Genomic DNA, 142174 nt, shown 5'->3' with positions numbered 1-142174 from the left:
TTGCTATAAAACATGTATAATTTTTTCCAGAATCAGAATATAAGCATATACATAATTTATATATATATATATATATATATATATATGAAATCATATCAATTCAATTCATGTTTCACATAATCATTTTCAAATATATGTCATGCCAATATATAACAGAGTAAGCAATTTAGGTAAGAACAAATTCATAGAAATATGATATGTTAACCGAAACCGCTGTGGTAGTATGTACGGCTGAATTCATAGCTCAAAGTTACTCTAGCCGGAGTCACTACAATGACCTATACGGCAACATACTGCACATAAGTCAGAACCACTAAAAAGGGGTCTGTACAACAAGATTGGATGTAATATAATTATGCTCAATTTTATTCTATCATAATAGCCGGGTGATAAGTCGCTAATCACCTAGGAGTCGAAACCATAAATAAGGTTTGTACGACAATGCTATTTTGCCAAGTTCCTTAGAGAGTTGTCTCGCGCCCTTAGGACCCACCTGTGTCGGTTTTGGGTACACAGACCCTTTAATTGAAGATCGTTGGGGTTTTTTTCTAGGAGTATGGCACGAGTTACTTCAGCACCGTGGCGTCTACTACTCAAACATCGGCTTGAGATATTTTCTCTACCCCTTCTTACCCTAAAAATCAGAGGCACCCCGCGTCATACATTTAGTTTGCTACGTGTATAAATTTCGAAACTTGAAACTACATGGACCAAAATTATAATTTGGCCTAACGAAGAGAAAAACCGAAACACGATCATAACAAAAGGCCTCCGGAGTACGAAACTCAACGGTAAAAATCGAAAGTTTATTCATCGGAACTGAGCTCAGTACAATTATTGTGTCAATCTGTTCAGTACATCACAGTTTTATTTACCAACCATAGATTTGTCTGAAGAAAACTAAAACTGACCACATGAGGGCGAAAGAAGTAAGGAATCAAAAGAATGAAACAATGATTGTGAATAACAGCTCAATGTTTTAGGTGGAAAGTGTCGTGCAAGGTTTTAGAAACCAGAAAACGTCGAGGGCTCCAGCTTCTCTTCCATCAACTAGACAAACGTTTTTGCCTTTCTCTGTGGAATCGTCCTTGCTCGCCACCACCTTTTTGTTTTGCTCTGCCTCTCCAAGAATTCCCCTTTCCTGGTCATCATGCAGAAAAAACAGATCAGAAAAATTAACTAACAATGCTTGTTATTAGCACAAATTATATTATATTTATATACTAAACGCCTAACTTTCTGGTTAATTCCCTTTGTGTCCTTTTTACTATTCATTCACCAGTGTTCTTCCCTTTTTGCCCTTTAGTTGTTGTCCTTTGAGTTTAGCTTTTTGTGTTTATTATACAGTAAAATGGCGTTTTTGTCCCTGTTGTGCGATAGAAATCTCTCGATTTCTTCTAGAAGCCAAGCTCCTAATATCCACGCGTCCTCTGCTTCTATGAGATGTCGACGCGTTGCATGGTTCCAGAAGTTCTCGAGCCTTCCTTTTTTTGATTTCGATTTTGATCCCTGCCTCACAAAAGCTCTTCGTGCTCTGATGGCTCTCCGATCTCCAGTTCTATGTCTCTCTCTCTCTCTCCCTCCCTCCCTTTCTTGCTAAAAACCATGATTAGCAACCTGAAGCGAGAAACTCAGTTTTCTCTTCCTTCCTGCTCGACTTGATTCGAACAAAAAATCTCTTGCACGAAATCAATTTTCTCCCCATCACCGATTTCGACTGCATGCACACCTATCAAGCCCTAGAATCCAACCGAACTCACCCCCTTCAAGCCCCTTTTTGCTCTTCCACTCGCTGCCTAGAAAATCAAGTTCTCAAGGTTCGATGTTTCATCAATTTCCTCCCCCTCAAAGATTATTTTGGTCTTTCATGCATACTGATTTTTTATTTCTATTAATTTTGGTTGTGTGATTAGTGATTTTTGTTCTTAATTTTAATAAAAATTTTGAGTTTTTCTTTCTGTTGTTTCTATGGTTTTTTGTTTTGCATATTTCAATTACTCTCTCTTGTAGTGGAACCACCTCGACCACTAGGGGCCGCTGCCACGTTAAATTATGGGCTTCAATCGTTTTCTAAAACCTTCTGTACTCATGGTAAGTTATTCTAGGTTTTATTCCATATTCAGATCATCCCCAATTTCGAAAGTTTAGGGAATTGGTTTGTTTCCGTGTTGCATGTTTAACATTCTTTTGTGTGATGATGAGTTGAGGCTATACGAACTGGAATCGTTGAGGGTAGGCTTGAATTTGGCCAAATTTGGGTAAGAACCGTTAAAATCTAATCCTAATTTTCTATAAAATTCCCTGTATATTTATTATTTGTTTCCAACAGCAGGTAATCAGGAGTTTTATTTGATCTTTTCTATGCAGAACCAGAAAGACCTTGGAATCACACAGTAAATCAATAATACAAATGGACAGATCCCATCAAAGCACTCTGTTACCCCTCTGTTACATGATTTCGTACATCCGCTATATGCTATCTCCCGAACGCTTATCCGCCCACTGCCTATTACTATGGAGGTAAAACTTATGGCTGAACTCCTTTTGCTTGAGATTAGTTTATTGGTGGATTATTAGATTCTCTTGAAATTCATGTGTAATTTTTTTAAAACAAAATTGATGTGTGTTCATGAGAATTTGTATACTCCTGATGGTAATTTCATCTTTTATAGCCTCACCTTCACACCATTCTTCACTGAATTAGTTAAAACACAGGAAGAAAGAAAGCAGCCTACAATTTTATGAACTATTGTCCATATGCCTTTTTAATGGTATCAATGGTTAGTTGACAGTTAATATAATTTCACACTTTCATTATATTGTGCATTAAGTTTATAACTAACTTTATATTTTGTTTTCTTCCTATAGAAGACACCCTTCTCAACAGCAAAAGTCAATTAGTTTAACAATTATCAAAGCTCTTAAAAAATCTTATCAATGGTTGTAACAACATTGATAGCCAGTAGAAAAGTACGAACAATTTCTTTCTTCATAATAATTATTACCATAAATCATTGGTCTACAATTTTTCTTTTCTTTTGCAATTATTGCTTTCTTTGCTTGAATGAATTTCTATTTTTTTTCCCTTTGCAAATATGAATCTTTGCTACTTGTAAATGTTTTTATGCATAATTTACAAAGTTTATTTTCTGGAAATTCTGTAGTCTATAGTATGCATATTTCCTTTACAGCACTACAGGGCATGCGGCTTCTGGAACCGGTGAGAAATTGCAGCTCCCCTGGGCTCCATCCATTTTAGATTTGGGGGGTCTGATTTGGAGGAAAAGAAAAGAAATAAAATTTGGGTTTTGGATTGATGTGGTGTTTAATTTTATTTAATTTTTATTCTTGCATGTTTGATTTGTTTTGAATTTTTGCATGTTTGATTTTTTTTTTTTTTAATTTTCACTGTTTGTTTTGTTCATTGCAGGCTTACAATGTTTGATTAATTTTTATGGGGTGAGTTGTTAATTTTTCCTCTATTTATTCATGTTGTTTATGAATGCTTAAATGTTCTGTATCTAATCTTACTAACACTTTGAGTGTATTTTTAACAATGGTTGTCACTATTTTTTCCTGTTAATTTTTAAGTCTCTGTGTGTTTTGTCACTGCAAACTTTGGACATCGATCTGTTTTGTTGGTGGTTTGATATGTTTTGTGTTGTGTTTTTCAGTCAGTTGACTCAATTCATATGATTAATTCCCATGGTTTTCATGCCATATTGGTTGAATTTATTATAACTATATTTGATTTTGTTGCAGCGATATCCTCATATAAACAAGTAGAAGGTTTACAGGACATTAACTAATCAGTTGAGATATTAGTTCGTTTACTTTCTGCTGTCCCTGGTTGGAGTGAGAGAATGTTTAGGTACTTTATAGTTTTGAATTTATACTTAGGAAGATTTAACAATACCTTTTTTTGTTTGCTTTACTTTGTTACATCTTGATAAATGCAGGTTCAGCAACAAGTTGCTGAAATTATCACTTATATAGCCTCCACTGCAAAACAGTCGTACTTTTGGTTTGCTTTTGGTGTCTCCTTCACTGTTTCTATTTTGTGGATATACATATAGATGTCAACCCTAGCATTTAATGGTGTTGTTCACTTTGATAGGTATATATGTGAATGGCTCACAGATATCAGACCCAGACAAATGTGATGAAGTGCCTTACGGCTTTTTCCTAATCCGTAGGTCCACGATTTGTTTTTGAAAGTGGAAGTTCTGGTGTGATATTTTTAATTCTCATCATCTTCAGTGCAAAAGTTTGTGTGCAAGTTTTTTGTTATAGTTTTATTTTTCTGTATGCATTATGTTTATCCTGAGCCAAAGGTTGCTAATCTTTTATTGATGAGTGTGCTGCTTGGTCCCCAATGATTGTTTATATTTACCAAGGGTATAATGAGAGGAAAAATCCATTCCAATAACTTGGAATGAACCTCTACCAAATTGTAGGGAATCCAATTAAGATGCTTAAGTCTCTGCGTGGAACTCCCACACCTGGTACTTGCAGCCATGTTTTCCTTAAGCAATAGGGACGGGATGCACGAGATGCAGCAATTGAAAACATGGCTGCAAGTCCCAGGTGTGGGAGTTCCACCCAAAGACTGGAACACCAAAAAAGGTTCAGCAAATTGAAGATGCCCACAAGGATTTCTGAAACAACCGTTTCGAAAGGTGGCACAGCTCGGACCTCTTCATGAAAATTCTGGTTCTTTCATTTGGGTTTTTCTTAATTTCATTGGTACTTTTTTCTCAAGAAAGTGAATATACAGCATATGGGTGGGAAATGGGTATTTATTTATTTAGTTACTGAAATTTGAATGTAGACTGTTCAAATTATGGTTGCGGTGTTCTGGATCATTGAACTATGTATAAAATCAGTCAGAACTGTGCTCGATTTGATAATGTTGAACAATTTGTTCGGGTTTTCACACAATATTGTAGGATTGTGTAGTGTTAGGCATTGCAAGTCTGAATGATGTTTTTCATTCGTGTGATCTGTGTTGAGATACTGTGTAATGCACTTGAGCTCTTTGAGTGTTTTTGTATGAAACTCATAGTTGTCGGAGAGTTTTAACCATCCTCTGAATTAGTGTCCTCGATCATATGCCTAATTTGTTAAACCCTTTCCAATATAAGTGGTTTTAGGCCAAAACATGAGTTTTGACGTTAACATGTTTTGGAACACTACTTTCCATGTAATCCAGAAGATGAAAACACACAGAATCTGTATATCATGGTTGAATAGTATGAATAAGTCTTGACATTCCATAAGATTGCTGCATTTTCATTTAGGAACTTCATAGCCTTTCTTCTTAGTAAAATGAATTAACCAAGATTGTTTTTTCTTTATTATTTGGTCCATTTGGTAATTGTTGAGTGACTGACTAGAGGTCTGAATGCTGTGTTATGGTGCATATATCTCTATAATCATCAGGGTAAGAATGGTTTCCATGAAATTAATGCTTTTAAGAAAGCTTTCATTTCGGTATAGAAAAATGAATAAATTCATTTGCAGAATGAAGATGGGGATGGCGTCTGCATATTGAGGGGCCAAATAGCATGATTGTGGACTGTTTTGGTTCTTTATTGAACATTAGGATGTAAATAAATTTTGAAATTTTGACATGGATTACACATTTAACATAGTTTTAAAAAGCCGCCGCATCGCACGGGTTCAATTTCTAGTCAAATCTATGAGGGGATCTGAGTTCGAGCGGCAAATTGAGTCATATACAAAATCGCTTAGATTTTGGTTTAGTCATAGCACCGTAACACGATATGGAGGTGATAAGGAAGTCTGAAATGCACAAGGCCTCATCTGGTATAGATCATAGGATTGGAATGGATAACCCATTCACAGCATATTGAAGGTAGAGGAGAATGATTTTTTTACTTTCGTTTTTGAGAGGATTAGACATGAAGGAATATTCTCCCTTCTAATCCTACCATTTTGGGAAGGATTGGTACCTCCAAGTTAGTCACAATTATTTCACTTCTTCCTTCAACATACCTTAAAAATAGTGTCTATGCATGAAAGTACAACTAAGCTGACTGAAATTCGAGTTTATCATTTCAACTAAGATGGCTATGCAAACCAATAAGACCAACTTTGTAACTGTACTATCAAGCTTGAGTTGCAAGAAATACTAAGATATCTCAGTCAAGTGACTTAACGGATAAAAAATAATACGAATAAGAAGGATGTAGCTAGTTACTTACCATCAGCTTGGACTTGGAAGCTTTTGAAGGTGTGATTTTGCTGGGAGGCCTTGTTGCAGAAAAGCATTGAGGAGAGGGAGGGTTGGTCCGGATTTGCAACAAGCTCTCGCCCCCTTTGCGCTTAACATTCTCTAAACTTAGAGGGATTGGGACGTTCTCTGCCTCGTCATCTCTTCTGCAGAAGGTGGTCATCAAAAGTTAACCTTATGTATCCAATCATCAAAGCCAGGAAAAGCTTCAAAATTCATAGAGGTAATTTGTTATCAACCAGATCAGATGATCATAATTTAAACTGCATCAAACGTTTTACCGCAACAAGTGAAGAAGAAAATGTTTATACCATAAAAACACAGATACAAACACACAATTACATACTGTTGACCCTAAAAACTACCAAGCCTACGTGGCGCGCAGGCCGAGTAATTTATAAACTAACTACGTCCTTCGGTGAATGCGGGGCGTGCCAACTCGTCGGCCGAGTTCGGCCGAGGAGTAAATTTGTTGATGTTGCGTTGGGTGCGCTGCTGACTTCTGAATCTCGGGACTGCGGCCGAGGAAGGAACACTCTCGGCCTTCGGGTTCTAGAGCCTGAAGACAAGGCTGCTAGTTCTACGAAGTTCAATATCAAATTCGGCTTTCAATGTGCCGAATGTAATAACTTGTAACACCTCACTTCGCCGAGAAGGCTAATGAGATGACCTCGACCAATAAGGATTCGGAAATCCTTCTCAATCGAGACTTGGATAGGTAACCAACCGTCATCGCCGCAGTGTTGTTGATGCCAACGGAAGATGCTGCTAGATCGGTTGATTCTACGGTGACAGAGCTATCTATGCCGACTTAAGATATCACCGGTTGCTTTCACAGTGCTGTTGATGCCAACGGAAGATGTGTCAGCGAAAAAAGAAAATAAAAAATCTCAAAATTGTTGAGAGGGTTTGCGCAGGGCAGTTTTGTGTGTTGAATTGGAGATCCTTTTCTATCGCAGAACATCTTGTATTTATAGTATTTTGTACTTGCTTGGCACGGCTGGATAACTGTGTAAAGTTCGACTGCAACTCTGACTCTGTAAAATTGATCCGTGTGAAATGCCAAAGCCTATCCTCCAGCTTTTGTGACTTTTCAAACCTAATAAAAGTTAGGCTTTATCATATCTCATAAAAAGCCTAGCCTACCTAGACTTCTTATCATCAAAACTCCATCAATAAATTTTAAACCCGTCTGACAACATCCATCACCATGTAAAAAGACCTAGTCTACCTAGGTTCCTTATCCCATCATTATCCAAGACCATGACTTTAAAATCATTAAATCCTCAAGCTTTTCAATCTGCACGTTCATTGCTAAACATCCAAATTAATTTGAACTGTACCTCCTACTTGAGGATATAATCTACATCCTATCCATCCCTTTTAAGAATATGCCAAGATAATTCAAATTAAAAGATGATTATGATAAAAACCATAATATTATCTTTTAACAAAAATATCTTCATTTTTTCATCCAACGGTTGAGAATTATGTTTACTCTACGGCCTTGATTACACGAGCCGATGATGTAAATTTGGGTCCAAACACATACACAACAAAGGATAGAAAGTTCACACAAATATAGAGGCTTGCATTACAAACAAATATATAGAGAAAAAGATTAAACTTACTTTTTCCTCCTTGGCTTCTCCGAATTGCTCCCCTCCATTCCTTCAGTGTTCATTTTGCTCACCTCAAGCAATGGCGTTCTCTTCATTTGCCTCTCATTTTTCCCTTTATTAACCTCCAGCAATGGACTTCTCTCCATTTGCCTCTCAGTTTTCCCTTTATCCACCTCAAACAGCTGCATTCTCTCTGTTTCCCTCCCTTTCAACTCCCCAAAAACCTCACGGTTACACTCCTCCTCCTCCACTACCTCTTCCTTCAAGCCCGCTGGGCTTTTCCTCACATCTGAATTCTCCACATCCTCTCTCCCCCTCGCTCTCATAGCCATTCTCTTCAATTCGGAACAGAAGTCCGTAATCTGATTCAGAAGATCCCTCCCCGCAAATAAATTCCTCGCTGACAGCGTGCTTCTCAGCTTAGGAAGCACCTCATCGTTAGGCAGGGTGCTCTCAATTGGTTGCTTCTTCTCTGTGCTTGATTTGATTGTTGCCTTCATGGCCTTAGCTTGGTTCATTGGAGGGGTTGATAGATTGGGGTTCTGATTTTCACTTTCTTCCTTGAATCTTGAATTATTAGTCGGGTAAATTGAAGATTGATTCAACCCTCTTCTCTTCAGTTTCACATCTCTGAATTACAAACGAAAAGGTTAAATTCTGCGAAACCGGATTAAATTGTATTGTGAAAACAAGGGTTCATGGGTTTTGCTTTTTACCTCTGGACTTTATCACCAAGTGGAGAAACTTCAGGAACGACAGCGGGGCTCGGAACCTTTCCCAGATGGACAAACAAAGAAATTAGAAACTTAGAAAGAAATAAAAAGAAGAGAATTATACAAAATCTATGCTGGGGTAGCTCCAAAATGTGAGGAAAATAAAGACCAAAGCGAAAATTAGATCTTATGCCGAATACCAAAGAATCAAAATATCAAATTTTCAATCTTTCCCATCACATTTTCTTAGCAACCAAGCAGATTAACACGAAAAAAAATAAAAATTAAACAAAATCAGAAGCCAATCAAAAAGAAAGAAAGACTGGAAAAGGAGAAACCTTGGGAGGTGATGACTTGAGAAAATCCTCAGCCGTCTTCGGATGCTTGCATCCTGCAGTTCAGAAAAATAATCCAAGAAAATATTTAGTCGGTCAAAATTAGAAACAAAGAAAAAAGAAGGGGTTGAAGTATAATTTGAGAAGGATTAAGGTACCGGGTCGGCAAAACCAGGCCTGATCGTCGACGGAATTGTCATTGGGGTTCAAGAAATCGAACCACTTGGGCGCGTTTATTTGCTCGTAGTATTTGTCCTCTACGAATCTCCACTCTAAACTTTTCCAATCGATTTTTGCTGGTTCCATAAATCTCAGAGACAAAATCCCAGAAAGAAAGCGAGCTGTACAACAGCCACGGTAAGAGAGAAAGAGAGAGATTGGTGGGTTTTGGAGCTGAAGAGGTGGACAGTGGAAGAAGAAGAAGTAACCGTTACGGGAGAAATAGTGAACGTTGATGGGGTCGATGGGGTTTTACTAAATTTTCGACCGTTGGAGATTGATTAATAGATTAATTATTGGGGTCGTGGCTTAGTCAGTAGGATTGTCAGTTTTGGATTCATTGTGAGAACTAGGGGTGGTTCGGTATGGGATACTGAACCGAAATCCGTGTCCCGATTTCCAAACCAAAATTTTTGGGAATTCAAAATTCAATACCGATCCCAAATCAATTTTTCGAGAATCCCGAAATGATTTTGGGCTTTTGGGCTAGACTAAAATTTGACATATTATGTTTTGGGCTAAAATTCAACTTTTTATATTGGGCTGCCGATATGTTGCAGACTAAATTTTCTTAATAAATTTCATAGGCCATTGTAAGTTACAAGTATACAACAAAACCAATATGTTGCAATAAAAATAAATTTAATCTATAACTTACAATATAATCTGTGCACAGATTAAATTTCATGGAGGACCTGAGCATCAAAATTCCCATTAGTCCTTAGCGTGCATTTCACTCCTCCTTCCCCTCCTTATCTGGCCTAGTCATTTACAATGCCAAATGCCAAACTTTTTCATGTTTCCCATGCACACACAGACACACATATATACATTCACACCAGGAAGGATAAATCATACACAATTTATATGCAACGGTTGAGATTAAATCTCAACAGAATCCAATGGCTATTAAAATTTTAAATATATATTTAAAAATTAAATAATATATATATTTTTCGGTTCGGTTTGGGATTACCGAAATCTCAAAAACTTGAGACCGATTCCAGTACCAAAATTTATGGATCGGTTCTGTATTGGGTACCGAAATTTTCGGGAATTTCGGTTTGGGATTTTTTTCCCGCCCTAGTGAGAACACGGTGAGGAACACCAATTGTCATAATACAAAATTCATTCGAATTTTTTTTTCCAAATTTTCAACAAACTATATTATTATACTTTGTATATTGGATCATATTCTTAGTACACTGAAAAATCTCTTGCATTTCAAAAGTACACGTGACTTTAAATTTGATAATCATATGAAGCTTTATAAGATTTGCTCGATGTATCACACTTTAGGACAATATTAACTATACTATGAGGGAGACATCTATACTTCTTGCATTAAGGGCACGTTTAGTGGAACAGACATGATTGAATTTTGTATTTTGGACTGGTTAGACTAGGATTAGAATGGATAGGTTGGGTGTCTACTATTTGGCGTAGACTCTCTCAACAGGATTGGAGTTGGGTTGAAAACTGAATTGGTGAAACATGAGAGATTTTTCAATGTGATCGGCACACGAAATGGTACATTATGTATTTGTTTGGACTCAAAATTACATGCATGTGCAATTAAGGCCGTTGAATGAGCATAGCTCCCAACCGTCGGATGATTAGAGATTTTTCTTGATATTACTATTGTTTTTTTTATCACAGTAATTATCTTGAAAATATCCTTAAAACACACTGAGTTATGGTACGCGTAAAGCTTCATGCAGAGGAGGTTATGTGAAATGCCGTGCATCATTAGAGTTCTATCCAAATGCTATTTAATCAGTTGCAAGAGTTGCATATTTAGCTTGCATGCAGAACCACGTGGAAAAATACCACAAGGATGCAATTAATATTGGATGATCAACATGTGGATATGCCATTCGTATCCATTTGGAGTAATCAAAATAAGGTGATGTGATGGGATCATGATGGGTTTGCAGATAATGCAAAACTACCAACCATGATGTTTTTTTTTTTTTATGCACGCATGGGATGCAAGGATAATGAAGTGATGGTGGGATAATGATTACACTTTGCGATTGGTTGTCAGAGATGGTAATTTAATTTGCCATTTGCAATTAGGTCGCTGAGTGCATTTGGATGAATAACGCGGAGAAAGAGTCTCTTGGTTGGAGTGGGATTAGCATTCAGAGTCCCCATTTGTCGACCAGATATGCATGTGGTCATGACTTTCTCAGAATGTTCCATTACAGAGTCTTCAGGTGCAATCAAAATGTTGGAATTTATTAGGTTTATTTAGCAAATTAATTAGAGATTTGATTTGATTTTGTAGTAGGGTATTTTTGGCATTTACGCATTAGGGTTTCTTAGGTTTATTGCTCTATAAATAGAGCTTGTAATTTAGTTTGAGAATAAGTTAGTCACAATATAGCCTCTTAGGGTTTTGTAGCCGTTCTGGCATTCTCGTTTGATATCAATAATATTTCTTATTTTGTTAGTCTCGTTCATTGCGCACTCTGATATTCAACTTGGTATCAGAGCAGGTTCGATTCTTCGAAATTTAATCTGTTCTAGATGGGTATCAATTTGTTCATTCGTTTGTCCGCTGCGTATCAGTTTGTCATGAAGTTGGTTCGGAAGTGGCACTAGCATGGAAATCTTGCACTGGCACTGGCATGGAAATCTTGCACTGGCACTGGCACTGGCATTGGAATCTTGTACTGGCACTGGCATTGGAATCTTGCACTTGCACCGGTGAAATTTCATATTGAAATTGACATCGGAAATTAGCATAATGGAGCTTGCATCCACATCACTTTGGCAAACCCATGTCGTGTACCGCCATGAGTTTGACGGGGGGTGTTGGAATTTATTAGGTTTATTTAGGAAATTAATTAGAGATTTGATTTGATTTTGTAGTAGGGTATTTTTGGCATTTACTGTCACATCCCGGCCCGGGGCGGATCACTTCCCGGGCCCGCTCCACCACCATAGCACGATATTGTCCGCTTTGGGCTTACCATTCCCTCATGGTTTTGTTTTTGGGAACTCACGAGCAACTTCCCAGTGGGTCACCCATCCTGGGAGTGCTCTGACCTCCTTCTCGCTTAACTTCGTTCCTACGGAACCCGAAGCCAGTGAGCTCCCAAAAGGCCTCGTGCTAGGTAGGGATGAGAATATACATTTAAAGATCATTCCATGGGCGATGTGGGATGTTACAATCCACCCCCCCTTAGGGGCCCGACGTCCTCGTCGGCACACCACGGCCAGGGTTAGGCTCTGATACCATATGTCACATCCCGGCCCGGGGCGGATCACTTCCCGGGCCCGCTCCACCACTATAACACGATATTATCCGCTTTGGGCTTACCATTCCCTCACGGTTTTGTTTTTTGGGAACTCACGAGCAACTTCCCAGTGGGTCACCCATCCTGGGAATACTCTGACCTCCTTCTCGCTTAACTTCGGAGTTCCTACGGAACCCGAAGCCAGTGAGCTCCCAAAAGGCCTCGTGCTAGGTATGGATGGGAATATACATTTAAAGATCATTCCCTGGGCGATGTGGGATGTTACATTTACGCATTAGGGTTTCTTAGGTTTATTGCTCTATAAATAGAGCTTGTAATTTAGTTTGAGAATAAATTAGTCACAATGTAGCCTCTTAGGGTTTTATAGCCGTTCTGGCATTCTCGTTTGATATCAATAATATTTTTTATTTTGTTAGTCTCGTTCGTTGCGCACTCTGATATTCAACTCAAAATTCCTCTGCTTATTATCCAGGCTATGCCAAACAAAAAATATGTTCCTATAAATACAGACGCAGTGGCAACGTTGAAAAAGCCCTCCAATTTAACACACAAAACTGTCATGCGCAAACTCTCACTCTACGTGAAACCTCTCAACAATCTTGAGATTTTTATTTTATTTTTCCCGCCGACACATCTTCAGTTTGGACAAACAACACTGGAGCCGTAGAATTAGCCGATCAAGAGGCACATTTAGTTTGGATAAACAACACTGCTTCTCGGGCGACTGATTACCTATCCAAGTTTTGGCTGATAAGGATTTTCGAGTCTTTGTTGGTAGAGGTTGTAGAGCCAAAAATAATCACAAGGCGACACGTGGATTTTTGGGTGAAGATGACAAATTTACATTCGAGGCATACCGGGTCTCCTACACCCGAGCAGTGGAGAATCATCTATCAACCAAATCAGGAGTACCCAAAATAGGTAACAAGTTCAAATTTGTCTCATCCATCCTCATTCCATAACTCCCAAAACCTCATAAAACATTTCTTTTATTACGATAATTAGTCAATTAATATATTTATACCTAATTAATATATTAATTGCTAATTGAATCATCAAATAACACTAAAAAAACACACTTAAATGCCGGCCATACCCCATTCCCTATATATATGACCATATTTCTTCTAAAAGGTTCAGTTGATACTCTGGTAAAACTCCAAAAACTCTCTAAATATTTTTCTCTCTAAATTCTAACTTTGGCATCAAAGGTTCTTCGGTCAAAGCCCCCCCATTCATCGTGGGTACTTGAGGTTCTTGGCCTTGACCAAATGTGTTGATTGTTTTATAGGTGCAATTTTGTCAAAGAAGGAGAAGGCGAAAATTTGCATCCACAAAGGTCATCTCATCAACATTCTCAGCGAAGTGAGGTATTACTAGGTTACTACATTCGGCACATTGAAAGCTGAATTTGATATTGAACTTCGCAAAACTAGCAACTTTGTCTTCAGGCTTTAGAACCTGAATGCCGAGACGTGTTCCTTCCTCGGCTACAGTTGCAAGATCAAGAAGTCAGCAGCACGCTCAACGCAACATCAACACATTTTACTTCCCGGCTGAGCTCGGGTGACGAGTTGGCACGCCCCGCACACAACCGAATGACGTAGTTAGCTTATTGATTACTCGGCCTGCACACCATGTAGGCTTGGTAGTTTTTAGGATCACCAGTATCATTATATAAATGGTAGGATTTGTGTTAATAACTCAAAAAATAAAATTTCTCACCACTTATATAAAAACACGTGGTGTACCACATGTATTCTCGTCACAATGAAAAATTTCCCATGAAACAGGAGGAAGGCACGACCTACCCACTTACCAACGCCCACAACGGCCGTTCTCGACCCGCGGTCAACGTTGTTCACGACCCGCCCACGACACTGCTCTCGATGGACCTGACAACACCTTTGCTCGCGACGCCCTGAGATTGACAATTGCTCGTGACGACTCGGCTACCCGCAACACTGTTCGTGACCCACCCCGAGACCGACGGTCGCGACGATTCAACGACGCCAGATTAGACGATTCAATGACGCCAAGATCCGTCGACCTGACAACGGTGCTCGCGACCCATCCCCGTAGTTGTATATTTTATATTTTAAACCGATATTTTCACCAATATCTATACATTTATCGACATTTCTCAAAAATTTATACTGATATGTCTACCAAACTGAACAAAACTTTTAGAGTGCCAGTACTTTTTTCTCTTCTAGTCAGTTTCTACTTATCAAGATTTTTATGTCAAATGAAAAAGGATGTGCTATCCACACAACCTTTTTACTTCTCACACACTTCTTGTTCATTTCTGTTCGTTGATCTTCTTCAATTCATCTGATCCGATGACCGAAAACCAAAAAAATGTGGAAGAAGTAAAAAATGGTGTGTGGATATCACACCCCAATGAAAAAACACAACACCCTTAATAAATAAATGGATCGAATCAGTACCAAATCATCAACTTCACTGAACCCAAAAGTGAATTTGATAATCACAAACAAGATCTGATCCACCTCAGTCTCCTCAAGTCTCCCATCAATTAGCCAAGTATTAAAATTCCCTAAATAAATTGACATGAATCTGATATAACAACAATTTCAAGAACACAAGCTGAAATAAACTAAACCATACCTCTAGCTTCAACACGAATCAGTGATTTTACGCCCAATATAAATTTGTGTGGCGATTTGCAAGAACCTAAAGGAGTGGCTAAAAGGTGCATTTTTTGACAATCTCTAATCTGAATCTCATATTCACTTTTGGGAGGATTGAATTATAGGGTTTGTTTTCTTTAGTACTTCACCAGAGCGCGTTAAACGAATAGAGAAAGGGCTTGTTTTCTCTATTACTTCACCGGAGCGTGTTAAAACGAAAGAGATAAAAGGGTAGGAGGACCATAGTTTTTAACTACTCTGTATAGGCAAAGAAAAAAAATAATCAAACTATATGGAAGGGAAGCAAGGTAAAATTTCAGCTTCAGAGGAAATGGACATAGATTTTGCTTAATTTTTGTTTTCCAAATTGGTGCTCTAATGCCTTGACTCCTCACCGAAAACCTCGAGGTTGCAAACTGGGCATACCTAAACAAATATAGAAACAGAAATGAGCGTGAGTTAGCGGGATGGATCATCAAATTGAAAGAAAACAGTGATATTCTGAATTCTGAAATCCATGATTTTAAGGCGTTGGCCTACCTTGTTGATACCGAGCCATTTGCTGATGCATTCGCTATGGTAGACATGTTTGCATGGCAATGTGATTTGTCGATCCCCTCTTTTATACTGCATCTGGCAAATCACACACCTGCTCGTGGAAAAAGTCGCATCAAGGGGCAAATTACAAAAGATTAAAAGAAAAAGGAGATTCTTCTTCTTCTTCTTTTTTATTTTTTTTGGTCAAAGAGAATCCTGCATCAAGTTTTCTGGAAACAAATAAAAGAATTGGAAGGGAAGTGTTTGATAACTTCTACAGCAAAAACCAACTGGACAAATCATCATCAAATAAAGGAGACTAATTAGGGTGCGCCACGAACTTGCCCATTTATCGGAGCAATTATATGCTAATAATTTTATTTTTTTTGGGAAAACACTGTTAAGACAGTAACTAAAATCAAAAGCGTCATCATATATATTACATTTTTAAAGGATTAGGGTTCATCTTAGAGGTTTCTAAGACAACGAGAAATCACATTTTCAGTCGCTCGATAAATAGGTTTACGTGTCAAGTGCTTTGTAGATGATGATAGAGTTCGAGCAGAGAAAATTTCTCATTTCTGTTAGGTTAAGTGTTTATGACAAGATGAACTCAAAAAAAACAAAAAGTGTTTATGACAAGATTATTTGCGGTAGTATGACAGAATTTTCTCATTGGGACACTACCAAATTTAGTATAATACCAGACAGATATCCAGATTGTCTAGAGAACTAAAAATGAAAATATAGGCCATCACATTTACTTCTGAGATAAGGAAAAGATAAGGTCGGAAAATAGGTTTTTATTGTTTTAGGCAAATAAATTCTCATTACTCAACCGTCCATGAGTCAGAATGTTACCTCTCTCCGGATTTTTTCCTTAAAAAGAAGTTTCCAGACTTGTACTTTGACAATGGAAGCAAACTAATAAGTTCGTCGGAAAGACCTCGGCTTTGAGTGCCAACTGCCTCACCCAAGTCAAGTAATTCCTGGGGCCAATGTATAAAATAAAACATTTCAATTAACATTCATAAAAATTTTGGAAAATCCTATAGTTTGTACTAGACGTGTCAAACCAATGTAAATAACAAAACAAAGAAAAGCCAATATACAAGATCAATGAAACCGCTTGCCTTAAGTACCCCCAATCTATACTGCAAAAATGGCTAATTGCAGAATGTCTCATAATCTTAATTTGAGCTGGGTATAAAGAAGTTAATCCAATATTGAAGTAATTTTTTATGCTATATCACAATGTGATGATATAATAGTTTCTGAAGCCTCAAAGTGCCTACATCGTTCGCCTTCACAGTCTAAAGAATCATGAAAAGCCAGTTTCATGCGTTACTTACTTCGAAGAGGCAGACGAACAAAGGTATGTGTGGGACATGCAACTGCCCAGGTTTGTGTTTATGCTTAATAAGTCTCTTGTGGGAACAAAATGGTAACGAATTTCTACTTCCAACAAGATTTACCTCATCTGGAAAACCCATGTCACAGTAAAATGCAGGATAATAGAATAAGGTATACATAACGAACCTCATAGGTCATGTTATCAGGATCAATGTCCTCTTGCCATGCAACCTGCAGATATACAGAGAGCAAAAGGCTGAACTTTAGCATAACTGCAGTGCAGGAGTCCAAGACTTGATAATGCAAACTAAATATGCATCAAAACTTTAGCATAAATGCACTTCTTTTTGAACTTCAAGTTCGAAAGTTCAAAAAGAAGTGCATTTATTCCAAAAATAAATTCGTGGACTTAATAATGCAAACTAAATATGCATCTAAACTAACCAAAATAATCCAGCAGAAAGAAAAACATACAATTGCACAAACTACAAAGGAGGATCCATACCTCAGAAGTACTTGTATTTTGCTGATTCTGAATACCTAAAAAAGCAAAAGAAATTCTTTGGTTACAATAGCGTTCAGTCTAACTGGTTAAATGTCAGTTCACAAACCATGAGTAGTATAATGCTTTGACGAAATTTCAAATCACATTATGGCATTACAGCACCATCAGAAATCAATTGCAATAAAAATGGTATTGTGGGTTTTATAACTTCATGAAAATACGAAATGTCAAGGAAAGTCTTTGATAACTCCAATTGACCAGTAGCATAAAATTTGATTCCACCGGATAAGTGACTGGTCACGCCGAAAAACTGAATTGAACTAAATTTTGATTTCAAATTCCAAGCACAAGGAGCAAAGCATGACAAAGTGTGATCAATCAAAACCAATTTTCAGTATAAGAATACAAATAAACAGAAGCGTCTGACTAACATTCCTCAGGTGTAGGTGTAGCTTGCGCTTCCATGACAGCATCTTCTTCTAGGTGTGAGTCGGTGTTTGCAGGCTCTTCTGCATTCATCACTGAAGGGTACTCCCAACTCCTCCTGCTGACGTCCATTCTTGGTAAATGATCATTTACCTCATAAGTACCGTAATAAGAAGTACTCTCCGGACCAGATGGTAAAACCTTGTACGAACTCATGTTCATTGACCAGTATGCAGTTTCCTGGACACACAGCATGTAAAGATTAGTATTTTCAGCAAATACTAAAATTTCAGTTCATGAAAATAATACAGTATTTCACTCAGCCAAAAAGGTATATGGCAATATCTTTAATCCAACTAAAATCACAATGTACTGTATAGTTCTGAATATTTGTAACGAAAACTCAAAGTTGACACTCAGTAAAGGCAATAATACATTTCAGCTTCCCCAGCTCATTCCGATATCTCAAGAATTTCAGACAAAACATTAAAGCAAATGCATCTGAACAAACGCCAGCTTTCCAAATTTACAAGCAAGATGGATCTAAAACAATCTTATGAGGCGGCGAACATGATGTCATCACAGAATAACTTTCAAAAGAAAAGAACAAATCAAAAAATGGAAAAAGCAAACTTGCCTGATCATGCATCGGCATGGCAAGACCATAATTCATCGGTACATGAGAAAAACCGTCAAAGAAACCCATGAAGCCTTCGGTAGGTGTGTAAGGAAAGCCGGTGTCTAGGTAATGCACTTCCATATGTCCATTCTCATTCATTTTTTCACCACTTATCAAACCGAGATTCACATAAACAAGCTACAAAATGGAACCAAAATCTTTCAATACTTGTGCTAAAAAAATGGAAATTTAATATAAAATATAAAATATAAAAAAAATGAAAAAAAATAAACTTTCACTATAATTTCATATTTGTGTATGTATTTATGTGTGCATTGTAGCACTATCCTCATAGACTAAGAAACTTTCACTATAAATTCAAAACAAAAACTTTTTATTCAATAATTTGTGACAAATTACACCATATATTCTAAAATTTGCAAAATTTAGGGCAAAACATGGACATTCTCAGAAATAGTGAAGCAGAATATAAAGCCATGTTTCATCTCCTAACTTTACATTCCTGTTTGGCTACTAAGAAAATGAAAGAAAAGAACTTCAAGACATAAAATTTCATTTTCTTTTCTTTGCCTTCTGCTTGATTCTCTCGGTAGCCAAACGAATGACAAGATTGTGTACAGAAGCAGAAGCGGTACCTTACTTTTAAGCCAAAACTCCCTTCACATTTTGCTGTGAAGCAAAAATGGGCATCTCAGAGGACAAGTAAGAGAAACTGCAGTCTTCTTTCTTTCTAACTTCAAATTTTCTTCCCCTTAATTTCTTGAGAAAATTTGCTTCAACTCAGAGAGAGATTTGATTTTGCACTTGACACACACACACACACACACATATATATATATATATATAGAGAGAGAGAGAGAGAGAGAGAGAGAGAGAGAGGTTTTCTGTGTTGTGTTTGAGTTGCTCTCTCTAGAATTGTATTGTGTTATCCCTTTTTTTTGTGTTGCGTTTGGCTTTTGTGCAGAGGAGCAGCTACATTTGAGATTTTCACGAACACGCTTCCCTTCTGAGTTATGTGTTATGTTTTGTTGACTCCAGCTAGCTCTACCACGCTAACTTGTTATTAAACAAAACAAGATTACAACAACAATCCTCCTAATTCCTATTTGCTACCGCTGTCTCTACAGTCTACTCTATCTATGCTACAGCATTGCACTTTATGTAATCAATACTAGTATTTATTTAGGACGGCATATAGATTACTTTTTCTATACATCGGTGTATATGGAATGCAACGTTAGAGCAAATCCACCCCTAAGGACTTTGTGCCAGCACTCAGCGCATTTATCCACTCAAGTGAACAGTAATAGACTCCATTAAACAGTAATAGGTCAAAGCATCTCCACCCCTAACAAAAAATAGCCTAGTCCATTTTATTAAAATATTATTATTTTTATTATAAAATAATAGTTTTATTTTTAATTTCTGAATTTATAAAAAAATAATAATAATAATATCTAAAATTTATTAAAAAGTTTATGTATTTTTTAAATGTGAATTCTTAATTTTTTGGGGGAAAAAACGTGGACCGTTGATCTGTGATCGGACGGTCCAGTTTAAAAGTCAAATTCAATTTTTTTTTACCGTTGAAAATCCAACGGTCTAGAATAACTAGCCGTTGGAAATCCAACGGCTGCAAGTGGGCCACGTCGTCGAGCCCCGGGTTGTGGTCTGAGTGCGCCTGCGCGCGGGCCCCGCCGCCTGATTTCTTGTCTCCTACTTGCGCCCATGCGAGCGTGAAGTCAGTCAAAAATGGGCTGGGCTAGAGACTGGCATGGGCTGGGTGCTAGTCAATTGGGTCGGCTGGAGCAAATTCACTGGGTACTGGCCTATTTTTTCGGCTGGGTCCTGGGCAAATTCCATTGGGGTGGAATTGCTATTAGTTGGATTTAAATGTTTGGAATAAAGTTGATAAATCTAGCAATCTACTAAAACGGTGCATCTCATGCATCGTGCATTGTGGAGTTTTTTGTCCATGATACTGATGTTTATCATAGTTTGATGTGATTATGGGGAATGAGATGTTTATGTTTTGCTCTAATTTCAATTTTGGTGACTTGTGTTTTTAGTTTGATTAATTTTATTGCGTGTTTAATTTCTTTGATCATTTCTGATCAATTGTGTGTATCCGAACAGTGAGCACTGTGTGTGCGGACATTAACTCAAATTTAGCCTAAACAATCGAAATTGTTTAGGTATTAAAACACACTGAATAAATTGATATGTTTATAACACATGAACTAAAATTGAAGAAAAAAAACACATAAAATTAAAACCCTCTTTCAATTTTGCATCTCTATAAAATTAGAAACCTCTTTCAATTTTACATCTCTATAAAGGTCGTACCCAGTGCACAAGGCTCCCGCTTTAGGTAGGGTCTGGGAGAGGTGAATTTTTTTTTTTTTTTACATCTCCATAAATTAAAAAAAAATTAAACTAAAAAGCTCTCCTCAGTCCTCAGTGATTCGAAATAGCTGTTTGATAGTCTCAAAATTTATACTTAAGATTGGAAGGAGGGAAAAGAAAATTAAGAAAGAAGAAAGTTTTTTATCTCAGAAAAGATAAAGTAAAAAAACATGTGATATACGGATGGATGGATGGTTGGCATTGAGTGATTGAACAAGGCTTGGCAGAGGGAGGGGTAAAAGCCGTTTTTACCGCCGGTGAGATCTTATGGTTGGGGGGGGGAGGGGGGGGGGCCGCCGCACTTGCCAAAGATCCGTCTCTTTCTTCTATTGAATCTTTGCCGTACATCTCAGATCAGAACTGCGCTGTAAAAAAATCTTGAAGGTTTCTGATCCCTTCAATTTGTTCAACTAAAAGAAAAAGTTGTCGGTCCCTATTCCCCAAAACAGCTTTCTAAAGTGCAACAAGATAAGTTTAATTAATGTCAAAAGTATCTCATTCCAAACAAACACTAGATAAGCAAACAACTCTTTACTACATTGGTAAAAAGATTTTGACCCCTTAACATGAGTTCAAATTTTATCGGAGGCTAATCGAACATTTAATTTAACCATTCTTGTTTCTTTCTAGGGTAATTGAGAGCAACTTATGTCAAAATGAGTTCATTGTTATTTGGCGTTTCAATTTATTAATAAACAGTTGACAGTGTTTCTTTCCGATAATGCATTCTCATATGAAGAAAAACTTTGCAATGCATTATTGGGATTGAGACTCTACATGACGGTGAATTCGTTTCATGTTGTTGAACAAAGTAAAAAATTTCACATCAGCTATTTCACAAAATAAATTACAACTTATATCAAATAGTTTTATTTATAATTGCATCGAGGATTTTTGCATAAATGGAAACAATATCAATTCAATTAGTGCTGGACCGATACCCATCTCGCTTATCATGGTAGTGAGTTGGTTGGGGGACCGATTATATCACGTGGCGATCTATTTTGAGTTGTTGGTAATAAGGAATAAGATTGTTTGGATTATAAAACTCTTATTATATCACTCTGTAGTATAGAGTGTCATAGCGGTTTTCATCGAAACGTGAGCGTGAAAAGCCAAAATTTCAAGGCTCCCTAAAGCAAGAAACATATGGTATAAATTCTCACCAGCAAATGCGACACATTTGATTACTATAGATGAATAAAACATGCATCAAATTCCACTTTAATGATTTTAAGTTCGAAATTGTGATGATTTTAAATAACATATAGGTAATGTGTCTTTGGGAGAAGAGCAACTTATATAGAAGAAGTTTATTGTCACATAGAGTTTCGATTCAATAAGACATTGTCTTGTACAAAAAAACTTATATATGACACTGAATAGGGGACGCTAAACATATGGTAAACTTGTTTCATGTAAGTCTTCCTCCATTGGGAGTTTATCTACATTGCTAATTTGAATAAAGTCTAAAGAATCCATAAGTCGTCTGTTCATTAACAAAAGTGAGAGACTTTGGATTCTATTCTCACGAAGGGGTATTTGAACTAGATTTATATGGTCAATCCATTGTGTAGTTTAACCTCATCTTCTATTTCTTAATGTAAATAATAGCATTGTATTAAAAAAAAACATAAGTGAACTTTTCAGTTTTGAATGATGCTTTAAGTAGTCATTACAAACTTTACTATGTATTTAATTTTGTCTAAGTCATTCGTTCATTGGTTTCTTTAGAAAGAAAAGGTATGGCTGAGTATATATATGGGTCCATTGAAAGCTTTGTTTCTACGCAATACAAAATAATATAATAGCATTTTGATGGAACCATTGGTAAGGGTTGTTCTTCTAGCACATATATAAAAATGGAGCAAAATATTTTAACTTGAATGGGTCAGTACTTCAACCAATGAAAGAATCTTATGCAAAACATGAGGAGTCGGGCGTGAATAGCCTGACCCTGTGCCTGAGGCCATGTGACATCAGGGCGATGTCACCCTGTCGCCACTTAGGTTATATGTTTTTTGGATGTGTTATCTACACATCTCTTTTTACTTCTCACACATTCCTTGTTAATTTCTGTCCGTTGATCTTTTTTAATTCATCCGATCTGACGGCCGAAAACCAAAAAGGTGTGAGAGAAGTAAAAATGGGTGTGTAGATATCACATCCCTAAGTTTTTTTGCATCAAGCACGTGCACTTCACGTGCGTGTGAGGCAAGTGGTCCGACAAAATGTAGGGAAATGTCTATCATTTTTATTAGTATTTTGTTGGATAATCAATCCTTATAAAAAGTTTGAGACAACTGATTAGTTGTACTAATCTCATCACATGGCTCAGGATGCAGCACCCATAAAATGGGAGAAAGACATCAAACGGATTTGCTATAACATGACGTCTTGAGCTAATAATGTCATGTTTTTCTTCACATGATGATGAATATTGATTGAAACACACTTTTTACTTTCAAATTAGGCCACCGACGTTATCATTTGACAAAAAAAAAAAAAAAACCGAATAAATTAGGCACAAGAGTAATGTGACATTCAACTTTTCTTTTTCTCTTTTTAATCCAAACATGTATTAAGGTTTTTAATCCAAACATGTATTAAGGCAGGCAGCAGTTGGGACCAAGAAATAAAAAGAAGAGAAACCGTTGTTCCCTAGAGAGATATATTAATTCCCTAAATTAAATAAGTTGGTTTTTTGGGGTCATAAAGCTCATTGAATATGTAGAAATAAATAAGATCAAATGCTAGTTGTGGTGAATTGAGTTCTCTGGGTCCATATTGGCACATAGGGCCTTGTACTCGAAGCAAGGAATTCATGGGGCTTCCAACAAAAAAGCTGGTCAAAATTAAACGTAAAGGGCTGAGATTAGTTATTCCAAAGTGATATGTTGAGTCAACTTCATTAAAGCTAAGATTAATTTTGTTTTTAATCAAGTCTTAACCACGATTATAATATAATTATGGCCGGATCCGTGACACCACTTCTTTTACATAACTTTTTACTCATATTTTTGTGGCAGCAACTTTGTAATGTACTTCAACACTCTAAACAGTTTATATTTTAGATATTTCCTTAAAGAACACATTCATCAAATATCACCCAAATTTGAAACCATATGACCGTTGGATTAAGGGTTTAGGTTTCTTTGTAGAACCATATTCATTCATTTTCTTGACTACAAAATGAATGCCTTAATGATTTTGATTTGTCTACTTTTTTGTAAGAATAATCTATAAATGATGTTCTAAAAAATAAACCGGTCTTATCATTGATATTACATAATGGGCCATAAAAACATGTGCAGAAAGTTGTGGAAAAAAGTTAAACTACAAATCCATCCTTTATAATCATAATGGTTGAGGCTTAGACCATCTCCAAGGGAGATGTAAAAAATGTCACATAGACATAACAATAACAAATGACGTACCATTTACTCCAACTGACATGTTAAAGCGAACATGGACAAAAAGATGTCAAATTTGAAGCTGCATTCGAATATGGTGTTTGCTATTTGGCATTCCACTTGCATTACCTTAAATGCTAGCATATTTAAGTATTATTTTATTATTTTTAAACCAACAACAACTCAACTTTTATTATTTTTGTTTAAAAAAAATAAATGAAGCAATAAATTTTGGCATATCGGGTGGAAGAAAAATATTGACAATATGTTAAATTGCCAAATCATCCATCAAATTGAAATTTGATTTTTGAATTTGACGTTTCCTTTGGAAATGCTCTTAAACTACTGAGTGATTAGACTACATTTAGTAAGAGATGCGCAATAAAAACATTAGATAAATGTATTTGGAATGACTAGACGGGATGCACAAGGGAATTTGCATACGAATACTTGAAATAAGTATTTTGAAAATCCTTTGTGTTAGCAGTTTTTGATAGTCATGCAGTGTGGTGAATTTTTAATCTCTCGGTCTAAATATTTTGTAACATATTTCTACCTAAATTTGCCTAAATCCTTGTACAAACATTTACCTTAAGGTCTCTTTGGTTTGTGTAATGAGAGGTTTAAGGAGGTGTGTGATATTGTATTCCTATGCTCCTACGCGACGCTAGAGCAATGAATGGTTAGACGTGCAGTCAACGAAACAAACACAAAAAAGACTAGATTTTCAAAGGGCATCATGGATCAAGGTTTGATTCCTCTATCTTCATAATCATTTCTCCAGCTGAGACAAACGAATCCGTGGTAATTTTATTCTTCAATGAAACGTTATAGTGAAAAATAAACCACTCGAGGCTCACAAAGATCATGAAAAACGTTAGTTTTTTTTAGTAGGGGTATCTCAGTATCTCAACCCACATTCATGAAAAAACTAATCCCTTTCTCCATCAGTTCCGATGCTACTTAAGGCGCAAATAGCATTTTAACCCTTAAGTCAAACAGTAACCGGTTGCCCCCAAAATCGCATCCGTGAAAGTTCACACTCGATTTAAGCGTTTCACACTTTTGCTACTCAATTCACAGTAATAGACAGTTAGGTAACGACCTTCGCTTGTACCATTTTCCCCTCTTGCACACCACTTGTTTGTTTCCCTCGCCAGCAATAAGCAGGCGTGTAAAAAGACGAAAATAAGATGTGCGAAAATCAATTCCCTTCAACAGTAAGCTGAATTTCAGAAACAAAAATTTGAGCACAGTAATTCAACATCAATGAACGAAGAATGATGAATCAGTATAGATTTCATAAACTTGCCAAAGCAAACAGAAACACGCATAAATAACTAGCAAATCACATAAATGAAACTTCAAGATGAATGGAATTTTTCACCACTCAATAATCTGGTTTATGGGAAACAAAACTCAATCCCCCAATAAAATTCGGTTTGGGATTAACTCCCCTATAACTGAATTATTTAAGAAAATTTTGCCGAAATGAGTTCTTAAAAAACTCGAAAAGATTTTCATCACCATCTAAAAGCTAATATGGCTTTGGAGGAAAAATATTCTTAACCGGAACCAGATCCGTACTTCTTGCCGAACACAAGCAGCTGTAGCTTGTCATAACCAGACAGCACACCAGCACCAGCAATGGCACGGAGGATGTTAGCACCAGCACCCTTGAAGAGAGACTTGGCACCCTCGTTCTTCAAGATTTGTTGGAAGGCATCCAGGGAACTCTTGTACTTGACGGCTTCACCGGAGGTCATCATCATTCTTCTGCGGACAGTGTCAATTGGGTAGGATGCAAGACCAGCACCATTGGTGATGACCCAACCAAGGGCAAAGCTAGCGAAGAAACTATCCTGTAGTTTTCAACAAAAATAAGCAACATGTCACACAACTGAAAGCAGATAACGATTGTGGGCAACAGATTTGAACATTGTGGCATAGCATTCTTTAAAAACCAACATAAATAGACACTTCATACAATTCTTTGTAATGCTTCGCAAAGAAAGCATTAGAATAGAGCAAAGCCAAAAATAATAAACAGAAGAGCAGACGCATCATTAAACCTTTTGCAAAATTAATAGTCCCTTCTCAAAGGGAAATGAATGACTAATATAAGAAATATTATGCCATAACAATATGCACACATACAAGATATTCAGCAATTACACAGAACGTAATAAAAAACCAAAATTGAGCTAGCAACTAACATAAACAAAGCCAACACCATCATAAGAATATATAACTATGAACAAAAAGGTAAGTGAATAGATAAAAGTAATTCACTAACCTGCAAGCCTCCAGTCAGGACAACAGGCTTCAGTGAATCATACAGTCCAAAGTAGAGACCACGGTAGACAATAATTCCAACACAGGAGATGTTGAATCCACGGTAAAGACCAGCAATTCCATCAGATTTCAAAGTCTTCCTGTAGACATCAACCAGACCATTGAATTGTCTTTCTCCTCCCTTCTTTGCAGCTTTAGAATCATTAGCCAAACGAGTACGAGCATAATCCAACGAGTAGACAAAGAAAAGAGAAGAAGCACCAGCAGCACCTCCTGAAGCCAAGTTACCAGCAAACCATTTCCAATAACCGTCCCGGTCTTTCTTGAAGTTGAACAGCCTCTTGAAGTAATCCTTGAATGCAAAGTTCAAGGCCTACAACAAATCCAGGTAACAATTTTAGTACAAGTACGCATCAAAACTTTTCTTTGCCAACGGAACATTTAGTAGAAAATTAACATTACAAACCTGAGTGGGGAAGTAACGGATAACATTGGCAGTGTTCCCTCTCCACAATGAACCAAAACCCTCTTCCTTGATTGTACGGCTAAAGCACTCCCCAATGCCCTTGTAGGGTTGAGACAAACGACCAGTTTTGATCATCTCATCCTGGTTTTGAATCAACAGCTTGACACGCTCAATTGGGGCAGCAGCAGTTTTAGACACGGCAGCAGAGACTCCACCCATGAGAAAATCAATCAGAAAGTGGCCTTTCTCTGCAGGGGCTTGAACAAAGATGGGTGATGCAGTTGATGGAACCAAAGACATATCAGTGGTAGCTCTGCATGCTGGCATGAAGGGATACTGCAGTGCAGCATTAGTGTAGTTCCCATAAGCACGTCTTTGGTACATTCCTGGTCTTTGGAAGCCATTATCGTAACCCTGGATAGATTGCTGAAGGAGCTGGCCAGCTACCTTCTGGACGACAGAAGGATGTTGAACCTGATCAACCATTGTTGCCCTACAAGAATGTGCATATACCATATCAGAAACAGAATCTACCACGATAACCAAAAATAATAACCATTCCTGATGTAAATGATACTACTTGACCAAAACTGAACTGACATCAATTATGTATAAGAGCATCAAGTAGACTATAAAACCAGTTATAAAATCATTTGTACTTCCAGAGACAGATAATAATAGAGGACGAGCCTCAATCTTCAGGTCTATTGACATCAATAATCAGAAAACAATCAAATTTCAGACACAGAATGACCTCAAAAGGTAGCAGATGGTTACTAAAAACTACATACGTACTTATCAGATCATCTATTCTATAAAATGTGCGAATCTTTGCACTATTTTGTCATGGATGCAGTCAACATCATGGTACTATCAAGGAACAAAAGAACATCCACACAATTAATGCTTCAAATAGAACCACAACCTCGTCAAATAGGGGAGTTAAAAACATTTTTTAACAAAAAAGTACGGTTTTCATGAAAACTTAAGTGGTACGAAACATGAACTGTCAGCATATCAGATGGTAATCTGTTTATTACTCACTGAAATGTGCACCTAAGCAATAAAGATTTCAATCCCTATGCCGTAAAATAAATGGTTATTGCTTTAGGTTTGAGAATTAAAACCCCAACATACAACTCCTTAGCCTATGATAAAAAATTGAATCACATTACGCATTAAAATAAATCGTAAACACCGAAGAAATTGAAAACCATATCATCCAAAATAACATTCAGTAATCATAGATCCGACTAAACAGTTCAGAATTTTTAAGACTACCAAAAAAAAAATCATTTCTTTGTTACCAAAATCGACAATTTATTATTCGTCACATTTATCAAGAGCATTCACTTAAAAAATCAAAAACTTCCAATTAACGACATCAAAGAATCACCTAAACGAAATAAAACAAACACAAACTTCGTTAACCAATCATAACCGTCCAGATCTAAAGGATCCAAACCTACAATCAACAAATAAGTAAATCAATACAGTTCCACCATAAAAATGTACTAGAAAATCAGATCTGACAACGATGAACATATATGAAACAGTAAAGCAAACAAATCGAGCAGATCAGATCTCACTACAAGTCGCAAATAATCAGATCCAAAAAATCAATTAATCGATTAAAAAAATCACCTTTGCACATCAAAATTTCAGAAAAAAATACAGATCTGGAAAAAAATTGAAAGTAAATGAAAAAAATCCCAAAAATCTGAAAGCGATACTGACAAAATTCAGATCTAAACATAGCAGGAGGAAATTTAGATTATACCTTCGGAGGTGGCGGCTGCGAGACGTCTCCGCTTTGAGCTCTACGCTGAAATGCGCAAAGACAAAAGAGAGACTGAGAGCGAGAGCGTGAGAGGTGTGGAGGAGACGAATACCCTTTTAATGGCTGACGCCTGATTCATAAGAAGCGAATAAGTGGGGAATGTCTCAAATCACAGCCGTTAATTATTCGATCTGATGGATGATATTTCACTTGGGAAGGTTACGAACTGTCTAAATAGACGGCCCGTGACGACTGAGTAATATGGGCTAAGCCAAGTATGTGTTTAGGTTGGAATATGGGCCGTAACGGTTTTGTATTTTCCTTTTTGAAAATGATAAACTTACATCATTTTTTTTTTATTAACAAACCGTGGCCAATAACTGAATTGAGATAGTTGTGTATTAGTATATGGGCACGTACAAAGTATGTGAGAAAATTTTTTATTTTTATTTTTGAAATAGAATGAGAGAGGACGAGAGTGATAGAGAATGTGAGAGTGAGAAATTTTATTTATTTATTTATTTGTTTTTATTTTTTAAAATTAGAGATATGTTAAAATTACATGTAAGTGAGGCTTTGAAAAAAAATAGCAAAATTTGGTTGTGTGAAATTACATTTCTGCCTCATATTTCATGTTCTGTTTTAATTAGAGAGTTAAACTAGTAATTTCATAGAATTTTGGTTGACAATGAGTGTTATATTAATTAGTAGAGAGTACTAGGTTAGAAAGTTTATTCATTTTTTTTTGTCGAAAGGTCAAAATGTTATTAGCTTTTGAATTTTGATAGAGTGGTTTTTCGTACACCTAAATTTCTTCTTTGGGTACTCTTTAATTTTATTTAAAAAAGAGAAAATTTTTCTAGCCATATCTATAATTACCACCACAAAGAGTTTAGTCATTTTTTAAGGAAAGCAAATTTTTTTTTTTTTTTGGAGAGCATGGCTACCCCGCTCAAAAACAAGTGAATTAGGTGTAGCTTCGGATGAAATTCTTGAAGTAATTAAACCTATATGCATCATTCTTTATTCTCTGGTCACAGTGGATACAAGGCGGTTGTCAGGAACTTGCTGTGTCTCTCTTGGAGAAGTGCCATCACACAAAAAGTTGGAAAATATTAGTATTTAAGTTTATTTTAGTATTTGGGTTTTGATTGTTAGTTTAGGATTTAGGCCTAGCCCATGAGTTAGAGTTTCTTAGGTTTAGTTCTCTATAAATATTGCTTGTAATTTAGTTTGAGAAACAAGTCAGTCACAATATAGCATTTTAGGGTTTCGTAGCCGTTCCGGCATTCTCAGTTTGTTTAATAATGTTCTTATTTTTGTTTAGTCTTGTTCGTTGCGTACTCTGATATTCAACTTGGTATCATAGCAGGTTTTGATTCTTCGGGATCTAATTTGCTTCTGTTTGTTCGTATCAGTTTTGTTTCTTTCCAGTTTCCATCCGTAGATTTTTTACGTTTTCTGGTTTGGTTTTCAATTTGTCCTTGGTAGTATGAAACAAAGAAAAAAAAAATTCTGTTTTTGAAAAAAAGAATTTGGTGAATTTGTCTCACACCCAAATTTGAAAATGCTCCATCGCACTAAGATTTCTTCATTCCCTAGCCCCACCCTGCATCTGGATCCGTCCACAACCGTACACCCGCGAAAAAAAGAAAAAAAAAAGGCTGATGTTGTTGGTTCGCACAGAAGGAAAAAAGGGAAGGAAGAAGGAAGGAAAAAAAAGGGGGGAAAGGAAGGAAAAAAAAAGGGGGGAAAGGAAGAAAAAAAAAATGGTTGTTTTGAGGTTTTGTTGCCTGAGTATTCTTGCATTGGGCATGGTATTGGAATTTGACATTGGTATTGGTATTGCCATTGGCATTGGTATTGGCATTGACATTGGCACTGGCATTGGCATCGGCATTGACATTGGCACTGGAATTTCGGCATTGACATCAGCATTGGCATTGACACTGGAATTTGGAGTCTTGCATCCACATCTACTTTGGCAAACTCATGTCGTGTACCGCCATGAGTTTGACGGGGGTGTTGGAAAATATTAGTATTTAGGTTTATTTTAGTATTTAGGTTTTGCTTGTTAGTTTAGGATTTGTGCCTAGCCCATCCGAGTTAGGATTTCTTAGGTTTAGTTCTTTATAAATATTGCTTGTAATTTAGTTTGAGAAACAAGTCAGTCACAGTGTAGCATGTTAAGGTTTTGTAGCCGTTCTGACTTGTTCGTTGCGCACTCTGATATTCAACTTGGAACTTGCTGTGTCTCTCTTGGAGAAGTGCCATCACACAAAGTCAGTGTCATCACTGCGTCAGGAAAGTACAGGAGAGATGGAAGCTAAATGTGTGATGCTTTTGTGGCTGTCTATACTCGTGTTGGTTCCGTTTGATATCTCCACTGTTGATACTAGCATTGCAAACAAAAGTAATCTTGGAAACTTGAGCCAGCTCCTCTGGTACTGAGGATAGTAGGGTTCTCCAAAGATTACCTTTCAAATTCAGGCCCTATGCGTCCTATTGCTGCTCTTGAAGCTTCTAACACGACCAGACATGCCAAAGAGAATATGAGTTTATCCTCTCTTGGTTTTATTTCTGCATCACTATAAATTTGTTTTTTTTTTTTTTTTTTTGAGACTTAAAGTTTAGTACTGGTTTTGGGAGCAGCCTCTCCATAAATGGGGGTAAGGCTAGCCGACATTTACCTCTCCCAGACCCTGCCTAAAGCGGGAGCCTTGTGCACTGGGTACGACCTTTTTTTTAAAGTTTAGTACTGGTTCTACTGCTAATGCTTTGAATATAAGATAGTATGAATGCTCGATGTCAAGCAACTTAGAATGTGATAAATTTAATACGAACGCTCAACCTTAAGTACTTGTACATTACACACACATACTGATGTGCATGGTTCTACATCTCGCTATTATGTTGTAATTCTAGACCACTCTTATTGCTGCATTTGCTTACCTTTTTCTTATACATTTTCTTCTTCAGCTTTGTTGAATGGACACACGAAGTCCTATCTTCTCTGACAGATGATGCCATCAATCATTTCCGGTTCTTGGAGCTACAGAAGCACTGGCTGTTATTTCAAGGTTTGCTTTTACTTCTTTGTAGTTCATATGATCTGAACCCTAACATAGTTTGCAATTTAGTTGAGAAAGATTATGTCTAAAGAGTCAAGGACCAATAATTGTGATCTTTGAGCAAGTATGATGATTTTTGAGAGGATTGCAAGTTGCATATTGCATTTATGTTTTTGATTCTCTAAACTGATACGTTTATTTATTTGTTTATTTTCTTTAACTTTTCAATGGAAAATTCAAGTTACAGGGCAAATCCCTACCCATAAGTCAGTTTGGGTTAGACCATGCATAATACAACATCTAGTGGCCTCTTTATCTGCTTATCTGCAGACATTTTGATCTTGCCTTTTAACCAAACTGATTGTTATGAAGTTGAAAAGCCAAGCCCATCTGCATAACAGCTTTGAAATGATTCTCCTCAAAAGTGAGTTTATACAGACGAACTTAAAGGAGTATTAGTTATGCTTGTGAGATAAAAAAAACTGACTAAAAGTCTGATTTCCAAGATGTGGATGATCTGGCTGAGGCATTCGATGTTGGAATGAGAAAACACATTTACAGAAAGTCAGATCCATTAGATGAAATCCTCCTAAATTACCTTGGAAATGAGGAACAATATGTTGCTGTGGTAAATACTCAGGAACAGTTGTTCAGTTTAGTTCACTGGTTTATCCTCTCCACCACCGTCATTAATCCATGAGGTTCAATGCTCAAAATAGTTGGTGGTCCTTGAGGAATGCAACGATCATCATGTCTTCTGTTCCCTTTCGAGATGCCAGTCCATTATAATTGACATGAATTCCAATAAGCCTTTCTTTCAGCTTCATCCTTAAGTTTTCTTTTTGGGTCTAATTCTTCGAAACGTTTGTCTCTTAGAAAACTAAAACCGAGGGTTTCATGTGCATGGATAAGGTTGCACTAGAGAGCTACTTACTTGATCTTTCTATAGAATTTTATTGGTTGGAACATTGCTGGCTTTCTGATATATTAAATAACCTTTGGAGAAGCTGCCATTCATCAATAATCTGCTTATCTGCTTATCTGCAGACATTTTTATCTTGCCTTTTAACCAAACTGTTTGTTATGAACTTGAAAACCCAAGCCCATCTGCATATAGTTTGGTTGCTTTGTTTGGTGTCTTTTCCCATACTTCTATAATTCAACTGGTTAAATTGTCCTTGCTGGAAAATCTTTCATGCTTACATGGATTTCCGTAATCCTTTAAAACATCGCATCGTCACGCCCTTTCATTAGTTGTAAATAATTGTACCAATTATATTGCTCAAAAAGCTGTACTGATATAGTACTTTTTCAGGGTGATGGGTCATGGCATGGTGGTTGCTTAGCACTGGCTGAATTGGCGCATAGAGGGTTTGCTCTTACCTATCACCCTTCCGAAAGTTGTACCTGTTGTTGTGAAGGTTGTCTGGAATACTGACTTATAAATCTAGCCTATATTGACATTTTTATTGAACTGTAGCAATTGTATATCATCCTATTTAATTACATAATTTACCATTTTATCATCCTATTTAATTAGTACTCATCAATACGAATACGTGAGCACAAACATGATGTAATTTAGACGTGTAATGAACAAGTTATGTGCATTTTAAGATGAAAGATGGAATCGTAATTTTACACCCTCCGGAAATTTCAAAAATGTTTTCGTTATGCGCATTTTATGTGGTTTTTTTTTTTTTTTTTTTTTTGTCAAAGCATTTTATGAGTAATTAACCCACACAAACCGAACCAGACCCCTCTCACTTTCTCCTTCTTCCCCCGAGCTCTGTTTGCACACTCTCTCTATTGCATTGTGCAACATCGAGACCGTCCCCACCACCCATCTCGCTTTCTACGGCGAGACAACCATCACCAAATAACCATCACTATGTCCCTCTCTATGCCCAGAACGCAGGAACACCAAACAAACACTCGAGTTCGCACGCAAACCCGAGAACCGAACGAACTCTATTCGCATCCGAGAGCTCCGGTGAGATTCCCGACGACTCCGACCAAGGTTATTCTTGAGCACAATCCAACCAAATCTCATTGATTTGTTCAAGGTTTAGACGGCCTCCTCACAACTCCCAGGACCCAGATTCGAACTTGCATGCTCGAATATGGCTTTATTCCAACCAAACCAAATTGGGCCGAGCCTTTCCAGCCAATTTTTGAGCATCTCCGACTAGTTTTTGGTGAAATTCCAACTGGCGAATGGCGATCGACTCAGCGAGGAAGAAAAAGACGAAATATTCCGTCCATCTTGACGGAATGTTCCTAACGGCATTAACGGCGTCAACATATAACTTGAATCGAAGGAGAAAGCTATCCAGAGGAATTTCATGGGAAAGCTAGGCAAGACGGCTACGACACTGCAGCTTATAGTGGGTGGGTATTTTCTTTCAAAAGTATTATTATATTATAGTTTTCTTGCTTGTGAGTATGTTTATTTGTGTGTAAACCTGTAAACGGATCGGGTTTACTGGATTTGGGTCGGTTCAACTCGACCCGTTAATTTAACTGGTTATCTGAACCCAACCCGTTAAGCTAACGGGTCATCCGAACTCAACTCGTTAAGCTAACGGGTCACCCGTTTCACTCGTTAACCCGTTTTTTTTTTTTTTGGTAACATTTCATCCAAATCAATTACAGGCTTACAGCCTCGTTCATGAGCATCCTCGAAGATTTCCTTGAGCTTGAGGCGTTCTTTGGTCTATGCATTCGAGATGACCGCGGCAAAGATGATGGGGAGCAAACCCGACATTTTGTTTTGCTTCGACAGGATTGTGGGCTTCAAGAGCCTCCAAAATTAGCAAAATCAAAGATCAAAACCCCAAATTGATGACATGGGTAAGCATTAATTTCATTCCAATCAATAAAATCCACACTTTCAGAAGAACCCAGAAACAAAAACATAAGAAATTGGATCCAAAACAACAAAAAACACATATTTTAGAGAGAGAGAGAGAGAGAGAGAGAGAGAGAGAGAGAGAGAGAGAGTGTGTGTGTGTGTCACGCCCCGATCCCGGATGTACGTCCAGGATTGACACGTGACGTCATCAAATAACCCTATATCTAACATACTCGTCTCCGAGATATATACCAAGCACATGCTATGCCTCGAATTGCGTATTAAAATTTGTACATTTTATGGCTACATCTAACATTCTCGTTAGACTGCCTACGTACCCTACCCAGGGATCAAGCCATTCGTAGTTCATCATGCACTATAATTGACATATAACACATTCCGTTTAAGCCGAAAGGCATAACATTTCTCAATCCATCAATAGAACTTGACAAGCATGAAATTACTAGACTCAGGGTTACATAACAAATCCACCTGAAAATCATGATTTCCCTTCCATCTTCTATATAAGTCATTATGTCGCAACATGATACCGCAATTCACAACATTTATCATATCAAAGAACCGATGAAGCACAATACAATTCTCTATCCACACTAATTAACTAATTTGACCAAAATAATAACAACTATAACCATATCTTCTAAATTCATAATTTAAGAAATCATAGAAAATCCTGAAGGAGTCACCCAAACGTCCAACAACTTTTCTAATTCAATCCACAAGATTCTCAAAACCATTGCTCACAAATATACTAAGACTAAGGCTAAAGTGACATAGTTAAGCCAAGCCTACATCTCTGTAGCTGATATCAAATCTAAGAAACCAACAAGTAAAGTGATGCGACTTTGGACCACTCAACGGAATCCAAACAAGGATATGATTCTGAACCATCACTCAACGGAATCACTTGCACTATCAACTTCTCGTGACCACTAACTATCTTATCATACAAGCATAAAAGTTATACATAGTTATACGCATACATGCTATCGATTCCGCATATCAACCAGCATCTAATCATATGGAGCACAACACAAGGAATTCCCTCAATTACTATTTCTCCTAAAAATCTAATAAAGTACCTAACTCAAATCCTGACTTTCATCTCCATCTCATGCTAGGTAATAATGTCAAGTTCGAATAGGTATTCATTTGGCAATCATACCCAATTAATTAGCAAACAATATTTAGATCCCATAATTGTCATTCACATTATTAAAAAGTTAATTAAACACATAGATACCACAAACATCATCAATACACAAGCCAAAACATATTTAATTAGTATAGGTCTATGGCTAAATATATAAAGTTCACATTTCAATAGAAATCATATTTATAAGACCAGTTCATATTGCAAATGATACTAATATAAGAAATTAAGATAATAATCATATCTCCTGCATTCAAGTCACTGTCTCACCAATATAGGCCCACTAGACTTCAATTAGTTCTGAAGTACTAATTTTGTTATTTAAAACGTTTCGAGACGTGTTGACCACAAATCAACTCTCGGTCAACAATAGGGTCCACAACTCTACGTAATTTGATCATGAAGATCCACACATTGGATTTCTGATCCATAACTTCCCAAGTCCACATTAGGCTTCTAGAATAACATACTAAATTCCCATCGCGATCCGACGGTCGGATCTCCATCAATTACTAGAATTAAGTGGCATTGGTAAGGGTTGTTGTTCTAGCACATATATAAAAATGGATCAAAATATTTTAACTTGAATAAGTCAATACTTCAACCAATGAAAGAAAGGGTTGTTGTTCTAGCACATATATAAAAATGGAGCAAAATATTTTAACTTGGATAAGTCAATACTTCAACCAATGAAAGAATCTTGTGCAAAACTACAATAGAAGAACTATAAGAGCAAGTCCTCCACAATAGAAGAACTATAAGAGCAAGTCCACCCGTACCTAATTATTTTGACAGTTGAGCAATTGAATCCCCTAAAACCCCAATTATCTTATCCACCCCAACCTAATCAATCAAGGCCACATGTGGGCTTAAGACCACCGAATTGAGGAGTAGGCCATGAATAGCGTGACTCTGCGCCTGAGGTCATGTGACATCAGGACGACGTCATCCTGTGACGACCCGTCCCTACTTTTCACTGTGATTTCTTTTCCGTTGGTGTGAGTTGACGATTTTACCCTTTTTGGACAAAAGTGGAATATGACGTGGACGTGGTTTCGGCTTCCAGTTTCTTTTTCCTGGTTTCGTACTTAATTAGTACTCGTCGCTACGAATGCATGAACGCGTGTTAGACTTGAATCGGATCTGTAATGAGAAAGTTACACTTTGTTAAAGTACGTTAACTACGGGTATTTTTGTACACGCACGTGCAAATTCATAGTGTCGAAACACTGTCAAGAGGATAGATTTTGTATAATTAAAATTGTACAAATCCATCTAATCCTTAAAAGGGATCCGATCCCTTTCTTTCACACCCATCAACCATCAAACTTTTGCTTTTTCCTTCTTCTCCTCTCCTCCACTCACATATTTTCCCTCAATGTGGGGAACCAATCAAAAGTCATCACCATCACTTTTACCCAACCAATCAGAATTTTTACCCAAAAATTTGTCCTCCACTCAGAGCACTCAAACTTCACTCTCTCTCAAACCCTCTTTCTTTTCTCTGCACACGCAGAGAGGCCTAAAGGCCATGCACCAACCCCAATCGTCTTCACTCGACTTCTCCGGCGAGTTGGGCCGTCGGACCACCACTGTGCCTTGTCCTTTTCTATTTTGTAAGCTTAGACGTGAGCATTAACCCAGGAGTGGGGCTTGCACTGCACAATGGCCACTACCATTGTTCATCATCTTTTTCGATGAGTTCTTGTTGAGTTTGACCAAGGTAAGGTTTCTGGACACTAGTTTTGAATTCCTCTCATCGAAATTGTGGATGTGTTACTCATTTTCATATATCTTAGTGAGAGGTCAACATTGAAATGACTCGGAGGAAGAAAACCTGAAATTTTGGAGGCTGGAACCGTGACCATTTGGTCACTTTCAGATCATTTTTCCGGCCAACCTCGACCTCGACTGGATTCCTATTAGGTATAGACTTGTTCTCTATATTCCTAACTTCAAAATAGCTTTCGAATCATCAAGTTTGGTTAAGTATCGAGTAAGAAATCAACTCTGGAAGTTGGGAAGAAATTCCCAGATTACTGGGAAAAGTCGACCATAGCCATTTTGCTACTTTCAGGCCAAATTCCTGAACAGCACGGACCACACTTGAACTTTTTGTGAAGATGGATCGAGTCATCACATTCCTAACTTTAATTTGGCTTTTATATAAGTGTTTTTGGTTGAGAATCAAGCTCGTTAGGGGCTCAAGAAGTTGGCCCAAAAATCTGCAAAAACTGCAGAAAATCGTGGAGAAGGGGAGTACATGCGTACTCGCAGGAGCATGAACGCGCGTGACCACCCATATGCCATCGGCGCGTGCATCACGTGGTCGGATGTGCAGCCCCTTGTGGCGGCACGTGGCGGCGCGTCCAAACTCTGATTGACCTTCTGTCAATTTGTGTAGGCCCGTGACGTCGAGTAGATCGATTTCGTATATTCAAACCCTATGTTTGAGCAATCTACGAAGGTTTTATTTAAGTTTCCGTTTATGTGTTATTAAACTAAGTTAATTAGTAATTTCACATATAAGGGAAACATATCCCAAGGACGTACGGAGTCAAGCAGGGCTCGGAGACTTCGTTTCGACTGCGTATCTGTGAGTGGGCAGTTTATTTTATACCTATACATATTGATAGTTTCCCTAAATGTGTAATTATTTTACTTTTACACTTATATTGCCAAGTATCGTTATTGTGATATTAATTGTGATAAATGTTGCTGTATGGTTGGGATATTACTGTCAAGGCATTCATACATATTTGCACATGCTCATCTTGCTGCACCCTGGTGTTAGTACTCACCCCAGGGTCAGGGCCAGTCCTTCACGTGTATGTTCACATCGCACCGTTCGCTCGTCTTGGATCCAAGTTAGGTGCCAGTCCTGTTGGATAGATTGCATTAGGCAATCCGACTTGTATGTAACCGTGCTTCAGCACCAGCCTTCACGTGATTGTAGTACTAGAGCATATTGATTACACCCAATCATGTTCGTGTCGGAAATTATATGTTCGAACTCGTGTGTCAGTCTAGATGGATGAGCACTTAGCTATACTTGATTATCACATGATTTTATTATTGTGGGATTTATATATCATGACTTGGTATACTTCTGGTTATAATGTTGTTGTATTATTGTTTACATACTTACATAGTATGTTTTAAGGAAACTATATTTGTTTTACGGTGAGAGGTTAGTATATTCGAAAATAAAGGTTTTTACAAAACGTTGTTTTGCTGACCCACTCAACTTTGTTTTTCGCCCCTCCAGGTTTAGTAGTTGTGCTTACGTATATACGAGGATTCTGGAAAATCTCAGGAGATGGTTACCTTTAGTGGTATAACCCTCATCCTATTCATCTTATTGTCTTATGCTCTAACATCACGTGTGAAAAGAGTTCAATCCCGCTCACCCGCACACTCTTTTGTTTTAGGCACTTCTAGGTTTAATTTTTTTACTTTTTCACATCACTTACCCTTATGGTTACGTCACCTCACGGTAATGGCCAACATGCTTCAACCTTCCCAGGTCGGGGTGTGTCACATCCTGTCATCACTTACGTTATAAGTTTTTTGCACCAAGCACGTGTACTTCATGCACGTGTGAGGTGAGTGGTTCGACAAAATGCAAGTGGTGGGGCCCACACTGCAGGCACTAAGACCGTTTGCGATCCTAGGTTGTTGGATTTTCCAAATCCAACGGTCCATATAAATCTGGATTTTTTTTAAATAAAAAAAATAAAGAAGAAAATATCTAAAACAGATGACCACATGGCACAACTTGGACTCTTGGATTACAAAAAAAAATGTCATCCTAAGGTCCATATTAATTCTATTAGTAAAATTAAAAAAAAATACTAAAATTTTTAAATAAATGAAATTAGGAGAATATGAACAGTGGAGTGACTAGGACGGGATTATAATTTCAGATAATGATATGTGGAGTGATGAAATTGGTAAAAAGTTAAATATAATATTAATTTAATTTTTTTTAATGTCAATTGTCCAAGCAATTCATTTATAGGATGGAGATGCATTCGGACAATTACTATTCACTAAAGCAATTATTGTCTTAATGGGTGGACTTACTATAAGGAAGGTTTTTAAATAAGGTTCCGCTTAAGGAAGTTGTCTCGTTTGGTGGGTAGAACAAGTAGTATCATCGCATTATATATAGTTATTCAATCCTAATACCTGGTACTTATGGTATGATTACTTACAATGAATGAGTTTACAGGAAATATGTACCATTTTTATTTGCATTTTGTAGGATAATCAATCCTTATAAAAAGTTGAGACAACTGATTAGCCTGTACTAATCTCATCACATGGCTCAGGGTGCAGTACCCGTAAATCAAGAGAAAGACATTAAATGGATTTACGATAACATGACGTTTTGATCCAATAGAGTAATGCTAGAGAGATTAAATTTGGAGAATAAATTAGCAAACTAAATGAGGTGTCACCAATAGAAAATGAGCATGTTTATCAACGATTAAGTAATAATCCAATCATCAACTTCTATGTCATAAAGCTCATTGAATATGGATATATAAACAAGATCAAATGCTAGTTGTGGTGAATTGAGTTATCTGGGACCATGCTGGCACATAGGGCCTTGTACTAGAAGCAAGGAATTCATGGGGCTTCCAACAAAAAAGCTGGTCAAAATTAAACGTAAAAGGATGAGATTAGTTATTCCAAAGTGATGTGTTGAGTCAACTTCATTAAAGCTAATGTTAATTTTGTTTTTAATTAAGTCTTAACCATGATTATAATATAATCATGGCCGGATCCGTGACACCACTTTTTTACACAACTTTTGACACATAATTTTTGGAGCAACTTCTAATGTATTTCAACGATCCGAACTGTTTAATTTTTAGGTTTTCCCTCAATAAATATATCTACCAATAATCATCCAAATTTGAAACCATATGAATGTTAGATTAAGGGATTATGGTTTCTTTATAGAACCGTACTCTTCACTACAAAATAAATGTCCTAATGGTTTAAATTTGTTTACTTTTTTTGCAAGGATGATCTATGAATGATGTTATAAAAGATAAACGGTTCGGATTGTGTAAAAAAATGTGTGTCAAAATTGTGTAAAAAAATGATGTCGTAGATCCGCTATTTATAATTATAATGGTTGAGGCTTAAACTACTGAGCGATTAGACTGCATTAGTAAGAGATGCACAACAAAAACATTTGATAAATGTATTTGAAATGACTAGACGCAATGCACAAAGGAATTTGCATACGAATACTTGCATGATTATTTTGAAAATGCTTTGTTTAGCGGTTTTTGATATTCATGTGGTGTATTCAATTTTTAATCTCTCGGTCTAATATTTTGTCACATATTTCTACCTAAATTCGCCTAAATGCCTGTCCAAACATTTAATTAAGGGCTATTTGGTTCGTGTAATTAGAGGTTTAAGGAGGTGTATGATATTGTATTCTCATGTTTAGTAAGCACATTTAGACACGTCAATGATCGAGATTTCCAATATAACTTATCTGAATAAGATAGGAAATCTGATTATAAATGAATCCGAATATGAATTTTGATCCAATTCAACTTAATATTAACCTATTATTTGATTTATTCATTATTTTACAAATAGTATACTAGTGTGTAATAGAAGTTGAAGACTTTTGTATGCATTCAAAATACACTTATTCACTAGTTTAGTTTATGTTTATACACTTATTCAACTTAACATACATAAATATATTAAAAGAATGATGTTAGTAATAATATTATAAGCTTTTCTAGATCATAAATTAGATCCAGCGAGAATCCAAATCGTTTTGAAATCGATGTTTATTGCATATGGATTTATACGTCAAATCCGATAATACAAATACAAACCAAACTTGATAATCCCAAATTAATGGACCCGAATATAGATCAAAATTGATCGGATCCGTTTATAGATCTAAGCATATCCTTGAGGACGAAATACCTTTTACATGGGCTTTTACGAGGAAGGAGGGAAGCTAAAACCCTTGGGTACGAAGACACGTGAATGAATCAATGATTTTCCATTTCAGTTGGGTATGAATAGAATGGAAATAATGCTAGGAACACTAAGTTTCGGCTTCGTCTTTGGCTAGTATTTTAGTTTTTAGCACAACAGTTTTACTATGCTTGGACACGACAGCAGAGCAATGGATGGTTAAACGTGCAGTCAACGAAACTGAGACAAAGAAGGCTAGATTTTCAAAAGGCATTATGGATCAGGGTTTGATTCCTCTATTTTCATAATCGTTTCTCCAACAAAGACGGACGAATCAGTGGTAATTTTATTCTTCAGTAAAAAGTTATGGTGGAAAATTAAACCACTCGAGGCTCACAAAGATCATGAAATACGTTATTTTCCCTAATAGTGGTATCTAAGTATCTCACCACACATTGATGAAAAAACTAATCTCTTTCTCCATCAGCCCGATAGTAGAAGGCACAAACAGTATTTAAGCTCTCATGTCAAACAGTAGGCAGTTGCTCCAAAAATTGCATCCGTAAGGGTGCGTTTGGTACGTGGGACGGGACGGGACGGAACGGGACGAGGTGTTCCGTCCCACGTTTGGTGAACCAAAAATAGGTGAAACGAGCTGTTCCACAAGACAGATTTTGGGTGTTTTTGCGTCCCACCTCCCCCTGGAACGGGTTTGTTCCACTTCTGTGAAACACAATGTTTTACCATTTTAAAACAAATATACCCCATGTCTTTTTCAAAAATTACACATTCGTTCCGTCCCGTCCCATCTGCGTACCAAACGCACCCTAAAAGTTCTCACTCGAATTAAGAGTTTCATACTTCTGTTTCTTTCCGTCGCATGAAAAGGAAAAACACGCTGCATGAAAATCACTTCCCTTCGACAGTATGCAAAATTTCAAAAACAACATTTAAGCACAATAATTCGACATCATTGCAAAATTTTAAACAGAAACACACATAAATAACCAGCAAATCACATAAATGAAACTTCAGGATGAATGGAATTTTTCACCACTCAAATAATCTGGTTTATGGGAAACAAAACTCAATCCCGCAGTAAAATTCGGTTTGGGATTAACTCCCCTATAACTGAATTATTTTAAGAAAATTTTGCCGAAACGAGTTCTTCAAAAACTCAAAAAGATTTTCATCACCATCTAAAAGCTAATATGGCTTGGGAGGAAAAATATTCTTAACCGGAACCAGATCCGTACTTCTTGCCGAACACAAGCAGCTGTAGCTTGTCATAACCAGACAGCACACCAGCACCAGCTATGGCACGGAGGATGTTAGCACCAGCACCCTTGAAGAGAGACTTGGCACCCTCGTTCTTCAAGATTTGTTGGAAGGCATCCAGGGAACTCTTGTACTTGACGGCTTCACCGGAGGTCATCATCATTCTTCTGCGGACAGTGTCAATTGGGTAGGATGCAAGACCAGCACCATTGGTGATGACCCAACCAAGGGCAAAGCTAGCAAAGAAACTATCCTGTAGTTTTCAACAAAAATAAGCAACGTGTCACACAACTGAAAGCAGATAACGATTGTGGGCAACAGATTTGAACATTGTGGCATAGCATTCTTTAAAAACCAACATAAATAGACACTTCATACAATTCTTTGTAATGCTTCGCAAAGAAAGCATTAGAATAGAGCAAAGCCAAAAATAATAAACAGAAGAGCAGACGCATCATTAAACCTTTTGCAAAATTAATAGTCCCTTCTCAAAGGGAAATGAATGACTAATATAAGAAATATTATGCCATAACAATATGCACACATACAAGATATTCAGCAATTACACAGAACGTAATAAAAAACCAAAATTGAGCTAGCAACTAACATAAACAAAGCCAACACCATCATAAGAATATATAACTATGAACAAAAAGGTAAGTGAATAGATAAAAGTAATTCACTAACCTGCAAGCCTCCAGTCAGGACAACAGGCTTCAGTGAATCATACAGTCCAAAGTAGAGACCACGGTAGACAATAATTCCAACACAGGAGATGTTGAATCCACGGTAAAGACCAGCAATTCCATCAGATTTCAAAGTCTTCCTGTAGACATCAACCAGACCATTGAATTGTCTTTCTCCTCCCTTCTTTGCAGCTTTAGAATCATTAGCCAAACGAGTACGAGCATAATCCAACGAGTAGACAAAGAAAAGAGAAGAAGCACCAGCAGCACCTCCTGAAGCCAAGTTACCAGCAAACCATTTCCAATAACCGTCCCGGTCTTTCTTGAAGTTGAACAGCCTCTTGAAGTAATCCTTGAATGCAAAGTTCAAGGCCTACAACAAATCCAGGTAACAATTTTAGTACAAGTACGCATCAAAACTTTTCTTTGCCAACGGAACATTTAGTAGAAAATTAACATTACAAACCTGAGTGGGGAAGTAACGGATAACATTGGCAGTGTTCCCTCTCCACAATGAACCAAAACCCTCTTCCTTGATTGTACGGCTAAAGCACTCCCCAATGCCCTTGTAGGGTTGAGACAAACGACCAGTTTTGATCATCTCATCCTGGTTTTGAATCAACAGCTTGACACGCTCAATTGGGGCAGCAGCAGTTTTAGACACGGCAGCAGAGACTCCACCCATGAGAAAATCAATCAGAAAGTGGCCTTTCTCTGCAGGGGCTTGAACAAAGATGGGTGATGCAGTTGATGGAACCAAAGACATATCAGTGGTAGCTCTGCATGCTGGCATGAAGGGATACTGCAGTGCAGCATTAGTGTAGTTCCCATAAGCACGTCTTTGGTACATTCCTGGTCTTTGGAAGCCATTATCGTAACCCTGGATAGATTGCTGAAGGAGCTGGCCAGCTACCTTCTGGACAACAGAAGGATGTTGAACCTGATCAACCATTGTCACTTGCCCTACAAGAGTATGCATATACCATATCAGAAACAGAATCTACCACGAACATTATGATATGCTTGACCAAAACTAACTGACATCAGTTATGCCTAAAAGCATTAAGTACACTATAAAACCAGTTATAAAATCCCTTGTACTCCCAGATAGACATATACAAATAGAGGACGAGCAGGCCGAGCCTCGAGCATCAGGTCTATTGATATCAAATATCAGAAAACAATGAAATATATGACACAGAATGATCTCAAGAGGTAGCAGATGGTTAGTAAAAACTACATACATACTTATTAGATCATCTATTCTGTAAAATGTCCAATGATCTTTGCACTATATTTTCATAGATGCAATCAACATCATGGTACTAACAAGGAACAAAAGAATATCCAAACAACCATCAATACTTCAAATAGAATCACAACATCATCCAATCGAGGAGTCAAAAGACTTCTTTTATATATATATATATATATATAATGGTATTCTGTGTATTACTCAAATGGTATTAAACATGAAAAAAGAGGGATTTTCATGAAAAGTGGTACTAAACATGAAATGTCAACATATCAAATGGTATTCTGTGTATTACTCACTAAAAGCCGCACCTAAGCAATAAAGCATTCAATCCCTATGCCATAAACTAAATGGTTATTCCTCTCTGCTTGAGAATTAAAACCGCAATATCCAACTCATTTGCCTACGATGAAAAAAATAAAATCACAGTACGCATTAAACCAAACCAACATAACAGCGGAGAAATTAAAAACCATATCATCCGAAATAACATTCAATTAACATAGGTGCGCCTAAACAGTTGACAATTTTTAAGACTACAAAAAGAATCATTTCTTTGTTACCAAAAATTGACAATTGACTATTCGACATCGCAAATAAACATAAAAAAAAATATCAGAATTACCCATTTATAGATTTTTCAAGAGTATTCACTTTAAAATCTCAAAAACTTCCAATTAACAGCAGAAAATAATCACAAACTTCAAAAACCAATCACAACCGTCCAGATCTGACGGATCTGGATCTACAGTCCACAAATAAGCAAATCAATACACTTCCACCATATAAATGCACTACAAAATCAGACCCGACATCGACGAACAGATTTGAAACAGTAAAAACATACAAATCGAGCAGATTAGATCTCACTGCAACAAGCCGCAAATAATCAGATCCACAAAAACAATTAATCGATTAAAAAAATCACCTTTGCAAATCAAAATTACAGAAAGAAATACAGATCTGGGAAAAAGAAAAAAAATTGAAAGTAAATGAAAAAAACCTCAAAAAATCTGAGAGAGATATAGACAAAATTCAGATCTAAACATAGCAAAAGAGAGAATTTAGGTTATACCTTCGGTGGTGGTGGCTGCGAGGCGTCTCCGCTTTGAGCTCTACGCTGAAATGCGCGAAAGACAAAAGAGAGACTGAGAGCGAGAGCGAGAGATGTGTGGAGGAGACGCCTCTTTGTAGAGAAACGGGGCCTTTTTATTGGCTGACGGCTGACCCATCAGAAGCGAATAACTGTGAATGGCTCAAATCGCAGCCGTTAACCGTTCGATCTGACGGATGATATTTCACGTGAGAAGGTTAGGAACTGTCTAAAATAGACGGCGCCGTGACGACTGAGTAAACGTGGGCTAAACAAGACACAAAATTTATGAGGTTCCTCTAACTGGAGTACATCATCAGGGCAGCAGTGATGCTTTCATTATAATCTGAAATAATAAGAGTACAAAGATAATTCTTTCTATTATTTCCTCTCTTCTTCCTCTTCTGTGAGTCTCTCACCCTTTCTCTCTTCTTCACATACTTTCATTTGATAGGAAAAAGTTATTGTAGTAATACTATTCACTTTACAAAATTTCCACAAATAAATAGTGAAAATACTGTGCATAAATAGTAACAGACTATTCATATGGTTCATCCACGTATTATTCACAACAAAGATCAAATGCTAGTTGTGGTGAATTGAGTTATCTGGGACCATGCTGGCACATAGGGCCTTGTACTAGAAGCAAGGAATTCATGGGGCTTCCAACAAGCTGGTCAAAATTAAACGTAAAAGGATGAGATTAGTTATTCCAAAGTGATGTGTTGAGTCAACTTCATTAAAGCTAATGTTAATTTTGTTTTTAATTAAGTCTTAACCATGATTATAATATAATCATGGCCGGATTCGTGACACTACTTTTTTGCACAACTTTTGACACATAATTTTTGGAGCAACTTCTAATGTATTTCAACGATCTGAACTGTTTAATTTTTAAGTTTTCCCTCAAAAAATATATCTACCAATAATCATCCAAATTTGAAACCATATGAATGTTAGATTAAGGGTTTAGGGTTTCTTTGTAGAATCGTATTCTTCCATTTTTTTCACTACAAAATAAATGTCTTAATGGTTTAAATTTGTTTACTTTTTTGCAAGGATGATCTATGAATGATGAATGATTCAGATTGTTAAAATATATTACAAAATCGACCATAAAAATGTGTGTCAAAATTGTGTAAAAAAATGATGTCGTAGATCCGCTATTTATAATTATAATGGTTGAGGCTTAAACTACTGAGCGATTAGACTACACTAGTAAGAGATGCACAACAAAAACATTTGATAAATGTATTTGAAATGACTAGACGCAATGCACAAAGGAATTTGCATACGAATACTTGAATGCGTATTTTGAAAATGCTTTGTTTAGCGGTTTTTGATATTCATGTGGTGTATTGAATTTTTAATCTCTCGGTCTAGTATTTTGTTACATATTTCTACCTAAATTCGCCTAAATGCCTGTCCAAACATTTAATTATGGGCTCTTTGGTTCGTGTAATTAGAGGTTTAAGGAGGTGTATGATATTGTATTCTCATGTTTAGTACGCACATTTAGACACGTCAATGATCGAGATTTCCAATATAACTTATCTAGATAGGATAGGAAATCTGATTATAAATGAATCCAAATATGAATTTTGATCCAATTCAACTTAATATTAACCTATTATTTGATTTATTCATTATTTTACAAATAGTATACTAGTGTGTAATAGAAGTTGAAGACTTTTTTATGCATTCAAAATACACTTATTCACAAGTTTATGTTTATACAACATGAAAAGTTCTATTTAACATAGATAAATATATTAAAAGAATGATGTTAGTAATAATATTGTAAGTTTTTCTAGATCATAAATTAGATCCGGCGGGAATCCAAATCATTTTGAAATTGATGTTTATTGCATATGGATTTATACGTCAAATCCGATAATACAAATACAAACCAAACTTGATAATCCCAAATTAATGGACCCGAATATAGATCAAAATTGATCGGATCCGTTTATAGATCTAAGCATATCCTTGAGGACGAAATACCTTTTACATGGGCTTTTACGAGGAAGGAGGGAAGCTAAAACCCTTGGGTAGGAAGACACGTGAATGAATCAATGCTTTTCCATTTCAGTTGGGTATGAATAGAATGGAAATAATGCTAGGAACACTAAGTTTCGGCTTCATCTTTGACTAGTATTTTAGTTTTTAGCACAACAGTTTTACTATGTTTGGACACGACAGCAGAGCAATGGATGGTTAAACGTGCAGTCAACGAAACAGAGACAAAGAATGCTAGATTTTCAAAAGGCATTATGGATCAAGGTTTGATTCCTCTATTTTCATAATTTTTTCTCAAACAGAGACAGACGAATCAATGGTCATTTTATTCTTCAGTAAAAAGTTATAGTGGAAAATTAAACCACTCGAGGCTCACAAAGATCATGAATACGTTATCTTTTCTAGTAGTGGTATCCGAGTACCGCATCCCACATTGATGAAAAAACGAATCTCTTCCTCCATCAGCCCGATAGTAGGAGGCGCAAACGGTATTTAAGCTCCAAAAATTGCATCCATAAAAAGTTCACACTCGAATTAAGAGTTTCATACTTCTGTTTCATTCCGTCGCATGAAAAGGAAAATTACGCTGCATGAAAATCACTTCCCTTCGACAGTACGCAAAATTTCAAAGACAAACATTTAAGCACAATAATGCGACATCATTGCAAAATTTTAAACAGAAACACGCATAAATAACCAGCAAATCACATAAATGAAACTTCAAGATGAATGGAATTTTTCACCACTCAATAATCTGGTTTATGGGAAACAAAACTCAATCCCACGGTAAAATTCGGTTTGGGATTAACTCCCCTACAGGGCCGGTCTAGAGATTTTTGAGGCCCGGGACGACGTAAAAAAAAGTACCCTAACTTCATGTAAGAAAATTATTTATTTTCACACATAAGACATCGAAAAAATTATACTTAGAAAAACACTTCAAACTCAATAATTTAGAAACACAGAAAACTAATTTATTTTGTATTGAGAGAGGGAAACAAAAAAACTTCGGGCTTACAAGAAGATAGATGATGAGTTTTGTTTTCCATTTGAACTTTGAATGTGTTTTTGAATAAATTGTTTTTTTCTTATTTACTAACCTTGTCAATATGAAACTAAAAAATAATGATGTTTTCGAGTTTTACTAAATTAAACATTTTGATGACACGTCATATAATTTGCAAATTTGGTCTACGTATTATTCTTTGTTGAATATTAGACTTGAATTAAAACGAATATTTAAAAATAACAACTCACATAGTTACTAGATAGTAACTAAAAATAAATTACCAACCAAACAAAAATTTGTAAAAATTGAAAAGAATAAACATGCACATAGCATTTCGAACTTAAGACCTCTTGTTAATTTTAAACAACAAAAATCATTGTTTCTAATTAAACTTCTTTATCCTTTAACCAAATTTTCTAAATTTATACTCTTATAAAACGAAATTTGTGAAAAAGAGGAAAGTAAATAAGCACACATGGTGTTTTGAACACATGACCTCCTTATTATTTTCAAATGACAAACCACCACTTCTAGTTAAATTTCTGTGTCTTTGAATCAAATTTTATAAATTTATACTCTTATAAAAACATATATAAATATATCGCCCTAATAATTTTGGTGCCCCTAATTTTTTTGGGCCCTGGACGGTCGCCCCTTCTGCACTGGGCCTGGGCCGGCCCTGCTCCCCTATAACTGAATTAATTATTTCAAGAAAATTTTGCCGAAACAAGTTCTTCAAAAGCTCAAAAAAGATTTTCATCACCATCTAAAAGCTAATATGGCTTCGGAGGAAAAATATTCTTAACCGGAACCAGATCCGTACTTCTTGCCGAACACAAGCAGCTGTAGCTTGTCATAACCAGAGAGCACACCAGCACCAGCAATGGCACGGAGGATGTTAGCACCAGCACCCTTGAAGAGAGACTTGGCACCCTCGTTCTTCAAGATTTGTTGGAAGGCATCCAGGGAACTCTTGTACTTGACGGCTTCACCGGAGGTCATCATCATTCTTCTGCGGACAGTGTCAATTGGGTAGGATGCAAGACCAGCACCATTGGTGATGAGCCAACCGAGGGCAAAGCTAGCGAAGAAACTATCCTGTAGTTTTCAAAACAATAAAGCAACATGTCACACAACTGAAAGCAGATAATGATTGTGGGCAACAGATTCCAACATTGTGGCATAGCATTCTTTAAAACCCAACATAAATAGACACTTCATACAATTCTTTGTAATGCTTCGCAAAGAAAGCATTAGAATAGAGCAAAGCCAAAAATAATAAACAGAAGAGCAGACGCATCATTAAACCTTTTGCAAAATTAATAGTCCCTTCTCAAAGGGAAATGAATGACTAATATAAGAAATATTATGCCATAACAATATGCACACAAACAAGATATTCAACAATTACACAAAGTAATAAAAAACCAAAATTGAGCTAGCAACTAACGTAAACAAAGCCAACACCATCATAAGAATATATAACCATGAACAAAAAGGTAAGTGAATTAATAAAAGTAATTTACTAACCTGCAAGCCTCCAGTCAGGACAACAGGCTTTAGGGAATCGTACAGTCCAAAGTAAAGACCACGGTAGACAATAATTCCAACACAAGAGATGTTGAATCCACGGTAAAGACCGGCAATTCCATCAGATTTCAATGTCTTCCTGTAGACATCAACCAGACCATTGAATTGTCTTTCTCCTCCCTTCTTTGCAGCTTTAGCATCATTAGTCAAACGAGTACGAGCATAATCCAAAGAGTAGACAAAGAGAAGAGAATAAGCACCAGCAGCACTTCCTGAAGCCAAGTTACCAGCAAACCATTTCCAATAACCATCCCTGTCTTTCTTGAAGTTGAACAGCCTCTTGAAGTAATCCTTGAATGCAAAGTTCAAGGCCTACAACAAATCCAGGTAACAATTTTAGTACAAGTACGCATCAAAACTTTTCTTTGCCAATGGAACATTTAGTTAAAAATAAGCATCACACACCTGAGTGGGGAAGTAACGGATAACATTGGTAGTGTTCCCTCTCCACAATGAACCAAAACCCTCTTCCTTGATTGTACGGCTAAAGCACTCTCCAATGCCCTTGTAGGGTTGAGACAAACGACCAGTTTTGATCATCTCGTCCTGGTTCTGAATCAACAGCTTGACACGCTCAATTGGGGCAGCAGCAGTTTTAGATACAGCAGCAGAGACTCCGCCCATGAGAAAATCAATAAGAAAGTGGCCTTTCTCTGCAGGGGCTTGAACAAAGATAGGAGATGCAGTTGATGGAACCAAAGACATATCAGTGGTAGCCCTGCATGCTGGCATGAAGGGATACTGCAATGCAGCATTAGTGTAGTTCCCATATGCACGTCTTTGGTACATCCCTGGTCTTTGGAAGCCATTATCGTAACCCTGGATAGATTGCTGAAGGAGCTGGCCAGCTACCTTCTGGACGACAGAAGGATGTTGAACCTGATCAACCATTGTCACTTGCCCTACAAGTGTGCATATACCATATCAGAAACAGAATCTACCACGAACATTATGATATAATTGACCAAAACTCATTTAAGCCTAAGAGCATTAAGTACACTATAAAACCAGTTACAAAATCCAAATAGAGGACAAGCCTCGATCTTCAGGTCTATTGACATCAAATATCAGAAAACAATGAAATATATGACACAGAATGATCTCAAGAGGTAGCAGATGGTTATTAAAACTACAAACGTACTTATTAAATCATCTATTCTGTAAAATGTCCGATGATCTTTGCACTATATTTGTCATAGATGCAGTCAATATCATGGTACTAACAAGGAACAAAAGAGTATCCAAAAGAGGAGTCAAAAGACAATTTTTTTTATTATAAAAAAGTAGGATTTTCATGAAAAGTGGTACTAAACATTAAATGTCAACATATCAAATGGTATTCTGTGTATTATTCACTACAATCCGCACCTAAGCAATAAAGCATTCAATCCCTATGCCATAAACTAAATGGTTATTCCTCTGTTTGAGCATTAAAACCGCAATATCCAACTCATTGGCCTACGATAAAAAAAAAAAACAAATCACAGTACGCATTAAACCAAATCGATATAACAGCGGAGAAATTAAAAACTATATCATCCGAAATAACATTCAATTAACATAGGTCCGACTAAACAGTTTACAATTTTTAAGACTACAAAAAGAATCATTTCTTTGTTATAAAAAAATTGACAATTAATTATTTGACATCGCAAATAAACATACCGAAAAAATCAGAGTTACCCATTTATAAATTTATCAAGAGTATTTTCACTTTAAAATCTCAAAAACTTCCAATTAACAACCGAAAATGAAAAAAACCTCAAAAATCTGAGAGATATAGACAAAATTCAGATCTAAACATAGCAAGAGACAGAATTTAGTTATACCTTCGGTGGTGGTGGCTGCGAGGCGTCTCCGCTTTGAACTCTACGCTGAAATGCGCAAAGACAAAAGAGAGACGGAGAGCGAGAGCGAGAGAGGTGTGGAGGAGACGCCTCTTTGGAGAGAAATGGGGCCTTTTTATTGGCTGACGGCTGACACATCAGAAGCGAATAACTGTGAATGCCTCAAATCGCAGCCGTTAACTGTTCGATCTGACGGATGGTATTTCACGTGAGTAGGTTAGGAACTGTCTAAATAGACGGCGCCGTGACGACTGAGTAAACGTGGGCTAATCCCTTGCTTGGAATTTGGAAAAGTATGTGTTGGTCTGGAATATGGGCCGACTCAAATGAACGGTTTTGATTTTCTTTACGGAAAAGAGAAACCTACATCATTTTTTCTTTTATTAACAAAACCGTGGTCAACAACTGAATTTAGAAAATTACTAGCTAGTAATGCCCGCGCGTTGCTGCGGGATTACAAATTGATCTTATAGCAGTGTATAAATTTGAGTTAGTATCAGTGTAACATTAATTAATCTAAACAAAATTACCATAGTGAAGGAAAAAAATTTATTTGCTATAGAAAAATTATAGTTTTGATACCTTACAAAGGTAATTTGTTTTAAAAGATTGAAAGCCAGCGGTTTTCAATCTTGAAATTCCACAGCATCCTTTGACTTTGAAAAATAGCGACCATCATCGGATAGAACTATTGTACCACCTACAGGAAAGAAAAAACAATGAGTTACTGAGATATTCTGATACACAAAAAGAAAACACTTGACACTGAATGAACAAAATATTCAAACATGGAAAGCACATCATGAGGGATAATCTATCATTTTTGGCCATGTGAGGAATGATATCTTGAGTACCGAGAGAGAGAAAAAAGTAGTTCTACATTATTTTATGATACCTGTTGGGTTAGTCTTGTATTTCACTTTATTTATAAAATCGACTACTGATATGGTTACAACCTTGACAACATCACCCCTAGTATTGGATGTCCATCTAATTTAACTTAAATTTCTTCTTCAATCTTGGATATACATAATGTTTCAGTTTATGTTTTACCACACAAAAAAATTGTGAGACTACATGGGTTTTATAAATAGATGATAAAACTGCATCTCAGTAGAATCTTAGACAATGAAAATTGAATATTATTTACCATAAACTGACATGCAAATTTAAATGCAAGAATGCAAATGAAGAGATTTGCTTCATCATGTTCAGCAAGGAAATAAATAGCAACAAAAATAGTATGATTTGGTGACCCTTACCTTTAACTTATTCCGATGATAAGGCATTAAAGGTTGACGAAACCAAATTTTGCAAGTAATGAGGTTGCATAAAAATTTTTGCCTCAAAAATTAAAGCCACTATCATACAAAGGTTAATAAGAAAAATCCAACCCAATAATCACATCTGTCTGAGAAGTGTATTTCAGCTTAGAAAACATGTATGCTGTGTGTGTGTGTGTGTGAGAGAGAGAGAGAGAGAGAGAGAGAGAGATGTACCTTCTTGTGGAAAGCAAATGTTCAGGGCTGGACAAAAAGCTTTCGAGATATGTACTTGAGTTTTCTGGTGAAGTTCACACATTCAGTATTGAAATTCATATATTCATATATATATATATATATATATATAACAGAGTAAAAGAATTCTAAGATAAAAAAATAATGATTAACTTAAAATGATCACACAGTTTCCCAATAGTCATTTTTCTAGGCTTTCCCAATTTTGCTGAAAAGCAAAGTTTTTTGCTCGGTTGAGTGTTTGTGAATCACGCATAGTACTAATTAATTCTTCAAAGCATGAATATCCCAATGTTCCTTCAGTTTAGTATAGAACTGCCCAAGGTAATTGTAAACGTTACTTCGATAACAGAGTTAGTGTTGTAGGACTCAGCATAAGGAAAAATCAGAAAGATGCAAATGCAGAAAACTAAATTAGCACCTATAACACATGGAACCTCACTTTCTCACAGTGGCTTAATCTGTCCTCCACCATTTAAGTAACCTGTTTAATTCCAGTTAATATTACTTCCAAAATCCCAAACCCACATGATGGATAATTCAACATATCAAACCACATATTTATTTTTTGAAGCATTAATAAGTAGAAAAATTTACAACCACCAAAATCAAATCAGGATTGAGAACCTGGAATTTATTATAGAATTAGGGATCCATTAATACAACCATGCCTCAGTCCAAAACTAATTTTTTTTATTTGGCCTAAAATAGAAAAAAACCCAAAACTTTAAATTCAAATATTAGACAAATATATTTGAAAAGGATAAAGATTTTAGAGACAAAGTGAGGACAGAGAGATGGGGGAGCACCTTGGGCAAGGAGGTGGTTGACAGATTTGTTGGAGGAGTCAGTCCAATTTTTCACAATCTCCTTCAAGCTTGCACCAACAATTAAAAACAGACAAACACAACATGATTGCAGAACGTAATTAGAAACGATCTAATTTTGGGAAAACCTGAGGCTCGAACGCACGTCCAATGACAATTGCTGCTTGAGTTTAGTAACATTAGTTAAATACAATACAATGTTTGCTTGTATAATCATGTTTAGTGATGCATTGGAATGCTCTCGAGGAAACAACTAAAGAAAATACATAACTTAGTATTCGATAATGCACATTATAACTCATTTTTATGCAGAAATTAAGGTCCCATTTGATAACCATTCTGTTTTTGTCAACTTAAGTTTACTTCTCAAAATGTAACAGAATGCAAGGTTCTCAACTCAAACACACTTAAGTTGACATCTGCAGGTGTAAGAGTAGCACTATAATGTAACAAAAGACTTAACACTACTCAAAAGATTGCTGTTGAAGAATCCATGTTCTAATTAGCACTAATCACGACACGAATACACTAAAGTCGAAACTTAAGTAAAAAACTATGGAAAACAGATGCATAATGACAGGGAGACATGAACCTAAAAAGCAATCAATACCTTTAACTCTTTGTTCATAAGCAGCTTGGTAACGCATCATTAAAGCTGCAGCCTCTCCGTTTAAAGCGTCAGAAGGATTGGGATACAGCAGAAGTTGTGGCAACAACACTTCAAATACGTTTGCAAGATCTGGAAACACAGGCAGATATAAGAGAATAAAACTTGGATTTCGGTACTTTCCCCATGCTTATAAGAGAATTTATTGTAAGTTTGGTCTTACAGGGTACAAATAATGATAAACCGACTATAATCCTACCTGCACAAATACAGTTCTGTTCCAACACGGTTTCCTCAGAGGATGCGGCTGCTGCAGATCAAGTTCAATCTTGATTCTGTTTTGTATTTAGTTCACATGCTGCTATTTATTTGTAATCCTACTTCTACACGTATATCAATTGTAATTAGTGCAATGACCAAACAACAAATTCCATTAAAAAAAAAAAAACTAACCAAAAAAATAAAATCATAAATCTCAGAAAGCCCAATGCACAAAATTGCAGAAATAGGGAAGGAATCATAATCAAAACAAATGATACAAACACACACAGAGAAAATATATACTTTTATGTACTTAGCTACTATAAACTGCTCATTCAATTGCCTCATTCCCTTTTCCCCTACTAAATAAAAAAGGGTCAGTGAATCAATACAAATATTCATTGAAATAAAAAAAATTAAAAAAAATCCAAGATTTTCCTCAAGGGATATCCCAGAATTTAAATTCACGCTAAACCCATTCCCTAATTCTATTAATTGTAGGCAACCCAGAAACAAAAAAAAATGAAAAACTTATTCTCAGTATCCAAACAGCTCAAAACCCAGAACCAAAAGAAAAAAACATAATACCTTTGCGGGTTTGGAGCTCTTTTCTTATAATTGTTACAGTATTGGTGTTGCGGCTCAATTCGTTGTGTTTCCGTCCGTATCAATCGAAGGTGGGGCAGCTGGTTTGGGTGAAGAAGAAGAGGAGGATCCGAGCCTACAAACAGAATCACAAAAAGCAAACATAAACATAAAACCCATCTGCAAATCTAAAACCCCAAAAAAAAATTAGAGCACCCACACTGAGAAAGCTGTCAAACTCACCAGGAAACGCCAACGTTTCTGGGTAAAAAATTGAATCGGATCTAATTGCACCGTTGTGGATAATTCCTCAGAGAAAGATGGAAGGTTGGAGGGCGAGAAAAATCGCCATTTTGGAGACAGAAAGCTAGAGTTGAGAATGGCGAGAGAGAGAAGCGAAAGCAAAGAAAAGTCGAAAGCAGGTCCAGCGATGATCGACGCGTGGGAAAATGGAAACGGAAGGGAAAAAGGGAGAAGAAAAGTGGAGGAGCAGGCGTTGCACAGCGATGGTCGACAGGTGCATCCAATGGGCAAAAACGTAATCTCACTGTTCAAAGCAGGTCACAAAGGAGGAAACCAAGAACAAATCCAGGGGTAAAACTGTCATCACACTGGTCATCCACAGTGATCAGGGGGTTTGAGTTTTAGTATATATGATGATATGATATATATAACTGGAATCCATTGGAACAACACGTGTTGACAAAATGGAAGAGTCTCTCCACAGAATCAACACGCAAAAGACAAAAAACAGAGCAAAACCAATAAAATAAAATAACCAGAGGCAAAGTAATGAGAGACAGCAGGCTAACCTAGAGTTTGAGTTATAGTAGCAGTAAAAAAATATCACGGCTTCTCACAATTTTTAATAATTGTTTTTGCATGTATTCAATTTTTTTATAATTTTTTATTGTTTGCTGTGCCACAAACATGTGAACCTAATTTTCCCGTTTTTGGGATATTTTGGATGCGGTCCCTAATCCTTAACATTCTTTGATTAAAACCTTAATAGTATTCAAAGTTTGATCAAGGTCCCTTGACTTTGTACACTTCATTATATTACTATTAATATTTATATTTTTATAGTTTTGACATTAATTGTTTGATATTTTATGAGATTTATAATCCTATAAATTTAAAATCCCTCATTATAATACTATTAGAAACGGTTACAATAAAAAAATTCAAATATTTTGATTGAATAAATGGATAAAAACTATATAAAAATAAGAAATAATAAATGGCAAAAGAATGTATCCATAGTGTTAAAACAATTGGTACATTTCACATATAACAAAGTGGTACATTAATAAAGAATAATGGGTAAATTAGAAATAAATTAGAGTACAGATAAAAGATTAAAAATTATGAATACAAATGAATTTTTAAAAATATAGGCGCTAAAAGAAATTAATACATGGGTACAAAATAAAACTAAAAAGAAAATACTACAAATTTAAAAAAAAATGTTGCAAATTAAAAGTGGGTACAAACTAAAAATATATATGATACAAAGTTTAGGCATAAAACATAAATATACCATATGTAATTTTTCTATCATTGATTAAATATACAATATCACGTGACTGTATACACATGGGTACAAACACAAATAAAACTTTAAAAAATATGGGGACAAAAAAAAACCTAATATATGGGTCCAAATTAAAAATGAAAAGAAAATTGGTACAAATTAAAAAATATTTACAAATTAAAAATAGGTACAAACTAAAAATAAAAATATATGATAAAAAAATTTAGCCATAAATATAAATATACTAATTGTAACATTTTTAACATTAAAGGAATATATTTAAAAATAAAAATATTTTATTATTCAAATAATTAATGATGTTATTAATACCCAAGGACCTTGATCAAAAATTGAAAATGAATAGGATTTTAATCAATGGAGTAACAAAAAGAAGGATGTGAACCTAATTTTCCCGTTTTTTAATTATTGTCTTTATCTTTTCTGTCCCACAAATGCTGCATGTGAGTTTAAAAAACCAAGAACACGAACATTGTCTTTCCCCCACTTCACATTTATTATCTCTTTTTCAAATGGGCTTTCGTTGCTACCATCACGCAACTGTGGCATCCCTCTTGTCCTCTGTGTTTTCGAGGAATGGGTCTTCGCATTTATTATCTCTTTTCGAAGTATGGGTCTCGCATTTTTTCTTTTGCCTTTTTTTTCAAAGGCTTCGGATATAGCACAGAGGGCAGTACATTCTGATGAGAGACAGAGGACAAAACGGATTTTTTACTGTAGCAAAGTGTGAACAGTACGGGAACCCAAGCAAAATCCAAAGACAGTTCCGTCCTTTCACTGTTGGTGAACAGTACGCTCTCTCACATGATGAACAGTGCCGTTCAACCGGGTTTTAGAATAGATAATTTAATTTCTTGTTTCAAAATGTTAATCGCAGAAGACGCAACAAAGATGTTTGCGGGGCGAAAAACGATGAAACCCGAGGCCCCAAACAAAATTCCTAGAACAACAAAAACCAAGGTTTCCTTTGTGGGTATGTTGTGAGAGAAGGAATGCAAGGTTGGAGAGCGAGGGAGGGCGAGATTGAGAGCGACAGAATAAAGAGATTTGTGAGAGAGTTTGCAAAGCAGAAAAGTGAAAACGAAAGGTAAAGCAAACAACACAGTTAGAAAGAGAGAACCCAGCGATGATCAACACGTGGATCAAATGGGCAAAATCGACTTTTGACTGTAAACAACACGGCAAGCATAGAAGAAATCAGGGGCATTTCCGTCCTTTTACTATTTCTGAACAGTGCCATCATCAACTGAGTTTTAGTAAATATAATGTATTACCCACCAGGATCTCTCCGGATTTTTTTTATGAAAATTCTAAAGATTCGTGAATTGTGTCCGTTCATCATATATCGTGTGGTTAATTTTTATCAAATACTATTTGTGTTTAATTTTAAATAAAAATATTTAAAATAATTTCTGACCGCAGGATGTACGATGAATGGACAAGATTCATAAATCATCGGGATCCTCACAAAGAGGATTCGACGAGGATTTGAATTCGTGTATTACTAGGTCAAAAAGTTATTAGCTTCTGAACTTTGATAGAGAGGCTCCTCGTACACTTAAGTTTCGTCTTTAGGTACCCATCAATTTTATTTATAAAAAAAAAAAAACAAATTATTATAGCCAGATCTAAAATTAACCCCAAAGAGTTTAGTGATTTTTTAAGGAAAACAATTATTTTCTTTGGACACTTATAGGATATTGAAACAAATAACTTAGTAACGAAGCAGAAATTGAGTCTCCAAAGAATTATGCCATCAACGGAAATTGCCAAATTAAAGAGAAACCCCTCATCATTAATAAAGGGAAATGGAGTGTCAAAAGAAAAAATAAATTTAAAAAAAAAAAAGTAAACGAAAGATATCCTAGAAGGTTTAGTAAATTATTTTAAGTTTGTGAGAGGAAATTAGTTGTCTAGAAATAAAACTTCACAAAACCACTCATTTTAATATTGTCCTAGTATTTTCATTGATAGATCTTTTAATCAAGAGCCCATATACATTTGAAGGCTTGAAATTCATTACGAGTGTCACAGCCCGTCCTGAATTACTACTATTGAATATGTAAATTGACGGTCTTATCTTTGGACGTTGAAATTATAGTGTGTGTGTGACTTACTTTGGGGACTTAGTTGTTAATTTTTGTGGCTTTGGATTGGTGACCCACGTGGACCCCACACACACACACTATCCTTCTTTCTCTTATCTCATGTACTCTCTCACTCTCAGACTCACTCTCTCTCCTTCCCTCACATACATACGACACCCAAAACCCTTTCAAACTTCACGGATCGACGTCAAAAATGTAAGATTCTTGTTCCTTGCAAGCTTCTGAGTTCATTGGTACCATTTTTTAGAATGGAAAGCTTCGAAAACCCGAGAAACCCTAACCCTGACTTTGTGCACTGTTCATGCACACGTAATTTTAAAGGTTTTAAGGAATTTGGAACTTATAAGTAGCTTAAGGTCCTCACGAGGCTAGGAGTGGTTCGTTGGAAGAAATTGGACGTCGGAATAGCGAGAACGGCGAGTTGCAGGTTTTGGCCGAAATATCGAGGAGTTTTCTGGTGAATCTCGTGGGATTTAGGTCCTAAAACTGGTATGGGTTTGTTCTAATTGATCTAAGCTTCATTTTGACATAAAATTCATGAAATTTGGTTGAATATCGAGTGAGATATCAAGGTTTCAAGTTTTGCCCAGTTTCCGGCGTTGGCGATGGTCGCCGGAGGTTTGAGGTTAGGGATGACAGAATATTCTGTCAACTTTGATGGAATATTCTACGGCCTTAGTTAACTTTAATGGTTTCCGTTACTATTTAACGAAATATTCCACGGAATATTCCTAACGGCGTCACTGTTGCCGTGGGTGTGCCAGGCACGTGCCTGTGCATGGTCGGAATTTTTTTCTAAAAATATGGGGATGTTCGTAGAGTTGTGTAGATCACGTTGGTATATTCAAACACCCCATTTGAGCATTGTATGAGAAGTTATTAGCTAATTTTGTCTATGTGCTTTAAATAACGTTTTTATAGTTAATTCGCATATAGGTAAAACTTATCCCGAGGACGAGCGCGTTCAAGGGCGACTTGGGGGTTACGACCCTTCGACATATCAGTGAGTGGGCTTTTGGTTTTCAATATATATTATATACTTGATATTTTTCCCAAAAAATACGTTTTAATGAGAATATGCCTTGAATGTCATACATATAAGTTTATAATTGGTATATGATGCATTATATATATAATTGTGGTGCTGTGGACGCTCAGATAAGCTCAGGTGAGTTATGTTTGGTTAGGTGAATTATCGATGATGTGATTTGTGATTGAATAACGTTGAGCTCATAAAACTGCACCTAAGGTGATTGTGATTTAGCCAGAAATATGGCACATGCCTGTTTATAATGTCACCTCCTGCACCATATGCTCATACTGGATCCAATGTAGGTGCACAATCTTGTCGTACAGACATTTACTATGGTTTCGACTTGAAAGTTCTAGGATGGTACTAGTTTAACCTAGAGGGGGTGAATATGTTCCAATTTAAAAATCCAATTCAATTTTCAATTTAATTTTCAGTTCTCAAATTAATTCCACATTCACATCACATATAAACTATCCTACACATATGCAATTATAAAGATAAATAAAATGCGCACACAGGATGTAGGATTTAACGAGGCAAAACCCACCACTGGGAAAATCCTCGGGCTCCCAAGCCAGGACAAACACTAAGAGAAATGAGTACAGAAAGACTTACAAAACTCATCAACTAGACACACATACTAGTAGGCAGTTTTGTCTCCGCGCTTTGCTACTCGATCTCTCTTCAGCCTTCGAGTGGAAGTGGCACGACACTAACGCGGCCGTCAATCACTGTCGCCTCGAACTTTGCAGGATACTACCGCGATCATGCAGAGTGAATGTATGATGTTATGATTTTTGAAAAACAATCAATTACGAAAATCACAAGGCACATTTTCATAATTGATTTCTTGTTAAAGCACGATAAAAATCAGTGATTAAAATAAGAATTAAACTTTTGAAACCGCACAAATGCAAACTGATTTTTCTCTCTCAAAATACTTGAAAACCATTCTCTGTGTCATGGGCTGCTATAAGCTTTTTCTCTCAAAAATTATTTCATAGACTAATAGCAACGTACAATTAGAATATCAATACACATGCCGCATTAGAACAGAGAAAACGAAAACTGGGATTATGATGCAGACTCGTGAAAAAACCTAGAGCATGAAGTAATGTCTTTCCAAAACAAATGACACAGCAACAACTTGAAATCCTTACTCATGCATATGCGGCAGCCATAAACAAAACCACAGAACCTACTTTAATGCATGATGCGCCCAAAACCCCGAACCCTATTGTGCTGCACTCGGTATTATATATGCTCTGTTTAATCCCGTGTGTGTTATGCGGCAGCACTGAAACCCTAACCTAATGCATTTATAAATAGACTGCAGTAGAAGACTTTAACTTGATTTCAAATTCCTTAAGATTGGAATGACATGTTACCAGATAAAAATTAAAACCAATAGGAATTATCAATATCCTAAAGGTGCAAATGTACAGATCAACAAGTAGTCTAGGAGCATGCGGCTAATTAAAAAGACATGGGCTTTTAATTAAGATAATGAAATCATAATTAAAATATCAAACTAATAAATATGAGAAGCCCAAACCTAAATAATCCATTTAACATAGACTTGGACTATATGAATGTATATGCATGTCAAATTTACCTGAGTGGATGTCTCTGAAACGCTTGTCATTTTGTGATCGAGAGCACGTGAGACAAACTTAGACTAAAATAGTTACAACTGAAATAAGCACTAGTCTAAGATTACAGACTCGGCGTTTTGTTTAGGAATAGCCAATTTTACCTAACAATCTCCCCCTTTGGCATTTCCTAGACAAAACCCTCAATCACAATATTACAGACAACTAATAAAATTAACGACCATGCATAACACGTCTGTAACCTGCACACACTTAAACAAGAAAACCTGTGATGTACAAAAGATATACGTTGCTAAAAATGAAAGCATTTATCTATAAAAGCAAGTAACCAAAAACAATCAGGTTTTCGAAATTCTACTTCTCCCCCTAAATATAAGCTTCCTACTTCTCCCCCTTTTTGTCTAGAAAGATCAAAGGCCTTAGAGGTAACCATCGAGTGCAGTCAGCGGAAGATAAGTGAAACATAACAAAATGTGATGGAAAATGATTTCTTTTCTGTGGACTAGAACCTCTTTGGAAGAATAAAAGTGGGGACGAATTCAGGAGGGAAAAGAATAACAAAGTAAAGATCGAAAGAATAAACATGGAAAGAAACGTACATCTTTCATATTGTTAAGCTCCCCCTAAACAAATGCGTTAAAAAATATAATGAAATGCAGCACGCAAATGATATCATTTTTTTTTTAATTGTATGAGAAGCATATAATTGTTCCAACAAGAATGAAAGAGTGCAAAAACACATGTAGTTCTGAATCCTCATTCACAACCTAACATTGTCCCTAAAACATAACATGTATGAGTGTAGTTGCAAGTATAGCCGAAAGTTGATACTACACAAATGTAATTAAGTCTTACATGACCAACTTAACTTTAACCCTTAAGCTCACAAGATATACGCTCGAATTTTCATTCAAAGTGTTTGGGGGTAAGTGTATACGCTCAAAAGATCATTACATGAATGCTCTACCATAGGCTTGCAAATTGATTGCATCTACACACATCAAAAATTACCTTCTTTGGATCAAGTAGGTCTTTGTTAAGGGTGTAATGGGGCTTCAGGTACTCAGTTAAAGAAATGAAGGATATAGGAAACACAAAGTCTAAGAAAACTAATAGAGTAGTTTGAAATGAAACCAAGAGAGAAATACAACAACGAACGAGGTAACTTAGCACTCAATTGAGCGGTTGGATTTAAGACATGAACAACATACAACCGCACAATTCATTTCAGATGATTCTTGCTCTTCATTTAGACCAACACACTTGATTTCTTATAATGCTGGCAGCTCACTTATGATTCATAGTGACTTCTTTTCCTCTTTTCTTCTTTTGCTCTTCATTTGTAGTTGGCTTTCTTCACAAAAAATTTTGCATCGTCAACTTTTAAATAACCTTGAACTCTCTCCTTTGAAAAACGTACTCTACTAGCTTCTTAGTATGGTAGGGAATTTTTAATATAAGAGGTTAGGCAAGGAAAATGTAGGTTTAAGAATAAAAGGCTTACATATAGGCTCAAAAGGGCTAACTAGGGAAAAACATGTAAGGCATTGGCATATATGGCAATGATGGTAAGTCCTAATGCCTACTATCGTCTCCAAAATAGAATAATATATGATACAAAGTTTTGAGAGGTCTCAAAGCAAGTTCTAGAGAAGCAAAACACATAAGATCACACACATGAAAAAAAATAAGAGTGTATGAAAAATGCACACACTATATTTAGGCACAAAAGCTCACATGGGTGCGGGTTTTACTCAAGTTAAACATGTTCAACTCATTAACATTGATATATTATCAACAAGAGGCTATTGTCCACAACAGAGTCAAACATATCATGCTAGGGTCATGTTATCAAGGGAACAAAGCTAGAACTCATACGAAATCATACTTTTCCATTTTTCCTCATACATTTTTTAATTTTTTAATTTTTTATTTTTTTAACAAGAAGAAAGACAAAAAATGCAGTATTTATGCTATATGAACATGCAAGCATGCATTAATGAAAACATTTGCAAAGAGAGAGCTTAGTCAATATAAACAACTTGAAAGTGGAGATAAATTGACAAGTACACCACTTTGATTCTCTTTTCTTCTCCAAACTTGTCTTACTTTTGGAACTACCGTACTTGGAACAGATATAATTCTTGCAATCCGATTAATCTCTTTCAAATAAGTCACAAATTTTTCCTTAAGATTTTCTTTTTCAAAGTTCCTTGAAACTTTTTCTTGAGAAGAATTTTTCTTTCTAAGCTTATTGCACTTAGGCCGGATGTGACCAGGGATCCCACAAAAATGACATATAGGAATGAACTTCCTAGATTGTTTGGGTTTATTAGGATTAATTGAAGTCTTGGTAGGATTTGACACATTTGCAAAGATTGTAGATGTTTCAGAAGTAAGACCTACACCTTGATCAGCACCTACTCTCGAGCTAGGAATATCAGATGCTTTGACAAATCTTGTGATGGAAGAAGAACTAATAGTCTTTTCAGACTCAAATCCTAGACCTCTTTTATCTCCAAAATTCTTTCCATAGCTAAGCATCTTGTCAATTTTTCCCGAACCTATGCTTAATTCCTGAACTTTGTTTTTCATCTCAACCAATTCATCCTCAAGAGCTTTCTTATTAGACGTGAGAGTGCTTATTTTGGTTTGAAGAATATGTATCTTCTCTAACAATGACTCTCGCAGTTTCTCTCCATTGTCCAACTGAGATTGATGCTCAACTTCAGCTTCTTTCTTTTCACTTTCTACAAGTGCAAGTTTATTCTTCAAGTTAGAGTTATCCTTCTTTACTTGCACACTGATGTCATAGAGATCAGAATATTTTCTCAAGACTTCTTTCAAGTCAGGTTCTTCAACAAATGAACCTTCTGTGTCATATCCATCAACAGTTCCTATAAACGCAATCGTATCCTTCTCAGATTCCGACGTAGATGCCTCCCCTGAATCACTATCGCTCCAAGTGACCTTCATTGCCCTATTCTTCTTCTCTTTTCTCTTGATAATGTTTGCACACTCAGAAGCAATGTGTCCATAGCCTTGACACTCATGGCACTGAACCCTATTGTTAGAACTCCTATGTTCACTAGTTCTAGATGATCTAGAGGCTTTGTCATGTGAGACATCTAGAGAACGAAAGTTTTTTTAGTTCGAACCTGAGTTGGTTCGTTGCTCACGACCCTTGGAATTTTGAGACTTGAGAAACCTTCTAATTTGCATGGTTAATTCAACCAATTCATCTTCGGACAAGTCTTCAATTGAGCCATCACTTTCTTCTTCTTTGACAGCTTTGAGAGCAATACTTTTCATCTTATTGGAATCAGGAAGCTCTAACTCATACGTTTGCAGAGACCCAATCAATTGCTCAAGCTTGTAGGTGTTTAGATCTTTCGATTCCTCAATCGCCGTCCTCTTAGCATGAAACCTCATAGGAAGTGATCTTAAGATCTTTTTCACAATCCTATGCTCAGGAATACTGTCACCAAGATTGTGACAGCCATTGACAATTACGCTAAGCTTAGCATAAAAGTCAGAGAAACTTTCACCATCAGACATTGTGATATTTTCGAATTTTGTGATGAGATGTTGAAGTTTGGATTCTTTAACAGTTGAGTTACCCTCATGAGTAACTTCAAGAATGTCCCAAGCTTCTTTCGCCGTTGTACACTTACTTATGTAATTGAATTGTTCAGGCGAAACGGCTGTGAATAAAGCATTCAAAGCCCTTTGGTTAAAAGTGCTAGAGTTACGCTCATCATTGCTCCATTCTTTCCTAGGCTTAAGCTTAGATATAGACACAGAGGACTCTCCTTTACCTTTGGTTTCTTCAATCGTCGGAGGTTCCCAACCTTCTTCAACAGCAAGCCACACCTTGTCATCTTGTGCCCACAAAAACGATTTCATTTTCGCCTTCCACGCAGCATAGTTGTCACCATCAAAATGTGGTGGATGAGAAACTGAACCCATAGTACGATTCATCCTAGACTACCCACGGATCTCACTAGATATTTTTAGTGACCTGCTCTGGTGCCAATTGAAAGTTCTAGGATGGTACTAGTTTAACCTAGAGGGGGTGAATATGTTCCAATTTAAAAATCCAATTCAATTTTCAATTTAATTTTCAGTTCTCAAATTAATTCCACATTCACATCACATATAAACTATCCTACACATATGCAATTATAAAGATAAATAAAATGCGCACACAGGATGTAGGATTTAACGAGGCAAAACCCACCACTGGGAAAATCCTCGGGCTCCCAAGCCAGGACAAACACTAAGAGAAATGAGTACAGAAAGACTTACAAAACTCATCAACTAGACACACATACTAGTAGGCAGTTTTGTCTCCGCGCTTTGCTACTCGATCTCTCTTCAGCCTTCGAGTGGAAGTGGCACGACACTAACGCGGCCGTCAATCACTGTCGCCTCGAACTTTGCAGGATACTACCGCGATCATGCAGAGTGAATGTATGATGTTATGATTTTTGAAAAACAATCAATTACGAAAATCACAAGGCACATTTTCATAATTGATTTCTTGTTAAAGCACGATAAAAATCAGTGATTAAAATAAGAATTAAACTTTTGAAACCGCACAAATGCAAACTGATTTTTCTCTCTCAAAATACTTGAAAACCATTCTCTGTGTCATGGGCTGCTATAAGCTTTTTCTCTCAAAAATTATTTCATAGACTAATAGCAACGTACAATTAGAATATCAATACACATGCCGCATTAGAACAGAGAAAACGAAAACTGGGATTATGATGCAGACTCGTGAAAAAACCTAGAGCATGAAGTAATGTCTTTCCAAAACAAATGACACAGCAACAACTTGAAATCCTTACTCATGCATATGCGGCAGCCATAAACAAAACCACAGAACCTACTTTAATGCATGATGCGCCCAAAACCCCGAACCCTATTGTGCTGCACTCGGTATTATATATGCTCTGTTTAATCCCGTGTGTGTTATGCGGCAGCACTGAAACCCTAACCTAATGCATTTATAAATAGACTGCAGTAGAAGACTTTAACTTGATTTCAAATTCCTTAAGATTGGAATGACATGTTACCAGATAAAAATTAAAACCAATAGGAATTATCAATATCCTAAAGGTGCAAATGTACAGATCAACAAGTAGTCTAGGAGCATGCGGCTAATTAAAAAGACATGGGCTTTTAATTAAGATAATGAAATCATAATTAAAATATCAAACTAATAAATATGAGAAGCCCAAACCTAAATAATCCATTTAACATAGACTTGGACTATATGAATGTATATGCATGTCAAATTTACCTGAGTGGATGTCTCTGAAACGCTTGTCATTTTGTGATCGAGAGCACGTGAGACAAACTTAGACTAAAATAGTTACAACTGAAATAAGCACTAGTCTAAGATTACAGACTCGGCGTTTTGTTTAGGAATAGCCAATTTTACCTAACACGACTCGTAGGTGATTGGCGAATTATCACCTATCTATTACGTGAAAGTAGTATTGAGCATAATTATATTACATCCAGTATTGTCGTACAAACCTTTTCATTTGGTTCCGACTCTTGTGCAATATAGTGCCGTATAGGTCATTGTAGTGACTCCGGCTAGATTGACTTTTGAGCTATGAATTCAGCCGTACAGACTACCACAAGGGTTTCGGCTAATATGTTATATTTCTATGAAGTTATTCTCACCTGAATTACTTACTCTGTTATATCTTGGCATGACATACATATGAAGATGATTATGTGAAGCATGATTTGAATTGATATATATATATATATATATATGCTTATATTCTAATTCTGGAAAAAATTATACATGTTTTACAGCGAGGGGTTAGAAATGTTGATAAATGAATTGATTTTGTAAAACATTTGTTTTTACCCACTCACGTTTCCTATTTTGTGCCCCTCCAAGTTTTAGGTAAGCTTGCTGTTGGTGGTCTTGAAGACTTCAACGGTTCTGACATAATAAAATAATTGTAGGACACTTTATGGTACTGTATAACTAGTATTTGTCCTACTGGACTGCGCCTAGACTTGTTATGCTATGATTAGAAGTAATTACTTTTGTATCTTACTCCTAACACTTCTTGTTTTCTAGTGCACTCTAATAGTTTCGGTTTTTAATTATTCGTATATTTCTTATCCTTAATGCTTCCGCACTGTGCACATGGTTACGTCACCCTCACGTGACAGCCAGCATGCCTTGATCTCGGTCGGGGTGTGTTAACGAGCCCAACTACTTTCAAAGGCCCAATTGTCACATATTCGAGAAATTTTAAGAGTGTAAAATGTAATTAGATGAATGCTACTTATATATATTTTTTTTTCTTTCCATTTCTTACCCTTTTCACTCATAACTTGACATGCACAACAAATGAATCGGAATGAAAACAAAACTAATTCCTATTAAAACAATGTACAATTAGGAAAAGTTGAAATCTAAACCATTTCCATTATCAAATTACCCTTGTACAAAATAAATTATATTTTTGTTCAAATGAAATACAATACATGGTTCTATTCCTCATATTAATCAAGATTATATGGTTCTAAATTTTTTTTTGCATATAAAATCTTTATGAAAAATTATATACAAATCAAGATTAAATTATAGTAAAATGAATGAACTAATGAATTATGATAAGTGAAAAATAAATTAATAAACAGTTTTTGGAGAACAGATTAATAAACCGCAAACCCTTTAAAAAAGAGTTATTCAATTTAAACACAATCCTCCATCTATGCTCACCCTTCTATAACTCTTACACCTCATAAACTCTATGCGGGATAGCTTGTTCTAGTTGACACTCCGAACTATCACATTTTCGTCTTGTTACCTTCTCTTTTGAGTCGAGCTACTTAGTTACCCTCCATTATGAGGCACGAGCTTGACAACCACATAGAAATATCCTTTCAAGCACTCCTACAAGAATAGAATGTTGATTCCTTTGTCGACAATCAATATAAAAAGTATATTCCCTCTAAAATATTTCCTCGTAACAAAAAGAAAATCTTCAGTCGTTTCATTTTTCTCCCTCAACAAAAACACAATCTCAATTCAATTAACTCAACTGGGAGAAGTGGGAATTGTTACTTTTCATGGTCATGAAAATTCCGCTCTTTCATATATTTAAGTTAAATTGATAATATATGGAACAATTAAAGTAAAAATAAACATGGACATATGGAGTATTGAGTTGAATAATTGACTGGCAAAACATCCCAATCTGCTTGGGAGTTTCGGAGTGGTGGTGTTGGTCCGTGTTTAAGGGTACTTCTGCTGCAACAAGAGTAAATTGTAGTAATGGTTCTTTAATTTTAATTAAATTGGAGAAATAATTTTTCAACTAAAAATCTATTACCATCCTCAACTTATCAAAATGTGTAGCTATGATCATTTTCGTCAACTTCATCAAAATTTGGTTAAAATAAGTTATGTTGGAAAGATCATTGCTACAATTGCAGTCTCTCAACTCATCAAAACGTGTAGTTGTGGTAATTTTCGTCAACTTCATCAGAATTTTGTCAAAATGGCTGGAATGACTATTGCTACAATTGAGGTCCCTCAACTCATCAAAACATGTAGTTATGATCATTTTCGTCAGAATTTATCAAAATAAGTTATGTTGGAAACACCATTGCTATAATTGTGTTAAAGTTGAGGGACAATTTTTCCAGTTGTATTAAAGTTGAGGGACCAATGATAATGAATTTTTAATTGAGGGACCATAGATGCACATTTTGATGAGTTGAGGGGACCAAATGTAATAAATTTTTAGTTAATTAATCATTACTCTAATTAAATTAAAGTTAAAAAACTATTGCTATAATTTACTTATGAAACAAAAGTGGTGAATTAAGAAAATATTAAAATAAAAACCTTTTATAATGGGTGCCGATAGAAATTGGGGTAAAGATGGTGTTTAACAGAAGAAAAGTAAAAAATGAGAGAGTGAAGTTTGCTGGAAGCGGAGGGGGCTCTCAAAGCGAACAAAGGCGGGAACTTGCAACCACCTCCGAAAATGGCAACCATGGCGGCGGAAGAAAACCCACAGCAGAAACAGGAACTTGCAATGGGTGAGGAAGAAGACGACGACGAGCATGGTGCCAAGGAGGCAGTACTCCAAAAGTACTTCCTTCAAGAATGGAAGCTCGTCAAGTCCATCTTAGACGACATTGTTTCCAATGGGCGGGTCTCCGATCCCTCCGCTCCCCACAAGATCCGATCCATTGTAACGCTCTCTTCCATCCCTCTTGATATTTGCTGCATTTTTCAAGATTGAATTTTTGGTTTGAACCCATTTGGAATTTATTGTTATTAGACAATAATACCATTTTTTTCCTTTAATTACTTTGTGATTAGAGACAATTTTAAGTGAATAGGAAGTGAAATTAGTTTGCTTTTTTGAAGTTTTTTTATATCAAGACACCCGTTTTATAGTGCTGTAAAATGAATTTGTTTTGGATTTGTGGGATGCACCCAATTGCTTGTATTTAGGAGTAGGGGTTTCTGATTGGACCCGTTTTGATCAATTCAGAGGTGAGCTAGTGCTTACACTGCTCCAAGTTGGTTTATTAGTTTTTCTTTCGAGGCATTATTCGATGGGTGAAAATGTTTTTGTTCTACACTAAAAATTTGCTATTTGTTCCTTATTTGTATGCAGATGGACAAGTATCAAGAACAGGGCCAGCTAGTTGAACCGTACCTGGAGAGCATTGTTACCCCACTCATGTTTATTGTCCGCTCTAAAACAAGCGAATTAGGTGTAGCTTCGGATGAAATTCTTGAAGTAATTAAACCTATATGCATCATTCTTTATTCTCTGGTCACAGTTTGTGGATACAAGGCGGTTGTCAGGTTCTTTCCGCATCAAGTCTCGGACTTGGAACTTGCTGTGTCTCTCTTGGAGAAGTGCCATCACACAAAGTCAGTGTCATCACTGCGTCAGGAAAGTACAGGAGAGATGGAAGCTAAATGTGTGATGCTTTTGTGGCTGTCTATACTCGTGTTGGTTCCGTTTGATATCTCCACTGTTGATACTAGCATTGCAAACAACAGTAATCTTGGAAAACTTGAGCCAGCTCCTCTGGTATTGAGGATAGTAGGGTTCTCCAAAGATTACCTTTCAAATTCAGGCCCTATGCGTCCTATTGCTGCTTTGCTGCTCTCGAAGCTTCTAACACGCCCAGACATGCCAAAGGTTTTTTCCAGGTTTCTTACTTGCATACCACCGCCTACTTTAGCATTGCATGCGTATATGATAAAAATTGATTCAAATTCCAGCTGAGTGCGAGCTGTGATTACACCTTAATATTTATGGAATATAACCTTCTAGCCAAGATAAATGAGTTAATCCTCTCTTGTTTTTGTTTCTGCATCACTATAAATTTGTTAAATTTTTTTGGAGACTTCAAATTTATTACTGGTTCTACAGCTAATACAACAACAAACAACAACAAAGCCTTTTCCCACTAAGTGGGGTCGGCTATATGAATCCTAGAACGCCATTGCGCTCGGTTTTGTGTCATGTCCTCCGTTAGATCCAAGTACTCTAAGTCTTTTCTTAGAGTCTCTTCCAAAGTTTTCCTAGGTCTTCCTCTACCCCTTCGGCCCTGAACCTCTGTCCAGTAGTCACTGTTCTAAATTCATTTTCATAAGGATTCGACGTGATCATGGAGTGCCGGCTGTCGACTACCTGACGCCCTCCCCCTCCTCCTTTATCCGGGCTTGGGACCGGCAATGTAAGTACATAGGCGGAGTTTACTGGTTCTACAGCTAATGCTTTGAATATAAGATAGTACGAACGCTTGATGTCCAGCAACTTAGAATGTGATAAATTTAATATGAATACTCAACCTTAAGTACTTGTACATTACACACACATACTGATGTGCATGTTTCTGTGATAATTTCTTTCTTAGCTCTTAGTTGTAATTCTGGACCACTCTTATTGCTGCATTTGCTTACCCTTTTCTTATACATTTTCTTCTTCAGCTTTGTTGAATGGACACACGAAGTACTATCTTCTCTTACAGATGATGCCATCAATCATATCCGGTTACTTGGAGCTACAGAAGCACTGGCTGCTATTTTCAAGGTTTGCTTAGACTTCTTTGTAGTTCATACGATCTGAACCCTAACATAGTTTGCAATTTAGTTGAGAAAGCTTATTTCTAAGGACCAATAACTGTGACCCTTGAGCAAGTATGATGATTTTTAAGAGGATTGCAAGTTGCGTATTGCATTTATGTTTTTGATTCTCTAAACTGATATGTTTATTTATTTATTTATTTTCTTTAACTTTTCAATGGAAAATTCAAGTTACAGGGTAAATCCCTACCTATAACTCAGTTTGCGTTAGACCAAATTAACGAGATTCTCGTTAAAGTTTTTCTTCATGGAAGTTTTTGTTGTTTTCAATAATTGGACTGTTTCTCTGCACCATGCATAATATAACATCTAGTGGCCTCTTTATGTCATGGGATCGTTGCGATGTGAAGAGATGCATTTGACATCCCCATAAGACTTATAACTCATATGATTTTGTTGATGCTCATTTTGTGTGGAAAGGCAGTACATAGTTTCTTCAGTAATTTTTGATTCTTGGATGCTTGAATGCTTGAATTTCAATATAATGCTTTAAAATTAAATGGTGATAAAATATAATGCCTTATTGTTTGAGCGGTAGGTCTCGGGTTCGAGACTTGGGAGCAGCCTCTCCATAAATGGGGGTAAGGCTAGCCGACATTCACCTCTCCCAGACCCTGCGTAAAGCGGGAGCCTTGTGCACTGGGTACGACCTTTTTATTGTTTGATACTGAGTCAGGAGTCCGGTTTTTTATTGTGGGTTGCACCAAATTGTTGTTCCTCTTGAGTCCAACTGTCAGATCAAGCGGTCAGAATTTGTATTCTAGGAGATAACCTGGGTAATGAATTTCATTAAAGGTCACCATATCAAAAACTATGCTTGATATATTGAGAAAGCAGTAACAATATTATATATTAAAAACTGTGCGACCTACTTTGTTTTATGATTAAATATATTCATTCATTTCCACTTTGAGGTGTAAAATTTTGTTTAACTTCTGATGCAGATACTTCAGTTGACATGTTTTTGAATATAAACAAAACTGCATTTTGTTAAGTTATGGAGATTGTTTTATGGATGCTGCATAGCAGAAGTCTATTTTCTAGAATGATTGTCATTTATTTTGCCCAGGTTATTTTAATATTTTAGTATCTTATATACCATCTTAAATGGACAGGTTGGTGGGCGGAAACTCTTGCTTGATGTGGTTCCTATTGTTTGGGTTGACACCTTATTGTTGATCAAGTCTAGCAATGCAGCTAGGAGCCCATTGCTGCGCAAGTATCTGATGAAATTAACCCAGAGAATTGGGCTTACTTGCCTTCCTCATCGTACACCTTCATGGCGCTATGTGGTTAGAAATGCTAAATTCTTTATCCTTTCCATATTTCTAACTTAGTTTTATCAATAATAAGTTGTTTCTGTCAATGTTTAAGATACTTAATTTATTACACTTGTAATTTTCATTACAAATGGTATGTATTTCCTGTTGCATGACCCACCTTTTGGTATTTTTCTTTTCAATTTTTATGCTCTTCTTAAAATGATCCGAGTGTTAATGAATAAGCTGCTTAGAGTACTTAAAAATTCAAATACCAGATGTGATTCTGCATCTAGAATTATAATCTTTTTGAATGGGACAGCATATTAAGCAATTCTTTGCATTTTACAAAGTACCACACTACGGATTAGTGGCCTTTGTAAAAAACCCTTATATGTCCTGGATAGTTTTGTTTTTTCTCTGATGGCTTTCTCTTGCCTTAATCTTGTACTTTTGATGCAGGGGAAAACAAGCTCTTTGGGAGAGAACATAACTTTGTCTGCATCTGAAAAAACTGGTCGATGCAATTATGCTTTAAATTCTGAGGATTCCAACTCAGAACCAAGTTCAAGCTGCCAGCAAGATGAAGAAATGGATGTTCCAGAAGTTGTAGAAGAGATTATTGAGATGCTACTTACTGGTTTGAGAGATACGGTATGTTTAAATGCATGAGATTTCATCGAGAACTTGGTTACTTTGAAGTTAGTAGCTCCTGCTGTTAAAGTTTCACTGACAATATGGATCTCTCTTTTTCGTTGGTCTCATCTTGGTCATTTACCTGATCTTTCTTTAGAATTTTATTGGTTGGAACATTGCTGGCTTTCTGATATAGTAAATAACCTTTGGAGAAGCTGCCATTCCTCAATATTCTGCTTATCTGCAGACATTTTGATCTTGCCTTTTAACCAAACTGTTTGTTATGAACTTGAAAAGCCAAGCCCATCTGCATAACAGCTTTGAAATGATTCTCCTCACATGTGAGTTTATACAGACGAACTTAAAGGATTATTAGTTTTACTTGCGAGATAAACAAAACTGACTAAGTCTGATTTCCAAGATGTGGATGATCTGGCTGAGGCATTCAATGTTGGAATGAGAAATCACACTTACAGAAAGTCTGATCCATTAGATGAAATTACCTTGGAAATGAGGAACACTATGTTGCTGTGGTAAATACTGAGGAGCTGTTGTTCAGTTTATTTCACTGGTTTATCCTCTCCATCACCTTTTTCATTAATCCATGAGGTTCAATGCTCAAAATAGTTGGATCATCACATTTTCTGTTCCCTTTTGAGATGCAAGTCCATTATAATTGACATGAATTCCAATAAGCCTTTCTTTCAGCTTGTTCTATAAGTTTTCTTTTTGGTTCTTCCAAAAGTTTTAGTCTCTTAGAAAACTAAAACCAAGGGTTTCATGTGCATGGATAAGGTTGCACTAGAGAGCAACTCAAGTTGCTAACTTGCTATTGATTCATCCTTGTTTTGGATATTTTGATTTTCTTTTATTTTTTCCACTGTCATATGGTATGTACTTATTACTAATAGCATTTTTATGCAGGACACTGTTGTGCGTTGGTCTGCTGCAAAAGGTATTGGCCGCATTACTTCATGTCTTACATCTGCCCTTTCAGAGGAGGTCCTGTCATCTGTGTTGGAGCTGTTTTCTCCAGGCGAGGTATAGTTTGGTTGCTTTGTTTGGTATCTTTTCCCATACTTCTACCATTCAACTGGTTAAAATGTCCCTGCTGGAAAATCTTTCATGCTTACATGGATTTCTGTAATCCTTTAAAACATTGCATCTTCACGCCCTTTCATTAGTTGTGAATAATTGTACCAATTTTATTTCTCAAAAAGCTGTACTGATGTCTTACTTTTTTAGGGTGATGGGTCATGGCATGGTGGTTGCTTAGCACTGGCTGAATTGGCGCGTAGAGGGTTGCTCTTACCTATCAGCCTTCCGAAAGTTGTACCTGTTGTTGTGAAGGTTGTCTGGAATACCGACTTATAAATCTAGTGTATATTGGCATTTTTGTTGAACTGTAGCAAGTGTATAACATATATGGTTGATCACTTGATCCACTAGCGAGCAATTTTCATCAATAATGAAATGATTTCACATTTACTCTAAATTTGAATGCCTACTTTCTTTTCCTTTAATTTTTTTCCCATTATGTCATAGTGATCTAGGTGTAAGTTGTCATGAACATATACTTCCTCTACAATGTCGTATTTGAAGTCTACTTTGGTTTTGTGAGCTTTTATGGAGCTTCAAGCTTACTACTAGGTTGTTCTAATGTGGTGCTGTTTCTCTGTTGTAGTTGGTGAAAGATTAATGATTGATGTCAAAAGTTGAACCAAATACGAAATATAAATTCTTGGCTTGTAGAGAAATAAATTAGTACTGATGAGAGTACATCTTCTAATTAGGCACTGCATTATGATATTCGAAGAGGTCCACATAGTATTGGATCTCATGTACGGGATGCTGCAGCTTATGTTTGTTGGGCTTTTGGCCGTGCATATTATCACACGGATATGAGAAATATACTGGACCAGCTTGCACCACACCTTCTGACAGTGGCCTGCTACGACCGTGAGGTACTAAACTTTCATTATTATATGATTTGAATCATTATTTCGTACCACATTTGTTTTATGTTCTTATATTCTAGTTTATGATGCTTAGGTTAATTGTAGAAGAGCAGCTGCTGCAGCTTTTCAAGAGAATGTTGGAAGGCAGGGTAGTTACCCTCATGGAATTGACATAGTGAACACTGCAGACTATTTCTCACTTTCTTCACGAGTAAACTCTTATGTTCATGTTGCTGTCTCTATTGCTCAATATGAGGGTTATCTTTATCCATTTGTGGATGAGCTGCTGTATAACAAAATTTGTCACTGGGTAGGCTCCAACTTGAATTCTTTAAGGTTTTTAAATTCCCTACAGACTACTTTTATCTATCATTGTAGATCTTATGTTTTACACAATGTCATCAGGATAAAGGTTTGAGAGAACTTGCGGCTGAGGCTCTTTCTTCCCTGGTTAAATATGATCATGACTATCTTGCAAACTATGCTGTGGAGAAAATAATTCCTTGCACTCTCTCATCTGATTTGTGCATGCGCCATGGAGCAACACTGGCAGCTGGGGAACTTGTTTTGGCACTACACAAGTGTGGTTATGCTCTTTCTGCAGGTTGCTACTCTAACCTCTTAGAAATATAAGTAAAAGATTACGATAAGTAAGATAAAACTTGATAGTTGTGTCTATCTTAGATTAAAGTGTTTCTTATGCAATTAGATTTAAGCAGAAGGTTTCAGATCCAGAAACATTTTAGAAGTACAGTTTCTGGAGCAAATGTGAATTGAGTAAACTTTCTTAGAAATTGACTAGTGTGTATGTTTATATATTTTCCGGTAGGTATCAGGATAAGGAAGTAGTATTGTTGTTCAAAAAGTAGGTGCAGTGGGATAAGAGGGCGAGAAATTATAGGAGTGAAATCATAGAGAAGTGGTTTCAAATGTTCTTTTTTTTTTCACTGTTTTTTTCCTTAATGTTAAAAACAGTTTTTTTTTTTTTTTTTTTTTTTTTTTTTTGTGGCACTACTACTGAAACTTGAAAGACATGGTTGCTTTATGACAAAAAAATAAAAAACAAAAAGGTTTGACAGAACTAGGTCACACAAAACAAAGTCTTTGCTTGCCAAGTGTATAGATGTTGTACCAAAAGCCTAATCCATGAGGAGGATGTTATAAAAGCCTAATCCACGAGGAGGATGTTATAAAATGATGTCTGGAAGGCAACTCATCTGAGGTCATCGACAGCATAGCGTTCCTAATGTCTCCCCTTCAGATGGTTTTCAATTTTTAAAGTAAAATATATCCTTTTGTTTTCCAATTCAAGCAAAGCAGTTATACAGGGTTTGCTTTTTACTTTTCTTTTCCGGTCTTTTTTTTTGGTTTTTGGGGGGGGGGGGGGTCCCATTTCCGGTGGTGGGGTGCAAGATTGGTATTTTTATTGCATAAGCCATTACTGTTTTGTTAAATTGGTGTTTACAGATAAGCAAAAACGTGTTGCTGGTGTTGTGCCTGCTATTGAGAAAGCACGCCTTTATCGTGGAAAAGGCGGGGAAATAATGCGTGCAGCTGTTTCCCGCTTCATTGAATGTTTATCTATATCATCTGTGTCACTGCCTGAAAAGATAAAACGTAGTCTGCTTGATACTCTTAATGAGAATTTGAGACACCCTAATTCGCAAATTCAGGTGGTTATCCTTAAGTATTCTACCTAATTGCTTATTATTATATTTTTTTCATTGTGATATCTAATTGTTACTCAAGTTTTTTACTATTATATGCAGGATGCTGCAACTAAAGCTCTGAAGCATTTTGTGCAAGCCTATCTGGTTGCTGGGTCTGTTGGAGGTACTGGTGATATAACATCAAAGTACCTGGACCTCTTGAGTGACCCAAATGTGGCTATAAGAAGAGGGTCAGCACTAGCGCTAGGTGTTTTGCCATGTGAACTTTTCGCCCATAGGTGGAAGGATGTGCTTCTGAAGCTTTGTAACTCTTGTTTAATTGAGGTGCAAAAGGAGTTCTGGATCTTCATTTCCTTTCTCCTGTTTTGCGCAAGAATATCAGAATGATGATCTCCTAATTACATTTCTCACCTACAGGATAATCCCGATGATAGAGATGCTGAAGCACGAGTCAATGCTGTCAAAGGACTTGTGTCAGTGTGTGAAGCATTAACTCGGGAAAAAGAACAATCTGGAATTGATGCCGTGGAGGGTGACATGTCTTTGTTTATTCTCATCAAGGACGAAATAATGATGACTTTACTAAAGGCTCTTGATGACTATTCTGTTGATAACAGAGGTGATGTGGGTTCTTGGGTGCGTGAAGCTGCTATGAATGGCCTTGAGAGATGTACATATATCCTCTGTAAGAGAGATTCTGTTGGTCTTACTGGAAGATCAGGTCGAGTCGATTCTGCACTGGAGTTGCAGAATAGTGATGACATTAACCAGCTGCAATCATTGTATGATGCCAATCTTGCTACAAGTATAGTTGCTGGAATTAGTAAGCAAGCTGTAGAGAAAATGGACAAACTGAGAGAAGCAGCTGCAAAGGTTCTACAGAGGATTTTGTACAACGAGATAGCCTATGTCCCGCATATACCGCACAGAAAAAAGTTGGAAAAAATTGTTCCTAACGGAGCTGATTTAAAGTGGGGGGTAAGTATACACATGCCACTTCTGTACTATTGATTGGTAATTGAAGTTCTTTGACGGAGAGCCTATCCTGTGCTTGCTTGTAGGTGCCAACTTTTTCATATCCTCGTTTTGTACAACTGCTTCAATTTGGCTGTTATAGCAGATCAGTGCTATCTGGGTTAGTCATCTCTATTGGTGGGTTGCAAGATTTTTTGAGGAAGGCATCACTCACAGCATTGTTAGAGTATCTTCAAGTTGTAGAAAGTGAAGACCAGAACGAAAGGTCCAGAGAGTATATGTTATCTACTGACATGCTTTGGGTTCTCCAACAGTACAGGAGATGTGACAGAGTCATTGTACCTGCATTGAAGGTAGTGTCAGATGAAACCTTATTTTGAGAAGTGAGACATTAATTTTTTGTTTTACAGAAATTATGAAGGAATTCTTGATTACATGCGCTGCTATTAGGTGACCAAATTTATCTTTCCCTCGTATTAGTGGAATGGCGAGACTAGTTTTTATTATTTTTATTTGTTGATTACTTTATTCTTTATTGTTTAACAGCTTTGATAGGTGGTGTTCTTAAGTTAAGAATAAATCCATAAAGTCTGATATTGTGTTATCACTATATCTGAAGTGAAACCACATCGTTGTGAACAATGGCGGAGGCAGCTAAAGGCCTAGAAGGGTCAGCTGTTCTCACCATTTGAAAAATTAATCTTCTTTTGTGTTGTAATTTAATGTGTATCATCTTTGCTTATAGCTGACCCTTTGCAAAATTTGACTTCCCTTACTTTCTCTTTACTCATCTTTACTCATCTTTACTCGCTTTGTCTTTGACCATGTGCTTATGGGTTGGTTATAGGCGGTTGTTTATGTCAAATTACAATAACAACTTGGTTTACATTTAGCATTTTCATCAAGTTATAACTTTGGAAGGTAAGAATTAATATAAGATACTAAAACAGTAATATTGGAGTTAAATATCTTAACAGTTATGGTTATTTCTTCAACACATAGGAAGTTTGCAAGTAAGCTTCTTTTAATCTTATAATTATTTGAATTTGACCCTCCTTGACGTAATTCCTGGCTCTGCCATTGGTTGTAAATATAAAAAAGCAGAGTTAAATAATTTCTTAGCTTCTTGTTTATTCTTACCTGAGACCTTGACCGATTTCAGAGAGATGATGCTCTGGCCATTTATTAATGTTGTTTCCTTTGGCTGATCATAAGTTCATAACCTATTTATTGCAATGTTCATCTTCCTGCCTTACTTGGTCAAGTTCTTGATTGTAATCGAAGCTCTTTGGTATTGCAGACGATTGAGATTCTTTTCAGCAAACAGATATTGTTGAGTATGGAGGTTAGACCTTTGCCAGATTAAAAATTTTCAATGCTAAGTGCATTTTTCCAGTTTCATATATATGGTTTTGCAGCCAGTCTTGTGATTATAAACGCCATGAGGATAGTTCTGATTTATTTGGATCTCGATTTCAATTTACAGGCTCATACACTTGTTTTTTGTACTGGTGTTTTGGACTCTCTGGAAGTTGAATTAAAAGGGTCAAGGGACTTCTCCAAGCTATATGCAGGAATTGCAATACTTGGATATATTGCTTCAGTTTCGGAGTCCATCAACACTCGGGCCTTCTCACATCTTCTCAGTTTTCTTGGCCATCGCTACCCTAAGGTTTGTGGTTCCCATGAAATTTAATGATATGGATCAAAACCCGAATCATAAATGCACCGCTGAAGCAGGTCAGTTTCAATTGTATTTTCCTTATGAGTTCATTCTTCTTTCCTCTACCCAGATACGGAAAGCTTCTGCTGAACAAGTTTACCTTGTCCTCCTGCAAAATGAGGGTCTTGTGGCCGAGACCAAGGTGGAAAAAGCGCTTGAAATTGTTTCAGAAACCTGCTGGGAAGGTGACATGGAAGCAGCTAAAATCCGAAGGTTGGAGTTGTATGATATAGCCGGTCTCGACACAGATATACTTCGGAAGGCTAGTAGCCGAGAATCGAACAAGGATAGTAACAGAAAGCCAACAACAACTACAGATGAGAATGCATCATATTCCTCGTTAGTTGAGTCATCTGGGTTCTGAATGTGTAAACTAATGCCTTGTTGTCTACTGCTGGTTGAACATGACCGTCCTTCCCTATTGTTTGCTGTAGTTTCGTTCTTCAAGTGTGCTTTCGAGGTGCTGAGAGCTCTTTTATTTTTTTTTGTAGTCTCTTTGGATTATGTAGCTTTCTTGACAATTTTATTGTATTTTATTATTTTGAGATAATAAAGTAAATATTCGTAACTCTGCTACGTGCATATTCTGATTTTCAACTTTCTCAGTTCTATTCCTTAAGATGACCAGATCGATCAACTTTCATATATATTTCATTCGACAACCAGAAAAAGAGATCGATAATGATTATTCTTCATCATCGTCAATGTGTGCAAGGTGGCTACTCCAACGCATGAAGTCTTATTTTTATTAAAGAAATGATACAAATAATGGTAGAAATATGTGGTCGTACCCAGTGCACAAGACTCCCGCTTTACGCAGGGTCTGGGAGAGGTGAATGTCGGCTAACCTTACCCCTATTTATGGAGAGGCTGCTCCCAAAATACTACAACTAATGTTTACAACTAATAGATTACAAGTTACAATAGAAATTAAAATATCGGTAGTGTTTGATTGATATGTAATTATGTACGAATACCCTACATGAATGTCATATTTGCACACGAACAGTGCCTCTTCCAATCATGTCATGTTAGCATCCAATGCACGTCCTCTCAACGGTCAACATCAGGTGTCTGATGCCTTGAATTATCATCAACTGTAGGAGAGTGCCAAAAGTCACATTCATTCAAATATGGATCTGCCTGTTCATACGGTACAAATCACTTTCATATTTGCAAAGAGACTTGTGAAACTAAATACATTGAAATTAATTTATTTTTGGTAAATTACAAGCCAGGGCTAGGGTTTCATAATACGTTGCGGTTTCAATATACAGGTTTGTGTGTCAAACATTGAAATACACAACTCAATCCATTGCTGCAGATGATTAATGTAGGTTACAAATTTTGTATATCTGTTGGCCTATTTATAGTAAAACTTGATTACTTCAGCTAAGAGTTCCCAAGATTGTACATGCATGGTAGCTAGGCTCCACAGTTGATGAAAAGTTTCTATTTATGCTTCAATTGATCAGTGGAAATTACTGTTGGAATTGATGGATATGGTAATGAAATCTTATCTTAGGGTACGAATATGTCTCCATCTATTTGAGAAATTGCACAAGAGAAAGAATTTTTTTTTCAAGTTTTTACCTAAAATAAACAAGAAGAAAAATTATATGTTGATCTAGAGTATAAGATATTTTGAACTTTATAATCGTTAAATTTTATTTTTTATATTTTTGATCAAAGATCTAACGATTAATATGTTCTAAATATACTATCCTCGAAGACATCATAAAAAAAATCCGTGAACGACAATGTATTCCTAATGTGTGCATGAAAAACAGGTAAGCCTCTTTATTTTATTTGTTGACAGACCAAGCCAATGGTATTTTTTTTCTCAAAGTAAAAGTAGTACAAATCAAATTACACAATTAGGGAGCCAGCCAAATGTGATTTGATTTGATTTGGTTGCTGTGAATAAGTTTTTCAATGTGTCGAGAATATTGTCAGATACAATAGGTGTCATAATACAATTAATTGTAATATTCTTTTAAGTTTCTGATACAATCATAATACATTAAATACTTGATATATTGAATCGTATTCCTGATACACTGAAAATTTTATCCTCGTTGTACGAGGTCCAACTTGCTAGCATAGTTGTTTCGAAAATAGTCATGGACATGGGAACTCAAAAGGCTGAAGCTCAATTTCCAAAAACACATGCACTCGTGTAGACTTGGAATCATTAAACGATGAGCATGGACTATAGTCAAACAAAAAACTTGGAAATGAAGAAAATTGGAGTATTTTTTTAACTCTTAATGGTGGTTTAGGGTTTGGTTCTTAATTGCTTGGGCAATTCATTCCCTTATCTGAGCATCTCGATTCTGCTAACTGACTCTAGCTAAAATTTAGAAAAATGTCAAAAAAGAGTAACTCAATTAGGCGAAAGAAAATTGATGGTCTTCCTCAAAAAAAGAAAAATTGATGGTTGTTTTTTAGATTAAAAAATTAAAAAAAAACAAAAAAACTTGATTAAGAATGGAACATACATGTCAAATTTGAGTCACCTTCAATACACGGGATTTTTTTTTTTTTATATAGTTCTTTGGTAAGTGCACAACCATAAAAACAATTTTTTTTTTGATCTAAACAACAGACAATGCTCTAATATTTGTTGACTATTAACCGTTACGAAGTATCATAGAGTGAGAAAATGATCAAAACCAGGAAAATTCTCCTTGACAAAATCAGAGAGTGCCGATCACAACTAGGAAAAAGATGGAGATGATTGAAAGATAGTAGAAACAAGTGGTGGAAGAGAGTGAAGAGACCAAGACCAGGATGCCACTTGTAGATGCAAATTTCTTTCTCCTTGATCTTGGACAATATTGCACCTACAAAACAATTAACACATTCGGGTCAAGGCCAAGAGCCTCATGCGCCCACGATGAATGGGGGGGCTTTGGTCGAAGAACCTCCGATGCCAAAGTTAGAATTTAGAGAGAAAAATGTTTAGAGAGTTTTTGAGAGTTTTGCAAGAGTATGAGAAGTGTCTTTTGGAGAAGAGAATAGGGCTTTTATAGGGGAGTGAGGTCTTGGTGATTCAATTTAGCAATTAATATATTAATTAGGTATAAATATATTAATTGGCTAATTATCATAATAAAAGAAATGTTTTGGGAGGTTTTGGGAGGTTATGGAATGAGGATGGATGAGACAAATTTGAACTTGTTACCTATTTTGAGTACTCCTAATTTGGTTGATGGATGATTCTTTACTGCTCGCGTGTAGGAGACCCGGTATGCCTCGAGGGTAAATTTGTCATCTTCACCCAAAAATCCATTTGTCGCCTTGTGATTATTTTTGGCTCCACAAATGCCCCCACACCTGCTGGGCTGCTTGTAGGAAATGGCAGCAGGTGTAGAGATCTTCTTGCTTTAGGACTGCTTCATATTTTGATGTAGATTCCCTCTTTAATATGAAATTAGATCATTCTAGGAAAGAGAAATAAATTTCTCTCAAAGAATATTTAAGCCCACCTTAAGTGGGTTGTTAAATCAACTTTGGAGAACGATTTATTCTACCCTACAATAAAGAGAAAGCTTAGAGGATATTTGTTCCCCCTCCCCTAGCAATCTTCTACACTTGCCTGTGCAAAGGACCATCTTTCATTGCTTTCTTCGTCTTCTCCGCGCCGCACCGATGTAAGGAAAACTTAATTCTCCTTGTCTTCTTCTTGGGAGGTACTACCACGGGGCAGCTGTCGGGGTGGTATGGCACGTCGGCTCGCAGGAGCCAGGAGTCAGCTTGTTATGGGCCAAAGATGTGGTGTGGTAAGGGCCATTGCTTGTGCTGCTCGACTTAATTGAAGCCAAGGATTAGCTCGGCATGGGCTCAGCTGCTGTGGATGGAGCAGTCAAAGATAAAGCTGCCAAGATCGAAGCTGCTGAAGATAAAGTGTCGGATGAGTGAGCTATTAAGTGCAAAAGTGGCTGCTGCCCCTGACCATTTGCTGCCTAGTTGATCTTCAAGCATTCGATCTTTTAAGTTATGTGGCTTTCTCGCACTGGAGAGTTTATCCAGATGGGTGTCGGGGAATTAGTTTACCCTATCGCACTTGAGAGCAATTAGTTTACCCTCTTGCGCTGGAGAGCAATTAGTTTACCCTTTCGCATTGGAGAGCAATTAGTTTATCCTTTCGCACTGGAGAGCAGACCCTTTTGGGTGTCGGGGAATTGGTTTACCCTCTCGCACTGGAGAGCAATTAGTTTATCTTTTCGCACTGGAGAGCAGACCCTTTTGGGTGTCAGGGAATTGGTTTACCCTATCGCACTGGAGAGCAGACCCTTTTGGGTATCGGGAATTGGTTTACCCTCTCGCACTGGAGAGCAATTAGTTTATCCTCTCACGCTGTAGAGCAGACCTTTTTGAGTTTCCGGGAATTGGTTTACCCTCTCGCACTGGAGAGTAATTAGTTTATCCTCTCGCACTAGAGAACGAACTCGTATGGGTTTTTAGCAGTCATTGTGGACAGCAATTGAGCCATGCTTGTGAATAACTTTTTAAATCTTCATTGAGAATAAAGAAATAAATCAACTGTGCTGGAAGGCAGACACTGCATAACAAGCTAGATAGTCTTCGGCTTGTGAAGCCTTGTTTGTCGAGCTACTTGAAACTTCAAACTTATTTGAAAAAAAAAACCCAAACAAGGTTTAAGGGGTGATGGAGACTTCCCCTTCTTGTGTAGGCTGTTTCGTTGACTTGTCAAGATACTCATCACATCGGCCCTTATTTGTCAGCTTCTCAAGATACTGCTTCCACTTCAGGCAGCTGTTGGTAGTGTGGCCTAGTCCTTGATGGAATGCACAATACTTTGTATGATCCATCCTGGTAGGATCGCCTTTCATGGGTGGCGGCGGTTCGAACCAAGGTTCGTTCTTGAGCTTGCGGAGAATTTGGCCGATTGGAACTGTGAATTTGATGAATGTTTCAGGCCTTGAGTCTTCTCTGGTTAGGGAACGTTCCATATACTTCTTTTCCGACTCGTTTTTATTAGACTGCTTGGCCTCGTCCCATGGTGCATGCTTTTCTGCCAAAGCATACGAAGCTGTTAGGGTTAGTTATTCTCCCATGATCAGTTTTACAAATAAAGGATGTTCGGTGGGAAGTCCATTTCTGAATGTTGCTGTTGCTATGTCTTCGTTGCACAAGGAAGAAAATATCGGTAATATCGGAAATATCGGTAGTCCGAAAACACGGAAATATCGATGGAAATATCGGGATAATATCGATATCGATAAAAATTACATGGAAACCACGTAAATTGTAAGAAAAACTTGGAAATTTTTAATGAAACTTTGCAGGATGTTTATTTAGTCAATTATCTATTAGTTTATCACAAAAAATTGGAAGGAAATGCATTGCATGATGGATTTAACTGATTTAAGTTGATTATATAGCGAGCTGACAAACATTCTGAGTGTAGAAAATATGTAGTAATTAATGAAAGAAGTTTAAACACACCATAATCATTTATATATAATTAATTAGTACAATATTGGGAGGTTTTATTTAAGATATTAAAAAGAAAGAAAAAGGAAGTGAATAAAATGATGAAGAATAATGTGCCGAATTTGACACTTTAAATTTCTTACACATAATCATGCGTCTAGGCGTTGAAGTTCCAAATTATAGTATATCAATTAACGATTGAAAATCAATACGTTGAATAAGACTAAACTTTAATTTGGATGCCGATTATGTTTTTTCAAGTTTATATAAAGTAAAAGAATTAAATTTTGGAAGCCAGGAGTGTGTCAATTGTTTTATAATTCGTCCGAATACATATATCAGGTTGCTACTCAACGTAATTTGAAAGTATATCTAGTGCAAGGACTTGTCTTTTTTTGTTGATAAGCAAAGGGTTTGTAGTTTTTTTTGCTAAGCAGTAGAACATATTATGTTTGTTTAATCTTTAGCATTTGATCGTTGTCCACAAATATAGGATAGAAGGCCTTAAATTAGATCTGGCTCTTAAGTCTTACCTAGTTGGAGTCACAAGTTCACATGTACCAGCCCTCGCAAGTCGCAGCAAAACGTTTTGGTTTCTGTAATCCCACATTGCCCACGCAAGGGCAGTGAACAAGCAAACAGGCCTATAAAAGCCACATTCCCAGGCTTGGTTTCTGTAATCCCACATCGCCCACGGAAGGACAGTGAGCAAGCACACATGCCTATAAAAGCCACATTCCCAAGCTGAGAAAAGCATGCCTTGCTCGGCCCTTTTGGCTAAGATCAAGTGTAGTTATCTGTTGAGACTTCTCAGCATTTTTTAAATATTTTTGGGTTTTGATCTGGCGATATTTAGACGAAAACCAATTGGATACCTATTAAAAAATTGTTACCTTGAAAAACCGATAATATTGGCGAAATATCGCCGATATTATCGACATTTTCTTCCTTGGTTGCAACCAACAATCTTGGCCTTCTCCGCTTTGAATCTCTTGACATAGTCGCGAATTGTCTCCCAATGGTCTTTTACGATACTGAAGAGATGGTCAGATGTCTTTTTGATTGAGTGGTTAGACGAATACTCCTTAGTGAAAACAAAGGAAAGTTCGTTAAAACTCCTGATCGACTGCGGCGGCAGAGTGTGAAACCAGTCTTGCACCTCGCCTTATAGAGTTGTGGCAAAATTTTTGCACATAAGCGCATCGTTGTTCCTGTTGAGGATCATGGTACTGCGGTAGTGCTTGAGATGTCGATTTGGATCTTCGTCTCCCTTGTATGGAACAAGGTTCTAAAAAACGCTAGGCGTTAGTCAGGCGGCGAGCTAGCGCCTAGCGCCTAGGCGACTAGGCGGGATCTAGGCGAGCGCCTAGGCGGCCTTGGCGGATTTAGGTTAATTTCTTGTATATCTTATAAATAAATGCGTATTGACACATAAAAAAATTATACTTGTATGAAATTCATGGATAAGATAATAAAAGAATGATAAAATACAAAAAAAAATATCCAACAAGTCTAAAATTTAAAAACACATTAAGCATATATGCCATATAACTTAAGATATTTTGAATGATTATATCTAATTTTAAAAAAATAAAAGTAAAAATCTGATATAATGGGTTGGGTGGTTCATAATAAAACTACTAAGAAGCCGTACTAGTCATCCCTTAACGAAACCACGCCCATTGATATCGTCCCCGAAATCCTCTCTTTTATTTATGATTTTATTGGTGTCCTCTCTTTTATTTATGATTTTATTGGTGTCCTACTTTGAACTTTGGAGCTAAAACCGGTCATAGCATGAATCTTTTATTTATAATTTTATCTGAATTGATGACACTTTGAGCTTTGGAGCACAAAAACCGGTCAGATCCTTCCCCATTTCATATCAACAGGTCCCATCTCTCTCTCACCTTTCACATAACTTCTCTCTCTCTCTGACACACACACCCAAGTTCCCATGCACTATCCACTCCCTCACGTCACTCTTTTCCTCTCTCTCTAAACCTACACACTCAACCACCAATTCTTATCATCACTCACACATCACCATCATTTTTGTTTTTGAAAACCGGTTCTCTCTTCTCTCTCTCTCTCTCCCTCATTTCGTTCGAACTCTCTGCATTCTTTCTAAACCACCATAGCCAAAGAGTGCTCCAGGCGCCATCACCACAAATTCCAATTAAATCGAGACCCCAAACCACCAAATACAAGACCTGCGCAACCTGGGGATCCCTATGGTACCTTTGCATGTTAAATTCTGTGATGGAAATTAGGAGAATCCAAGCAGGGGTTCTCGGTGAGAGTTGCTCTAATGGAATTGAACTACAACCTTTGAAAATTGAGCTTCTGGCGTGGAGCTCCGGCGAGGGACCTATCAAACTTGGGCTCCCATGAGCTCGAGTTAGTCCCGTTAGAAACTCAGGTAGCTTGACCTATTCTCTGCATGTTAATTTCAAGTTTAAATTCGAGTTTGTGATTTTGGATTTCTGTTTGGAATTTCTTTCCAGGAAACCGTTTCACTCCGCCTAGACAGCCGGCTAGACCGCCCAGGCCGCCTAAGAACGCCTAGGCAGGCGCCTAACAGCTCTCCGATTTTTCTTAACGATTCGGACCTAATCGCCTCGGCACACCTCCGCCCAGCGCCTAGGCGCCGCCTAGGCCGATTTTTAGAACACTGGTATGGAATGAAATGAGGCATAGTGAACCGCGAGGTGGATCTATCCATTCGATCTCATTCGTGAATGGTGACATGCTTTTGTTGGTCATGTCTCATCGAAGTGCATCGTTAGCAGCCTTGTTATGTTGGAAATTGTGCAATCGTTCGGTTATGAGTCTCTCAACTTCTTCTTAAATTTGCCTCTGCTGGGGCAGTGGACCTTTCGGTTGCCTCCAATCATGATCTATGGGTCTAAGCCGCTTTTCCCTATGCTCGAGTCGTCCATGTCGCGGCTGCGGTGCATGTGGCATATACCTAGCAGGTGAACGGGCCATTCGCAGGCTGCCGGTTGAACTTGAGTCGGATTGAGTGACTGTTCCTCTCCTGCCGTGTTGCCTACTCCGATGTGAGGTGAAGAATGCTCATTGTGAGCCTAGTTGTGAATGAACATTTCGCCTAGAAGGTTGTCCATGTTGATAATCGGAATGTGACCTCAATTGTGAATGTATGCTCGTCCATGGGCTTGATTAGGAATGCACGCTCCTCCGCGCGCTAAGACGAGAATATACGCTATCCCAATGACCTAGGCGGGAGCGTAAACTGCCAGAATGCTTGGAACGTGGCTGGTTAAGGGGCTGTTTGCCGGGACGCTGGTGGAGAGGTTCGTCTGCCCTTGTCCTACTTCGGGACACCTCGTCCGGGGCATGTTGGATCTCGGTGCGTTGCAAGAGTTGATTCACCAAGGTTGTTTGTTGTGTAAGGGCGCTCGTCAACTCTATGACTTGTCGAGACAAGTGTTGTTTGCCATTTGGATTGGAAGAGCTTGGAATGAATGTGCCTCATTGAGCAGTGGAAATGTGGTAGACTCCGGGTCCAAGATTTGAATTGGGAAATGTCAAATCTGCGGAGAAATATGGTGAAAATGCCCCCAGCTCGATGGTTGCTCCAGATAGTTGAGATATTCACGGGCCAACTTGAGCTGCTTGGGAAACCATGGGAGGCAGGGCTGCGGGAGCAGGCGGGGCTACCGGAGCAGGCAGGGTCACGGGAGTAGGCTGCTTAATGTGTGGTGCATGCAAGTGCGAGGCTTGGGCTCGGGCCCATGCAAGCTTGGATGGCATGTCTTGGGCTATGTTGGAACCTTGTAGTAGTGGTGCCACTCTGCTTACGATCGCATTTTGCCTCATGGATCTCCGCGATCCCATTTCTTGAGTATTGGAATTTTCACTTATGGAATTTTCTAAATTTTTAGCCATTATATTTTTCTTATACGTTTTATCAAAAAACCTTTGCAAATAAAAAATTCTAATAATAAGAACATATGAAAAATATTCAAATGGACCAGAAAATAGAGAAAAAACCTTTTTATACGAGAGTCTTCTACGAGTATGGATTTCAACTCTCAATGAAAGCACCAATTTGTGGATGCAAATTTCTTTCTCCTTGATTTTGAACAATATTGCACCTATAAAACAATTAACACCTTCGGGTCAAGGCCAAGAGCCTCACGCGCCCACGATGAATTGGGGGGGGGGCTTTGGCCGAAGAACCTCCGATGCCAAAGTTAGAATTTATAGAGAAAAATGTTTAGAGAGTTTTTGAAAGTTTTGCAAGAGTATGAGAAGTGTCTTTTGGAGAAGAGAATAGGGCTTTTATAGGGGAGTGTGGCCTTGGTGATTCAATTTAGCAATTAATATATTAATTAGGTATAAATATATTAATTGGCTAATTATCATAATAAAAGAAATATTTTGGGAGGTTATAGAATGAGGATGAATGAGACAAATTTGAACTTGTTACCTATTTTGGGTACTCCTGATTTGGTTGATGGATGATTCTCCATTGCTCACGTGTAGGAGACCCGGTATGCCTCGAGGGTAAATTTGTCATCTTCACCCAAAAATCCACTTGTCACCTTGTGATTATTTTTGGCTCCACACCACCGACCCAAAGCAAAAGTCCGGGGATGCTGAGGTAAAGTTCTTTCTCTATTTTTCTCCCGTGACTAAATTTTTATTTTACTTTATTTTTTTTTTCTGTCTCAACCTTTCTCATAAATGATGATTGGTTGGAGTAGTCACTTGGAATAAAAAATAGTAGCTTGTATTAAACTACAACTTTCTATTCATTTTAGTTAAGATTTAGTCAACATAGAATGCAGATCTCCAAGACAAGGTCTTCATCTCAAATATTTAACAAGTTATTTTGGTTGGAGCAATACTAAAGGGAATACTTTGGTTATGTCCAAGTGGGTCTTGTGTCAAACGACATATGGGTTTGAAGTCAGATGATCTAATTAATAACTAAGTCATAAGTTCCTAACTTCATTTACATATTTTGCCTCAACTCTTTGTTTTGGATTGGGTCTCTCTTTTTCTTGATTGTATTCTTCAATTCTACTGGTTTTTGCCACTGCAATTATAGTCCACATTCCTATAATATGTATGTATACATCCTTTGCAGTCAAGCAAGAGAGAGAGAGAGGGAATAATTAATTGAGGCACACTATCTCCACAATCACCTTGCGTTCTGTTCTTGGCAACCATTTTACATGCTTATCGCAACGAACGAAGATGTCGACGAAATTTGTCGTCGCTTAACCTTTTAGGCGACAAATTGGCTTTAGGTGACGATGATGGTTTATTGCCAACATTTTTTGTGGTGTATATAATAAGAGGCTTCACCTCTACTAAAAAGTGTCAACAACTTTGCCTAAATACTTTTATTGTTTTTTAGTGGATGATATTTGAATGGTGTGACGATGTGGAGTGTGTTGTTAAGAGGCACTATATATGCTTATAAGGAGTTGGATTACTATCTTATAGTCAAATAACTTCAGGTAGAGCTTTAATTTTCTTTATGGTATTATAGTAATTTGGTTACACATATACATGCTTGGCTTGAATATTCTCACTAGTAAAAAGACTTGTAAAGATGTAAAGTATTTATCGTTTTAAAGTGCAACCTTAAGTTCCTTCCAAGCAGGGGCAGATATACATAAAGACCAAAGTGGTCTCAGGACCACTCGAAATTCGAGAAATATATATGTGAAGGTGTCTCAAGAACCCTTTGAATGTTTGGTACGTGTTCCTTTTGTGCTTGCTAAGTTTTTGATGTAATGTCTGCTAGACATATCTTGACATGTTGTGCTGATAGCACTCAACAATTTCTTTTGATATCACTCATTAGATTGCTCCGGTATATATCGACATTTGTTAACCTGTGTGCAATATGGTTTGGTTGAAGACAACAAATCCACCAAATATATAACGAAATACCTTAATTAATAAACTGAAATTTCATTTGCAGACTTTGCGCTCTGTTTCTATCCAAGAGTACCTAAAAAATTGAAGGTTACACCTCAAAAAGTTCGAACCCCAACGTCACACCTGCTTTCATGAGTTTGTTGACCAGCAAAGCCAAAAAGAGGGAGCGGTACTGCATGTATATGAAACATTGTTCACGCCCATCCAAGCAAATGCTAGATGAACTCTTACCCTCATCAAGAAACGACTTGATTGCTTGAAGCAAGACATAAAAAGTGAAAATGTGAAACCGACAAATAACCTAGCTAAATTCCTCTCTCTGTCTGGAGACAAGCTGCAAATCTGATACCTGACTTATCTCTCCATCTTGTCAATTTCTGTTTGTTACTTGCAAGGGGTAAAAATTTCTTGACTTTCCACAACTTCAGCTTACTTCTTTTACCTGCAGGATCATACTCTCTCTCTCTCTCTCTCTCTCTCTCTCTCTCTTCCATTATTTAATACAATCTCTTATTCTGTGACCAAAGTGCCACACCGTCGCCAAAACTGTCTTCCTACACTACTGTCCTTCACTGAGACTGAGAATACTCTTCTATCATGGCAGACCCCTATAACTCCTCCAATCTCGACAATAATGGATGGATCAACTTTATGCCACTCCACCCTCACCATTGCCCTTCATTGCTCTCTACTGCTACTTCTTATGCCAACTCATCCAGAAGTAGCCCCTTTAATTTCAGTATTTCTAATCCTCCACACACCTACTCTTCACATAACTTCTTCACTGATAAGAAATCCTCTAATATTCAAACACAGATGCCCTCGTCCATTAATGATCATATCAACGTTTCCTCACCTCCTCTCAAAGAAGCTCTTCCTTTACTAAACAACTTACTAAGCCCTAGAGGGGTCCTAGAAGAGAAACATGGTCATGAGCCCTCAAACAGCAGCACTATTACTCCAATGGAAGAAGAAACGAGGAACAAAGATCATGCTGTTTATGATGATGGTGGTGACAGCGGCGATGATGAGGATAACTTGATTGTAGCCCTACACTTAGGCCTCCCAAGTTCTTCTAATTCTGGTAACGTGCAATCTCAGTTTGCAGATCAGGTTCATAATAAGGAAGGAGTGATCAGTAGCAGTAATAGTGATGTTGTTTCATCGGGTAACCCTAGTGTGGCTGTGGACAGACTAAACAAGGGTGATCGTTACTGGATTCCCACCCCTTCCCAGATTCTTATTGGCCCAACTCAGTTCTCATGTTCTATTTGCTCCAAAACCTTCAACAGATACAATAACTTGCAGGTTATCTTATTTTATATATATTTTTATACACTTATGGCTAGCTTGTTCCATAACAAAGAGAAAGAAATCCATTTACAGATTCTACTATTTTTTTGCCATTTAGTTTTTCCTAATTACATTTTGAAGGTTAATCGGTCTCAGTTAGATTGCCTTTGCAAGTTTAATTGCTTGTGGCTTAAACTATGTGTTGTATGCATGTATCTTTGCTTTTTATTTGTGCACTTGTACCATTTATATTTGAATGTTCACGTTCTTCTTGTGTAAAAGCCCCCTGCGCTCAGAATTTAAAACTTCTGCAGGTTCAATTTAATTATACATTTATACCTAGTAGTAGTGCTTCCAGTACCACTGCTTCTGCTTGTTAACTGATAGCGTCGCAGGACAGCTTTCAGTAAAGGACAAGATGAAGGTGATGGAGAGATCATCGTGTATATAAATTGGTGGCAGCTGGATATGTACTACAATTAACATTGGCAGTACTAAGAACTAAGGTCTACCACTGTAGATTAAGAAATAAAGACTCTTGTTTGTGCTTTTACAGTTTTGGAGATATAGTGACATCTTTCCTTACTAGGAATGGTAAAGTAAGGAATAATGGTACTAGGGGAAGTACTTGATCCAATTCACATTCAAAGTCCTTCCTGGTATCAGAGTCGGTATGCTTACGTGTTTAGTCTAACAACCATATGTGTTCTACGCCACCTAGTTAAATTTATCCACGTGTTAGTGCGAATATAAACGAGGATTATTTCTTCTAGATCTGCTAGGAAAATGTGGGAAAGGTACTTGTTTGACATAGTTTTAAATGGTTTTCTGTCCCTAAATCAAACTTGTTTCTTGAGCCTGAAAACACACTACTTCAGAAACTAAGAATTTTCTTGGACAATGGTATTGACACTTAATTCTAGCTTCGTACACTCCACCCAGTGACCAGTACAAAAAATTACCATTATTCATTTCATAGTGCAAAAAAAATTGCCCATTTTATATATATTTCTTCTGCCCCCTTTTTCTCTCATACGCAAACATGTGTGGGTGTTTATATAAGACTAATACCTGTATTCCCTCTATATATAATCAATTTTTGGATATAATAGCTTGGCTCATTTTTAGGAAGTAAGAATTTTTACATTAGTCATGTTAATTATAGTTTGGCTTATATGCATAACTCATAAAAAATATAAGAATAAAAATTTCTCCGCACACGGCACATGTCAAATTGCGATTGGTATGAATGTAATAATTTATATTTTAGAGAGAGAGAGAAATATTATCCCTATATTATACATACATACATACATACTACATACATATATATATATACCATATATATATATAATGCATATTATTGATGTTTGAAATGTATAGCTTAAGTTGCAGTTATAAGGCTTCAAAAGTTCAAGTTGCATGATGACGTTACTTGTTTATACATATGAAATTGTATATTGTAAATCTTTTGGCTCTAACATTACCTTTTTTCTTATTTATAGAAGAATAATACTTGTATTCCCTTTATATATAGTCAGTTTTTGGATATAATAGCTTGGCTCATTTTTAGGAAGTAAGAATTTTTACATTCGTTGTGTTAATTACAGTTTGGCGTACATGCATAACTCATCAAAAACGCAAAAAAAAAAAAAAAAAAAAAACTGTGATTGGTATGAATGTAAGAATTTCTAATTTTTAGATAAAGAGACGAGTATTATCCCTATATTATTCATGCATATTATTGATGTTTGAAATGTATTGCTTAAGTTGCAGTTATAAGGCTTCAAAAGTTCAAGTTGCATGATGAGGTTACTTATTTATCACATGAAATTATAATACGAAAACTAATGAAAATGACTTGAAAACTTTGAGTTTTAACAATAAGAACAAAATAAAGGGTAAAGTGAATAGTACCATGATTGACTTTTTAGAGTAAAAATGTGGTTTTTCGTTAAAGTGAACAGTACCGAGAACTTTATTTTGTTTTTATCGTTAAAACTCAAAGTTTTCAAGTTATTTTCATTAGTTTTCCTGAAATTATATACTGTAAATCTTTTGGCTCTAACATTACTTTTTTTTCTTTCAATGGAATTAATTAACTGTACAGATGCATATGTGGGGGCATGGCTCTCAATACAGGGAAGGACCAAACTCGCTAAAGAGAACTCAACCCACAGCCATGCTAAGACTCCGTTGCTATTGTTGTGCACCAGGTTGTAAGCACAACATTGACAACCCTAGAGGTGCAAAGCCACTCAAGGACTTCAGAACTCTTCAGGTACATTACAAGAGAAAGCACGGCGTCCGATCCTTCATGTGCAAACGCTGTGGCAAGGCATTTTCTGTGAAAGGTGATTGGAGAACCCATGAGAAAAACTGTGGCAAGATTTGGTACTGCATTTGTGGTTCTGATTTTAAGCAAAAGAGGTCTCTCAAAGACCACATCAAGGCCTTCGGTCGTGGCCATGGATCGTTCGATATTGAGTGTTTCGAAGAAGAAGATGAACCCGCATCCGAAATTGAACATGATGCCGAGGCTTCAAGATGGTATACCTCGCAAAACTAAGATTTATGTGTATCCATGTCTTATCTCTATCTTCAGCTCATATATATACTTATCTCCAAAAGTATATTTGTTCCTTATCCTCATGAATGGACATATGGTAACTTGGCTTTGCCTTTCTTATGTGTACTTTTTTCTTTCATGTATTTTAACTAATTAGCAACTTCAACTGTAAACAATACAATTAAGATAGTATAAATGATCACACCTAGTACAATGGTCTATGATATTTGTTGATGCACAAAACCAGAGGGGTATTGGAACAACGTAAATCCGACCATGAATCTACAAGAAAGTAAAGAACACAAGATGTATTGTGGTTCATCCCAATGTTTGGGCTACGTCCACATTGATGTTGATTGTATTTCTTTGTATGAATGTATAGATTACAAGGGTGAGGGGGAGTCCCCCAGAGAAATAGAGAGTTTGAGAGCAGGGACTGTGGTGAGGATGAGACCTCTGTTTACAGGATGTGAGACCTCTGTATGTGAGTTGCTCTGAATCTCAGAGCCTGAGGATTGTGAGGGTGAGGAGGCCCTTTTATAAACTAAGGGATCCTCCCATTTTTTACATATTTGCCATTTCATTTATTACATAATTACATTTGAGTCCCCCGGGTATTTATACGAGATCTAAATACGGAGGCCCTAAGTATGGTACAAACAGTAGTCCCCCAAGTCTTCAGTTAAGAAAGTATTTTGGCTGGAGACTTGCAATTCAGTCCGTGTGTGGAAAAAGTAACTAGATGTCGTCTAGAACTAAATACTTGATATGAGGTGGTGCTCAATGTGAAATGATGCTCAACTAGAAGTAGCACATGTTGTGAGGCTGCTCGGCTTGTGGCTTATGTTGCCTTGGTTGGCTCGGCTTGTGGATTTGAAAGTGAGGGAGTCCCTTTTATAGAATAAGGGCTCGCTCCTCAATACAAAAGTGATGGGCTAGAGTTGATGCTCGCGGCGAGGCGGTTGTTCAGTAGGTGGCGATGCTCTCTAATGAAGATGAGGGAGTCCATTTTATAAAATATGGGCTCGCTCCTCAGTACATGAATAATGGGTTAGGAGTGATGCTTGCAGCAATACGGTTACTCAGCTGGCGGCGATGCTATCTAATGAAAGTGAGGGAGTCCCTTTTATAAATTAAGGGCTCGCTCCACAGTACATGAATAATGGGTGCTCTCTAATGAAAGTGAGGGAGTCCCTTTTATAGAATAAGGGTTCGCTCCTTAGTACATAAATAATGGGCTAAGTCCCCCAAGTATTTTTCATGAGGCCCAATATATGGTACATAATGTAGTCCCCCCAAGTCTTTAGTTAATAGGGTCTGTTGGCTGGAGACTTCAAATTGAATCCATGTATGGGTCGAAATGGCGGTTGTTCGGAAGCGGTCTTTGTATACCATGCACTGAAGCTTTGTAGGTGAAGCTTTGAAAGTGAAGCTTTGAAGCTGGAGCTTTTGTAAATAAAGCTTTGAAAGCTGGAGATCTGTAAATGAAGCGTTTGAAGCTAAAGCTCTATAAATGAAGCTTTTGAAGCTGATTGACATGAGTGATGCTCATGAATGTTTATGTTGATTGACATGAGTAATGCTCATGGATGTTGACATGAGTGATGCTCGTGAATGTTGATATGAATGATGGTTATGAATGTTTATGTATGATTGACATGAGTGATGCTCATGAATGTTTATGTATGATTGACATGAGTGATGCTTATGTATAATTTTGGAGTACTGGACGTACTTTTGATCACCTGATTGGTGATAATAGCGGCAGGGTGCCGAATAAATTTGGAGTACTTAATGTACTTTTGATCACCTGGTTGGTGATAATAGCGGCATGCTGCCGAATACTTTTGAAGTACTGGACGTACTTTTGATCACCTAGTGGGTGATAATAGCGGCAGGCTGCCAAATCATTTTGGAGTACTGGGCGTACTTTTGATCACCTGGTTGGTGATAATAGCGGCAGGGTGCCGAATAAATTTGGAGTACTGGACGTACTTTTGATCACCTAGTTGGTGATAATAGCAGCAGACTGCCGAATAATTTTGGAGTACTGGACGTACTTTTGATCACCTAGTGGGTGATAATAGCGGCATGCTGCCGAATCATTTTAGAGTACTGGGCGTACTTTTGATCACCTAGTTGGTGATAGTAGCGGCAGGGTGCCGAATAAATTTGGAGCCATAGGGCCTGGCTCATATGGGCCTTCGCCCTCCATATAACATTCCAGTCATTATTTTGGGCTTGCCCTTTTATTTTATTTTTTTATTATTACCCTCTGATGGGGTTATACAGATGTCACTGAAAGATAAATACATCACATCATTCAAAAACAAGAAAAGTAAATCACATCATTCTGGTGTGGTGTTTATTCCTTGCTTTTGCAGTGTGCGTGTTTATTTTTTGCTTTTGCAATGTCCCCATGTGCTCTCGCAGAGGAAAGCCTCCCTTTTGCTTTCTGCTTTGCTTTTGTTTTTCTGCTTTGCTTTCTGCTTTTCTTGATCTCCCCACTCATTCTCTGTCCACTCATGTTGCTTTGCAAGGTATCTTTTACTTGCAAACCCACTTGCTTTTCTTGGACATCCTGGTCGTGTCCATCCATTCTCATTCCTCGTCCCCATCAAAACACACGAGTAAAGGGAAATGTTTCTGACCCTCCAAAAGGTCACCCTCATTTGATTTAAGAAGAAGAGAAACAAGCAGTGAGACTGCTTGAGAGTGAGATCCAACAGCACGCCGTCCCAAGGCTCGCAGCGTCGGTCGACACTGACCAATAATGGATTGAAAGAGTCTCATCGTTTGTTGTTTCTGACTCGCTGTGTGACTTGCTGAATGAGTGAGTGGGCGAGTCGAGCAGTAGGTTGATGACGAGTTGGCTGAGTCGAGCAGTGGGTCGGGGACGAGTTGGCATCCAGAACTGGGGTTGTGAAACAGGCCGACCTTGTTGGCATACAGAAGGACTAAATCTCCTTCCTTGTAGGGACGATCCGACCCGTTGGACCTGACTAGATCTGCATTAGACATAGTTAGCAAAGCGATGATGCATTGTACTCCTATAGTCATGGTCTTCCTCATTTTCTCCCTCTCTCTAACCTTGTGTGGGGACTGAGTCGAGCTTGTCGATGGTGGATTTGCAGGCGGAGACCAAATGGAAGTGCTTGCGCCAAGCGGCGTTCTTGATGATTTTGTCGAGGTTGACCCCGACGGCGCACGATCTATGGTACATGAGGTTGAAGAAGGGTAATGCGGTGGAGGCTTGGATTCCAGCAGTTCTGTGTGTGTGTGTGTGTGTGTGTGTGTGTGTGTGTATGTGTGTATAGGGATAGAAGGCTTACATGGAGCATCGACGGAGGATGAGTAGGATGTGGATCCTGACGGCGAGCGACGAGCCCTGTAAATTCCGTCATCTGCAAACAGAGATTCAGAGATAGAAAACTTCAATTTCTTCGCAGCAGTACTTTCAGGAAATGTTGGTTCAGAGGAGTGATGACGTGGTGGTCGGTGGCCAAGTCTCTCCAAACACTTGTCATGGGCGAGAAAGAGGAGAATATCTGATAAGGAAATGAAGAGAGAGGACGGAAAGAGGGAGAGAAATGAACTTGGTGTCTCTGTGTGGGGTTTTTTTTTGGTTGTGATTTTGCAGATTCACGGCAGAGGTGAAAAAATGAAAGAGAACTGACACAACTTTTTGTATCGATTCCCATAGACGGCGCTAAATGTTGATGCACAAAACCGGAGGGGTCTTGGAACAATGTAAATCCGACCGTGAATCTGCAAGAAAGTAAAGAACACAAGATGTATCGTGATTCACCCCAATGTTTGGGCTACATCCACACTGATGTTGATTGTATTTCTTTGTATGAATGTATAGATTACAAGGGTGAGGGGGAGTCCCCCCAGAGAAAAAGAGAGTTTGAGAGCAGGGATTGTGGTGAGGATGAGAACTCTGTTTACAGGATGTGAGACCTCTGTATGTGAGGATGAGAGCCCTTTGCTCTGAATCTCAGAGCCTAAGGATTGTGAGGGTGATGAGACCCTTTTATGGCTACTCCCATTTTTTACATATTTGCCCCTTCATTTATTACATAATTACATTTGAGTCCCCCGAGTATTTATATGAGATTTAAATATGGAGGCCCTAAGTATGGTACAAACAATATTCTTATTCCTTACTTGTAAGTGAGAAGTCTTAGGTTTGAATTCCGTATATAACAAGTTCGCAACTAATTTATTTCAGGCTAAACTACCAATTTGCCATCTGAACTATCACTTAACTTTCGATTTCTCCCTTGAACTTTTTAATTGGAAAATTAAGGACTTAAACTAATTTTATTGGCCGATTCCCCCCTTACCGTTAGTTTTTCATAGATTTCATCCAAATTAACGTTAACTCTTATCACATGCACACCATATGACTCTCATTTGTGGACAAAAACGTCACTTCGCTAGACCTTTAGACACAATATAGAATCACAGATATTTGCATAGGTTTATATTTTAGAAATCTAAGGTTTTCAATTATTTTAAAAAATGAAGTGATGTGGTAAAAACTAACACACAAATTAAACCCTATTAAGACAGTTGTACTATGAGCAAGTGGGGATTGTTCTAGGCCGGGGATTAGAAGGGGTGCTAATCAATACTAATTAGACTTAAAAACTAAAAACTAAGCTAAACTGACACTAAACATAATAGGGGAGGTTTTTGGACGAAATTGTGACTTAAAACAAGTAAATTGTAGAAACAAAGTAGGTTTGGACGAAAATTGGGTGAAATGTTAGCTAGATGATTCTTCTCCGCATATGAACCATATGCATACAAATCGATTTCCAGTTATTATTCCTATAAACCATAAACAACAATGCCCCAAATTAATTGTGAACTGCACTAATTAACTCTCAAATTTTCCTAATTTCATTGAATTGGACTTAGCGACGCAATCAAATTATTCTTATCAAGTTCCCTATATGAACAACATGACAGAGATACATATCAAAGATCATTAAGTTCTGTGAAAATCATAAGCATTGACAAGGCATTCGTAACTATGAACTGCATGATACTTCTGCCAGTAATTTACTTAACACAATCATGACTAGTGACTTTTACTACTTGTAAATATAAGTTCATAACGATTAAGTGAAATTCCCTTATATTCTAGTATCAAATCTCTGCATGCAAACTAAGTGTGCACCCTTAATCAACACACAAGAACAAGTTCTCTATAAGACAGATAAGTAAATCGCATTCATGTTTTATGAAACAATAACTGTATGTAATCAATTCATATAAAACATATGATCATGGCTTCAAATTCACCTCTAGCTAAAACGAAATTAGTTCCACATGTTTGCAATTAAACGAAACCAATATAATTTAAACATTAAACTAAAATTAAGGATAGAAAGAACCCAGGAACGCTCCAGCACTCCAATGGCCTTGGATGGCAGGTCACGGCACAAAACTTTTATTCTCCTTCCTTCCTTGCAAAGCTGTAGCACTCTTTATATTTTTTTCTCTGAATTTCTCTCTAAAGCTCTTCTTGAAAGCTACGGCAATAACTTGTATTTATAGGGCTAGGGCACGGCCTACTTTGTGGTGGAAAAGGATTGAGTTGTTTGCAGTGTTTTAGGACTCCTTAAATCAGATTAGAAGTGGTTGAATGTGATAAGGAATCGCCCTTGCAGCTAGAGATAAGGTAAGGTAAAATTAGGATATGATAAGATAAGATAAGATAAGGTTGAGATAAAACAAAATTGGATAAGATAAGGTAAGTTTGGATAAGGATATGATAGGATTAGATAAGGTTTGTTAAGGATAAGGTTTCCCTTTAATTTCTGATTCCTTTTCTCCCAAGCCTCACTCTTAATTCCTCCAGATTGTAGCACATTTCTAGCATTATTTAAACACCAAAAACGTCCATCCAAAGTGCTCCCCATGCATGCTATCCAATCTAAGTCCAAAACTGCTCCATTTAGCTATCTATTGTCATTTTTGCCAATTGGACCTATAAACACACGAAAATAGCTTAAAACACTCTTATAAATAGAAACTAACTAAGTAAATGCAAAGAAATAAGCTAACAAAGGCGCATAAATATGCTCCTATCATGAAGTGACCGAACTACCCTGACATGTTGTGCACATGCTTCCATTTAACAGAAATTTGGATGGAATGAATGAAAAATTAACAGCAGGGGGCAAATCGGCCAAAATAATTAGTTAAAGTCATTAATTTTCCAATTAAAAAGTTCAAGGGAAAAATCAAAAGTTAAGTGATAGTTCGGGGGGCAAATCATCAATTTACTCTTTATTTCTCCAGCCCCACAACCAATTTATTTTTCAATCCCTAGCCAGTGTAAATTTAGTAAATGGTGAGTGAAGTAGCGTTATGTTGATAATTGTATATGGATTGTGTAGGAGAGGATTATTTGCACCAAGGGATTGCCGGAGAGTGGAGTCACAGGTCTGGAGTGATTGGGTACAAATGGAATGAGAAGAACAAGTGACCAAACACTGGAAGTGGGAATTGGAAGAAGAGATGCAGCTGCGATGAAAATGCCACACCTTAGGGGATAGCATGTTTCCTATGATGATGGCTTGACTTTGTATTAGCAAGAGTTGAATTTTGCTTCAAATTAATAATTAAAATGTACATTGTTAATATGAAGTTTGTTAAAAAATGATTCATAAATTTGTAACAATCCGAGTTGATGGTTGAAAGTTGATGTGCGGCATTGCTCCGTCAAGGCTTTTGCTCATTGCGGAAACCCCTACTGCCTCCTGTAGGAGTCTGGGCTGTGTTTCAGACCCAGTGTGCATGGCTGATCCTTCTCTTGGAGCTAATGATATCAGCTAGTTGCTCACCAACTAGCTAATCAGACATGAGCCCCTCCTCCGGCGGATTCCTCTTTTGCTAGCCTACGCATATTAGAAGCTGTTTCCAGCTGAATTTTAAACATCTAAGTTTGTTTTGTAAACAATGCGGCTAACGTTCTTTTTTATTCATTTCATGTATTCCGTATCAGTAAGCTGCTCATTTTGTTCTTGGTTCAATTTGGACAGTTCAGAAACGGTAGCTTACATCCCAGTGCTTCTAATCAGTACAATTTGGTTTGTTCTGGTTTCTACTTGTGCAGGACAGTATCAATTTTTGAAGAAAAACTTATGTATTCCAACTTCCAAGTCACTAATTAGGGAGGAAGTGATAAGTCCAACTCATTTCATATAATAGCAGAGAGCTTTTTCTTTTTTCTTTTTTTTTTTATTGTGCAGAAGAAACTATAAATTCACTAATTTTGAAGTGCTTATGGAATTTAAATCGAAAAAAAAAGCTGATGAAAGCCTACACTGGAAAGGATCGATCAAACGTCATTTTATTTCATGATCAAAATCTGTATATATTTCAAATGTGCACACAGAACCACATTGACAAAAGGCATCAAATGTAATAAGCTAAAAGGATCCAATAGTTTTAAAGGACTCATGAACATGCTGCAACAAGTCATGGTCACGGTTCCACTCCGTAATTGGTGCATTGACAAAATGTGCATATAGCTTGTTCTGAGCACAAGTCACTGAAATCAAACTATGAGCAGCAACTCCATCGATCTCATACACGTAGTAAACCTGTCCCTTCTCGTCCTTCCTTTCCTCCGATGTCACATTATCTGCGCTCGCTAGCAAGTCCTGCAAGTTCACATCTGACAAAGCCAAATTGTTCAGCACCTCATCCTTCGGTGCTAGTTGCCTAAACCCGGAAAGGAATGTCAAGTACTCTTTCTCTGACTTCTTCTTCGGGTTATAAAATTCGCTATCAGTCCCATTTGTCCCTATTCATCGAGAAAAATATACTAAATATTGATTTCTGATTCACAGTTTAACAATATAAATATGGATTTATTAAGTGCCACAACATAATTAGCATGTGACACATATGTCGTAGATGTTGTGAGCATATATTTACGTACCCTTTTCGACTTTTGATACCAAACGCTCTTTCCATCCATCTGGCACATCATAGACATACTCAGCGGAGGCTTTCTTGTCGGAGTTGCCACCGTAACCGCCATAGTTGGCCGCGCTGGCAGCAGTGCCGTAGTAGATTTGGTAAGTTGTTGCTGTGGGGTCTGCTAATGAGGGTGGAGAGGCGGTTAGGATGGCAGCCGCAGCGGCGGTGGCAGTTAGTGTGGTGGTTAAGGTACTTAGGAGTGGTTTGGAGGGTGGGATGGGGAGGTGGGATCTTGGGGGTAGTTGAGTTGGGGGTGGTTTTGGAGATGTGATGGTGGTGTTGGTGGCTGTGGTGGTGGTGGAGGAGAAGGTTGAGGGTGAGAACATGTAAGCCATGGGATTGTTGAGGGGTGTGGTCTTTCTTTTGTTTGTTGTCTTTAATTTGACATTTTCCTTATCCAAAAAATGTGGTGGTGGGAGAAAGTTCGGATATTAGGCCATTTCCCTCCTAGAGGATGTATGGATAAACAAAAGTATCGAAAAAATAAACTGCAGGGATAAACAACAGAAAATGTAACAAAAGTTACTTTTTTTTCTTTCTTCCGAATATGTTTAGGATAATACTTGCATCTAGGAGTGGGCATGGGCCGGGCTGGGCCCAAAATTGAAGGAACCGGACCAGACCCGTTTGTAAATAAAACGGGGCGGGGCGGGGCGGGTTTTGGGTTTTTCAAAATGGGATCCGGACCTAACCCGACCCTTTTGAAACGGGCCGGCCTTACGGGTCCCCAAGGGTCCAAGTGTGGGTGCCTCAGCTTCCTAGCAAGTCCACGTCTCCTCCATCCTCGGGTACCACCTCGAGTCCTTCAGCCGCTTCACTGTCATGATAAACCCGAACTCCATCACCGCCTTGTATGTACTTCCCATTGTGGATCCATACATATAAAATCATGGCACCATTTATCCGAAATCAACAAAATCAATCACTTTGTCCCTAGTTCCTTTTCAAAATCAACAAAAGGGATTTGGGTTTATACCTGTTTGTACCATACTTGACCAATCCCGAAACTACTGAGCACCAGTCAATGTTATACCGTCAAGGACCTAGAAGAGTTTCCCTCTAACCAGGAGGCCAATCACAGCGCAACACGTGTCAACATCAGAAGCCAATCATAGCGCAACACGTGTCAACATCAAAAGCCAATCATAACACGACACGTGTCAATGTCAGAATGAAACTAGAAACTCTCTTCTATAAATAGAGATCATTCTCTCACAATATTGCCTAATGTCATTTGTACTAAATCATTCACTTGTACTCACTAAAGGAGAGCTTGAACCTATGTACTTGTGTAAACCCTTCACAATTAATGAGAACTCATCTACTCCGTGGACGTAGCCAATATGGGTGAACCACGTACATCTTATGTTTGCTTCCCTATCTCTATCCATTTACATACTTATCCATACTAGTGACGGAGCAATCTAGCGAAGGTCACAAACTTAACACTTTCTGTTGTACCAAAATCCTCACTGATTTTGTGCATCAACATTTGACGCTTTCTGTGGGAAATACACTTATTCCGTACTCTCCTTCATGCCACCAACCAGGTGATGAAATGTACAACCCGTACTCTAATATCATTTGGCAACTTGCCACTCATGCCACCAACCAGGTGAAGAAGGAACTCATCTTCGTGCCACCAACCAGGTGATGAAAGCAACTCACCATTCATTCCACCAACCAGAAGACGAGCGGTACAACTTGTACATGTGAACTCCTAGCATTCACAAATAATAAAAAACTCTCATGTTTTACAACTCAACTAGGGGAGCACTTATACCCAACAAGAGTTATAGTCACCAACAAAGTCTTATTGCAAGCCAACAACAACTTCAATGCATGGCATACGAAGATCAAGCTATTCAGCCTTCTTGCATCTGCTTCAAACATTTCCTCTCTGTAATAATGCAAACATTACAACTCATAGAAAGCTTCACACTCTTGATCAAGATAGTGTGAAGCAAAACCAATTTATGGTGCCAACAAGAGCTTCATCAAAGGAGTTCAACCACAATTCTCAAAAGCTTCACACACTCTTGATCAAGACAGTGTGAAGCAAAACCAATTTATAGTGCCAACAAGAGCTTCATCAATGGAGGGCAACCACAATTCTCAAAAGCTTCACACACTCTTGACCAAGACAGTGTGAAGCAAAACCAATTTATGGTGCCAACAAGAGCTTTATCAATGGAGGGCAATCACAATTCTCAAAAGCTTCACACACTTTTGATCAAGACAGTGTGAAGCAAAACCAATTTATGGTGCCAACAGAGGCTTCATCAAAGGAGTTCAACCACAATTCTTAAAAGCTTCACACACTCTTGATCAAGACATTGTGAAGCAGAACCAATTTATGGTGCCAACAAGAGCTTCATCAATAGAGAGCAACCACAATTCTCAAAAGCTTCACACACTCTTAATCAAGACAGTGTGAAGCAAAACCAATTTATGGTGCCAACAAAAGCTTAATCAAAGGAGTTCAACCACAATTCTCAAAAGCTTCACACACTCTTGATCAAGACAGTGTGAAGTAAAACCAATTTATGGTGCCAACAAGAGCTTTATCAATGGAGGGCAACCACAATTCTCAAAAGCTTCACACACTCTTGATCAAGACAGTGTGAAGCAAAACCAATTTATGGTGCCAACAAAAGCTTCATCAATGGAGGGCAACTACAATTCTCAAACCTTCGAAGCAAATTCAAGACTGTTCGAAGCAAATTCAATTTATATGGTTCATCCAAACCTTCGACTACTACAAGGTGTGGCTTGTATCACAATCTCTTGCTCAATAGTGTGGAAGCAAAATTTGTATATGTTGTCTCTCCCATGGATTTAAATATCGATATTATCGGCGAAATATCGCCGATAATATCGATTTTTCGGGGAATGGATATTTAAATAGGTATCCGTGTGGTTTTCGTAATATCGATAATATCGCGATATTTTGGAAATATCGAGATATTTTGTTGAACGGTGCAATCGGACTCCGATATCGAACGCCGGAGAAGAACGCCGGAGATGGTGTGCCTATTCCCGAGCCGATTTCATCCCAAAAACCTTGCAAAACACGATTTTTAACTTCAATTTCACATATAAGCTTCAAATTTCACGCATGCATCAACGATTCAACATATGTGATGTCGGTTTAGGGCTTAGGATTTCAATGGAATCTCACCTGAAAAATCGATGACTGGGCCAACTCCTTGCTCAGCGGCGCACCACCAGAGACGACTGAGCCAAGTCCGACTTCGCCAGAGCCACGATCAACGGCATCGAAGGATCGAGAGAGTGGGCGAAGGATCGAGAGAGTGGGAGAATGGGGAGATCTGTGTGTGTGTGGGTCGAATGGAGAAGGGGGAGAAGAGAGGTCAGGCCTCAGAGAAGAAGAGAGAAGGATCGAGGGCCTCAGAGAAGAAGAGAGAAGGATCGAGAAGGGGGAGATCTGTGTGTGTGTGGGTCGAATGGAGAAGGGGGAGAAGAGAGGTCCGGCGCCTCAGACTCAGAGAAGAAGAGAGAAGGATCGAGAATGAGAGAGAGAGAGAGAGAGCCGTATGCGTGTGAGATATGTGTGCGTGTGTTGTGTGCGTGTGTGATGGCATGTCTGTGTGTGTGTGTGCCTCTGTGGTTGAGTGACCCCATCTGACTCACCTTATGAATTTTTCAATCACTTTTTACAATTGCAGACAATGGACAACGAATAATAGCATGTCTGTGTGTGTGCCTCTGTGGTTGATTGACCCCATCTGACTCACCTCACTAATTTTTCAATCACTTTTTACAATTGCAGACAATGGACAACGAATAATAGAACTTTAATAATGAAACCGTGTGTCACTGTGAGTCTGTGATATGCTTTCACATGCAAAACCATGTTCCACTCTCTGTTATATACTTATATTCCCTCAGAGCATGTGCAAAACCTTATCAGAGGTGGAGTATCAGAGGCATTCCCTCAGAGCATTTTTGTTTCTTCTTCTTCCCTTACCATTGTCAAAGTCATTCCAGATCCATTCCAAAGCTTGAACACAAAGGGTTCCATATTTAAGGTAAGTTTACAAACTTATATTTATATTATTGTAATTTATACAACAACAAATAAATTTGTATGGACTTGTATGTTAATTTTTTTAAGTAATTAATACTTGCATGTTAATTTTTGTAAGTAATTAAGTAATGTTAACAATTACATGTTAATTTTTTTTAAGTAATTAAGTAATGTTGTATAATTATTCCCTAGGATTATTTTAATATGTTTAATGTTATTTATTATTTTATTTCCCTTACCATTTTCAAAGCCATTCCAGATCTATTCCAAAGCTTGAACACAAAGGGTTCCATATTTAAGGTAAGTTTACAAACTTATATTTATATTATTGTAATTTATACAACAACAAATAAATTTGTATGGACTCGTATGTTAATTTTTTAAGTAATTAATACTTGCATGTTAATTTTTGTAAGTAATTAAGTAATGTTAACAATTACATGTTAATTTTTTTAAGTAATTAAGTAATGTTGTATAATTATTCCCTAGGATTATTTTAATATGTTTAATGTTATTTATTATTTTATTAATATTAGGTTTTATTATCAAATTAGATTATTATCAAATTGGATTATTATTAATTAAATTGGATTATTCATTAAATTGGCTTATTATCAAATTGGACTATTCATTAAATTGGATTATTGTTAAATTGGATTATTCATTAAATTGGCTTATTATCAAATTGGACTATTCATTAAATTGGATTATTGTTAAATTCGATTATTATTCATTAAATTGGATTATTCATTAAATTGGCTTATTATCAAATTGGACTATTCATTAAATTGGATTATTGTTAAATTGGATTATTATTCATTAAATTGGATTATTCATTAAATTGGCTTATTATCAAATTGGACTATTCATTAAATTGGATTATTGTTAAATTGGATTATTATTCATTAAATTGGATTATTCATTAAATTGGCTTATTATCAAATTGGATTATTCATTAAATTGGATTATTATTAAATTGGATTATTATCAAATTGGATTATTATTCATCACTATGTTTTATATTAGGATTATTTTTTTATCAAATTGGATTATTATTCATTAATATTAGGTTTTTTATTATTATCAAATTGGATTATTCATTAAATTGGATTATTATCAAATTGGATTATTCATTAAATTGGATTATTATTCATCACTATGTTTTATATTAGGATTATTTTTTTTATCAAATTGGATTATTATTCATTAATATTAGGTTTTTTATTATTATCAAATTGGATTATTCATTAAATTGGATTATTATCAAATTGGATTATTCATTAAATTGGATTATTATCAAATTGGATTATTATTCATCACTATGTTTTATATTAGGATTATTTTTTTTATCAAATTGGATTATTATTCATTAATATGAGGTTTTATTAATCCATATTATTTTTTTAATTACTTAAATTTTTACAATCATTTTCTTTACTTCGTATTTAATTCTTCTGTACAATAACTTTATTATTTAGGTTCTCTTATATAACCGTCATCACTACTATATTTTTTGGCCAAAAAATATTTGTCTAATTTTCATGCAAAATAAATGTAGGTACGTTTAAGATGTCTAATGGAGCTACTAAACGTGATCCAGCTTGGGAACATGGAGACCCAATAGACGGAAACAAACATGGCACAATTTGCAAATATTGTGGTCGGGTAATGAAGAGTGGTGGAGTGACACGACTTAAGTACCATCTTAGTGGATTAGATCCAGCAAAAAATGTCCAACGATGCGATAATGTCCCCCCAGAAGTGAAGGCATTCATCAACACATTATTAAAAAATAAAAAACAGCAGAAGGAAAAGATAACACAAGGAATGGAAAATATTCGAGCTGGGCTACGAGGAGAAGTCATTGGCCAAGCGGTTGACAGTGATGATGATGACGATGAGGACGAATGTGATGATGACATGGGACCTGAAGAACGACGCAGTTTGAAACAAGCATTACATGCCTCCAAACAGTCAGCATGGGAAAGAGAACACCTTCATAAAATTCCTAATAGAGCACAAGGTTCCGGGACAAGTGGTGGTGCACAAATGAGACGGGGAGGCAGTCTTAGAGAATCACAACCAACACCACCAACAGCCCCAAGTTTATATAAGTCATCCAAAGCACGTCAAAAGAGTGTTTGGAGTTATTTCACTGGAGGTAATGTGAAGGAGGGAATGGGGCGTCTAATTAGCAAGTTCTTTATCTATGAAAATGTCCCTGCTGTGAAGGCATCATCACATCATTTCAAAAATATGGTAGTGGGATGTCAACAGGCCGGTGTTGGAGTACAACCTCCCACTCCCTATGAGATAAGAAACAAATATTTGGATATGGAGTATAAAGACATTGGCGAGTATGTTAACAAGTTGAGGTCAAAGTGGGAAACTAATGGCTGCACAATCATGTGTGACGGATGGACCGGCCCGACCAGATTGTCTATCATCAACTTCATGGTATACTCCAAGGGAAAGACAATTTTTTTGAAGTCTGTTGATGCTTCAGACCATATAAAGAATTACAAGTATATTTACAAATTATTGAGGGATGTAATCATGGAGGTGGGAGAGCATAATGTTGTCCAAGTCGTGACCGACAACGGTTCTGCATTTGTCAAAGCTGGAAAAAAGTTAATGAAGCATCATAATGTGTTTTGGACATCATGTGCAGCACATTGTATTGATCTCATGTTTGAGGCAATGGGGAAGAGAGAGAATGTTGCTACTGTGGTCAAAAGAGCTAGAACGATCACAAATTATATTTACAATCATGGTTGGTTGTTGGCAAAGATGCGTGAATTTTGCAAAGGAGAAATTATTCGTCCAGCTACCACTCGATTCGCCACCAACTATATTGCATTAAACAGCCTACTCAAGAAGAAAGCAGGGTTGAAGCAACTATTCACTAGTGACGATTGGGCCAACCACAATTTCAGTCGCTCAAATACAGGTCGTATGGTGGAAAGTATAGTGCTTGATCATGCTTTTTGGACTCAAACAGAACATGTGTATCAAGTGTTTGAACCTCTTTACAAAGTTTTACGGATCGTTGACACAGAGGTGTATCCTACTATGGGGGCAGTATATGAGTTGATGCGTGTAGTGAAGGATGAATTGGAAAGAAAACATGGTGCAAGGTGGGTCATAAAGATAATTGAAGACCGATGGTATAAAACATTATACCACGATTTGCATGCAGCAGGTATAAATTATGTCATAATTTTGCAATTCGTTTCTTTAGTTGCATAAGTATTATTTCTCTTATTAGAGTATGTGTTTCTTTGAACAACATATTATTTGAATCCCCGATACAAATACAGACCCGGTGTTGGAGATGATGGTAACCTTATACGTGCTGTACATAATGTATACTCTAAATTAGACCCTGCATCACCAGCAGTTGGCCAATTTGGAAATGAGGTAGACAATTACTTAAATTATAATAATTACTTTGTTGGATTAAACTAACACGATTTATTGAATTCAACTAACATGGTTTAAAGATGCAAGAAGAACTTTTGGAGAACCAACATCAGTTGCTGCTCGAACAAATATGTCTCCTAGTGAGTATAAACATATTTCACTATAAGTTTATAATAGAATTTGTTGGAGTTATTAGGCTTATCAACATTGTTTTTTATTGTAGCTGAATGGTGGATCATGTATGGGACCGATGCACCAACTGTGAGAAAGTTAGCAATCAAAGTATTATCACAAACAGCTTCCTCATCTGCTTGTGAAAGAAATTGGAGCACATTTGCACTCATACACACAAAGCAAAGAAATAAGTTGGCTCATAGTAGCTTGGAAAAATTAGTTTATTGCTACTACAACATGAAGCTTCAAATTCGAGATAAGGAAGCAGAAATAGATCATGTCGACCGTGGGGACCCACTAGATGTGTTTGATATTGTTGGTGAAGATGATGATACAGAGGGTAACCAACTTTTTCAATTGATTCGACCTCTTCATCTAGATGATGATGAAGGCAACCCAGCTCCCAGAGTTGCTGAAGAAGCACGTAATGAAGGGATAAATGTAGAAAGAGTATTAGAGGAGGAGGTGGGGTCTAGCAGCGCTGACTCTTTGGATGAACTTTTGCGCCCAAGACCAAGAAACACTGGAATTCCACCTTCTTCCAATCCTACACAACCACAACATCGTGCTGATACTAATGATAGCTCTAGTACAAGATCAGGAGACTCACCTACCACCGGAGGTGGGAATGATGAAGGACATAGTGGAGCTGGAGGTAGTGGAGCTGGAGGTAGTGGTGGTGGATATGGAAACTATTATGGACCACTACCTCCCGGATATATGAGCCCCTTCACTGGTGAGGCAAACTTCACGCATGCAACACAGGATGATGACCATGGCAGCAGGCGGGCAGGACCAGGAATTGGTGCCATAGGGAAGGACTATACTCGCAGAGAAAGAGGCAATGGGATTTTGTCAAGTCAAGAAGATGACTCGTTATCTAGAACTTCAGACTCTGTTGGATTGGGAAGTAGTAACTATGGTTATACTCATAACCAACCATTTCCCTACCCTTCATATCCCATTCCTGTTGGGATGGAATCGAGCGACTCATGGAAACAATCCCAGACTCAATCTTCAAATGATTTTTCTTATGGACAACCTCAACCAATCTCGGATCCATATGGGTGGCATGTTAACAATTACATGCAAAACTATTTTGGGGATTTATCATTTGATAACTACTCTTCACAATACACTCATTATACACGTAGAGATGATGAAGATAGTGAAAAATTTGAACCTCATAGAAACTCTATATGGTACTAAAGTGTAAAATATTGTACTAATTCATTATATATAAATGATTATGGTGTGTTTAGACTTCTTTCATTAATTACTACATATTTTCTACACTCACAATGTTTGTCAGCTCGCTATATAATCAACTTGATAATGTTAAATCCATCATGCAATGCATTTCTTTCCAATTTTTTGTGATAAACTAATAGATAATTGACTAAATAAACATCCTACAAAGTTTCAATAAAAATTTCCAAGTTTTTCTTACAATTTCCGTGGTTTCCATGTAATTTTTATCGATATCGATATTTTACCGATATTTCCATCGATATTTCCGTGTTTTCGGACTACCGATATTTCCGATATTACCGATATTTTCTTCCTTGGTCTCTCCCACATTTTTAAATTTCTAGTTTCCAAAAAAAAAAAAGGGAAATTCAACAAAGCTTCATCAATGGAGGACAACTACAAATTCTCAAAAGCTTTACACTATCTTGATCAAGATAGTGTGAAGCAAAATCAATTCGTGGTACCCAACAAAGCTTCACCACAAAAACTTCACCAACAAAAGCTTCATCAATGGATGACAACTACAAATTCTCAAAAGCTTAACACTATCTTGATCAAGATAGTGTGAAGCAAAATCAATTCATGGTACCCAACAAAAGCTTCAACTCCAAAGTTTCACCTACAAAGCTTCAACTCCAAAGCTTCACCTACAAAGCTTCAACTCCAAAGCTTCACCTACAAAAGCTTCACCCACAATAACTTCACATACAAAAGCTTCACCCATAAAAACTTCACCAACAAAAGTTTTACCCACAAAAGCTTCACCCATCACAAAAGCCTCACCCACAAAAGCTTCACCCACAATAGCTTCACCCACAATAGCTTCACCCATAAAAGCTTCACCCACCACAAAAGCTTTACCTACTAAAGCTTCACCCATAAAAGCTTCACCAACAAAAGCTTCACTCACAAAAGCTTCCACCACCGCAAAAGCTTCACCAACAAAAGTTTCCCCCACCACAAAAGCTTCACCCACAAAAGCTTCACCCTTAAAAGCTTCACCCACCACAAAAGCTTCACCCACAAAAGCTTCACCCACAAAGCTTCAATACAAAAGCTTCACACTATCTTGATCAAGATAGTGTGAAGCAAAATTAATTCATGGTACCCAACAAAGCTTCAACCTCAAAGCTTCACCTACAAAACTTCACTTGTAAAGCTTAATATATATATATATATTTTTTTTTCTTCAGAAATTCGAAAATTCAAAATAAAATAAAATAATAATAATTGCCTAGACCTCCTCTTTTTTGGGCCTAACAGCTTTCATAACAAATATATATGAAGAAGGAGTTGTGGGCTACCACTTAGAAAGGAAAATGGTGAAGTTTTGTTACTTTGAAAACTTGGCTACTAGCAAGACACCTCATTCGTCAACTCCCTTGACTGGAGACTTGGGGGACTCCTACCATATGCTACTGCACCTTGATACTCGGAAGTCTCACGACCACTCAGTGACTTGGATTTTTTCAAGTCCCAACCGAGAAGTTTTCCTCACTCGAGAATTTAAGGGAGCACGACCTCAACCTACATTCTTCACTCACAAAGCTTCAACATACAAGCTTCAACAAAAGGAAAAATTCAAAAAACTTAGTAAAGAAGGTCTTGGTGTATTTAACACAATACGTTGAAATGAAGCAAAGCTTGTTTATTGATATCTCCGATAAATTACAAATATGTACATATACATGAATCAAAATAAACAAACAAGAGGGAGCCTTCACAAAGGTTGCTCATGAGAAGTCTCAGCAGTAGGTAGAGCCCCAGAAAGAGAAGGCACTAGAGGGTGATTATTCGGAGCCTCAGTACTAGGCAGAACCCCAGAAGGAAGAGGCACCGAAGGTTGATCATTTGGAGTTTCATTACGCGGTACAGCCCCAGAAGACGAAGGCAATAACCTCTGATGATCAAGTAAAATTTGACCATGAGATTCCTGCAGCTGGTCGAGCTTCCTCTTCATGTTTGTAGCATAGTCATGTGCGAGCTTGTGCAACTGTTTATTCTCATGCTTGAGCCTTCTGATCTCCTATTTGAGACTTATCACTTCAGCCGCCAATGATTCAACTTGGTGGGTTCGAGCAAATAGGCGTTGGGCCATATTAGACACAGAACCTACACACTGAACACTGAGAGCCAGAGAATCCTTAACCGCCAACTCATCAGACCGTTTGGAAAGTAGTATATTATCTTTGGGAGTGAGAAGGTTCCTGGCTACCACCGCAGTGGTCATATCATTCTTCATCACAGAGTCCCCAACGGTAAGAGGACCAGTAGGGGATAAGAAGGATGGGCGCCATATGTTGTCTTGAGAAGGCATGGCTGCCTCTTCACCAAAGTTCAAGTCAAAACGACGGTCGGATGAGCCAGACATTCTCAGAAATGATGAAGGAAAAATGAGGTGCAATAAATCTCCGAAGTAAGGGAAAAATTCCTACAAGCAATAACTCTCTGAATGTACTTCTTGCACACAATTGGTGCCATTATAAAAGAAAGGGCAACATGGCCGTTGGTTCAAAAGTCGAAGAGACACCACTCTCCGGATTCCGAAGAGGTACCACTTTCCACACGCAACATCAGCTCCTCGGGTACCATAGATAACTTTGCCAAAGATCCCTGACAAAGTTTAGATACATAAATTTTGAAGGTCCAGCTACCCTACTATTACCCACAAGGGTAAAGGAACAATACTACTGCTTGATAATTAGAAAGTCCCAATGTGTGTCAACGTCCGTGCTCCGTGGCAAGGCAGACTGGCAAAAATGCCCAAACTTTACTCACATTCGAGAAAACACTCCTAATAAGATTTCTTGCTAAAAAATCGAAGAGGCACCACTCTCCGAATCTCAAGAGCCAGACTCCCAACAGGATTACGTGCTAAAAAATCGAAGAGGCACCGCCCTCCAAATCTCGAGAGCCAAAGTCCCAACAGGATTATTTTCTTAAAAATCGAAGAGACACTGCTATCCGAATCTTAAGAGTCAGACTCCCAACATGATTGCTTTCTCAAAAATCGAAGAGGCAACGTTCTATGAATCTCGAAAGCTAGATCCCCGATAGGATTGCTTGTTCGAAAATCGAAGAGGCATTGCTCTCCGAACTTCGAGAGCCAAATTTCCTTGGATAAAGCTTGTCTGCAATCTTCACACGCAACATCAGCTTTCCAGATACCATAAACCACTTTTTCAAAGTGCTCTGACAAAGTTAAAACATGTGAAGCTTGCAACTCCCACTACATTGCTATGACCAAGAAGGGTAAATGAGTAACATTACTACTTGTTGTTCGGGAGACTCCTATATATGTCGACCTCCATCCTCTACAGCCAGGCAGACCTGTAAATAAAAAAAATGCTCAACTTTTCTTCACATCTGAGAGGGCACTCTCAGTAGAGTCTCTCGAAATACTCAGCTTCTTTTTCCCCCGATAATACCTCTGCAAAAAAGCCACACCATAGCAAGAGTATCTCATATCATCAGGGTTAAAAGCAAGAGTATCCCATATCATGCTTTTCCCTGTCTTTTCCTTTGGCATTGTTCTTACCTGCAAGATAAGGAGAAAAAGAGCAATCAGTCAGCACTTAGAATCAAGCTTCCAATCAGGAACTGACTGCCTGGAACCCCTTGCCTGATTACTTACCTGTCATTGCTCTCGAGTACTCATCTTCAATATCTTATGCTTCCAGAGAAGATACCACATCTGCCTGAGGAACAGATAGGGCAAGTGAGAAGGATACAAGGAAGCATGTGGAGAAAAAGTATCCCATATCATCTGGGTCGAACGAACTCTAGATTTGATGGACTTGTTTTGACCCTCAAATTCTTGAGTCGGCCTTATATTATGGAGGAAACCAGAAAACCCTCAAGCACAGTTCAAGAATAAGCCTGTGGAAAGTTACTTCTTCAAAAGCAAAAGTATCTCATATCATCTCTTCTCCATTTGCTTCTCCTTATCCTTGTTGCTGTTTACGACACAAGGAGAAGGAGAACAATCAACCGGAAGCCGAAGTCGAACCTCCGATCCAGGTTGCTTGCTTGGAAGTCTGATTGCTTACCTTGTCTGTTACCTTCTTCAGTAAATCTCTTAACTCGACGACTTGGGGGACTCATACTATAGGGTTTGTATCGCACTTGACCAAGCCCGAAACTACAAGTAATCTTCAAGTGAAATTGATACATTACCTTGTGCATCTTCATCGGTTAAAGATACCACCCATAGATGGAGGAAAAGTACTTCCAGAGAAGATGCCATATCTATATATGAGACAGATAAGGCAAGTGAAAATGATATCACACTTCGGTACTTAGAAGTTTCGTGATTACTCAATGGCTTGGATCTTGCAAGTCCCCAACCAAGAAGCTTCTCTCACTCGGGAACTTAGGGGAGCACTATTTGTACCATACTTGACCAATCCTGAAACTACTGAGCACTGATCAACGTTATACCGTCAAGGACCTAGAAGAGTTTCCCTCCAACCAGGGGCCAATCACAACGCGACACGTGTCGACATCAGAAGCCAATCATAGCGCGACGAGTGTCAACATCAGAAGCCAATCACAACACGACACGTGTCAATGTCAGAATGAAACTAGAAACTCTCTTCTATAAATAGAGATCATTCTCTCACAATATTGCCTAATGTCATTTGTACTAAATCATTCACTTGTACTCACTAAAGGAGAGCTTGAACCTATGAACTTGTGTAAACCCTTCACAATTAATGAGAACTCATCTACTCCGTGGACGTAGCCAATCTGGGTGAACCACGTACATCTTGTGTTTGCTTCCTTATCTCTATCCATTTAAATACTTATCCATACTAGTGATCGGAGCAATCTAGCGAAGGTCACAAACTTAACACTTTATGTTGTACCAAAGTCCTCACTGATTTTGTGCATCAACAATACCTTTTGATTACAATATCCCTACACAGATAACAACATGCAAGAGACATTTTCCTTCAATTTTTCCTAAATCTAAACATTAGAAACAAAATCAAAGAAGGATGAGACTAAAGTCTAAACTCCACAACAAATTCAAAAAAAAAGAAGAAAAAAAAACCCCATCTCATATTTCCCACCATACGGTACCTGCAGATTAATGAAAACCCAAATGGGCTAGATGTCCAATCTTGCAAAAAATTAAGATTTGAGAGGAGACACTAGAAGACTGAGAACAGAGGGCATGGTGGTCGACTTCGATTCGCATGGTACTGACGATGGTGGTGTTTGACCATCTTGAGGTGCTGATGATGTGGGTCTTCGTTGAGGAGGAGAATCGAGAGATAGGTAGTGCGACGGCAGCGACGGTTCTGAGTTTGATGTCGTCGAGATCGCACAAAATGCCTACATAAAGCTGGTGCTCCACTCTCTCAAGCACAAGACCTCTGCCGTCAACGGCATCCTCCTCGGCCGCGTCTCCCCCCAGAACGACGTCATCAAGATCACCGACTCCGTCCCTCTCTTTCATTCCCATATCGGCCTCCTCCCTCAGAACGAGAGATCGGTGGTGCGACAGCGGCGACGGTTCTGAGTTTAATGTCGTCGAGCTCGAGGAGGAGAAGACGAGTGACAGAGAGTGTGGGTGGGAAGAGATGAGAAAGAGTCTGAGTTACAGACTGGGGGATGAGATCCAAGATGATGGACTAAGAAACGGGCCGGTCCGGGGCCCGTTCTTCTCAATATTTGGACTCGGGCCCGAACCTTAATTGCCATCTCCCAGCCCCACCCTACCCCGTTTACTCTCCAAAAAAATTAGAACCGCCTCGTACCCGCCTAGAACCTAGATTACCCGCCCTGACCCGCGGTTCCACTACCCATTTGCTTATCCCTACTTGCATCTCTTTGTGTGGAGAATGCACATATATTATTCTTTGTAAATAACGTATCTTATAGTGTTTACGCCAAAATTTGGTAAGATTAACAAATAGTGGTTTTTATGAGGTGATGTGGATTTTAGGGTTGGAATCCAGGGTTTAAGGGTTGTTAGCTCGGCGTTTGACGTCAATTGCTCGGTATGAGGCACCTCCGTACTTGATTAAAGTCACTAACCGCTATTTTCTTTGTCTAGATACGTCAAATGGGCTCATACTAGAGCATCTATGTTCTTAACAGACCGTATAAATTTTAAATTTTTTTTAGGAAAAATTAGTTTTCGGTCCCTAGTTTCTAATGTCCATTAACTAAGACCTTATCAGTTTTTAGATTTTGATCAAAGTTCCTATCATTAATATATTAATGAATTACATGTAAGTTACATAATTTTTATAAAAAAAAAATTAGTAATTGATTTAGAGTTTTAATACTCACACCCTTATTAAACTCCTAATTAATTTTCAATTCAAACATTTCCCAAATAAAAATAAATAAAATTAGAATAAGTTTGCACCCATTAAATTTTTTTAAAAAAATTTCAATTTTTTAAGCTTATATGTATCCATTCTTAAATATACCAATTTGTTAAAAATGTACCCTTTTTTTATTTAAAATGTACCCATTTTTTTTATATAAAATTTCATCCATCAGGTAATTAAAATGCAAGACTTGGTGACAAGAGATTTACAACTAACGACCAAGGTATAAAATATCGATGATATCGGAAATATCGGTAGTCCAAAAATACGGAAATATCGATGGAAATATCGGGATATTATCGATATCGATAAAAATAACATGGAAACCACGGAAATTGTAAGAAAAACTTGGAAATTTTTATTGAAACTTTTCAGGATATTTATTTAGTCAATTATCTATTAGTTTATCACAAAAAATTGAAAAGAAATGCATTGCACGATGAATTTAACTGATTTAAGTTGATTATATAGCGAGCTGGCAAATGATTTATGCATCATCAAAATATCGTTTTGGTGAGATGACGATATTTTTATTATAACACTTTCGTTTAGAACATAGGATTTATGCATCTATGCTAAAAATCGGATCAAACTACCAAATTGAGTCCATTGGTTCGGTTTGGCGGATTTTGTTTTATTTCACTAAACTTAATGAATCGAAGTAATTAGATTTAACATCAAGAAAATTGACGGTTTATGATTTAAATTGTTTTGCATGTATCAAATAAAGATTTAGTTTTAACATTGTGTTAATCTGAGTGCTTTTTTGATTTTATATCAATTCATGAAACACGTCTTATCTTTAAAACTCTAACCTGTCTTTTTTTTTTTTTTTTTTAATTTTTTTATATCTCTTTAGTCATACTTAACTACTAGCTATCCTCTTTTTCAAAAAAAAAAAAAAAAAAAAAACTACTAGCTATCCTTCTATAGAAGTTGTAGTAGTTTGAAAAGGAGTTTCGTTACTCACATGAACGGCATTGCATCCATTCTACCCAAAATATTAGCTAAATTAATGGCACTCACCCCTAGTTCGTGTCAATTTTTATAACTGACATAATTGTTGTCCTTATTATGTCTACTTTCAACAATTTAGTAAGAGTTTTGAAGAATAAAAAAGAAGAAAAATTAAGTTACAGTACAATATACTATCAGGTGTCAGACGTAATTGCTAGCTATCTTTTATAGATGTTGTGGTAGTTTGAAAAGGAAATTCATTACTCACATGAACGACATTACATCCATTCTACCCCGAAAACCAGCTAAATAAAATGGCATTCACCACTAATTAATGTCAACTTTTGTAACTGTAGTGGCTGTTATCCTTATTTTATAAGATTTTAAAAGTTTAGTAAGAAACTCATTAACGTAAAAAGAAGATAAACGTTTAGTCATGGTAATCACGTGTTACATACAAGAGCTGCATTTGGAAAGTGATCAGTCTATTATCAATGTTTGAGGATAGCGTCTATATATTAAAAATAAAAATAAAAAGAGAAAATATGTAATTAAACGTCATAACCAATGTATAAAATATCGATGATATCGGAAATATCGGTAATATAAAAATACGGAAATTTCGATGAAAATATCGGGAGATTATCAATATCGATAAAAATTGAATAAAAACCACGGGAAATTGTAAGAAAAACTTGGAAATTTTTATTAAAACTTTGCAGGATGTTTATTTAGTCAATTATCTATTAGTTTATCACAAAAAATTGGAAGAAAATGCATTGCATGATAGATATAACTGATTTAAGTTGATTATATAGCGAGCTGGCAAATATTGTGAGTGTAGAAAATATGTAGTAATTAATGAAAGAAGTTTAAACACATCATAATCATTTATATATAATGAATTAGTACAATATTTTACATTTTATACATTGCATGGTAAGATACATGAGTGACTTAGTAAGGTCTAAAATATCGATGATATCGAAAATATCGGTAGTTCAAAAACACGGAAATTTCGATAGAAATATCAGGATATTATGGATATTTTAGACCATGGTCATAACCAAAATATGTAATTTCTGACAACCTTCCGTATTGTCCGCGACCCGTCAAATTCAATCCTCTTTCCCGTCCACAGGGGCATTTCAGCAATTACAAGTCAGAACCAACGGCCAGTTTGTATCGTACACCGACCGCCAAAAAAACCCTAGATACTCACAATTTTGACTCTCCCTCTCACTCCCCTTCTCTTGTCAGAGTTTGAGGATGAATGAAGGATTTAAGGCACGCTGATCGTCGCTCCCAATTCTGCTTCTTCGCCATTTCATTGGTTCCGAAGCTTTTTAGGTTTTCCAATTTCCAATTTTTGTTCCTCAGAAATACCCCTTTTGCTTATCTCTCGGTTACTTGATCGCCATGTCCAAAAGGTGAGTTCTTTTTTATATGCAAGAAACGAATTTGGATATGGTTGAATCTGCCAATTTATAGATGTTGTGATTTTGCATATTGAATTTGTTATCTTTTTTTATTGTGTTCTCTTAGGATTCTTGGAATAGCTATTTTTAATTTGATTTATAATTTTTAAAAATTGAATGGTTGGTTGATTTCCCTTTGATTAGTTTGCTGGGTAATGTAGGTTAGAGTTCCTCTGTGAATCAATATTTTTATTTTTCCAAGAGAATTTCAGTTTTTTGTTTGTTTTAATATTTAGTGCTTTTGTGAATTTCTAACGCATTTCAGGCTGGTTGACATTTAAGAAATGGTGGTATAAGATCATTTGTGCTAAATATTGGGACAAGTTTGTAACTTTGAGTCGTTGTATGATTCCAAAATCTGATTTTTTTTTAAGATTTGCAAAGAAAAGTGATGGAAGAAATCCTTTAGTTCATGTAGTTGAAGCGGCTCTTCGCATGTTTTTTTTAAACCTTACTTGGAGCGTATGGTAGTATTGGAGATGATTGAATTTGAGAAATTTTCAACGGAATAGCGTGCTTAGCTAATTTCCGTATCCTGACAGTAGTCATATAACAAAGAGGATTCATTGGCTGTTGAAGATAATTGAACTACTTGTATTGCCATTTCTGATTACCTCAGGGTTCTCTGCAAGTTTTTTGCACATGGCGCCTGTTTGAAAGGGGAGCATTGTGAGTTTTCACATGATTGGAAGGCTTCACCAAATAATGTAAACTATTTATGCTACTTACTTTAGTTGCATATGCATTAAGTTATACTGATTAACAATTGTTACCCTCTTAACTCTTCTTTCTGGTCTTTTTTAACAGATATGTACCTTTTATCAGAAAGGAGCTTGTGCATTTGGTAATAGATGCAGATATGAACATGTCAAAGCTTCTCGGGCTCAGTCTTTCGGTTCATCTTCATCAACAAATTCTCAGCCATCCCTGGCTATTGATTCTGCATCTTTGGCTCTTCCTGCAAGAACCTTAACAAGTGGAGTTTCTCTTGCGCCACTCTCTCTTTCAGAACTCTCTGCTTCAAGTAGTCCTTTCTTACCTCCCTCTAAACCTGCCTGGAATTGTTCTCTGGATGGTGATTATGATGATGATGAAAGTAGTGTTGGGGAGACTAGGAATACTAGACCAGAAGATCGTGCTATTTGTTCATTTGCTGCAGTTGGTAATTGCCCTCGTGGAGAAAAATGTCCTCATATTCATGGAGATATATGCCCCAGCTGTGGAAAACATTGCTTGCATCCTTACAGACCTTTGGAAGGGGAGGAGCATATGAAGATATGTGAGGAAAAGCAGAAGCAACTTGAGGCTTTGAAATGCAGTCAAGAAATAGAATGCAGTGTTTGCCTAGAACGTGTTTTGTCAAAGCCCACAGTTGCTGAGCGGAAGTTTGGGATACTCTCAGAATGTGATCATCCTTTTTGCATATCTTGTATTAGAAATTGGCGCAGTAGTTCCCCAACATCTGGTATGGATGTCAATAGCGCATTGAGAGCTTGTCCAATATGTCGGAAGCTGTCATACTTTGTCATTCCAAGTGTCATTTGGTATAAGTCAAAAGAAGAGAAGCAGGAAATTGTTGACAGCTACAAAGCAAGGCTCAGGTAGTTTTCTTCGCAAACGTCTTATTTTCTTTTGAAAGCTGGAATTCAAGTGCCCTATCTTCTGCCTTGGATATTTTTTACTATTTCTATCTCAGATATAAAGAAGTTACTCAATTTGGAGGACAGAAATATCAACTGTTTATATTACTATTGTGATTTGCAGTTGGAAAGGGCTTTAGAGTGGGAATTTTGGGATCTCTTTCTCTCTTCCTCATTTTTTTTTGTAGGTATAATTATTTTATATTGCAGGTCAATTGATTGCAAGCACTTTGATTTTGGAAATGGGAACTGCCCATTTGGAACTAGTTGTTTTTATAAGGTAAAAAGAAGTGCTACATGGAGTTTTTCTGCTGCAATTGTTATTCGCATTGGTTTTTCTGTCATGTTGAGTGCAATTAATCATGTCAACAATCTAATGATGATTTGGATAAGTATCTGATGGTTAGTCTACTTGCTGAATCTGTTAATGTCGCATATGTTGAGCCTCAAACAGAAAATCCTGGACGCTGTACCTCTGGTATTATTTATTTGTGTTTGTGGAGTCATGTGGTATATTGCGTGATGGATTTTGGCTTAGCTCCTTCATTTTTTTTTTCTCCAATTTAGAACTTGCTTTATTTTTTTCTCGTCAATTGTTGTTCTGATTGATTGCGGGGCAGATGCCTAATTTGTGGCGTAAGTGGGTAGCTTTTGTAATGTAATTGAGGTTATTGAGTTATAATACACTTTGGTTTGTGTTCTTTATGATTAACCACATATTGAGTTATAATACAGTTAGTTTTCTCTATGAAAACATTATTTCCATGTCACCAACCAAAATCACGTGGCTTGTTGGCTGCAGTTGAAGTGCGTACTTGTTAAGTGGCTGGTAGGTAGTGATAAGGTGGTTTATTATTCCATATTAATTTTTTAATAAATTTACGCTTAGTGCTTTGGTCGGTTAGGCTTTTGCAGTCCGTATTCAAGTGATATGTTTGATTTATCCCATGCTCATGTCCGTGCAACGATAACTAGTAACATTTAGAATCAACGGATTTTTAGTTGTTGAATAATCTTTTTAGACATCTTTAGTTCTCCCTAGGGATTGCAGTGGTGTATGCTTTCTAGGATCGTAGTCAAATGGCTTACTCTAGTTTCTTTTACCCAACTCAACTAGGTATTGGTTTAATAACACGGGGCTACATTGAATAACAGATTGCTTCAATCTAAAATTAGTGTTTCTAATGAGGACCAATGGGTTCATCATTATCTTTGATTCGTTTTTGTGCATCTGTTATACATCCAGGGGCCTTAAATTTGAATAGTTTCTCGTCTCTGGTTTAGTATCTTTCTTGTGATGATGGTGACACCAGATTGTGGATGGTTTGCGAAGCAGTTTTAGTTTATAACATGTTCTTTTTCTAATCATTGCAAGTGGTTTTGCTACTTCAATGGGTTTATAACAGTCTCTTTCTCTCTCTCTCTCTCTCTCTCTCTCTCTCTCTCTCTCTCATTCTCTTTGTCTCTCTTTCTGTCGCCCCATCCTGTGTTTGTGACAGTCTATCATAGAATATTAAAACCTTCTATTGATTTATTAGTTGTAAGACCTTAGAATCATGTACCTTTTGTTTTTCATTTTACTTTCTGGAGAGGATTAGCTTTGTGACACCTTTAATGGATGGAATGTTTGTTGTATTCCAGCATACGGTCAAGCCAGGCTCATATGTATGGAAATTTCACAGGCCACCTCCAAGAAGGCCTCCTCCGAGAAGGCCTCCTCCACGGCGATATGATATTGCGCCTATGGATGTCATATTTCATATGTTCGAGCACTTAGAAGAATTGGATGATTATATATTTGAAGATTTAGAAAATGAAGATTTAAACTCATGGGAGAGGGAGTCATTAATGCAGATGGGTTTGTATACAAGTGACTCGAGTGAAGCCGAGATAGATTTATGGCCTTGAGATACTAGATTTAGCTATTTGTATCATATGAAATTTCCTACTTGGTTTTGGAGTTGCTGTGTTATGATTGCAGATTGTATTTAACAACTCCTATTTATGAACGATGTACAGATTTACCCCCTATAGTGTTCATTGGAACAGTGTGATATTTATGCTAACGATACAAAAGTTAACTTTAAATTTAAAGGCTAGTTTACTGAAAAAAAAAGGAAAAGGTAAAATGAAACTGTTCTATGGTTTTGATTTCCATTCATGCTATAATCTTTTAGTTGTAAACTTATCTGACCAGTCACCATGTTGCCCCATTTTGGAGTGTGTTGCCTATAAAATTAGGTTCACATGGCAATTACTACGGGCAAACAAAGTCTACTTTGTCATGCATTTTGTCTTCCTCATCTAATTTTATCTGCAATGCGGCGGCTTTTATTTTAGGTCTGTCTACTGTCATGTACACTTCCATCTCAAAGTATGTTTGAATCCGCTTTTTACTTTCTCTGCCGGTAGTTTTTTGTGGTGTTTACTGTTATGCTCTGTGTGCTGTTTACGTGCACTATTGTTTACTGTGCTGGTCCAGATCCTCTTTTTCTTTTTTTTTTTCTTTTTTCTTTTTTTTCTTTCCAGTAATTGGGTAATGAAATTGGCTGTTGGTCTGATTGCAGCATGCATATCGAGATGGCTGTTTGGAGGAAGTAGCACTGCGTCATCTTGGAAATGAAGATGGTCAGACAGTGATAGCCACAAATATTAGGTTTTACTCTGCACCTTTGATCAATTTCTCCACTTACTGTTCTTTTCATACTAAACTATGGTATTTTCCAGGTTGTCAGACTTTCTTGCCGACCTACACATAAGGTGAATAATGCCGTTACAATATTCCAATGTAAGTTTATTCAGTGGTTGGATTCTGGTTCTTTACTTGTACTGTTGTCCAGAAATGTATTAGTGGGCAGACCTCTAATCTAAAGGTTAAGTTGTCAAGTACAATATACTAAGTGCATAAAACTTTTTTGATTGGCATACCCTGATACCATATTGTACTGTAACTTATGGGCTCTGGTAAATTAGACTGTGAACTTGGTCAAACTGAATGTTTGAGTTGTATGGTAGGTTCAATGAAAAAATTGTATGCTAGGACCGTAGGAGGTCATTAGAGTTACACATTGATGGTTTCAGTGATAAAGTGCCGTGTGCTTAAATGTGCAGGATTTTTTTGCAACAAGAACAAATGCGCAGCTCTCATGCTGGTTTTTGCAATTGCAAGTGGAATACTAGAGTGGTTTGCAAGGTGTGGTTAAGGAGCTTTAATTTCTTTTTAAGTATAATTTTACCTGCAGTATATATTTCCCTTAAATGGTACTGGAGGTATGACTTTTTTTTTTCTTTTTCAAACATTCATTTGAACTTAATTGTCGCTCTTGTGGAACATGAGGCTGAAAACAAACCTTGTACTATCTGATTTCTCTCGTTTTGGCGCACTCGATCATTATTTCAGTCTCACCTCATTACTTCCTACTACTGATTTTTACACTGAACATGGATTTGAAAGCTGGTCTCATTGATACATGAAAGTTGATCTCATTGGATTTGAAAGCATTGTATGCGTATAAGACTGAAATGTAACTACTCTTGGATTTGTGACGCAGAATTGATTGCAGGATGGCTATCCAGTTGTGGGAGAGAAGACATGCTCGGTTGTCGTGAACTACATGTAACAGAATTCTAAATAAAGTTATTACCGAGTGGATGAGTGTATGTTTAGGATTTTGACACTTATGCAATGTGCCCGTCTGTGACTTGGATGAATGTCTACAGATGAGGATGTTGATTATTTGTGTTAATAATCAGGTTTTATTCGGACGAGAGTTCCATTGTGGTACTTGTGGTTCCACTTTTAGGAATGGCATCATCAGCCTGCAGGTGGCTGGAGCCAGTATTCCAATTTATCGTTTATTGTTTTATAAGTCCAGTTCGGACCAAGCCGGCATTTGCAAATGGGTTTACAAAATACAACATAACGTTAAGGAACCAGCCGGCATCAGAAGTATTGTGACAAGCCTTTGTATTTAAGGAAAATTAACGAAAAGTTCAAAAAAATTTCTTTTTTAATGAAGTCCTTTTTAAAGGTATAGTGAATAGTATCAGGAAAATGTATAAACATGGTTTTTCGTTAAAAGTGAACAATACCGGGAATATTTTGTTAAAACTCCCTTGTATTTATTTTATTCCGGTCGTATGGAATATAACTCAGGTTGTAAACGACGTGAGGTGTTAGTCCGACGACGGGTTGGAACTCGGCGCTTACGTGGATTAAGCGGATTTTAATTTTTATGTAACATAAAAAATAAATGTCTATTAAAAAAATGCATAATTTTATTAGAATACATAAATTGAAAAATAGAATGATATAATAGATTATAAAATATTAAAACATATTGAAAACATGAAGAACAAACATACATATTAAAAACATGTGGAATAATCATATAATGAATGTATATCTAAGTATTTAATAAGTTTCTTACACTTTAATTAAAAAATAAATTGTAAAATAAAAGTTATTTAGAGAATTGCGACCTAGGTGGGCTCCTAGGCAAGTGTAAGCGCTATTTTTTAATTTTCAAACGTCTAGGGATTAATCGGGACAATGGTCAATCGCCTAACGTTTAGTCGGTGCTAGGCGGATTTTTTTAGAAGAGTGAATGTAACTCATTAGTTTGGGGTAACTAGTTTATCAAAACTTTATCATGCGATAACCAATGATTAGGCTTTTTAACGGTTGGGGAATTTCATGGATTCGAATTGTTGAACAAGAGGATGCAAATTTGCAACACGGAAGTGCAGTTGGACGTGGATTAGATTGGCCAGAAGAAAATTATTTTCCTGCACCCGAGCCGACATGGAGTTCACTTAGCGATCTAATTGAAAGCTTCTGTGTGCCTGATTATGTGGTGTCGTCTGCTCCATCTAGCGTTGGGGAACGTTGCTTCTTTCTTTTTTGTTTCCTATTCTGGCCTTAATTGTAAGCTCAAGTCTTATAAACTACAAATAAGACTTAGTAATGCAAACAATCATGAGGAAACACTTGAGTGCTCTTGTAACTGTGGATGTAGTCAATTACAAGTGAACCACGTAAAGCAGCCCTGTTTGTTCTGCATGCAATTGTACTATCTAGCACAATATTAATCGCTTTAGTTTAGTACTTTCCGTAAGCATCTGCCTCGACCAAAGCGCATAAAGTTAAGGACCAAGCTGGCATTAATAATATAGCGACAATTCTTATGTTTTTATTCATGGAATGATGTATGAGTGGTTGGATGAGAGGGCCATATAAAGACTAGCAGGAGGAGCCATCTTGCACTACACAAAACCATTTTCTTGTTTACAACTTCTACTTTAATTCACTTCACCTGTGTTTTTTCTTGTCCTGAGTACAAGAAATGGCGCAAGGAGTTCTCTTCAACATTGCAGATAGAATCAGTGGAAGGCTAGGCTCCCTTGCTTTCCAGGAGATTGGATTGATTTGGGGTGTTCAAGATGAGCTCCAGACGCTCAAGGAGATAGTTGCTGGATTCCAAGTTGTTCTTCATGATGCTGAGCAAAAGCAAGCCAACAATGAAGTCAAACTGTGGCTCCAAAGTGTGTAAGATGCAATTTATGAAGCCGATGATTTGCTGGATGAGTTTAATGTTGAAGCTCAATGGAGAGAAATGGTGCCTGAAAGTACTAAAGTGTCAAAGAAGGTACGCCTCTTATTTTCTAGCTCAAATCAACTTACTTTTGGGCTAAAGATGGGCCATAAGAAAAAAAATATTAACAAAAGGTTTCGTGCGATTGCATTTGGTAGAACCTTTCACTTAGAATTAAATCGTGAAGAGCCACGATTTATAATTAGAGAAAGGGTCACTCACTCTTTTGTCCCCAAGGAAAATATTATTGGGAGATATGAAGATAAAATGGCAATTATTCAACTTTTGTTGGATCCCATCTCAACTGAGAATGTGTCAACCATTTCCATAGTTGGATTTGGAGGATTGGGAAAAACTGCACTTGCCCAACTCATATTCAACAATGAGGTGATTCAAAATCATTTTGAGTTGAAAACATGGACATGTCTCTCTAATGTATTTGAGCTGGATGTAGTTGCAAAGAAAATCCTTTAATATATCCGAACATAATGGGATAGAGCAGTTGCAAAATGATCTTAGGAGAAAAGTAGATGGGAAGAAGTACCTACTTGTGTTGGATGATGTGTGGAATGAGAATCGAGAGAAATGGCTTAGCTTGAAGTACTTGTTAATGGGTGGCGGAAAAGGTAGTAGAATACTAATAACCACTTGTAGTGAAATCATTGCAACGGTATCAAACACAGCTAAACCATACACCTTAAGGGGTTTGAATGAAGAGCAAAGTTGGTCTTTATTTAAGGAAATGGCCCTTAAAGATGGAAAAGAGCTAGAAAATTCAACAATTAAGGCAGTTGGGAAGGAGATTGCAAGAAAATGTCAGGGAGTTCCACTTGCTATAAGGACGATAGGTCGGATGTTGCACACCAAACATCACGAAACAGAATGGTTGAATTTCAAAGAAAAAAAACTTTCAAAAATAAGTCAAGAAGAAAATGATATTTTACCAACACTTAAACTAAGTTATGATGTGCTTCCATCACATTTGAAGCATTGTTTTGCTTTTTGTCGCTTGTTCCCACCTGATTATGAGATCTCTGTACATAAATTGATTAAACTTTGGCTGACACAAGGGTTTATTAAGTCTTTAGATGAAAATGAGTGTTTGGAAGATGTTGTGTATGAATACTACTAGGAACTAGTTTGGAGATCCTTTTTCAAGATGAAAAAACAGATGCGTTTGGCATAATAAAAAGTTGTAAAATGCACTACCTCATGAATGAACTTGCAATCTTAGTGTCAGGGGTCAGAAGCACTGTAGTTGATTTCAATTGAGAGAATTTTCATGAAAAGCTTCATCATGTATCTTTCAATTTTCATGTTCATTTGTCATATTGGAAAGTGCCAACATCATTGCTAAAAGCAAATAAGATACGAACTTTTCTTTTTCCTTGCCAAGAATATTCGATTGATGATGAGGATTCATTATGTAATTCATTTTGTACTACAATTGCTTCAAATTTTAAGTCATTGCGTATGTTGAGTCTCAATGAATTAAGAATTACACATTACCCAAGTATCTTAAAAAAATGAAACATTTGAGATATCTTGATCTTCGTCATAATCTTATCAAGATACTTCCAGATTGGATAGTTGAACTTTCAAATTTGGAAACACTAGATCTCTCTGGTTGTGAGAATCTTGTGGAAATGCCTAGAGACATCAAGAAAATGATCAACTTAAGGCATCTCAACTTGAAAGACTGTTGTGAAGAATTCCGCGTGAATTGGGTGAGCGGATTGGTCTTCGTACATTGGGTACATTTGCTTTGCGCGAAAACAATTCCTTTTGGAGGGACAGTGCTAGTCTTGGTGAACTGGGGAGGCTTAATGAATTCAGGGGAGAGTTAGATATTAGAAATTGTTAGATTTGGCATTAAATCAACATGCCTAAACTAAAACAAGAATCAAACAAGGATTAAGATATTTTGGACGCAAGATATTTTGATTTGTATTTCTTAGTTGGTTTGGGATTTGGTTTTAATATAGGATTTGGTTTCCTATATTCTAGGGACTTCGTGTAAACCTATGACATCTATTAGTATAAATAAATGGATGTGGGATAAAGTTTTGTGTGTGAGAGTTTTGAGAGGCATAAATTTGTATACTTGAGAATACTTTGAGTTTGTGAGTTCTCTTGTATTTATTGGTAATCAATAAAGCTTCCATTGTTAGAGAAGTACTCCTATATGGGAGGAACTTTGAAATCGTTGTGTTTTGTTTATTGCTTGATTGGTTTTTGGTTTAGTTTACAACAAGTGGTATCAAGAGCCTAGGTTCTTACGTGTCTTTTGACTATCAAGTAATGACAAAGACTGGTAATCCTACCAGTGGTGAGGATGTTGAAGAAAAGTCAGGCACCAGTGGAACCAAGACGACGGTTCAGAGTGCTAGGTTTGAAATTGAGAAATTTGAAGGAACAAACAACTTTGCTATGTGGCAATGTGAGGTTCGAGATGTCCTGATACAACAAGGTTTGGTTGTTGTGTTAAGAGACATGCCGTTTTCGATGAAAAAAGAAGAATGAGAAAGATTGAATGCTCATGCATGTTCTACAATTAGGCTATGCTTGGGAAAGCAACAGAAGTATGGGGTGATGAACATAACTTTTGCGAAGGAATTGTGGGCTTTATTGGAGACAAAATATATGAAGAAGAGTGCAGAGAATCGATTGCATCTCAAGAGCAAGTTGTCCAAGTTCCAGTACAAAGAGGGCACAAAGATGATTGGCCATCTAGAAGAGTTTAACAAGCTTCTAGTTGAACTGGAAAATCTTGAAAAGATAATCAAAGATGAAGACAAGGCCTTGATCCTGATGAACTCATTGCCTGAATCTTGAGAGCCTTTCATGACTACTTGGATTTATGGCATGGAGACAATTAAGTATGATGAAATCTTAAGTGCTCTTTTGAACCATGAGGTGAGACACCTTGACAGGCTAGAAAGGAAGAAGCTTTGATGGTGAGAGGGAGATCAAAAGAACAGAAAGGTTCGTACAGGAAAAATAGTAGGTCTCGTATTAAATGAGTCTCAAAGAATAGGAATTTCTTGGACAAAGATGAGTGTGCTTCTTGTCATGAAAAAGGACATTGGAAGAAGGATTGCCCTAAAATTTGATCTCACTAGGCACTTTCGAGTCATAAGGCTACAAGTTTTACTCTGATAACAATGTGCTCGAAGTTGCTAAATGAGCACTTGTCATAATGAAAGGGCCTCGAATGGCTAACTTTATATGCTACAAGGAAAGACTTTGGAAAATGGATGAAGTGCAAAGTGATAAAAGTGACTTGTCTGCATTATGGCAATGAGGTTGGGACATGTAGGAGAAAAAACATTGCAAGGACTGATCAAGCAACGGTGTTTAAAAGGAGCAAAAACTAGAAAGATAGAGTTCTGTGAGCACTGCGTTATTGTCAAACAAACAAAGGTGAAATTTGGCTCAGCTGTTAATCAAACGAAATGGATTTTGGACTATGTTCACTCTAATGTATGGGGGCTTGCAAAGAATGCTTCTTTAGGTGGAAAAAATGGGTTTGTAAGCTCAGAAAATCTCTTTATGGTTTGAAGCAGTCGCCTAAGCAATGGTATTTAAGATTTGACAAGTTTATGAAGGGTCAAGACTATACAAGAAGTCACTATGATCACTGTGTTTATCACAAGAAGTTGAAAGATGGTTCGTTCGTGTGGTAGACATCGAAATTTCGGTGAAATAAATGTTGACCAATAATTAAAATTTCAACGTTCACGTGTCACATAAATTTTACACGTAGCATGTGACTTAATGAAGAATCGAAAAAAAATCGGTAAAGTTATCAAACGGGACACATGTTAACACCTGTCAGAAATGATTTATTTAATTTGAATATTATATTCAATATTAGGCCTTGAAAAAATCTATAAATAGAAGCCAATTTCATTTCAATTCACCAATTCACAAATACATTTCTCTACTCTCAAATTAGAAGAGAATTCCCTAAATCCTTGAAACTTTGAAACTCTAAAGCTTTCAAGCATCTAACCTCCCAAATTCCCAAGAATCCCAAAGGATCGAGAAAGCTCTCTTCGTTCTTCGTCAAATCCTTGGAGAAACGTTCATCAAGATCAAGCCCAAAGGCCCTTGAAGATTCGTTCAACCGTTCATCAAGATCAAGCCCAACGGCCCTTGAAGAAACCATCTGTTCATCCTAAGATCAAGCCCCGACGACCCTTTGGATCAACAACCTCAACAAAACGTTCACAATTGTTCATCCCGAGATCAGGCCCTAACAGCCATTTAGATCAACAACCCATCCACAAATCCACACCTTACGAAGATCGAATCAGAGGCTAAATCCATAAGAGAGATTATAACCCCAAAATTAATACAAAACATTTGTTTGTACATGTGTTCTTGTTTCATGATTTTCCGTGTTCACACGTGTACTTATTAATCTATGTGGTGCTCATAGCCTCAAGATATATTTTAGAGATAGAAAAGTTGAAGGAGCAAATGAGAAGGGAGTTCAAAATGAAGGATCTCGGTGAAGCCAAGAAAATATTGGGAATGGAGATCACAAGGGATAGACAAAAAGGTTTGGTGTGTTTGTTTCAGAAGCAATATCGTGAGAAGTTGTTACAAAAGTTAGGAGTAACAAAAGGCACTAAGTCTGTAGGAACTCCATTAGGTGTTCACTTCAAGTTGAGCAGTCAACAATGTCCCAAAACTGATGAAGAAAAGATGAAGATGGATGATATTCCACATGCTAATTTGGTTGGAAGATTAATGTATGCTATGGTGTGTACTTGTCCTGATATAACACATGCAGTTGGAATTGTTCATGCATAATCCTGGAAGAGAGCATTGAAATGCTGCCAAGTGATGTATTTACATGGAACGAGGGACAAAGGTATTTGTTTTGAAAGATGTGATGAAGGAATTGATAAGTTCTCAGTTGGATATGTGGACTCTGACTTTGCTGGAGACTTAGACAAGAGAAGATCAACGACTGGGTATGTGTTTACTATGAAAAATGGTCCTATATGTTGGAGATCGATATTACAACCAACGGTGACACTATCAACCACAGAAGCAAAATAAATGGTGATCGCTGAAGCTATCAGAGAAGCAATGTGGACTCTAGGGTTGTTAAGAGACTTAGGTGTAGAACAACACAAATTGGATGTATATTGTGACAACCAAAGTGCCATTTATTTGGCCAGATATCAGGTACATCATGCTAGGACTAAGCACATTGATGTACGATATCATTTTGTGATAGAAGTGGTAGCTGAAGGTGAGATTCGTCTAAAAAAGGTTGCTACAGAAGATAATCCAGCTGACATGTTGACAAAGGTGGTTAATACAGCTAAATTCGAACACTGCTTGGATTTGATGAAGTTGAAGTAAGTTTAATCTTGCGATATGGTGGAGCAACATAAGTTGTTTGATGCCTCGTTATGGATTTCATGCCAAGGTGGAGATTGTTGGATTTGGCATTAAATCAACATGCCTAAACTAAAACAAGAATCAAACCAGGATTAGGATATCTTGGACGCAAGATATTTGGATTTGTGTTTCCTAGTTGGTTTGGGATTTGGTTTTAGTATAGGATTTGGTTTCCTATATTCTAAGGACTTTGTGTAAACCTATGACATCTATTAGTATAAATAGATGGATGTGGGATAGAGTTTTGTGTGTGAGAGTTTTGAGAGGCATAAGTTTGTATACTTGAGAACACTTTGTGTTTGTCAGTTCTTTTGTATTTGTTGATAATCAATAAAGCTTCCATTGTTAGAGAGGTACTCCTATATTGGAGGAACTCTGAAATCGTTGTGTTTTGTTTATTGCTTGATTGGTTTTTGGTTTAGTTTATAATAGAAAATTGAGGCACCAGAAAAATGTGCTGTCAAAATCAAATGGTGGTGCACTTCTGAAGGAGAAACAACATCTCCGTTCGTTGGGTTTGTTCTGGAAACATGGAGAAGATGTAGATGCAGTTGATGAGAAGGTTATTATAATGTCAATGGAAGTATTGCAACCCCATTCAAATCTAAAGGAGTTTTCCGTGTGGTTTTATTGTGGTGTGAGGTTTGCAAGTTGGTTTTCTTCTCTCATAAATATTGTTAATCTCACATTGTCTATCTGTGAGAGATGCCAACATCTTCAACCCTTGGATCATTTGCCTTCCCTTAAGTTTCTTCAGCTTTCAAATTTGTAGTTGGAGTACATATCGGACAGTGAGAGCAGTAGTAGTATGAGTGATGAGATGATGAAGATGTCATTATTTTCCTCCTTGGAAGAACTCTGTGTAGTAAATTGCCTTGTACTGAAGGGATGGTGGATGGCAAACACTCATAACAGTGCTTCTTCATCAACGGAAAATTCGTCATTCCCGTTGCCTTCATTTCCCTGTCTTTCTAGATTGACAATTAGGCATTGTCTTAATCTAAATTCCATGCCTCTATATCTAAATGTGGATAGAATACATCTCTATAGTACCAGCTTGAAAGTTCTTCCTTACTTGTTTGTTAGAGGAGCATCTGATATTACACATGATGTTGGTGTTGATGTTTCTGCCTCTTCTTCTTCCCCTCATCTCTCTAAATTAACACATCTGTCACTTAATGGAATTAAGGATTTGGAATGTATAACATCAGAAGGGATGGGCTACCTCACATCATTCCGATTGGTTTTAATTGAAAATTGCCCAAATTTGGCATCACTACTAGAAGAAATAAACAATCTCATGTCACTGCAGCACCTTGAATTAAAGATTGCTATTATTTGGCATCACTGCCAGAAAGGATTCGTTGTCTACCCTATTTAAATAGATTCAAAATTTGGCGTTGCCCCATGTTATACGAAAGATGCCAAAAAGAAAAAGGTGAGGACTGGCCTAAGATTGCTCACATCCCAGACATTGAAATTCATTAAGGTGTGTTTTCTAACTTATTTCAATTCACACATGCCTAATTCAGTATAAACTATGAAATGTTCAAATGCCAATCTTGTTTCTTAATTTTATCCTTTATTCATCATCACCAGCAATTTATTTTTATTTTCAGATGGCATACCATGTGAATCAAAGATTTTGTCCTCACTTTTGCTTTCTCATTGTGCAACACTTGTTCCCCAACAAATCGGTACGCATTCCGTACCCAGTGGCTATTGTGAATGCGAACATGTCGTTGATGATTATTTCATTTCGATCCCACAATTCATTATATTATATGCATAATTTATGGAGATTTCTTTGCTTTCATTTACTTCTATCTCTTTAGGGACATGTGCCTTATCAAGGACATTTTCTTTTTCTGGAAGTACAGAATCATGAATTGTGGCTTTGTCATTCATTTTCTTTTCCTAAATGATTTCATTTGGATTCAGTTATGCCCTCATCTTCCTCTTTCAAGGGGCTGAATCTTTTGAACCTGGGGGTCTACCACGCTTCAGGCGTGCAACAAATGAATCATTCCCTGCCACTTTATTTTGTCCAACAGGGACATCAATTCTTGCAGGCGCATTTATAGCTGGTATATGTGATTTTGTCACTTTCGTAGCATCATTAAATGCATCTGACATTTGATTAGCAATACTCTGAAGATGAACGATCATTTTCACTTCATTTTCACATTGAGTGCTTCGTGGACCAAAATGAGATAAAGTGGATACAACCCATGTCAGTTCTTGTCGTTCTTTTGGAACGGTATTTTCTCCCCCAACGGCGGAAAAACTGTCTCATCAAAGTGACAATCCGCAAAACAAGCTATAAAAATATCACTTGTCAAGGGTTCCAAATATCTAATGATAGATGGTGAATCAAAACCTATATAAATTCGTAGTCTGCATTGATGTCCCATTTTAATGCATTGTGGTGGTGCAATAGTCACATAAACAGCATAATCAAAAACTTGTAAATGTGAAATGTTTGGTTGATGCCCAAACATAAGTTGTACTGAGGAATACTGATGGTTGGCTATAGATCTCAATCAAACCAATGATGTAACATGTAAGATGACATGTCCTCATGCAGAAACTAACAATTTTGTTTTCATGAGCAAAACGCGAGCTATTTTTTGAAGCCGCTTGATTAATGTTTCTGCTAAACCATTTTGAGTATGGACATGAGGAACAAGGTGTTCAACATTAATTCCTAGTGTCATGTAGTAATCATCAAAAGTTTGAGACATAAATTCACCAGCGTTATAAAGTTGGATTGACTTAGTAGGGTAATCTGGGAACTGTGCTCGTAATTTAATTATCTAAGCAAGAAGTCTCGCAAAAGCTACATTTTAAGTAGACAAGAGGCAAACATGACACACGCTAACCCGGAATGCCCACTTGGACTCCGAATCAAGCTGTGCTGGCTGATACCTAGAAAGTGACGAAGCCATAAAGTGTAGTATAGCTGAAAATGTGAATAAATTTAAACCTAGAAGTGCCTTAATTTAAGGAGTGCGCTGTGAGTGTGAATGAACCCATTTCACACATGATGACAAAACATAAGTAAAATACAGTAAAGTGGAAAGAGAATTATAACATCGAAGGTAACCGCCTATACCATATTTGCCAAAACTCCTCGTCGATACGAAAACTCCGTTACTAGCGAAAAACAAGGGTGAGTGGGCCTGAAAATAAAGTTTTATAAAAACCTTTCTGAAAACATTGTAACCCTTCGCCATAAAACAAGTATAGTTTCCAGAAAATCATACTACATATAAGTATGAAATCAAATGCATGTCAACAGTAAATCCAAAAATATGCCACAGCAGAATATCTCAACAGCAAAATGAATATAATCATAAGCTCAACAATATATACTAGCATGCAAGTCGGAGTCACCTAATGTGACCTGTATGACAGGCTAGATGTAATAATAGACGCTTTAGTGCTACGATCACGTGAAGCTTGTGCTATGCGCAATCACCTATGAGTTAGAACTGCTTATTGCAGTTTGTACGACAAGCTAACACCTACTTGGATCCAAGACAAGCGTGCGGTATTGGGAGGTGAACATACACGTGAAGGTTAGCCTGGCCTCGACTGAGCACTCACCTGAGGTGTAGCATTGATGAGCATTACATTAATATATGCATTTCATAATGATGCAATAATTCCAATCAACATAATAAACTTACCTGAACTTACATGTGCATCTCGTAGGATCATCTTGGTATTTCACAATAGTGCAACATTTCTCATAACATAATTTAATCACGGCATGAAGTGCATAAATCAATTCAAAAGCATTTGTGGAAACTATCAATCATATATATATATATACTATAAAAAGGAAAAGACCCACTCACTTGAGGTCCGCGCGACAACTCCTTAGCACGAATATTGAGGTGTCACGAACGATTGGCGTCTAGAACAATTATCAAATTATGTCTCAGAATGCTTATCGATAGAACATGTAACTTACATAAAACACATCCCCAAGGACGTTCTAGAATGATTTGAAACCCATTGACCAAAAGTCAACCGTCGGTCAAAGGTCAGCGGTAGGGTCCATAACTTTACATAACTCAATGCGGAAGATCCGCACCTTGAATTTCTGATCCGTAACTTCCAAAGATCCACATTATGCTTCTAGAACATCATACTAAAGCTTCACTACGATCCAACGGTTGGATCTCCGCCAATTGTAAATTCAAGTGAAGATCAATACTTTATTTTATGAACTAACAAATCCAATTCGGGAAGATCCGTAAGTTGGATTCCCAACCCGTAAGTTCCTATGGTCCTAAAATATTACTTACTCCAACGTATTAAAGTTTAGTGACGATCCAACGGTCAGATCGTTGATTGCTATAATATTCAAGTGGCCAACCTTAATGGAACTAGGTTCAAACGATGGAATTTCATCAATCGGACTTCATATAAGGAATTGAAGTATCAAATTTAGCCTAGGAAGGTCAGGGGATGCCTCGGCCCACACGCCGCTGCCCACATCGGTCGGCCGTCCCGACTCGCCGGAAAAATCAACTATTTCTAAAAATTCTCAAATTTCAAAAAAATGACCCTAGAAATGGGTGTGCTTCAATTCGACCTCCACACGCACTCGGACTCCTCAACCACTACTTGGGCTTTGTTCCTAGGGTTGAGGGAGGTCTATTGGTGGTGGTGGTTGGTGGAGTTTGCTTCAGAAATGGCAAATTTCTCCGTGGGTGACCTCGGGCTCGTTGGAGAAGACGACATGAGTTCGTTGTGAAATCTCCACTAACCGCCATCAAGTTTTTGTGGAATTTGAAGAGGGAAGGTCGTTGAGTCAAATGGTGGTGATGGGAAACTCCAACTCGCCGGAAAATGGACGGAAATGGCGAAGGAAAAGGCGGCCAGAAACCGGGTTTTGAAACAGGTTACGAGTTAAGGGGATCTGGCCATGGTTTGCTGCTTTCCCCCTTCTCTCCTTTCCCTCATGTTCTCCTTCTTGATTGGTCAGACTCTCCTCCATTTTCTCCAGATTTGGTCTTCGTCTCCTTCTCAAATTGGGAGGCTAATGCCCTTTTTCTTTCTCTCTTCCTCCTCCGTTTCTTCTTCTCCTTCTCTCAACTTTCTAAACTAATATTAAAATAATGTTAAAATAACAATATAATAAATAGTAATTCTATGCAAAAAAATATTTTTCAGATTTGTAGTTCCGTAAAATTTTAACCGTAACTCCAAATTCGCTTCCACTTGCGCCTACGTGTTCGTAACGATGAGCACTACGAGGATATGCTAAAGGAATGTTTCATACATCTCCCAAAACGATGGTCAACGAAAGTCAAAATCCTTGCCTCTAGGGACATTTTCGTCAATTCACACTTTTAAAATTTATAAAATTGTAAAATTAGGAATGGGTTGTCACAAAACATGTGACCCTCGGGTAGATACATCAATCAAAACCATTAAATATTGAAATTGTGTGGTTGAATAGGCCCACAAGTATCCCCTTGAATTCTTTGCAAAAATGATGGGGATTTTGCATCAATCTGTAATTGTGATGGTCTAATTACCCACGTCCATTGAGAACAAGCCTTGCAAGGGTTATCATTTGATATAACAATGTGTCTGCTCAATAATGGATGTCCATTAAAGTTGGTAATGATTCTATGCATTATGGTGTATCCTGGATGACCCAGACGGTCATGCCAAATCATGTAAATTTTTGGATCAATAAACTTCTAGTTCATAACAGTATGTACTTCAATTGTCTTTATGTATGTATAATACAATCCACTCGATAAACCACGCAACTTCTTCAATGTACGCTTCTAGGTATCATTGGAGGTGATGCATAGATATTCCACATTTCTACACTTTTCGTTTCAATGTGGTATCCATTTAAACGTATGTCTTTAAAACTCAACAAATTTCGAGTCGATCGAGTAGCGTACAACACATTTTGTGAGGACAATATTGTTCCATTTGGTAACATGATCTGGGCTTTTCCTGAGCCTTCAAGTACATTTGATTGACCTGATATTGTTGTTACCTTTACTTTTGTAAGCATTAAGCTTGAGAAAATTTTTCGATCTTGAAGTATTGTATGCGTGGTTGTGCCGCTGCAAGACAAATATCTCTGTCGTTGATCTTGTTTTGAGAATAACCATAGTTTTTATCCATACTTTATGAGTAAGGGAATCATAGTTAAAAACAATTTATTCATAATGAGGAAGACCATTGTACCACACCACTCTAATTCAAATAATATAGCGTAGGATGGATGATTATACCGTACCACTCAAGCAGCATGAAAATTTAAATATGCAGTGTAGGATGAGCGATTATACTGCACCACCTAAAATTGCAGTAAAATTAAATTTGCAGTTCAAGATGAGTGATTGTACCGCACCATCTAAAATTGTAGTAAAATTAACATAAATAAACACTAGGTTAGTAATCAGGACCTACACCATACAAGAAATAAAAAAATATAAATATTTGTTATATTGAGAACTAGGAGAAGGCATGGTGCTAACAGTTTTTGGAGAGAGTACATCAAGCAGGTGAGGTAGAGGAGGAAGAAGAACAGTAAGATCCTTGGAGGAAGCATTTTTCGGTGAAGGGAAATGAGAACTGGTTAGAGTTAGAGAGTCGTGCTGATAACGTGTTATAAATAGGCAAAAGTGAGAGAAATAACCTTTGCTAAAGATAGGAGCGAAGCGGGTGCAATGTATCACACTGTTTATTTTTGTAACTATAACACAAAATGATTGTAGGTAAACAGAGGAAGGAAGGGATATTGGTATTAGGGGTTTGATATCCACACACCCCTTTTTACTTCTCACACACCCTTTTAATTTTTGGCCGTCGGATCGGATGAAATGAAGAAGATCAACAGACATAAATTAACAAGGGGTGTGTGAGAAGTAAAAATGAGTGTGTGGATAGCACACCCCTTGGTATTATTGCTTTTACCCTTTTCTTTTTTGTTTGTTGTGATCATACATGGAATGCTCGTTATATAGAGACATATTTGTGAAGAATCATAAAAATGAAATGAGTGCATTTTGAAAAACATCATACAACAACAACAATGCTATTATTCATAAATCTTCTTCACTTTTCATCTTTGGCTAAAATTTGTGGGCATTCATTTCCACAACTTTTACAACATTTTACAGTTTTGCCTTCTCAAGTACTTGTTTGTGAGACTGGTATCCCTGAAAGTTTAGACAATTTGTTGCATTAGTGGTACGAAATTCCGACTAATTAATTTTCAAGTGCCACCATTTAAATAGTCAAAATTAGATAGGGGTAAATGCTAAATATGAAAAGAAAAAGGGTGTAAAAAAAAAGAAAAATAAAATACCTTGTGGGTCCCGTA

The 142174-nt window shown here is 37.1% G+C and overlaps 11 protein-coding genes, 1 long non-coding RNA gene and 2 pseudogenes across 28 annotated transcripts in view; 6 read left to right on the top strand and 8 right to left on the bottom strand.

Moving 5' to 3' along the window:
* Positions 1–781: 781 nt before the first annotated feature.
* Positions 782–9405, bottom strand: LOC126628614 (uncharacterized). Of its 2 annotated transcripts, none has more exons than XM_050298373.1 (6): positions 9085–9405; positions 8930–8982; positions 8595–8650; positions 7888–8508; positions 6228–6399; positions 782–1141 (listed from the first exon to the last, which is right to left on the bottom strand). In XM_050298373.1, the coding sequence occupies exons 1-6, from the start codon at positions 9230–9232 to the stop codon at positions 980–982; spliced, it is 1212 nt and encodes a 403-aa protein (XP_050154330.1). In that variant the 5' UTR covers positions 9233–9405; the 3' UTR covers positions 782–979. The 2 variants fall into 2 exon arrangements, with proteins under 2 accessions (XP_050154330.1, XP_050154329.1); XM_050298372.1 differs by having other exon boundaries at positions 6228–6402; positions 9085–9401.
* Positions 1188–4353, top strand: LOC126628624 (uncharacterized). Of its 3 annotated transcripts, none has more exons than XM_050298390.1 (8): positions 1188–1817; positions 2011–2258; positions 2368–2520; positions 2716–2780; positions 3200–3220; positions 3431–3459; positions 3763–3871; positions 3960–4353. In XM_050298390.1, exons 2-7 carry the CDS (start codon positions 2173–2175, stop codon positions 3784–3786), a joined length of 378 nt encoding a protein of 125 aa, XP_050154347.1. In that variant the 5' UTR covers positions 1188–1817; positions 2011–2172; the 3' UTR covers positions 3787–3871; positions 3960–4353. The 3 variants fall into 3 exon arrangements, 2 of the variants coding, with proteins under 2 accessions (XP_050154347.1, XP_050154348.1); XR_007625500.1 differs by lacking the exon at positions 2716–2780 and having other exon boundaries at positions 1196–1817; positions 2011–2091; positions 2208–2258; positions 3192–3220; XM_050298391.1 differs by lacking the exon at positions 2716–2780 and having other exon boundaries at positions 1194–1817; positions 3192–3220.
* Positions 9406–14950: 5545 nt separating the features above from the next.
* On the bottom strand, positions 14951–19592 carry LOC126628623 (E3 ubiquitin-protein ligase BIG BROTHER-like). 2 transcript variants are annotated; one of them, XM_050298389.1, is made up of 8 exons: positions 19167–19592; positions 18524–18703; positions 17892–18126; positions 17461–17495; positions 17142–17186; positions 16464–16591; positions 15606–15714; positions 14951–15491 (listed from the first exon to the last, which is right to left on the bottom strand). In XM_050298389.1, exons 2-8 carry the CDS (start codon positions 18662–18664, stop codon positions 15441–15443), a joined length of 744 nt encoding a protein of 247 aa, XP_050154346.1. In that variant the 5' UTR covers positions 18665–18703; positions 19167–19592; the 3' UTR covers positions 14951–15440. The 2 variants fall into 2 exon arrangements, with proteins under 2 accessions (XP_050154346.1, XP_050154345.1); XM_050298388.1 differs by having other exon boundaries at positions 19162–19591.
* A 6086-nt stretch (positions 19593–25678) lies between these two features.
* On the bottom strand, positions 25679–52824 carry LOC126628616 (ADP,ATP carrier protein 1, mitochondrial-like). Of its 3 annotated transcripts, none has more exons than XM_050298377.1 (4): positions 52709–52824; positions 27107–27599; positions 26642–27013; positions 25679–26207 (listed from the first exon to the last, which is right to left on the bottom strand). In XM_050298377.1, exons 2-4 carry the CDS (start codon positions 27590–27592, stop codon positions 25911–25913), a joined length of 1155 nt encoding a protein of 384 aa, XP_050154334.1. In that variant the 5' UTR covers positions 27593–27599; positions 52709–52824; the 3' UTR covers positions 25679–25910. The 3 variants fall into 3 exon arrangements, with proteins under 3 accessions (XP_050154334.1, XP_050154335.1, XP_050154333.1); XM_050298378.1 differs by lacking the exon at positions 52709–52824 and adding an exon at positions 46244–46360; XM_050298376.1 differs by lacking the exon at positions 52709–52824 and adding an exon at positions 28887–29052.
* LOC126628617 (ADP,ATP carrier protein 1, mitochondrial-like) lies at positions 25679–52844 on the bottom strand. 5 transcript variants are annotated; one of them, XR_007625499.1, is made up of 5 exons: positions 46244–46389; positions 44380–44876; positions 43915–44286; positions 43007–43480; positions 25679–25734 (listed from the first exon to the last, which is right to left on the bottom strand). XR_007625499.1 is itself a non-coding variant. In XM_050298381.1 (5 exons), the coding sequence occupies exons 2-5, from the start codon at positions 51768–51770 to the stop codon at positions 43184–43186; spliced, it is 1155 nt and encodes a 384-aa protein (XP_050154338.1). In that variant the 5' UTR covers positions 51771–51781; positions 52709–52844; the 3' UTR covers positions 42950–43183. The 5 variants fall into 5 exon arrangements, 4 of the variants coding, with proteins under 4 accessions (XP_050154338.1, XP_050154339.1, XP_050154336.1 ...); XM_050298381.1 differs by lacking the exons at positions 25679–25734; positions 46244–46389 and adding exons at positions 51732–51781; positions 52709–52844 and having other exon boundaries at positions 42950–43480; positions 44380–44826; XM_050298382.1 differs by lacking the exons at positions 25679–25734; positions 46244–46389 and adding an exon at positions 52709–52819 and having other exon boundaries at positions 42950–43480.
* LOC126628873 (tubulin-folding cofactor D-like) lies at positions 30701–32002 on the top strand (annotated as a pseudogene).
* A 303-nt stretch (positions 52845–53147) lies between the features above and the next one.
* Positions 53148–57028, bottom strand: LOC126628627 (uncharacterized). Of its 3 annotated transcripts, none has more exons than XR_007625503.1 (8): positions 56767–57028; positions 56527–56659; positions 55937–56060; positions 55681–55809; positions 55053–55120; positions 54226–54289; positions 53309–53426; positions 53148–53172 (listed from the first exon to the last, which is right to left on the bottom strand). It is a non-coding gene; the product is annotated as an uncharacterized LOC126628627 (long non-coding RNA). The 3 variants fall into 3 exon arrangements; XR_007625502.1 differs by lacking the exon at positions 53148–53172 and adding an exon at positions 53175–53192; XR_007625501.1 differs by lacking the exon at positions 53148–53172 and having other exon boundaries at positions 53262–53426; positions 56767–57008.
* Positions 57029–63081: 6053 nt separating this feature from the next.
* Positions 63082–66798, bottom strand: LOC126628872 (uncharacterized). The gene is made up of 3 exons (XM_050298735.1): positions 65988–66798; positions 64951–65870; positions 63082–63141 (listed from the first exon to the last, which is right to left on the bottom strand). The coding sequence occupies exons 1-3, from the start codon at positions 66796–66798 to the stop codon at positions 63082–63084; spliced, it is 1791 nt and encodes a 596-aa protein (XP_050154692.1).
* Positions 66799–70767: 3969 nt separating this feature from the next.
* On the top strand, positions 70768–81783 carry LOC126628607 (tubulin-folding cofactor D-like). Its single transcript, XM_050298362.1, has 17 exons — positions 70768–71075; positions 71508–72055; positions 72839–72941; positions 74110–74286; positions 74716–74907; positions 75814–75930; positions 76135–76239; positions 76683–76853; positions 76942–77157; positions 77253–77451; positions 78315–78520; positions 78617–78841; positions 78935–79495; positions 79579–79845; positions 80793–80837; positions 80979–81164; positions 81286–81783. The coding sequence occupies exons 1-17, from the start codon at positions 70866–70868 to the stop codon at positions 81577–81579; spliced, it is 3822 nt and encodes a 1273-aa protein (XP_050154319.1). The 5' UTR covers positions 70768–70865; the 3' UTR covers positions 81580–81783.
* Positions 81784–93079: 11296 nt separating this feature from the next.
* On the top strand, positions 93080–96576 carry LOC126628615 (zinc finger protein WIP2-like). Its single transcript, XM_050298374.1, has 2 exons — positions 93080–93908; positions 96004–96576. Exons 1-2 carry the CDS (start codon positions 93198–93200, stop codon positions 96460–96462), a joined length of 1170 nt encoding a protein of 389 aa, XP_050154331.1. The 5' UTR covers positions 93080–93197; the 3' UTR covers positions 96463–96576.
* A 7240-nt stretch (positions 96577–103816) lies between these two features.
* On the bottom strand, positions 103817–104891 carry LOC126628622 (thylakoid lumenal 19 kDa protein, chloroplastic-like). Its single transcript, XM_050298386.1, has 2 exons — positions 104429–104891; positions 103817–104290 (listed from the first exon to the last, which is right to left on the bottom strand). The coding sequence occupies exons 1-2, from the start codon at positions 104802–104804 to the stop codon at positions 103914–103916; spliced, it is 753 nt and encodes a 250-aa protein (XP_050154343.1). The 5' UTR covers positions 104805–104891; the 3' UTR covers positions 103817–103913.
* A 16860-nt stretch (positions 104892–121751) lies between these two features.
* Positions 121752–127560, top strand: LOC126628613 (putative RING-type E3 ubiquitin transferase C3H69). 5 transcript variants are annotated; one of them, XR_007625497.1, is made up of 8 exons: positions 121752–122102; positions 122770–122857; positions 122958–123751; positions 124001–124070; positions 125432–125648; positions 126358–126446; positions 126518–126550; positions 126902–126983. XR_007625497.1 is itself a non-coding variant. In XM_050298371.1 (8 exons), exons 1-8 carry the CDS (start codon positions 122092–122094, stop codon positions 127345–127347), a joined length of 1173 nt encoding a protein of 390 aa, XP_050154328.1. In that variant the 5' UTR covers positions 121756–122091; the 3' UTR covers positions 127348–127560. The 5 variants fall into 5 exon arrangements, 2 of the variants coding, with proteins under 2 accessions (XP_050154327.1, XP_050154328.1); XR_007625496.1 differs by having other exon boundaries at positions 121753–122102; positions 126518–126578; XM_050298371.1 differs by lacking the exon at positions 125432–125648 and adding an exon at positions 127342–127560 and having other exon boundaries at positions 121756–122102.
* Positions 127561–129013: 1453 nt separating this feature from the next.
* Positions 129014–136437, top strand: LOC126628626 (disease resistance protein RGA2-like; annotated as a pseudogene).
* A 5280-nt stretch (positions 136438–141717) lies between these two features.
* LOC126628621 (methylsterol monooxygenase 1-2-like) overlaps positions 141718–142174 on the bottom strand; it is a 6948-nt gene continuing 6491 nt past the window's right edge. Inside the window, exons 4-5 of the mRNA XM_050298385.1 lie at positions 142160–142174; positions 141718–142010 (exon numbers count right to left, since the gene is read on the bottom strand). The exon at positions 142160–142174 is cut by the window's right edge and continues 133 nt beyond it. Of these exons, the coding sequence (XP_050154342.1) occupies positions 141966–142010; positions 142160–142174 (60 nt within the window). The 3' untranslated portion in view covers positions 141718–141965. The remainder of the gene's footprint in view (positions 142011–142159) is intronic.

Source organism: Malus sylvestris, chromosome 7 (genome assembly GCF_916048215.2).
Source record: "Malus sylvestris chromosome 7, drMalSylv7.2, whole genome shotgun sequence".
NCBI lineage: Eukaryota > Viridiplantae > Streptophyta > Magnoliopsida > Rosales > Rosaceae > Malus > Malus sylvestris.
The sequence above is the reverse complement of the archived record's forward strand: the minus strand, read 5'-3'. Positions and strand labels throughout refer to the sequence as shown.

What these genes read in the sequence shown, in the direction of transcription:
- LOC126628624 (XM_050298390.1), top strand. Translation starts at nt 2,173, where the DNA reads ATGTTTAACATTCTTTTGTGTGATGATGAGTTGAGGCTATACGAACTG. An exon ending in GCATGCGGCTTCTGGAACCG is followed by an intron (nt 3,221 to 3,430) that starts GTGAGAAATTGC and finishes TGTTCATTGCAG; the next exon opens with GCTTACAATGTTTGATTAAT. An exon ending in GTTTGATTAATTTTTATGGG is followed by an intron (nt 3,460 to 3,762) that starts GTGAGTTGTTAA and finishes ATTTTGTTGCAG; the next exon opens with CGATATCCTCATATAAACAA.
- LOC126628614 (XM_050298372.1), bottom strand. Translation starts at nt 9,232, where the DNA reads ATGGAACCAGCAAAAATCGATTGGAAAAGTTTAGAGTGGAGATTCGTA. An exon ending in GGCCTGGTTTTGCCGACCCG is followed by an intron (nt 8,983 to 9,084) that starts GTACCTTAATCC and finishes TCTGAACTGCAG; the next exon opens with GATGCAAGCATCCGAAGACG. An exon ending in GAGAAGCCAAGGAGGAAAAA is followed by an intron (nt 6,403 to 7,887) that starts GTAAGTTTAATC and finishes CACCTTCTGCAG; the next exon opens with AAGAGATGACGAGGCAGAGA.
- LOC126628623 (XM_050298389.1), bottom strand. Translation starts at nt 18,664, where the DNA reads ATGAATGAGAATGGACATATGGAAGTGCATTACCTAGACACCGGCTTT. An exon ending in CCATGCCGATGCATGATCAG is followed by an intron (nt 18,127 to 18,523) that starts GCAAGTTTGCTT and finishes CTGTGTGTCCAG; the next exon opens with GAAACTGCATACTGGTCAAT. An exon ending in TACACCTACACCTGAGGAAT is followed by an intron (nt 17,496 to 17,891) that starts GTTAGTCAGACG and finishes TTGCTTTTTTAG; the next exon opens with GTATTCAGAATCAGCAAAAT.
- LOC126628616 (XM_050298377.1), bottom strand. Translation starts at nt 27,592, where the DNA reads ATGGTTGATCAGGTTCAACATCCTTCTGTCGTCCAGAAGGTAGCTGGC. An exon ending in TCCGTTACTTCCCCACTCAG is followed by an intron (nt 27,014 to 27,106) that starts GTTTGTAATGTT and finishes GATTTGTTGTAG; the next exon opens with GCCTTGAACTTTGCATTCAA. An exon ending in TCCTGACTGGAGGCTTGCAG is followed by an intron (nt 26,208 to 26,641) that starts GTTAGTGAATTA and finishes TGAAAACTACAG; the next exon opens with GATAGTTTCTTCGCTAGCTT.
- LOC126628617 (XM_050298381.1), bottom strand. Translation starts at nt 51,770, where the DNA reads ATGGTTGATCAGGTTCAACATCCTTCTGTCGTCCAGAAG. An exon ending in ATCCTTCTGTCGTCCAGAAG is followed by an intron (nt 44,827 to 51,731) that starts GTAGCTGGCCAG and finishes GTTGTCCAGAAG; the next exon opens with GTAGCTGGCCAGCTCCTTCA. An exon ending in TCCGTTACTTCCCCACTCAG is followed by an intron (nt 44,287 to 44,379) that starts GTTTGTAATGTT and finishes GATTTGTTGTAG; the next exon opens with GCCTTGAACTTTGCATTCAA.
- LOC126628872 (XM_050298735.1), bottom strand. Translation starts at nt 66,798, where the DNA reads ATGGGTTCAGTTTCTCATCCACCACATTTTGATGGTGACAACTATGCT. An exon ending in TGAGCAACGAACCAACTCAG is followed by an intron (nt 65,871 to 65,987) that starts GTTCGAACTAAA and finishes ATGAGTGTCAAG; the next exon opens with GCTATGGACACATTGCTTCT. An exon ending in TTATATCTGTTCCAAGTACG is followed by an intron (nt 63,142 to 64,950) that starts GTAGTTCCAAAA and finishes TTGCTTTTATAG; the next exon opens with ATAAATGCTTTCATTTTTAG.
- LOC126628607 (XM_050298362.1), top strand. Translation starts at nt 70,866, where the DNA reads ATGGCAACCATGGCGGCGGAAGAAAACCCACAGCAGAAACAGGAACTT. An exon ending in TTACTGGTTTGAGAGATACG is followed by an intron (nt 74,908 to 75,813) that starts GTATGTTTAAAT and finishes ATTTTTATGCAG; the next exon opens with GACACTGTTGTGCGTTGGTC. An exon ending in TTGTACCTGTTGTTGTGAAG is followed by an intron (nt 76,240 to 76,682) that starts GTTGTCTGGAAT and finishes TCTTCTAATTAG; the next exon opens with GCACTGCATTATGATATTCG.
- LOC126628615 (XM_050298374.1), top strand. Translation starts at nt 93,198, where the DNA reads ATGGCAGACCCCTATAACTCCTCCAATCTCGACAATAATGGATGGATC. An exon ending in ACAGATACAATAACTTGCAG is followed by an intron (nt 93,909 to 96,003) that starts GTTATCTTATTT and finishes TTAACTGTACAG; the next exon opens with ATGCATATGTGGGGGCATGG.
- LOC126628622 (XM_050298386.1), bottom strand. Translation starts at nt 104,804, where the DNA reads ATGGCTTACATGTTCTCACCCTCAACCTTCTCCTCCACCACCACCACA. An exon ending in GGTATCAAAAGTCGAAAAGG is followed by an intron (nt 104,291 to 104,428) that starts GTACGTAAATAT and finishes CTCGATGAATAG; the next exon opens with GGACAAATGGGACTGATAGC.
- LOC126628613 (XM_050298370.1), top strand. An exon ending in GGAAGGCTTCACCAAATAAT is followed by an intron (nt 122,858 to 122,957) that starts GTAAACTATTTA and finishes CTTTTTTAACAG; the next exon opens with ATATGTACCTTTTATCAGAA. An exon ending in AGCTACAAAGCAAGGCTCAG is followed by an intron (nt 123,752 to 124,000) that starts GTAGTTTTCTTC and finishes TTTATATTGCAG; the next exon opens with GTCAATTGATTGCAAGCACT.